A 142081-nucleotide genomic window follows, 5' to 3' on the forward strand; every position below is an offset into this window, starting at 1 on the left:
CATCAATTGTAACAAAAGTGCCACACTAAGATTAGATGGAGACTATATAGGAAATTGTGTTGCAAGAGACTAGATGGGAACTCTCCACTTTCCCATCAATTTTTCTGTAAGCTGAAAACTGCTGTCAAAAATACTTAAAATAGGGGCTGGGAATGTGGGCTTAGTGGTAGAGTGCTTGCCTAGCATGCATGAAGCCTTGGGTTCAAATCTTCAGTATCACATAAACAGAAAGAGCTGCCAAAAAACCCCACAAAAACCCACACAAAGAAAACAAAAACAAAAACCTGTCCCCTAGCACATGAACTCCGGGCCTGGGCACTATCTCTGAATTTCTTTTGCTCAAGGCTAGCACTCTACCACTTGAGCCACAGTGCCACTTCCAGCTTTTTTGAGTAGTGTGTTGAAGATAAGAGTCTCATGGAGTTTCCTGCTCTGGGTGGCTTTGAACCATGACCCTCAGATCTCAGCCTCCTGAGTAGCTAGGATTACAGGGGTGAGACACTGGTGCCCGGCTTAAAATACATTTTTTGAGAAATGTATTTTAAGTCACTAGATAGATGTCTCCAGGTCTAATTTTTTTGTTTTGTTTTGTTAGTCATGGGGTTGGAACTCAGGGCCTGGGATCTGTCCTGAGCTTTTGTGCTCAAGGTGAGCACTCAACCATGTTGAGCCACAGAGACACTTCCAGTTTTCTGTTGGTTAACTGGAGATAAAAGGCTCATGGACTTGCCTGCTTGGGCTGGCTTTGAACTAGGATGCCTAGATCTCAGCCTCCTGAGTAGCTAGGATTACAGGCGTGAGCCACCAGCACCTGGCTTCTTCTGTCTTTTCAATGCTACTAATATAAACTTCTGTCTCTCACAGAGAAGAGTTGTGTGAAGAAAGTGACTTTTCTATCAAAGTATGAGAATCTTACTGACTTTCCTGCCTTGGCTAGCTTTGAATGCTGATCCTCAGAGCTCAGCCTCCTGAGTAGCTAGGATTACAGATATGAGGCACTTATTCCACAAACATTGACCTCTGTCTGAAGTCCTGTGCTGAGGATGTCAGCTGTCACAAGCCATGATTCCTCCCTCGAGGTATTCACAGTCTAACGGAACAAATGACAAAAGAGGATGATAGTTCAGGATGAGGTGTCAAGAAAAAGGGCCTGGATTATACAAGAAGATTCTAAATTTTAAAAAGTTAATGGAGCCAGGTGCTGTGGCTCTTGCCTGTAATCCTAGCTACTCAGGAGTCTGAGATCTGAAAATTGTGGTAAAAAGCTGGACTGGTCAGACAAATTGGAGAGATTCTTGCCTCCAGTGATCCAGTGAAAAAAGCTAGAAGTGAAGATGTAACTTAAATGGTAGATTGCCAGCTTTGAGTGGCATGAGGCCCTGAGTTCAAGCCCTAGGACCAGCAAACACACACACACACACACACACACACACACACACACACACACACACACACACACACACACACACACACACACACACACACACACACACACACACAGAGTAAACCAAAAATGCCTTCTGGACTTGGTCAGAGACTTAAAGGAAGACACAACACAGGCCATTGGGAATTTGCCAACAGGTTGGTGGAGAACATGAGTGCGTAAGCATGTGTGCAGTATAGGTGGGCAGGACAGAAATGAACAGTATGCAGGTGCTGGGTGTGGTGACACACCCCTGTAATTCCAGCAATAAGTTTAAAAAAAAAAGAGGACACTCCATCAGGAGGCCCTAACTTTGTGCCCCAGTGATGTATATAGTGGGGTGGGGGGAATTGGAGGACAGGTGGTCAGACCTGAGCCTTTGATCCTCTCAAGAAATAGCCCAGCCAGACCTGGCCAGGGAGTCTATGCCTGAGGCAGCCAATGCTCCGGTTCCCAAGTCTCTTTTGAACACTCTAGGTGGAAGGAGCCAACCTGTAATTATCGTGGTGATAATTAGAGGCACTTCCATGGCTTCTTTTCAACAAACATTACACAAGCTGTGGCTCTCTCAGTTGGGGTGGGGGAGGAGGAGAGCCAAGCACCCCTTGTGGGGGGAAGGGGAGCCAGTGTTCCTGTCTCCTGCCAAGTACACCTGATTCCCAGGCTGAGGCCTAGGTACCATAGATACGCCTGGGGCTGTGCCAGCTTGGAGTTGAGCGTTGCTGGCACAGGGACTGAATGTCACTCCCTGAGTGCCACAGGCTAGGCAGCCTCCAGATAAACCCATGGCTTCAGATTTACTCCATCCTTGTCTTCCCAGGGGGCTGGAAGCCTGTACAGCTTTCCCTCCTTCCCTTCCTTCCCTCCTTCCCTTCCTTCCCTCCCTCCCTCCCTCCCTCTCTCCCTCCCTCCCTTCCTTCCTTCCTGTCCTTTAGCTTTCTCACCCAAAGCTGGTGCTCTACCACTTGAGCCACAACTCTACTTCCAGCTGTTTGGTGAGTAACTAGAAATAAGAGTTTCTACAGATTTCCCTGCCTAGGCTGGCTTGGAACTGTGATTGTCAGATCTCAGCCTCCTCCCTAGCTAGGAATGAACCACCAGTGTTGTCTTTCTTCTTCTCTTCCAGCAGTGTTTTCTCTCTGGATAGATTGGCCTTCCCATCTGACAAAAAGCCTTGATTTTTGTTTCTCCGCCACTCCAGGTCCATTCACCCAACCCTAAATGTCAACTTGGCTTAGTCTTTGATGACTCACTGGGAACCCAAGCCCAAGTGATTTGCCCAAAGGCACTGTATGTCATTTTTGTTTCATTAGAGACACCTCTGATCTGTTTTGTTCTTAGTTCCCCAGAGAAGGAGCTTCTGCACTTTCTCTAAGCCACTCCTGCTCACGCCTTTCCCATGGGACCTGAAGTCTCAGTCCCACTCCTTTGAGGTGCAGTGTGGCTGCACGTCTTGTTTAAGGACACAGATGACTTTCTGTAACTGCAGCTGGCAAAACTGTAAGAATTCAAAGACAAAAAAAAGTCAAGAATTTAGGATGACCTTGGTGGTCACACCTGTAATTCCAGCTACTCAGGAAGGAGGATACTAGATTCAAGGCCAGCCCTGGAAATGTTATTAAGCCCCTTATCTTTAAAACTAAATATAAAGAAAGGGTGAGGCTTTGAGTTCAATCCCTAGTCCCCCATGATCACACACATGTGCAAGTGCACATGCATTATTTAGGCCTTCTCAACTCTCGTAATGTCTGGTGGGATTTATAGCTGGACAGGTACTTGAATACTGGTATCTCTGTGAATGGGCTGTTTTTTTGTGAGTGGCTGCTTGATCGTATCAGCCGGTCCTTTCCCCACGTTCTCTGGTGGAGTTTCAGAGGAAGTACATGGACCCTGACTAGTCTTGGCACCTGGTAATAAGGAAAAGAGGAAGACAGAGAGCTTGCTTCTAGAGGAAAAATGTACTTGGCTTTCTCATGAAAGCTTTCCCCAAGGGAAACAGGCAAGCGGTAGTTGTATGGGCAATGGCCAACTGATCCATTTGAAGATAGATTCAGGGTGTGGTGCTCTCTGTAAGGCTGGGAAGGCCCTGGGAAACTGGATCAGAGCTAGGACTTGGCTTCATGTTGGGAAAAGTGCAAAGGAGCCTGGATATGTCAGTTTCAGGTGTGAAAGCTTTGCTCTTTGTGAAGAAGGGGGCAGGGAAACTAAGGAGACTATAGTGTCTATTGCCTGAGAATGTTCCTCCAAATGTGGTCATTTTAATTTATAAACATAATACTTTGCAGTGAAGCCTAGCTAGGTCCTTCAAAGTTTGGCCTCAATGCACGTGTGTGTGTTTGTGTGCGTGTGTGTTAGCCCTGGGGCTTGTTGCCCCTAAACTTCTTTTGCTCAAGGCTAGTGCTCCACCACTAGAGCCACAGCTCCACATTTGGCTTTTTTTTTTTTTATAGTCTAGTGGAGATAAGAGTCTCACAGACTTTGCTACTCAGACTGGCTTTTTTGTTGTTGTAGGCCGTGGGGCCTAAACTCTGGGCCTGGGCACTGTCCCTCAGCTCTTCAGCTCAAGGCTAGCGCTTTACCACTTGAACCACAGCACCACTTCAGGCTTCTTCTCTTTATGGGGTGCTGAGGAATTGAACCCAGGGCCTCATGCATTCAAGGCAAGCATGCTACCGCTGAACTACCTTCCCAGCACCTCAGACTGGCTTTTAACCATGATCCTCAGATCTCAAGTAGCTAGGATTACAGGCGTGGGCCACCAGCGCCCGGCCTGGGCTTATTATTTTTGATCTTGCCCTCCTCTGTGTCTTAGTAGGGCCAGCCTGTGCCCTCCTTGGCATTGCACTCTGATTATCTTGTGTTATCTTCATAAAACTAAGCAGCCTCTGAAATGGTCTCCTTTTATTGGGCTATCGGCCTGGGGCATCCATGTCTCTCCCTCTACCTGGAGGGCAACACTCAGCTGAATGAATTTTTTTTGGGGGGGGCTGGTCGTGGGGCCTGAACTCTGGGTCTGGGCGCTGTCCCTCAGCTCTTCAGCTCAAGGCTAGTGCTCTACCACTTGAGCCACAGCGCCACTTCCGGCTTTTTCTTTTTGCTTATGTGGTGCTGAGGAATCGAACCCAGGGCCTTGAGCATGCAAGGCAAGCGCTCTACCACTGAGCCACCTTCCCAGCCTCTCAGCTGAATGAATTGACATAGTTGTCACCCACTAAGTATCTGTTGATTGGCTATATGAAGGCAAACCTAGGATATTTGATTTGGCACCGAGCCTAGGCGCAATAAAGTTTGGCTGCACAGAATATTTGCTCAAAAAAAAAAGCCACGAAGGAATCAACGTGGGAATGAAAGAATGCTGCGCTGGGCCCGCTGATGGACAGCTTTGACTGACAGTTGAGGACCCGCGGCCAGCTGCTGATGGTTGATTGAAAGCTGACAGCTGAATGGCAGCCAGAGAGAACGTGCACCGAGGCTTCTGATTGGCTGTGGGAGCAGCCCCCGCCCCCCTCGGGAGGGGGCGGGGGGAGCGGCTCGCGGCGGCGGGAGGCCGCTCAACAGCCAGCGGCTGCGCCAGCCACGGTTGCCTCGAACCCCACAGCCGACGTCTCCGCGCAGGGGCCGCGCGCGAGGGGCGGGCCGCGCGTCACGTGACAGTGTTTTGGGCACGTGACTCGCGCGGGCCCAGGCTCGTCCCGCCCCCTCCCTCCTGCCTCCTCCCTCGGCGGGTGTGATCCGAGCGGCCTCGCCTCACCGCCTAGCGCCCCCCTCAGCTCCCGCCGCCGCCGCCGCCGCCGCCGCCGCCGCCTCCGCCCGCCGGCCATGTCCCCGGGCCGCCGCCGCCGCCGCCCGAGTACGGCGTTCCCGCGGCCCGGCGCGCCCTGAGCGCGGGCCCTTCTTGCCGTTCGCCCGCCCCAGGGCCCCCTTGTTCTCCGCGCCGCCGCCGCCGCCGCCATGTTGGGTTCAGAGCCGCAGCGGAGCCGCCGCCGCCGCCGCGGGTGAGGGAGGCCCGAGAGCGGAGCCCGCCCCGCCCCGGGGCCCAGGGAGCGGGGCCGCCTCGGAGCCCGGCCTCTCCTCGTTCCGTCCGCCCGCCTGCCCGCCCGCCTGCCCGCCTGCCGGTCTGCGGTGCCAGCCAGCGAGCGCCGGGCCTCGGCCGCGCCTTCCGCTGCTCGGCCTGAGGGAGCCCGCCGCCGCGGGGCCCGGCCCCAGCCTGCCGCGGGGCCCCCGGGAGGCAGCGCCATGGCGGAGCAGACCTACTCCTGGTGAGTGCGGGGCCCCGGGAGGCCGCGGGGCGGGGGCCGGGGGCCCGCGGGTGCGGGGGGGGGTGCGGAGGAACAGGTGCGTGCTGGGGGTTTGTGGGACCGGGGGGGTGCACGCCCCCTTGGCACCCAGCGGAGGGGACAGCAGTGAACGGCCGAGGGGACCCGCGTCCAAAGAGGGAAGGGGGATGGAGGTGGCGGTGACGGATGTCATCCAGCCATGGGCGGAGCAGGTGATGGAGAAGGAAGGGGCTCTTGACTCCCACCCCCACCCCCGAGAGAGTGAGAATCCCTGTCGTTGGGAAGTTGACTCCGACGAGCACCCCGGAACTGACTTGTAGGGGTGACGCCTGGGGCAGGAGGAATCGGAAGGGAGGAGAGAGGCGGACCAGGGCAAAGGTGGGTCACTACTGGGCTGGAAGGTCTGGTGAGAACAGGTGATCAGAGGCAGAACTTCCAAGTGGAGAGTGGAGCCACGGTTTCCACTCCACCACCATGGGGGGTGCTGCTTAGCTCCAGCATGGGGAGCTAAAGCAGAGCTGGCAAGGTGGGCTGAGGCCCCAGGAGCCAGGCAGAGGAGCCTCCTTGGATCTCCTCATTTTGGAAAAGGAAGGCATGGCATAGGTCTGTACTCTGCTCCTAGGAATTAAAGAGGTCGGGTGCCCTGGGCCATTACGGAGGTGGAGGATCTGCAAGTTTGGGCGTCTTCTGTGGGACTTGTGAAGTTATTGAGTAGGACTGTGGAGCATGTTTGCAGTTTGTGGGGTGACAACAGATCTCTGGAAGGAAGAGTTCGATGGCGAGGAAAGAGGGGTGTAAAGGTGCTCTCTTGCAGAGGGGCTAGAAGGAAGGACAAAGGTACGTAAGGGAAGAGCGTAGAGGGAAGAAGCAGTAGAAGATTGTAGAGTGGGAATGGGAAATCTAGTTGCAATCTAGAGTGGTGATTTAAAGATGCTTCATTCTTTGAAGCATGTGTGGTTTGGGACACAATTGTAGACTTTCCCTTCTTCGAAAACAGCATAACTGAATGGAAGAGTCATGGCGTTTGAATTTGGAAGAGCTGGTTTGGAGATCCAGCCCCTTCACTGGACACTGACTGGACTGACTGTTTGCTTTATAACTGGACAGGATAGTGAGTTCTTCATTCCTTTTCCCTTATTTGTAAAATAGGTGGATTTCCTTTATCACAGGTTGTAAAGATTAAATGAATACTTTTCTTTACCAGAGTACTTGACAAACTAGTGTTGTATTTTACTGTGAAGTGCCAAAATTAAATTCTTATTATGCTTAATTATGCTTATCATAGGCAAGCATAAAGGAAACAGATATTTGAAGATAAAGAATGGTTATAAGACAAGAATTCATGTGTCTTCACATAGGAAAAGAGAGTTGATGTTGAAAGATGATTAAGTCAGAAGGGAAACTTCAGTGATATCTGCACAGTCTCAAACAAAAGATAACAGTTATGACTGCACATGTGTTTTAAAAGGATAAACTAATTTGATAGTTTTAAACAGCATCTCAGTGGCAGATGGTTTGGAACATAGATTACATTTCAAGCCTTTTTTTTTTTTTTGGTCAGTTGTGGGGCCTGAACTCTGGGCCAAGACACTGTTCCTCCGCTCTTCAACTCAAGGCTAGCACGCTACCACTTGAGCCACAGTGCCACTTCTGGCTTTTTCTGCTTATGTGGTGCTGAGGAATCAAACCCAGGGCCTTGTGCATGCAAGGCAAGTACTCTACCACTGAGCCACCTTCCCAGCCTTCAAACCTTGTGGGCAGTAAGAAATGAAGATAAAGGTGAACCTGTCATATCTCTCAGTAACTCCCTGGAGTCCTCCATGAGGACTCCCAGCTGAATCCTCACTTTGCTGTTGTTACTGTACTGAGGACCTTGAAAAAAGCAGGAAACACAGTGGTCAAGAACTAGGAAAGCATCTGGGCGTGACAGTGCATCCCTGTAACTCCAGATTTACTGGAGGTGGCGTTAGAAGGATCTTGGTTCTAGGCCAGCCTGGGAAGAAAGTTAGCAACCCCCCCATCACAACAAAGTTGGCAAGCTACCCAAGAGGCAAGGCCTGGGTCTTGTCAGGAAAAAATTTAAAAGATAGCTAAAAAAATCAAAAAGGGTTGGGGGCATGAGTCTAGTTGTAGAGTCCTGCCTAGCAAATCTGGCTGCCTTCTCTCCTTTAAAAAAAAAGTGTAAATACAAGTCTCACTAAACTCCTTGATATAACAACTTTGTGTAATACCTTTGTCCTCTTCAGCACAGCACTTTGTCTTGCATATAGACTTTGAGCGAATGCTAGTAAATTTTCAAATGGTTCGTCTTTTGTTGAGATGTTAAGTACAAGGACAAGTTACAGAAACCAAGCGAGTTTCTGTCTAGTCCATGTACTTGTGAAAGAGTGCTTTTGATAATTTCATTTTCTGTGATTAACTATAAGAATGGGGAATGCTATTCCTAAGTACAGTTTCAAATAAAAACTTGATAAAATAGTTTGTAGTAACACTAGAATCTTTTTGTGTGTGTGTGATACTGGGGCTTCTACTCATGGCCTGGCCTCTCTGTCTCTGATCTTTAATGCCTATGGCACTCACTCTACCAGTTGAGCCCCACTTCTACTTCCGGATTTTTTGGTAATTAATTGGAGATAAAAGTCTCATGGAAGCTGGATGCTGGTGGCTCATGACTGTAATTCCAGATACTCAGAAGGCTGAGATCTGAGGGTTATAGTTCAAAGCCAGCCTGAACAGCAAAGTCTGTGAGACTTTTTTTTTTTTTTTGGTTCAGTCATGGGGCTTGGGTCTGGGTGTGCTGTTGCAGGGGTTATTTTTGCTGAAGGATAGTGCTCTAACACTTTGAGGCACAGCTCCACTTCTGGTGGTTAGAGATAGAGTTTCATGTGCTTTCCTGCTCAGACTGTCTTTGAACCTCAATCCTCAGATCTCAGCCTCCTGAATAACTAGGATTACAGGTATGAGCCAAGACTGGCCCAATCCTGCTGAGCCGTGTCTCCAGCTGTGTTTTACATAGGTTATTATTATTTTTTTTTTTTATCGGTCAGGGGGCTTGAACTCTAGGCTTGGCCTCTGTCCCTCAGCTCTTCAGCTCAAGGCAAGCACTCTACCATTTGAGCCACAGCGCTGCTTCCAGCTTTCTGGTGTTGAGTGGAGGAGATAGGAGTCTCACGGCCTTTCCTGCCCGGGCTGCTTTGAACCATGATCCTCAGCTCTCAGCCTCCTGAGTAGCTAGGATTACAGGTGTGAGCCCCTGGCGCCCGGCACATAGGTTATTTTTAGGATAGATTCTTGCTTCTAGTCAGGGCTTGTATGTGAGCTGAGATTTGCCTCCTTTGGGACTTACAGTTGTTGCTAGCATTACAGGCATTTACTACTGCATTCAGCTCAGCTCCCTTTATTAGAGACAAAGTCTTGTAGACATTTCTTCCCTGACCTGCATCTGCGCTCCTCCTAGACTCAGCCTCCACATAGCTTGGGATGACAGGCTTGCACCGTGTGTCCAGCTATCAGTTAAAATAGATCTTAGGAACTTCTCTGCCTGGGCTGGCATTGAATTGTGATCCTTCTGTTCTCTCTCACCTTCTATTTTATTTATTTTATTTTACTTATTCTTTTGTCAGTCGTGGGGCTTGGACTCTGGGCCCAGGCACTCCTTCAGCTTTTCAGCTCAAGCTAGAACTCTACCACTTGAGCTGCAGCGCCACTTCCGACTTTTTCTGCTTATGTGGTGCTGAGGAATCCAACCCAGGGCCTCATGCATGCGAGGCAAGCGCTCTACAACTGAGCCACCTTCCTAGCCCTTACACCTTCTGTTTTAGAGATTTAAGTCTTTAATTTGAAGCTGTGTGTTCCTTTTTAAACACAAAGTTGGTGATAATATTTGTATTCCCTCCTCCTTTTTTTGGTGGTAGTGGAGTTTGAACTCAGGCTTTATGCTTGCTAAGTAGCCACTGTACCACATAAACCATGTAGGTTCCCAGGCCCTTTTGCTTTCATCAGTTTTCAAAGAGTCTCTCTGTTTGCCTGGGCTATCTTGGGTCTGGATCCTCCTGTTTGTGCTTCCTGATGACAGGTGTGTACCACCTGCTTGAGATAAGATGATTGTGAAATTTTTGCCTGTGTTGGCCTCAAACCATGATACTCCCTTTCTCAGCCTCCCAAGTAACTAGGATTAATCACATGATTTTTTTACTCTCATACACTGAGGAAGCAAAATGATGCATGTAGTGTAAACTACATTTATTAATTTGAGAAAACACTGTTCATTGTGTATGAGTAATTATAATGCAAGTTCTATGAGAAACAGGAACTTGCCTCTTTTTTTTTTTTTTTTTTTTTTTGCTGGTCGTGGGGCCTGAACTCTGGTCCTGGGCACTGTCCCTCAGCTCTTCAGCTCAAGGCTAGTGCTTTACCACTTGAGCCATAGCACCACTTCCAGCTTTTTCTGCTTATGTGGTGCTGAGGAATTGAACCCAGGGCCTCATGCATGCAAGGCACTCTACCACTGAGCCACCTTCCCAGCCCAGGAACTTGCCTCTTGATGAACTCAATGCAATACTTACATATGATTCTACTTGGACTGTGTTGAAAGTTACATTTCAGTACTATTTGTATAGGGGGAAAGGAAAGGAAGACAGACTGAACTTATTGAGTATGTTTCATTACCAAAGTACTGTCATAATAATTTTTTGTGTATTTTCAGTGCCTTAAGGTTTTACAAGACTTGCAAAGGCTCAAAGAGTAACTTGCCCAAGGATAGAAATGGTAAGAAGGGAACAAGTTTAATACAGATTCTAATCGTGAATCTGCCCACTCTTGTTTCCCATCATCACACCTTTTTAGCATTCTCTTCAGAAGTCCTCTATTCTCTACACAGTGCTTATTTTCTAAGGCAAATTCTGGTAGTCTGATGGTAGTGGCTTTTTGCTAAAGTTGGAGTAAAGTCCAAATTCCTTAGTGTCATTTTTTGGGGTCCTTTCTTATGTTTATCTCTGACAGATGACAGATAATAAAATGAGGGGGGGAGGAGCCAGTGGCTCACGCCTGTAATCCTAGCTACTTGGGAGACTGAGATCTGAGGATCGCGGTTCAAAGCCAGCCCGGGCAGGAGAGACCGTGAGACTCCTATCCCCAATAAACCACTAGAAAACCTGAAGTGGCGCTGTGGCTCAAGCGGTAGAGTGCTCACCTTGCGCTGAAGAGCGCAGGGACAGCGCCCAGGTCCAGAGTTCAAGCCCCACGACTGACACACACACACACACACAAAAGAGTTACACAGGAACAAGACCCTTTCTGTTTTGGTACTTTTCTTCAGTGTCTGGCATTATAATAATATGAATGATTATGTCTTTGTTACCTATCTTAAGATCTGATTTCAGGGCTGTATTATATTGTGCTAATGGACTTTATTATGTCAGGTATTTGCAAGTAGTGCTAAATTTGAGAATACAGATCAGCTAAACTAATGGAAGTCAGTCCTAATTTAAGATTATTGTTTTGTATCATTGTATCTGACATGATCATCTGCAATTGCAGCTGCTGGAAGTTTTTCAGAGAGAAACTAGTTGAAAACATATGTCTAGGATTATAGACTTTAGAAGATTTGCTCATTATTTTAAAAACATGTTTTGCCTATAGTTACAGTGCTATGATAATGTTGTTTGGGTGATGCGTGATTTAAACTAAAATTAGCAAAGCTAACACCATGAATTTGTATTTAAATCATTTCCCTCAGTGTTTATTATGAAGACTTTAAGGGGGAAGAGATGGAGTTTGTAACCTTATCATTCTGTAATTATCAAGTTGTACTATGAATTTAAATTCATGGTGTTGATATTTCTCAAAATTTCTGTATGATCATTTGTTTTAGAGATAACAAATGCTAGTGAGTTAGGAGAAAGTATATAGTTCTATGTAATTGTATTTTTTAAATTTTTTTATTATGTTTTGTCTGTCATGGCTATGGGGCCTAAACTCTGGGTCTGTCTCTCACTCAGCTCTTCGGCTCAAGACTAGCACTCTACCATTTGAGCTACAGTGCCACTTCCAGCTTTTTCTGGTTACGTGGTGCTGAGGAATTGAACCCAGGGCCCCATGCATGTAGGGCAAGCACTCTACGACTGAGCCACCTTCCCAGCTCCATATGTAATTGTATTTTAACATTAGTAACATTAATAAATTAGTTCTCAGCATTTGTTTTTTTCTGTGTGTGCTATTTCTAGGGCTTGAACTCATGGCCTGGGCACTGAACTTTTGTGCTCAAGGCTAGCAAGTGATCTACCACTTGAGCCACAACTTCTGACTTTTTGATGTTTCTGGAGTTTCACAGTACCTCCTTAGAAGTTAACACACTATATATTGGGTGTATAAATAAGAAACAATTCATAAAGTTTGAGTTTCAGTGACACATTTCAAACTCTGAGGCATGTGTTCTAAAATTTTAATTTCTTGGATGTCTAGAGGGACTCCAGGTGACGAAACTCAGTTTGGGGTTTTTTTGTTTGTTTGTTTTTGGTGCCAGTCCTGGGGCTTGAACTCGGAGTCTGGGCACTCTCCTTGATTTTCTTTTGCTCAAGGCTAGTACTCTACCACTTGAGCCACAGCGCCAGTTCTGGCTTTTTCTGTTTATATGGTACTGGGGAATTGAACTCAGGGCCTATGCATGCAGGCAAGCACTCTACCACTGAGCCACCTTCCCATATATTCATTCTGTCTTTCTCTCTGTTTATATTTTGCCAATCTTGGAGACTGATCTCAGGGCCCTGGGCACTGCCCCTGAGCTTCTTTTGCTCAAGGCTAGCACTCTACCCCTTGAGCCACAGCTCCACTTCTGACTTTTTCTATTTATGTGGTACTGGGGAATCGAACCCAGGGCTTCATGTATGCTAGGCAAACACTCTACCACGAAGCCACATTCCCAGCCCTTTTTATATTTTAAATGTTTTTAATAAATGTGTCCTAGTTGTTTTTAGATGGTTGTAGATTAAAATAAGTAGACATAATCACTCAAAAAGTATTTAATTCTTAAATTTCCATTTGGAATCACTGTGTTCTGGTTCTGTGTAGGATCAGGAAATCACTAGTTCAAGAGCAGTTTCATCTCTGGTTAACTGGCCTAGCCTTTTCGTAGTCCCAGTGTTTTGTTTTATGCAGATGCTGTTCTGGTCTTCCACAGCCTGTTGGAGGGCTCAATGAGGTAATGTTTGTAGAAGTGCTTTGTAAATTTTGGTAAGTGCTGAATAAAGGCAAGCTGTTTACTCTACATTATTTGTTAGATTCCGTTAGGTTATAGATGATGTTTAATTATAGGAAAGTTCAACCAGCATTTAAACTTTGGAGATGTCTGTTTTGTTAAAAATGCCAAGTAATACCATATTCAAAGAAAAAGAATAGTTTGGAAATCATCATTGATTTATTATCTTTGAATAGTCATAAGGTCAACATCTTTTAGTTACAAGTTTCAGAATCCATCACATTGAAGAAAAGCAAGGGAAATCATGAATAAAGATTTTTTTTTTCAGTCCTGGGGCTTGAACTGAGGGCCTGGACACTGTCTCTGAGCTTCTTTCACTCAAAGCTAGCATTCTACCACAGCACCACTTCTAGCTTTTTCTGTGTATGTGGTGCTGAGGAATGGAACCCAGGGTTTCATGCATGCTAGGCAAGCAATCTACCAGTAAGCCATATTCCCAGCCCCAAGATATTTTTTATGTGATAGTTTTGTTTTGGTCTTTTGAAGATAGTTTTCAGTTTCTTCAAAGAATAGTAAGTAGTGTGGATAAATCTTACCCTGAATTTCTTTGTAGTTGCACAGGAAAGTTTTCCACTTTTCTAACATCCCTGAGGAGGGGTGTGTGTAGCAGTTTCTAATCTGCTTCCTTATTCCATCTAGTCTGTGGGGCACACCCACTTCCCTTCTTCCAGTCTGGGCTTCATTTTTGACCTAAATAGGCTATGTCCAGTGAAGTTTTTCTTTGTTTCTACAACCTGGTTATATCATGGTCTTACCTAAGTACAGTGCCTGACCTTGTTTTGTTTTGTCTTTGTCTTAATTTTTTTCCCAGCATTGTCTAGATTGACTTTCAAAACTTGACTAAGTCTTTAGACTTTGACAACCTATACTTGAATGTGTGTGTGTGTGCGTGCACACACACACGCATGCTTGTTCCCCAGTACTGGGTTTTTTTTTTTAATTTTTTGTTGTTGGTCATGGGGCCTGAACTTTGGCCTGGGTGCTGTCATTCGGCTCTTCAGCTCCAGGTTAGCGTTCTACCACTTGAGCCACAGTGCCACTTACAGCTTTTTCTGCTTATGTGGTGCTGAAGAATCGAACCAGAGCCTCATGCCTGCAAGACAAGCACTCTACCACTGAGCCACCTTCCCAGCCCCCCAGTACTGGAATTTAAACTAAAGGCCTCTGTTCTATCACTTGAGCCACAGCTCCCCATGTGGTTTTTGCTGGTTAATTGGAAATAAGTGTCGTATGGACTTTGCTTCTTAGCCTGGCTTCAAACTGCGATCCTCAGATATCAGCCTCCTGAATAGCTAGGATTATAGGCATGAGCCACTCTCACTAAAATTTCAGTCTGTACTTTTATTATTTTTTATGCCGGTCCTTGGTCGGTGCTCTCCCTGAGTTTTTGTGCTCAAGGCTAGTGTTCTGCCACTTGAGCCACAGCTTTACTTTTGGCTTTCTGGTGGTTAACTGGAGATAGTCTCAGAGGCTTTCCTGCTTGGAGTGGCTTTGAACCATGATCCTCAGATCTCAGCTAAGTAGCTACCTAAGTAGCTAGGATTACAGGTGTGAGTCATTAGCACCTGCTTTCAGCATATACTTTAAAAAAGAAATACTCTGCTTATATCTATAGCCCTTCTCTGATGTTATAAACTTTTAGGTATTTATGGAAGTGGCACTGTAGCTCAAGTGGTAGAGGGCTCACCTTGAACTGAAGAGCGCAGGGACAGCGCCCAAGCCCAGAGTTCAAGCCCCACGACCAACCAAAAAAACCCAAAAAACTTTTAGATATTTATTTATACTCACTTCTCAGAAATGCTTACAGAAATACTGTTAGTAAGCATTAGTTGTAAAGAACAGATTCTCTTTATCTTTGCCTTTAAATTAGTGCAGACATTTTTAGAAATGCTACCTGGCTAGCAAAAGGTAGTTGAAGATTATAGATAGTCAGTTACTGGGAGGACAAAGAGTGAAGCACCACTATGGAAGCTTGGGAAAGTCAAACTGAGAATGGAGTGAGAAGACTTAAAAGTTGAATCAGAGGTAAGGTAATTAGGAAATTGTAGCAGCTCAAGAAAATAAAAAGCACAAAAAATGTTCTAGGGGCAGAAGTGTTAAAAGCTGTGAGTTTGCAAGGGAATGAAGAAAAAACAGGCTATTGACTTTGTAAAGGAAGTCATTATTGAAAGTGCACTAATAAAGATCAGAGTAGTGAAGGTGAAAGCCAAATTAGGGATGGGTAATGAAGACATAAGGTTTCTTTTGGGAAAATAGATCACAGGGAAACAGGATGCTTTTATAAGTGGCAGGATCTATAAAGATTTTTTGTTTTTTGCTTTTAAATAAGAAAGGAAATTGTATATTTGAAGGCATGGAGAAGATGATCTTGGAGGTTTTTTTAACTATAGCTTAAATTTAGAGATGTTTACCCTTTATTATGGCTATTTAAAAGTTGTGAGTTTAGTGTTGGGGATGCTTAGTATGTGTCAGTCTTTTTTTTTTTTTTTTTTTGGTCAGTCGTGGGACCTGAACCCTGCTGCTGGGCACTGTCCCTGAGCTCTTCAGCTCAAAGTAGTGCTCTACCACTTGAGCCATGGCACCACTTCCGGCTTTTTCTGCTTATATGGTGCTGAGGAATTGAACCTAGGGCCTCATGCATGCATGGCAAGCATTCTACCACTGAGCCACCTTCCCAGCCCCTGTATCCTTTTGTTTTGTTTTGTTTTGTTTTTGGGTCCGGTCATGGGGCCTGAACTCTGGGCCTGGGCGCTGTCCCTCAGCTCTTTAGCTCAAGGCTAGCACTCTACCACTTGAGCCACGGCGCCACTTCTGGCTTTTTTTTTCTTTTTGCTTATGTGGTGCTGAAGAATCGAACCCAGGGCCTCTGGCATGCAAGGCATGCGTTCTACCACTGAGCCACCTTCCCAGCCCCCCTGTATCTTTTTTTCTTTTTATTTGCTACCAGTCTTGGGGTGAACTCAGTGTCTGGATGCTGTCCCTGAGCTATTTTGCTCATGGCTAGCACTCTTCCACTTGAGCCACAGCTCTACTTCTGGTTTTTTTTGGTAGTTAATTGGAGATGAGAGTCTCACAGATTTTCTTGCCCCAGCTGGCTTTGAACTGATTTCCTCAGATCTCAGCCTCTTGAGTAGCTAGAATTACAATGTCTGTAATTCTACTGGCACCTGACACTAGTCTTTATTTCTTTTGGTTGTATGTGTATGTTTATGTGTGTCTGTGCACACATGCTCGTGTGCATGTGTACTGTGTATACATGCTAGTCTGTCCTTGAGCTTTTTGCTCAAAGCTGGTGTTGTAGCACTTGAGCCACAGCTCTACTTTGGCTTTTGGTGGTTAATAGGAGATGAATCTCAAGACATTCTTGTTTGGGCTGGCTTCAATCCACAATCTTTAGATCTCTGCCTCCTGAGTAGCTAGGATTATAGGCATGATCCATCACCACCCTGGCTTCTTTTGGTCTTTTTTTTTTTTGTCACTAATTCTGGTTGTATTATATTTAGATGTTCTGGTTTCTTTTATAATGCCTGAGTATGAAGTTCAACCTCTCTTAAGACTGACTTCCAATGCAATACGGCCTTGTGGTCCTGCTCTCTTTTCTTTTTTCTTTTTTTTCTTCTGATCCTGGGATTTGAACTCAGGGCATGGGAACTATCCTGGAACCCCTGAACCTCTTTGTGCTTAAGGCTAGCATTCTACCACTTGAGCAACAGTGCCACTCCTGGCTTTTTCTGAGTAGTTTGCTTTGAACCATGATCGTCAGATCTCCTGAGTAGCTGATTACAGGCGTGAGCTACTGGCACCCAGCTTTTTTTTCTCATTATTCAGAGAATACTTTATTAGTTTCTGTAATCAAACCCACGTAGATAAGACCTTACATATTTAATACAATGTGTTTATCCCTGTACAAATGGAAAAAAATTAAATTTAACATTTCTAGACCAATATGGCTATTATTTTCTGTACAATGCCAACTCAACACGGTAAACTGGGATACTTTTTCCAAAGTTGACAGCACAGCTAAAGTTTCCAAAAATTCGAATTATATATATGCATATATATATATTTATATAAAAAGACCAATAATAGCAGTATTTTATGCATCAATAGCAGCAACAGCTATTCCAGGTTTTGCAGTCATCTGAACAAAATTAAACATCCAGCACATCCATTAATAAAAAGAAAAAAAAGATAAAAAACAAAACCCCAGAAAAATGCAAAGTTCTGTTACTGTTGTGGTACCTGGTACCATTTTTTTTTTAACTTCTCAATCATCATCTGGAAAGAAAACATTCTTGAGTAACATCATTAAAAACAGCTCTGATAAAGCACAGTCACTACTATGTATCATAAAGCAGGCACAAGGTATTTATATTCACAGAGGGATGATACAGTACTGTGCTACGTCTATAATACTAGAGGATAAAATTAAAAAGGCATTATTGAGACTTGATTCTACTTTTCCAGCAGAGGGCCAAGGGATGGTATGACACAGCTCTGTGAAGAAATGCACTTTCTTAGATAGGAGTTCCTTCCATCAGTGGGACAGTTCCAAGTTCTCAGTCTCTTAGTGAATATCAGCTACAAACTGTTTGAAAATGGAGGTGCGGGAGCAGGAAGGGGAAAAAAAAACCCCAAACAACAAAACAAAAACCATATCCCACAACCACTGGACTCACAAAGATGACTGAGTGAAGGCAAGCAAGACTCAACCTAACAACATTTTACCGAATCTGTTGTATGTTTGAATGGCGAGAACCTCACAGAGCCAGATGCCAGAGTAGCCAGGCCCTGTACATTTGGATGCTGTCATTATAGCACCCAGCTTTGTAGTCCAATTTTCTTTAAAGTATTTGTTATTTGAGGGCTAGGAGTGGCTTAATGGTAGAGTTCTTGCCTAGCATTCATGAAGCCCTGGATTCAATTCCTTAGTACTACATAAACAGAAAAGGCGAGAAGTAGCACTGTGGAATAAGTTGTAGAGTGCTAGCTTTGAGTGAAAGAAGCTCAAGCACAATGCCCAGACCCTGAGTTCAAGCCCCAGGACTGGCAAAAAAAAAAAAAAAAAAGTTAACTTACCGTAGTAACAGCTGTCTCCCCAATAATTTAAAATGGTTAGCCTTTCTTCCAAATCTCTACATAAGTCTTGTCTTTTAGCTTTAATTGTCCTCTTGTTGACCTTCAAAATGGCAAGGGAAAAATTACTATGCTGAAGCTACAGCTCTTTTATTTGTTCCCATCATTTGGGCTGACTTAGGATTTTCTGACCTTGCATTAAATTAATGTGTCTGTCGTTCTCCTTGACAGTAAACTCAGTTAAGGATAGGATCAAGCCTATTACTTTTATGGTATAAGGACCTACATGTTCTAGACGCTCAGATTTTATTCAAATTTATTTATAAACTCAAAATTTGTTTATAAACTCAAGGCTTTACTTGAACTCAAGGCCTTGTGTTCTCACTGGACATTTTTACTCAAAGTTGGCACGACCACTTAAGCCACATCTCTACTTCAGATTTATTTAAATGGAAGAATGTTTTAGAGGTGAAATTTATTAGATCTTGGATTATAGAATAGAATATCTCCCTAAAAATACAGTGTCAGGGCACACAGAAAAAATGGGTAATACTTAACCTAACATTTTACTGCTCTTTAAAACAAATACAAAAGTAAAATTGTGAACTGTCAAGTCAGTTCAAATGATGTGGCCAGATTTGCCTTTCTAATAATCCTGACAGCACCTAGAGAAAGCAAATGGCTCAGGAACAGAACATCTAAGGGAAACAGACATTTGTTTGTAAAGGATCATTGGTTCTTCAGTGGTCTTTATTTAGTTCTGGTAGTTTTGAACTGGACCATAGACTGTTACCTATTTATTTGTTCTTTATCTCCCACACAAGCATACATTAAATAATATGGCACATACTACTGCTTTTTTTTTTTTTTTCCCCAGGCCTGGGGCTTGAACTCAGGGCCTTGGCACTGTCCTTGAGCTTCTTTTGCTCAAGGCTACCATTCTACCACTTGAGTCACAGCACCACTTCTGGCTTTTTCTGTTTATGTGGTACTGAGGAATTGAACTCAGGGTTTAATGCATGCTAGGCAAGAACTCTACCACTAAGCCACATTCTTAGGCCCATTACTACTTTTTTTTTTTTTTTTTTTGTAGGTCGTGAGGCCTGAACTCTGGGCCTGGACGCTGTCCCTCAGCTCTTCAGCTCAAGGCTAGATAGAGCTCTACCACTTGAGTCACAGCGCCACTTCCGGCATTTTCTGTTTATGTGGTGCTGAGGAATTGAACCCAGGGCCTCATGCATGCAAGGCAAGCACTCTACCACTGAGCCACCTACCTTCCCAGCCCACTACCTTTTTTTTTTTTTCAGTCGGTTGTGGGTCTTGAACTGTCCCTCAGCTTTTCAGCTCAAGGCAAGTGCTCTACTCTTGAACCAAAGTGCCACTTCCGGTTTTCTGGTGGTTAAATGGAGATAAGAGTCTCATGGCATCCAGCTTAACCCACTTTTTAAGTGTTCTTTTCAAATAGTTGTGCAAAGGGATTTCACTTCAACATGTTCATTTATGTGTGTCATGCTTTTTTTTTTTTTTTTTGTGACAATCATAGGGTTTGAACTCAGAACCTGGGTGCTGTCCCTATACTTTTGTGATCAAGGCTAGCACTCTACTACTTTGTCTTTTTTTTTTGTCAGTCATGGGGCTTGAACTCTGGGCCTAGGTGCTGTCCCTGCACTCTTCAGCTCAAGGTGAGCCACAGCGCCACTTCCAGTTTTCAAGTGGTTTATTGGAGATAAGAGTCTCACGGACTTTCCTGCCTGGGCTGGCTTTGAACCTCAATCCTCAGATCTCAGCCTCCTGAGTAGCTAGGATTACAGGTGTGAGCCACCAGCGCCCAGCTGTCCTCTACTACTTTGAACCACAGTTTCACTTCCAGTTTTGGGGGGTGGTTAATTGGAGATAAGGGTCTCATGGAGGGCTGGGATGTAGTTCAGTGGCAAAACGCTTGCCTTAGCAAGTTCAACGCCCTGGGTTCGATCCCCAGTACCAAAAAAGAAAAGACAGACACACACACACACACACACACACACACACACACACACACACACACACACACACACACACACACACACACACACACACACACACACACACACACACACACACACACACACACACACACACACACACACACACACACACACACACACACACACACACACACACACACACACACACACACACACACACACACACTACCAAAAAAGAAAAGACACACACACACGCGGTCTCATATCTGCCCAGGCTGGCTTCAAACTGTGATCCTCAGATCTCAGCCTTCTGAGTAGCTAGGATTATAGGCATGAGCCACCAGCGCCTGGCAGTACAATGGACCTTAATGAATGTCAGGCTTTCCACCATTCTTCACTCTCACTGATCCCATCCTCATCTTTCTCCTTGTTTCCTATTCCACTGTACATATGTACATTGAGCATTTATGATTGTAATCACTCCTCTTTCTGTTGTTAGGCCATCCCTTGTGGGAGTTTTAGGGTTACAGGCGTTAGCTGCTAGCACCTGGCCCATCTTATCCTCTCCACACCCCCCTTTTTTTTTGTCTAGGGCTTTGAACTCAGGGCTTGGACACCGTCCCTGAGCTGCTTCTGCTCAAGGCTAGCACATGAGCCACAACACCACTTCTGGCTTTTTCTGTTTGTGTGGTATGAGGAATGAACTCAGGGCTTCATGCTTGCTCGGCAAGCATTCTACCACTAAGCCACATTCCCAGCCCCATTTTGTCCCTTTTTATTTATTTTATTTTATTTTTTTATTTTTATTTTTATTTTTTTTGTCGGTCGTGGGGCTTGAACTCTGGGCCTGGGCGCTGTCCTTCAGCTCTTCAGCTCAAGGCGAGCGCTCTACCACTTGAGCTACAGTGCCACTTCCGGTTTTCTGGTGGTTTATTGGAGATAGGAGTCTCACGGTCTCTCCTGCCCGGGCTGGCTTTGAACCGCGATCCTCAGATCTCAGCCTCCTGAGTAGCTAGGATTACAGGCGTGAGCCACCAGCGCCCGGCTATTTTGTCCCTTTTTAAAAAAACACATTTTCTGGAGCTGGGAAGGTGGTACAGTGGTAGAGTGCTTGCCTTGCATGCATGAGGCCCTGGGTTTGATTCCTCAGCACCATATAAGCAGAAAAAGCTGCAAGTGGTGCTGTGGCTCAAGTGGTAGAGCACTAGCCTTGAGCTGAAGAGCTGAGGGACAGTGTCCAGGCCCAGAGTTCAGGTCCCACAACTGACAAAAACAAACCAAAAAAAAACCCAAACACATTTTCTGCTGGGCGCTGGTGGTTCACGCCTATAATTCTTGCAACTCATGAGGCTGAGATCTGAGGATTGTGTTGGAAGCCATCCTGCCTGGGCAGAAGAGGCCCCATGAGACACTTACCTTCAATTAGCTGTTCAAAAACCAAAAGTTGTGCTGTAGCTCCAAGTGGTAGAGCAAGCACTAGCCTTGAGCAAAAGAGTTCAGGGACAGCACCCAGGCGTTGAGTTTAAGGCCCATGAGTGACCAAAAAAAAAAAAAAAAAAGATTTTGTATTCAAGTAATACACTACCTCTTCAAGTTATGACCATTATACAAATGTCTTGTTTTGTTTTTTCTTTGAATTAATAAATTGATGGCCTCTAAATATTTAAAATACCTATATAGATATAAATGCATTTATAGATTTTACTTACAGTTTCACCCTTCCTAAATACACAAGTTTAGGTGCATATTTTCACCATTGCACATTTAGATTGGATTAAAAAAATTTTTTTTTTTTTTTTTTTGGTCGGTTGTGGGGCTTGAACTCTGGGCTTGGGCGTTGTCCCTCAGCTCTTCAGCTCAAGGCAAGCGCTCTACCACTTGAGCTACAGAGTCACTTCCAGTTTTTTGGTAGTTTATTGGAGATAAGAGTTTCATGGACTTCCTGCCCGGGCTGCTTTGAACTGTTATCCTCAGATCTCAGCCTCCTGAGTAGCAGGATTACAGGTGTGAGCTACCAGTGCCCAGCTTAAAAAAAAATACTTTTATTGTTATATTTTCCATTGTTAATTGTCTTGATTGCTTTTTCTGACTTCTTGATTTGATTTGTGAAAGTATTCTCTTCATACTTATTAAATTTTTCTTGTAGTATTTTCAAATTTATAAATTCTTCTTGAATTCCTTTAAACTTTAGAACATATTATCTCCCTTTATTTTTTGCAAGCTTCTATGTTCTTGTCATAGTTTTTAATTTTTCCTATTTTTTCTGTATAAACGGCATATATAAATAATGCTTTTTGTCATATTCTTCAAGAATTTTCAGTTGTGTTCTTTGGTAATAGTTATACATGTTTTTCTTGATACTTTTAAGGCAGCAACATATTAGAAATGGAAGCCTCTTGTCCTCTTTATTTTCAGCTTAAAAATTTTAATATACTTAGACATTATTTGAAAAATGGTATTTTAGCTATGTTAAAATTAACTGTGTAACTTGTGGTAGGGATGGGAGATGTGTGTGGGGGCATGTGAAGGAAGGGATGAAATTGCCCAGCAAGCATTGTTCTCATAACCTGACTTATGAAATTGTAGCCCCCTTTGAACAATTCCTTAAAAGTAATGATAAACTAAATGCTGGGTGCCAGTGGCCTCATGCCTGTAGTCCTAGCTACTCAGGGAGCTCAGATCTGCAATTTGAAGCCAGCCTAGGCAGAAAAGTCCCCATGAGACTCTTATTTCCAATTAACCACTCAAAAACCATAATGAGCACAAAGAGGCACAGGGACAGTGCCCAGGTCCTGAGTTCAAGCCCCACAACTGACAAAAAAAAAAAAGAGAAAAAAAGACCCAGAAATAGTTCTTTAGAATGTTTGATAATTTTGACAAAATCCTGGCTCTCACCCCTTAATTTTTTTTTTCTTTTCACAAGAAACTTCCTGTGAGGTATATGGAACTATACATTAGCTGGAAACTAGCCTCAGAGCAATATAATATTTCTCCTTTGTTGGCCACTGGCTCAGAAAATCATGTTCCTTGCATTTAAAGCTATATTTTATTTTTTTAGCTGGGTGCTGGTTGGAGATGTAAAGGTTCAAAGCTAGCCTGGGCAGAAAAAACAAGACTTTTCAGTTAACCAGCAAGATGCCTGGCTGAAGGCATGATTCAAATGGTAGAGTATAAGCATTTGTCTCTGAATTCAAGCCCTGGTTTTCATCTCCAACACGCAAAATAAGACTTTTTTTTTGGCCAGTCCTGGGGCTTGAACTCAGGGCCAGGTCACTGTCTCTGAGCTTCTTTTGCTCAAGGCTAACATTACTTGAGCCACAGCACTACTTCCAACCTCTGTTTATGTGGTACTGAGGAATCGAACCCAGGGCTTCATGCATGCTAGGCAAGAACTCTACCACTAAGCCACCTGCCCAGCCCCTTGACTTTTTCTTTTAAAAATAATAGAAACTTGTTTTGCTATTATCTTTCTTTCCTGGTCCTGGTGTTTTCATGCCCTTTAAATCATTTCTTGTCTCTTGTTGAATTAGTATTCAGAAAGGGGAATTTAAAATATCTTGGCTTGATATGTGCATATTTTAAATTTAATAGACGTAGCAGTGCCTCAATCTTAGGTCAGAAGTAAGTAACAACATCATCTGATATAGGCATCAAAAAACTGGACAATTAAGAGACTATTCTTGCCAGTACTTTTTTTGGGGAGTACTGGGGTTTGAATTAATAGCCTTATACTTGTTAGGCAAGTGCTCTACTGCTTGAGCCAAGCCCTTTTTTTGCTTTAGTTATTTTTATTGATAGGATCTCATGCTTTTAGCCTGGGGTTGCTTCTCACAGGAGATGCAGTCCTCTCCCTATACCTTCTGCATGCTGAATTTGTTCCTTGAGTTGTGCTTTTGCTAACTTTTTTTTTGGCCTAGATTAGCCTCAGTCTTCCAACTAGCTGGGATTACAGGGTTGTGCCACCATGTCACTCTTTATTTTTGTCTTTGAACCTTTGCATGTTCCTTGGTGATTTAAAAACAAAAAACAAAAAGAAAACTAGAGGCCAAGGCTGGGACGGTGGCTCAGTGGTACAGTGTTTGTCTTGCATGCATGAGGCCCTGAATTCATTTCCTCAGCACCATATAAACAGAAAAAGCTGGAAGTGGTGCTGTGGCTCAAGTGGTAGAGCACTAGCTTTGAGCTGAAGAGCTGAGGGACAGTGCCCAGGCCCAGAGTTTAAGCCCCATGACCGACAAAAAGAAACAAACAAACAAAAACTATAGGCCTCTGGATGATGTATTAAGCTGGTAAGTTATGATTTATGGGGTTTTTTGTTTTGTTTTGTTTTGTTGGTTGGGCTTGGGCGCTGTCCCTGCGCTCTTCAGCTCAAGGCGAGTGCTCTACTGCTTGAGCCATAGCTCCACTTCTTAAGCTGGTAATTTATGGATAGCAAAGTTTTAAAGGCTAAATGCTATCAATGAACTTGAGAAAAAGCAATAACAAGTAGAAGGAAAAACAATGATTAGCAGATGTAATTAGACCATAGAGGCAGAGACAAAGATTAGAGTCCCACTGGAGCACGAAGTAGTGACATCAAATGGAAAATAAACCCAGTTTCTAGAGAATAGGTAACTAGACCAGTGTCATCTTACAGAAAAGGTACAAATGACCTTGGACATACCTGAACATCCAGTTTTGTGTTCAGTTTAGATTTACCACGTTGATAATGAATTAGCATTTAGTGATGGGTAGTCTTTGTTTCAATATTTATTTAGACCATCTTATTTGGGCTTTAGAGACCTTGTTTCTCATCAATTAAGTTACGATGCCTCTCTCGCTCGCTCGCTCTTTCTTTCCCTGATTATGTACACACATACAAAATTTATAAGAATTTCTCTCTTGGGGGCTGGGAAGGTGGCTCAGTGGTAGAGCGCTTGCCTTGCATGCATGAGGCTCTGGGTTCGATTTCTCAGCACCACATAAGCAAAAAGAAAAAAGCTGGAAGTGGCGCTGTGGCTCAAGTGGTAGAACGCTGGCCTTGAGCTGAGGGACAGCGCCCAGGCCCAGAGTTCAGGCCCCATGACCGGACCCAAAAACAAAAAAAGAAAAAAAAAAAAAAGAATTTCTCTCTTGGATTATGGTAGTATGGCTCAGTAGTAGAGCACCTGCTAGAAATCTGGAGGCCTTTCCTCCCCACTCCTTTACAAAGAGTGTAAAATATCAAGTGAGGTATAGATCAAGTCCTGTGCTTAGTAAATGAAAGTAGTATTGTTCATATCTGGCTGGACTTCTTTGGTAATCACCATTTAATTTATGAAACCTCTTCCAAATACAGGATGAGAATGCTGTCACCACTGAAGTACTGCATATAACAAGTTACCCCCAAACCCAGTGGCTGAAAGTAGCGACTTTTATGGAACTACAGATTGGCTGGTGCAGTACTGCTGCTAGCTTCAGAGCTATTAAGTTGTTTGGAAGGCCTTTTGAGCCCAGGTAGAAAGGCACCAGTCATCCCAGACAGTGGCAAGGGATACCAGAGGCAAGTGGAAACCAACCTACAAGATTCAGGGCTCAGGCTTGGGACTGGCACATCGCTGTTCATGCTTCATTCTTTTGGCCAGAGTAAGTCCTATGGCTGAAACCAAAGGTGGGTCCCTTGTAGTGAGAGGAACTGCAGGATCACATCTCTGAGGAATGAGGAAGTTGAGGTTCTCTCTTTTTCATAGGCACCTTAGTCTGCTCTAGAGCAAAGCATTTCACATGGGCAGATTTCATGAATCCCCTTTCAGGTAAGCATTGAGTTAAAATTCATATACTGTAATAACTCAGTCACTTAAATTGTACTGTTGAGTTTTTTTTGTATATTAACGGAATTGTACAGCCACCACCACAATCAATCTCAGAATGTTTTCTTCTTTCCCAAAGAATACCTGTACATGTTAGGAGTTCATCCCTAGTCTACCTTCTCTCTAGCCCCTGGCAGCACTTTTGGTTTTAGCTTTGCTTTTCTTCTTTCTTATTTCTTCTTCTCGGTTGTGGGGCTTGAACTCTGGGCTTGGGTGCTGTCCATGAACTCTTCAGCTCCAGGCTAGCACTCTACCACTTGAGCCACAGTGTCACTTACAGTTTTCTGGTGGCTTATTGGAGATAAGAGTCTCACGGACTTTCCTGCCTGAGCTGGCTTTGAATCTTGATCCTCAACTTCCTGAGTAGCAAGGATTACAGGTTGGAGCCACCAGCACCTGGCTTTTGCCTACTTCTTATGGATAATCGTACATTATATGGTCTTTTGTGTCTGTCTTCTTTCATTTAGCAAAATGTGTTTATCCAGTCTCCTGGTATATATTAGTGCTTCATTCCTTTTTGTTTGTTTTGATGGTACTGGGGATTGAATTCAGGGCTTCATGCTTGCTGTGCAGGTGCTCTATCACTTGCACCATACTTCCAGACCCTATTTTTTGAGATAGGGTCTGACTTTCTGCCTACACCATCTTCAACCACAGTCTTTCTATTTTATACTTCCCGTGGTAGCTGGGAATGACAGGTGTGCTTTACAGTGTCCTGTGTTTTCTGTTGAGATTAGGTTTCCTTAACCTTTTTTTTGATCCTCTAGATCTAAGCCTCTCAAGTAGCTGGGATGACAGGTGCACACCATGGCATCCAGCTATTGATTGAGATGGGGTAACTTTTTGCCTGGGATGGCCTCAAGACTGCAACCCTTCAATCTTTAATTCCATGTAACTAGGATCGTAAGTGGGACCCACATATTTTTGTTTCGGTTTTGCTGTGTAAACCAGGCTGCCATGGAACTCACAATTAATCCTCCTGTCATAGCTTTCTGAGCACTTGGATTACACACATGGCCTGTTTGCATTTTTTTCTTTTTGGGTGGGGGATAATTTACCATTGTAAGTATATACCAAATTATATTTATCCACTTATTTATTTGATATACATTTGGATAGTTTCTACCATTTGGCTATTTTGTGTTAATGCTGTTATAAGCATTTATTTATTTTTTGGTGGGTCGTGGGGCTTGAACTCTGGGCCTGTGCAATGTCCCTAAGCTCTTTAACTCAAGGCTTAGTGCTCTACCACTTGAGCCACAGCACTACTTCCGGCTTTTTCTGCTTATATGGTGCTGAGGTATCAAACCCAGGGCTTCATACATGTAAGGCAAGCACTCTACCGCTGAGCCACTTTCTCTTTTTTCTAATTCCAGTATTTCTTCCATGTACAGTCTGAATTTTTCTTCCAGATATGGCTCTTTTTGATTCTTTGCATGCTTGAACATTGTGAATTTTGTATTTTACATTACTGGACACTAGATTTTTACATTTTTTTACATTCCTTAAAAGATGTCCAGATTTTGTTCAGCCACTCAAGTAATTTTTGGATCTGTCTGGGTCTTGTTAAAAGTTTTTATGACTGTAGATAGTAGCTATGTCCCCAGAGTAAAGGGAAACCCTCTCTGCAGATGTATAGAGGCTGTCTGTGCATGCAGCTGCTTCTCCCAACATCTGTCCCATATTGCTGTTCTAGATGCCTCAGTTCTCCTCACTTACCAGGATCCTCAGGTTCTCTTTCAGTGTTCTTGTTTTCAATTCTTCCCAGTTCTCATTTTTTTCACTTCTCTTTGCTTCTGTCCTTTTAGAACATTGTTTTTTAATTCTGAATCTGCAGGTTTTTTTTGGGGGGGGGGCCAGTCATGGGGCCTGAACTCTGGGCCTGGGCGCTGTCCCTCAGCTCTTCAGCTCAAGGCTAGTGCTCTACCACTTGAGCCACAGCACCACTTCCAGCTTTTTTCTTTTTGCTTATGTGGTGCTGAGAAATCAAACCCAGGGCCTCATGCATGCAAGGCAAGCGCTCTACCACTGAGCCACCTTCCCAGCCCGTATCTGCAGGTTTTTAAAAAATGGTCACCAATAGGATAAAGCAGAATGTTTCTTCTACAGTATATCTGGAAAAATACCAGCATATAACTTTTTAATTGATAATTTTACTACTTTTTTTGTTTGTGAGCTTTAGTACTGGGGCTTGAACTCAATTCCTTGCTTGTTTTTTTCACTCACAGCACTTAGCTACACCTCTAGTTCCCTCATTTTTTTGCTGGTTAGTTAGTCTCAATGACTGTTCTGTCCAGACTGGCTTTGAACATCAGTCCTGTGGTTCTCAGCCTCCTATTAGCTACTTAGCTAGAATTAGAAAGTGAGCCATCAGTGCCTGGTTTTATTACCCTTTAAAAGAATTCTTAACCACTTTTTAGAGTAATCCAAGTGATTTTGATTATAATTATTAAACCCTTTGAAAGTTTCAATAGTGTTTGACAGATTTTTCATTTTAAATACTATGCTGTGGTGAGTAGCTTTCAGGTATAATAAAATCTAGTTTTCAGAGATTCTCATTTTTAGATGCATATTTGAAGTCACATTTGAAATTCGTTTGTTCTAGTACACATATATTCGTAATCTTGTTTGTACCTGAGTTGTATTTAATTACATATATTTATAATATGCTTCTATATTTGCATCTATGTTTATAACTACTACTGTGCTGATCCATTATAGTGAATTACAAAGTAATACTATACTATGAAATGCTAACTAAGTACAGTGATTTTTTAAAACAGCCTAGTCATGTATATGAGATCCACTGAACTCAGTGGTTCTCATCTAGTGTAGTAACCATCCTCTAGGGGACATTTTTAGAATTTGTAAGTGCATATTTAGTGATCAAAGAGGGTTTTTTATTTTTGGTGGGTAGGCTAGGTTTACTTCTTGCAGTCTGCAGAACAGTATGTATAAGGAGTAAGTTTATTCTGTCTCTTTTGGTGTTTAAATCTTTACCGGTCTGAAATATTTTTACATATTTACATATAAACTCAAAGTGTGTGTGTGTTTTTTGTTGTTGTTTTTTGTTTTTGTCGGTCATGGGGCCTGATCTCTGGGCCTGCCCACTGTCTCTCAGCTCTTCAGCTCAAGGCTAGTGCTCTACCACTTGAGCCACAGCACTACTTCCGGCTTTTACTGCTTATGTGGTACTAAGGAATCGAACCCGGAGCCTCATGCATGCAAGGCAACCACTGAGCCACCTTCCCAGCTCCTCAAAGTGTATTTTTACACAATGCATTCTATATCAAGAGCTGTATAAATTGGAGTCAATCTCCTCTCATTTACAGATTTACTAAGAGCTTGATGTTTTGAAAAACATATCACATACAGCAATACTCTTCATGGTATTTTAGTCGTCAGTCACCTGATTTAATCTGTGTAGCTTGTGCATTCATGGAGATTCTTCATATCACTGCAAATACTTTCTCTTACTAACTTTTTTTTTGGGAGGGGGGTCCAGTCATGGGGCCTGAACTCTGGGCCTAGGCACTGTCCCTCAGCTCTTCAGCTCAAGGCTAGCGCTCTACCACTTGAGCCACAGTGCCACTTCCGGCTTTTTCTGCTTATGTGGTGCTGAGGAATTGAACCCAGGGCCTCATGCATGCAAGGCAAGCACTCTACCACTGAGCCACCTTCCCAGCTGTCCTGTGTGGTTTTTTTGTTTTTTTTTTTGCCAGACCTGAGGCTTGACCTCAGGGCTTGGGTATTGTCCTTCAGCTTCTTTTGCTCAAGGCCACTGGAACCACTGGAACCACTCCACCACTGGAACCATAGCACCACTTTCAGCTTTTTGTATTTATTTGGTATTGAGGAATCAAACCTAGGACTTCATGCATGCTAGGCAAGCACTCTACTACTAAGCCACATTCCCAGCCCTCATATAATGTTTTTAAAATTATATGTGTGAAATCAAGTTTGTGTACATTGAAAGACATCAAAAAGATAGTGTGTCTATCCCAGAACTCCCCTCCTCCCTGCACAAGGTAGACAGTCTAGCTTTGTATCACCATCATCATTCTTTGTCCCTAAAAATATATGCTACTGATAAGAAATCATTCTTCTTACACATTGTTAGGTTTTTAAAAAGAGGTAGCCAAGTAAGAACAGCACCACACACGTGGTATTCAGGTAAGGGGTAGGTTTATTTAGTAGACCTGCTGGGACCAGGCAAGGTTGGCACTCCATATGGCTGGCAAAAGGGAGCGTCTGGCCTTGGGTTAGACCTTATATAGGGTAGGGGGGGAGGGGTGTGTCCAGGTAAAGAGAAATGGGACAGGTAAGAGGTGGGACCAGGTGGGAGAAAGGTGTGGCCACATCAGATTCAGACGTGACCTCTTCCAGGTGTCCCAGTTGCCTAGGTAACGCAGGTACTGGGCGAGGTCTGCTCACCATCCAGGAATGGACCTTACACACATGAGTACTTAACAGTACCAAACTCAACAAAATATGTCTATAGTGTGTTGGGAAAATGGAGAATGGAAAAGGATTGTCAACATGCGAGTACTGTTCATTGAGGAACAGCAAGGGGCACCGATCTTCCTGCGGGTTTGGAGGTTGTGCTAGGGACTGGATTTTGGGGTGGGATTATTTAGGGCTTAACAAGGAAGCCGAGAATAAAATGGGCTGTGGTCTCCTTGGGATCAAGGGCAATGTCCTTAGTCCGGCCCACAGTGGAAGCTGGGTGTGGGTGGCTACTGTCTCCTGGGGGCCAAGGTCAGAATGACCTGCCTGAGGACAGGCACGTGAGCATGCACCTGGGGCTTTGCTTGACTCTGGGGAATAAGGGCTGGACTCAATGCTTTTTAGTGAATCAGTGATTTGTTAAAAGAATCTAAGGGCAGCATGGTGACAGGATCAGCAGAACACAGGGATCAGCTCTCACACAGTAGCAACAAGCATAGTAGCTTTCAGACTCTACCTCTGGTGTTGCATTTTGATTAAATGTTTCTGTATACTGCTTTTTGTGTGTGTGTTTAAGTGAAAACAAATATCAGAAGCAGTTGAGGACCATGAAGTGAGTCCTGTAGGAATAAGGAGACATTTGGCTTTAGAAGTATCTCTTTGGTTTAATAAGTTGGCATTATTTCTTGTTCTGTTATGAATGCACACTGCTCTAGTCAGTCCTTCAACAGGCCCACTACACATTCTCACAATGTCATTTATAGGCTCTGTTTTGCAGGGCCAAAAAATGTCATCTTCTTTGTCACCAGAGTTCCTCCCCATAGTGTTATCTAAGGCACTTTTTTGCAGTGTTTAAAAAAAAACAAACAAGCATTATTTTCACAGTCACAACTTCTTGCCCATATTGCAGTGCCAGGCAGGATTAAATTTATTGTCAAACTCCTGAGAGAACAAAAAGAAAGAAAACATTAGGATTTTAGTGCTAACCTAGAAGTGAAGAGTTTGCCTATTGAAAAAGCCACAGCCTACAAGGGCAGAAAGAAGAGGTTAGAATTTGCAAATTCTTAGAATGAAAGAATGTTGCCCAGCTCCAAGTCGCCTACATAGTGCATTAATGCAAACATGTTTGCAGTCTGGCTAAGAGGAATGGGGGCTGGGGAGGTCAAAAGCAGAAAGGTCAGCCTCAAAGACTGGACATTTTGTTATATATCATGGTCATTACACAATTCTTGCCTTGTCTCATCTTCATTGACAGCAGGTGATGTGAACAGTTGTGGTTTATCATGTTCTGTGGGAACAGAACTAAACTATCCTTCTACTATATTTGCAGTGCACCAAGTTCAAGAAAAAGTTAGAAGTTTGGCTCAGTACTTAATCTGAACACATTCTTCATCCCAAAAACCTTAACTATTTCTGCACTACTATAAACAAGCAATATTTATTCAGGACAAAGCTTCAACCCAAACAGCCAGGTAACAATTTAAATTTAAGAGTACAAGATATTTAAGTACTCCATTGTTTCTGTTTATGAAAAAGAAAAAAATGGCAGCAGAGTCTTAACAGCCATCAGGCCAAATTTTATCCCTGATTAGCATTTAAATTGCTCTCTTTCCTTAAGTCCTAGCCTTGTTGAGCTACTTACAGTCTGGTCCACAAGGTTAACCAGTTGTTGGAACAACTCTTAGCCATTCCCATCCCCAAAAGATTCTAGGTACTAGATTGATTACCTACCTGTGTTAATTCCCCCCACCCCCTTCTTTTCTTCTCTTCTCTTCTCTTTTCAGTTCAAGGGCTTAAATTCTGGGCCTGGGTGCCATCCCTGAGCATTTTTTGCTCAAGGCTAGGGCTCTACCCCTTTGAGCTGCAGCTCTACTTTCCATTTTCTGGTGATTAATTGGTGATAAGAATCCCTTGGATGTTTCTGCTGTGGCTGGCTTTGACCTGCAATCTTCAGATCTCTGCCTCCTGAGTAGCTAGGATTACAGGCTTGAGCCAGGTGTTAATTTCTTTACTAGGTTATGATGCAGGCAGAGGTAAATGGTAATCTTAGAAGACAAAAGTGGGTCGAATTAGGCAAAATTTGCCTACACTTACATGTAGTGCAAAAACATTTTAAATATATTAAGCAGCCCACCATCCTTACTGACTGTGGATACACACTGCTGAGTGAAAACAAGGTATTCATTTCTGTTCCATTTGAAGTCTTATCTTCCCATTCCTACTGGATCCCTCCTACAGCTGAGGTTCCCAGCTTCCTTCCCTTGCTGCAAACACAGCTTGAGAATTTAGCAGTCTGGCCTACAAGCTTTCTATAAACTGTCATTTAACAGCACCCCAAGTACCAGTATCATCCACTTTGCCCTTAAAGACCACCCATGGAAGACTGGAAAGTCTCCTGGTCAGGAAGAAATGTCTCACTACTAACTCTTCCAAAACAGTCGATGGAGCTTCTGTGCAGGAGCCAACACAAAGGGGGGCTGATAGCTACTCACTGCTTTCCTGGTGGGGATCTTTGATGAAAACAAAAAAATTTAGGGAGCTGAGGCCTGGACTCAAAAAAATCCTTTTTTTTGGGGGGGGGAGGGGGAGTCCGGTCGTGGGGCCTGAACTCTGGGCCTGGGCGCTGTCCCTCAGCTCAAGGCTAGCGCTCTACCACTTGAGCCACAGTGCCACTTCCGGCTTTTTCCTTTTTGCTTATGTGGTGCTGAGGAATCGAACCCAGGGCCTCAGGCATGCAAGGCAAGCGCTCTACCACTGAGCCATCTTCCTAGCCTCGAGAAGAAAATTCTTTTGCAACTGTTCTGTAAACCTAATGCCAGAGCCACCTTGTTCTCCAACAGGCATCTGTTAGAAATAGCTTGGGATGTTGGATGTTGCATAGCAGTGAGGACACACTAACTAGAACCAGGCAAGGGGAAGGTTACTAATGCAGAAGGGTGCCACAGTCAGCCCCCAATCTGGCAAGCAAGCATACAAAGCAGACAAGCTGCTCCCCTTTTATCCCCTAACCCAGCAGGCCCCGCCCTTCTGCTCACATTGGCTGAGCTCAGGTTCATAGTCTGCAAAAGGATGTGGCTTCATTAACAGGATATAATTAAAATTCAAGGAAATTCTAATGGGATGTCTTAAAAGTGCCCAGGAAGAGGATGTGTGTAACTAAAATGTAAACAAGGGCCAAGCCACCTGTCCAAAGCAGGGACCATTCAGAAAAACCTCTCAAGATTAACAGAAAGGTAGCAAATTACTTTGATAGAAAAGACGATTTTTTTTTCCCCTCACATCCAAGGAAGGAAGCATCTGGAAGAAGGAACTGCCTGTGTGGAGCCCCGTGGTCCCACCTTGGTCAGAGCAGCCATGTAATTCTCCAATGCATGGGTGGCACCGAGTCTTGCTGATGCCTCGTCTGAAATGTCCACATTTTTTAATTGCCTTTGGGTCACTGTGTGCTTGAACCCAGGATGAGGATTTGCATTGTACTCCACCTTACGCCCTCAGAGCTGCTTAGAAAGTACAACCTGGTGGTGAAGACCCTGGGTCATGGACCCTGGTGCAAGCGCTGGCTTGGCTCCTATGGAGAGGATGCCGGCCCATGCCAGACCCCGCCTCCGGGCTCTCCCATTGGCCTCCGCCTCCGTGTGTTTCCAGCTGCTAGCTGGCAGCTGTGCCCACACACCCAGAGGTGTTGGTTGGAGGTTGGGTGGCTAGGTCAGCTGAGCTTTGTGGAAAGCTTTCTGAATCCAAAAAGGGGCATGCGCGCGTGCGTGCGTGCGTGCGTGCGTGCGTGCGTGCGTGCGTGCGTGCGTGTGTGCGTGTGTGTGTGTGTGTGTGTGTGTGTGTGTGTGTCCAGGTCAGAACAAAGTATCAATTTTGGCAGAGGGAGACATTTCCTCCTGGAATGGAGTATTTTTTTGTTTTGTTTGCTTGACAGTCCTGGGGCTTGAACTCAGAGCCTGAGCCCTGTCCCTGAGCTGCTTTTTGCTCAAGGCTAGCACTCTACTACTTGAGCCACTTCTGGCTTTTTCTGTATGTGGTACTGAGGAATCGAACCTAGGGCTTCAGCATGCTAGGCAAGCACTCTGCCACTGAGCCACCTTCCCAGCCGAATGGTATCTCTGAAGCGGGCTGTCCATATGGGCAAACATGTAGCACTGTAGTGCTCAAAGGGGAGTGATCCTCAGGCTGGTTCATTGTATTTGATTTTTTTTTTTAAGGGTGGCTCAGTGGTAGAGTGCTTGCCTTGCATGCATGAGGCCCTGGGTTCGGTTCCTCAGCACCATATAAGCAGAAAAAGCCCAAAGTGGCACTGTGCCTTAAGTGGTAGAGTGCTAGCCTTGAGCTCTTAATGAAGAGCTGAGGGACAACACCCAGGGCCAGAGTTCGAGCCCCACAACCAACAAAAAAAGAAAAAAGAAACTCAGTTTCTGTTCCTGCCCTATATCATTGGGGGAGGGGCATGGGGAAAGCATCCTTTCCTTCTGAATTAAGGGATTCTCTCCAAGTGAAGATCTGTCAGGCCCTGAGGATCTGATTTAGGAAAGAAGCTAGGGTGGATTTGGTAGTGCTGAACTAGGGATTGTGCAGGTTAAGTAGTCTTTCCTAAATAGATTTCTCTTTCCAGGGTGGGGCTGTCATGCTGGTGCTAATAAAGTCATCTCTGGCCTGGCACCAGTGATTGGCTCACACCTATAATCCTAGCTGCTTGGAAGGCTGAGTTCTGAGGATTGAAGTTTGAAGCCAGCCTAGGCTGGGGGCGGGGGTGGGGTCCAGTCTTGGGGCCTGAACTCTGGGCCTGGGCGCTGTCTCTCAACTCTTCAGCTCAAGGCTAGCGCTCTACCACTTGAGCCACAGCGCCACTTCTGGCTTTTATCTTTTTTCTTATATGGTGCTGAGGAATCGAACCCAGGGCCTCAGGCATGCAAGGCAAGCACTCTACCACCGAGCCACCTTCCCAGCCCCGACTGAGTACCTTTTTACTATTAGGTGTTCTCTCCTGTGTTTAGAGTTAGTATAGCTCCTTTATTACACACACACACACTTGCATGCACACATATGCATGCATATATACATATGTATGTGCATAGGTATATATACATGGTCTATCCAAATCTGCTGAACTAGAAGCTCTGGAATGAGGTCAGCAATTGTGTTTGAAAAGGTCTTCTGGGTGACTGTGATGCAACATGAGCTCTGAGAACCATTGATCTAGAAAATTCATGTCTAGAAAATTCATGAATTTGAATCATTTTGGACAGACTGAAACTTTCTTTGCATGTGTTTTGGTTTGATTCATGTCTTTTCTTCTAGCATTAACCTTAAACTTTATCCAGAAAATTAAGAGAGATGATAAATTTGTATTACCAGTGTGTATGGTTTTTCTCTGCTGCTTCTTAATTAGCATACATTATCTATACAGGGGGTGGGGGCTTCCTTGTGACATTTTCACACATGTATACAATGTATCCAATCAGTCTTGCCATTACTTTCCCTTATCTCCTGGCCCTCTTTCTAATACAACTTCATGTTTCATTGTTCCATTTTCATAAATGCCAGCAATATATTTCAATCACCTTCATCCTCTTTTACCCTCCTATTAGAGTACCCCCCACACAGCCCATTTTCCTCTTCTCAGTCCCCTATTGATAAACAGATTTCATTGAGGTTCTTTATGCTGTTCTCATACACAGTTCCAGTGTATTTTAAAATTATTCACTCTCTTTTTCCATTTTTCCTTCCCTAAGTAGTCCCTTAGACTTACGTTCTATGTTTATGCATTTTTTTGATGTTTGGTGTTAGGGTTTGTCTTTGTGACATTTTAATGTCAGTGGTTTTCAGCCCGCATATAAATATGTCAGTGTGTTTTATTTGTCCAACACAAGAATTCTCTGCGTGCAGTTGTAGTATAGTCCGGTAGACTTACAGATCAGAACTGTTACCATATGCAGTTTTCTTCGTCAGCCTGCTGTCTCAGGAGAAAAGTGGGTGAGGCAGATGAATGGCAGTAAAAAAATGTCTTTAGTGGAAAATGTCAGTTGCATGTAATGGCAAACTTAAGAGTTCTCTATACTTGTCAGGACATATAATCTTGAAGCCAGGTATGCACTCTGTAAATCTAGGAACATACTTGTGCCAGAATTGGACTGGTGAATGCATGTGGTAAAGGAATAGGCCCACAGATTCGAATGACTGGGAGAAACAGCACACTCATGGACATACAAGAAATATAAAATTCCAAATCCTTTTTGACAGTGCTATATTTCAACAAGGCTGGGATTTTGACCTTTACTGTAAACTAAAAGCAAGTAGTGCATAAAAATGAGTGTGTGCAGGAAATGAAGATAGTAATGTCCCCAAATGATTCTAAGATTGAGAAGTTGTAAAGTGTCCAAAGTTGCTAAGGTGTTAGGACATAAGTACTTTGTTTGGACAGAACAGAGCCACAGGCGCTAGGCATTCCTGCTAGCCTAGGTTCTTCCACACACAAGAAAAGACTTGAGATTCTAAGGGAGCCATGACCTGAGAATATTCTAGAGATCTCTGGTATAGACACTCTTTTGGTAGATGATAGTTTGGACAACATAGTATTAAAAAAACTATGGTTTTTTAGAGTCTGAAGGCTCCTAAAAATTTCCTCCATAGGGAATAGGAAGTGTTTCATTTTTTATTTCTCCCTACGTTAACCCTCTTACACTAAAATAAGTTCTTGCTAAAACTTTGAAAAAAAATTAAACACTATACAAGAAAATAGAAAACTGTAGGGACCCTGAACTGCGTGGTAGTGGAGGCTGTGGGGGACAGAAAGTTGTCTGCCGGTCTGTGTGCTCTGGTGTGAATCTTCACAGGCTGGGACATTAACATTTCTAAACTACTTTCTCATTTATAAAATACGATTGGTAACACTTTATAAGGATTAAATAGCATACTGTAGGTGGTAAGTATGTTAAAGACTTTAAAATCTCTTTATAGGTATGTGATTAGGCTGAATCATAGCCCTTCAAAGAGATCTATACATGAATCTCTGGAACCTATGAATATAATAAAAGAGACTTAGCAGATGTAATTAAGATTTTTTTTTTTTTTTTTTTGGGTCCAGTCGTGGGGCCTGAACTCTGGGCCTGGGCTCTGTCTCTCAACTCTTCAGCTCAAGGCTAGCGCTCTACCACTTGAGCCACAGCGCCACTTCCGGCTTTTTTCTTTTTTGCTTATGTGGTGCTGAGGAATCGAACCCAGGGCCTCAGGCATGCAAGGCAAGCGCTCTACCACTGAGCCACCTTCCCAACCCCAAGGATCTTCTTTTCCTTCCTTCTTCCTTCCTTCCTTCCTTCCTTCCTTCCTTCCTTCCTTCCTTCCTTCCTTCCTTCCCTCCTTCCTTCCTTCCCTTCCGTTTGGCTAGTACTCTAGCACCTGAGCCATGCCTTCAACCCCTTAAAGGGATAGTTCTATTTCCCTCCCCCCACTCCCTTTTCTCTCTCCTCTCTCTCCTCTCTGTTGTCAGTCGTAAGGCCTGAACTCTGGGCCTTGGCCCTGTTCCTGACCTCTTCAGCTCATGGCTAGTGCTCTACCACTTGAACCACAGCGCCACTTCTGGCTTTTTTTGCTTATGTAGTGCTGAGGAATCAAACCCAGGGCCTCATGCATGCAAGGCAAAGCACTCTACCACTGAGCCACTTTCCTAGCCCCTTTTCTTTTCTTTTTTCTTTTTGTAAGTTAAGGATCTTGAGACATGGAAATTATCCCAGATTGTTTAGGTGTGCCAGATACATAGTCATAGAAGAGTGAGGCAGGAGATAGTAAGTTTGACAGTGGAAGCAAGAGGTTGAAACTATGTGAGTGTAGGTGGGCCTCTGAAAGCTGAAAAGGGCAAGGAACCAACTCTGTAAGGCTCATTCAGATTTATGATCTCCAGTACTGTAAGAGAATAAACTTGTACTGCCTCTTTAACCCTCTTCTCCCCTCCCTTTCTCTTTCTCTTATACACGCATATATATACACACTTTACAATCTTACAGTAATAGTAGGAAACTAACACAGTGTTACTCAGATTTAAAAAGGAAAGGTTTCTTTGAGATCCAGTCCATTGTCAAAAGACCTATGGAATAGCAGCAGATTTGTGATGTTCCTTTAACCGGTTAGTAGCTTCTTGATAGTTGAGGAAACTGTCCTACTAGGCATCAAAATTGCTGGTAGAAATTGCTACCATTTGTAGGAAACGACTTTAGACCTTTAGAAGGCTTAGATTACTTTTAGAGCACTAAGAAAGCTTTTTAATAGCATGGGTGATTCCATCTCTGGTAACTTTTTCAGAGGGAATAGAAAGTATCAAGGTATTGTACATTTAGTTGGTTTTAATATGAAAATATTTACATGGTAACTAAATTCATATTATGCCCTGGGTTCTGAAAGATGGTAGATAAAATTAAGAAGTTGATGGTCACTCTTTTATGTAAAGACTTTCTGTTGCTATTTGCTTAATTTTCTTACACTCCAGATGTAATAAGATCTGCCAGAAGAGAGGTAACTTAAAGCATCTGTGAGAAACCCAGCCTTTTCCTTTGTAACCTTCTAAGTGTGACTCTTGGAGATGGAACAATCAGAGTAGTGGTTATGAAATTATAAACTTGGCTTCCCTTATTAAGTATGTAGGTTAGTTACACAAGTCTAAAATATGCCCAGTTAAAATAGTACAATTCTTTTTTTGGGGGGGGAGGGGGTCTGGTCGTGGGGCCTGAACTCTGGGCCTGAGCGCTGTCCCTCAGCTCTTCAGCTCAAGGCTAGCGCTCTACCACTTGAGCCATAGCGTCACTTCCGGCTTTTTTCTTTTTGCTTATGTGGTGCTGAGGAATCGAACCCAGGGCCTCAGGCATGCAAGGCAAGCACTCTACCACTGAGCCACCTTCCCAGCCCCAAAATAGTACAATTCTTAAAGCATACTTTTAAAGCTAGTTTGCTTAGGCAAGGGACAGCAAATAAATTAATTAAAATAAAGCTTGTTATTCTGTTAATGGTACCACTATTCTCAGAACCAGCAGTGAGCCAGGTGCTGGTAGCTCAATGCCTGTAATCTTAGCTACTTAAGAAGCTGAGATCTAAGGACCATAGTTCAAAGCCAGCCCCAGCAGGAAAATCCATGAGACTTTCATTTCCAATTAACCACCAAAAAGCCACAACTGGAGCTGTGGCTAGAGTGCTAGTCTTAAGCAAAAAAGCTTAGAGAGTGCCAAGCCATGAGTTCAAACCTCAGGACTGGCACAAAAAATGACAAAACTGTAGTGCTCACTTACATTGCCACCTCCCATGATGAAGCACTTCAATTTGAGGCACTCAAACCTGTCCCTCCTGGAGATAGGATCTAAGGACTGAGGTTTGCCTGTTTGTCATAGACCCCTTGACCTTTTTTTTTTTTTTTTTTTGCTAGTCCTGGGGCTTGAACTGGCAGTGTCCCTGAGCTTCTTTTGTTCAAGGCTTAAGCCACAGCACTGCTTCTGGCTTTTTCTATTTATGTGGTACTGAGGAATCAACAGGAATTCATGCATGCTAGGCAAGCACTCTACCTACAAGCCACATTCCAGTCCTTCTTGACCTTTTTATCCTGATCCTAGAACCTAAGCAAGTAGCTACTGGAGAAAATTAGATGGGGCCTTGTACAAGTGCAGTACAAGTCAGAGCAGTCTGGAGATAATCTCTGTCAAGGCAGTGCTGCTCATAGGTCAGGTGGAAAATAGCCTACATTAATTAGATCTGCTGTCATTTGTACCTTGTAGTACCTTCTTAGTGCCAGTGGTGGTGAACAAAAAAATAGATTAAAACTTAATGCCATGTCTTTTTCTGTTGCTATTTAACTGCTTACTAAAATTGCTCTTGGCTGGGCTTGGTAGCTCCAGCCTGTAATCCTCCTACCTACTTGGGAAACAGAGATGGGAGTTTGGGGTTTGAGGCCAGCCTGGGAGGAAGAACAAAGAATTTCACCAGACTTCATTTCAACCAGTGGCTGGGTGTGGTGGTACATGCCTGTTATCCTAACTATAGCAGGCAGTGTAAATAGGAGGATTATGGTTCAGGTCAGCGTTGGCAGAAAATAAACATCTCAAAAAGGCTGACTGGAATTGTGGCCCTGTGTTCAGATCCCAATACTGCCTCTCCATATTTCCAGCCTCCCTAAAAGCAATAACTACTCTTTCTGCCTGCCTGCCTGCCTGCCTGCCTGCCTGCCTGCCTGCCTGCCTGCCTGCCTGCCTGCCTGCCTGCCTGCCTGCCTGCCTGCCTTCCTTCCTTCCTTCCTTCCTTCCTTCCTTCCTTCCTTCCTTCTCTCCCTCTGTCCAGCAATATTTGGCTTTAAAATCTTAGGTTCTCACATTTGCTAGTCAGGCATCCCACCACTTGAGCCATACCCCCAACCCTTTTTTACTGCAATTATTTTTTTGTAGGTGATGTGTTTTTTTGTTTGGCTGTGTACAGACTGTGGATCTTGTAACTGGGAACAGAGGTGGCTCTGCCCAGCTTATTAGGTGAGATATAGGGCTCTTGTTAACTTTTTGCCTGGACTGGCCTCAGAGATATACTTGATCTCCACCTCCCAAGTAGGTAGCTATAATTAATTACAGGCATGAGCTGCTACACCTAGATTCCCACTACACTTAATCCCCCACTTATCCCTCCCCCGCCCCCCCCCCTGTGGTGGTGGTGGTATGTGTGTGAATAAAATCAGTGTTTACACCTATCTTTTGGTTTATTTTGTTGAAGTCGCCTTACTGTCAATCTCCTTAATGTCTGGTTCTGTGTATAGTGAAGCTTGAAGCTATTGGTGGTGTTTAGTAACATGAAACTTCATTTATTTGTGTTGAATAAGTCAGAATGCTATTTTGCTTCTTGAGCCTGGGGGAAATGTTAACAATCCATTGAGATTTAAGTTATAGTAAGCACACCCCTTAATTACTGCACAGGCTTAACCACAGAGCTTGCTGTCACAACCTAATACCCCAGCAGAGGGCCTGAAGAAGCCTTCAACTTCCTCCCTACCAACTCTCTAGGGTTTTCTATTCCTGCCCTCTGCCTGGCAAACCAAAACATGGATCCCTTCCAAGAGCTTCTGTGAAGCCAGTTTAGAAACTTTGTCAATGACTTAGCTAAATCTCCAAGCTCTACTGTTTGCAATCTACTTCCCAGCTTTCTCCAAGTCTGTTTGAAAAAAGAATTTCATTAAAGAAAATTTTATTATTTTTCTTGAGAGCTTTGTCACTGTTTTAAGGAATTTGTCTTAATTTGTTGCAAATTTTAAAATTTCCAATTGCTGGCACCAGTGGCTCATGCCTGTACTCCTAACAAAGTACCTCTTCTTAATTTGTTATATCATTTTTAGACTACTCAATACTCTTGACCTCACATATGGTATATACATGTGTACATCTGAGGAGTACAGGCATGAGACCTGGGTGTTGTTATCCCTGAGCTTTTTTTGCCCAAGACATGTGCTTTACTACTTTGAGCCACAGCTCCTCTTCTGTTTTTCTGGCTGTTAATTGGAAATTAGAGTCTCACAGACTCCTGCTCAAGCTGGTTTTGAACCAGGATCCTCAGATCTCAGCTTGCTAAGTACCTGAGACTATGGACATGAGCCACCAGTACCCAGCTTGATAATGAATTCTAAGCAGATAATTAAAACAGGTGATTCCAGGGTTGGAACAGCTCTGAAATTGGCTAGATAGGAAAGATCTGTCAACCATGAGGTGACATTTAAGTTGATTAATAAGAAAGCTGCCCATACGAATATCAGAGGAAACACTATTCTAAGCTAAAGGAATGGTTCCAAAGTAGAATTGAAATCAGAACTGAGGAGGCCAGTGAGACTGAAAGACAATGTTTGTTAGGATGGCACAAGATGGTGGTGAAAGTTGGTGATCCCAGGAATAAGGACAAGATTAAGGTCAGATATCCATCTAGACAAGAGCTTAGATTTTATCATATAATGTGTGATCATTGGGGACCTTAAACAGCTCCAACAGGGCATTGGAGGCAGGAGGGGTGTGTGTGTTGGGGAGCGAATAGAAGTATAGCCATTTACAGGGCTGTTCTAGGAGCTGCAGATATAGTTGGTAGTGACTTGAATTAGGGTGCTGATGATGGAGATACAAGTGGGAAGATTTGGGATGTTTTGGAGATGCTTGTGCTATGGATTTTAAGTTCCAGGGTGTTATGGCCATTTACCAATATGGCAGCAACTGGTGGAAAGGTAGATTTGTGAGGAAAATGAAGATGTGTTCATTTTGAGTTTTGAAGCACTCATCCTTAGAGAGGTGGTTAGAGATTTCACAGGAGAATTGAACATAGAACTCAACTTTCAGAGAGAGGCCATGGTTAGCAGTCTATTAGGATTAAGCATTTAAAACTGTTGGACTGAAGGTGGAAAGGTAGTTCTGTGGCAGTGTACTTGCCTAGCATGCACCAGCCATAGGTGCAGTTAGTAGCTCTGGTAGAAAATATCCACCATGTTGGACTTGCTCAATAGGGAAGTTACATAGGTTGAGAAGAGGAGACCAAGTACTCTGGGGATTCCAGGAACTGTCAGAGGTAACTGAGGAGGAACAGCCACTGAAGTAGAAGGAAACTGATGGTTTGTAAGTCAGAAATCAAAAATTGAGATTTCAAGTAGTGGAAGCTGTCATATACCACCAAAAGGACAGGAATAGGGACATTGGTTTTGAGAGTTACTTATTCATGCTGTTGACAGGAACATTCTCAACAGATAGGAATAGGTCAGGGGAGAACAGAAGTGAGGAAGGAGACAGCAGGCAACTTCTGAATCACAAAGGATTATATAGTAGGTAATGAGAAATAGTTATATTATCTAAGAGAGAACAAAGTTAACAAACATGAATGTTGTTAACTTTATGTTGTGGCTATAGAAAGATAACTAAAAGTACATGTGTATGTCCCCTACCTGTGGACCTGACATTATTAGAACTATGATCCATTCACTTGTGAGTGCTGTTAAATGGAACGTGAACAAATAGGTCTTGCCTTTTTGATCAGTGTGGGGGCTTGAACTCTGGGCCTGCGTGCTGTTCCTGAGCTTCTTTTGCTCAAAGCTAGCACTCTACCATTTGAGCCACAGCGCCACTTCCACCCTTTTGTGTTTATGTGGTACAGAGGAATCAAACCCAGGGCTTCATGCATGCTGGATAAGCACTCTACTACTAAGCCACCTTCCCAGCTCATCACTCACATTTCTATGCTTTAATTTTCTCAACTGTGAATGACCAGCCCTTGCCTTCTTTCCTCTTTTTCTCCCTTCCTCCCTCCTTTCCTCTCTTCCATTGTGCTGGGAATTTAACTCAGAGCTTTACATTCGTCAGGTAGGCACTCTACCACTTAAGCCTCCCCATCCTTTTTTGCTTTGGCCCTTAGGATGGCACATTTATGTCTGGGCCAGCTTGGACCATAATCGTATTTACACTTACCTGTCATTACAGACACATTCAACTGCACTCAAACATTTTTTGGTTGACATGAACTTTATACCTGGTTTCACCTCAACAGTCCTCCCATTTTCAGCTTCCCGAGTTGTTAGGATTATAGGAGTGAACCACAATGCTCAGCTCACCAGAGATCAGTCTGGTAGTTTTTGTTCCTGGGAAAGTACTAAGGAAGGCTCATGCTACTAACTCTAGGCTATAAGTTAGTATATTTCAAATCTTTGTGTGTGTATGCATGCATGTATGGTATGCATGCAAATATGCATGTTTTATCTAGGAGTAGAATTGCTGGGTCATGATAATTCTGTCCAACATTTTGAGGAACTGCCAGACTGTTTACCAAAATGACTGCATTTTTTTACAGTCTACCTTTTTTTTCCCTCCCCTCCCCTCCCCTCCCCTTCCTTCTCTTTTCGTTGGTTGTGGGGCTTGAATTCTGGGCTTGGACGCTGTCCTTCAGCTCAAGGCAAGCGCTCTACCGCTTGAGCTACAGCACCATTTCCAGTTTTCTAGTGGTTTATTGGAGATAAGAGTTTCACAGACTTTCCTGCCCGGGCTGACTTTGAACCTCGATCCTTAGATCTCAGCCTCCTGAGGAGCTAGGATTACAGGCGTGAGCCACCAGCGCCCAGCAGACTTACTGTTTCTTAAGTAACATAACTGTAGCCTAGTCCAGTGACTAGTATGTTTTGGGAGTACACACTGAAATGAAAATACCATTTAGCCACAGTACTAAGGGTTTTAGTGTGCTTTTTCCCATCTCTGGTTATTTAAAGAGAAAGGCTTTTAAAGTTTAAGACAATGGCTGAGAGCTACTTGGATGGCAGAAATTGCTGTAATCTTGGTTCAAAGCCAGTCAGAACAGAAAAAAAGTTGAATGAAATCCCTTCTCAGTGAAGAGAAGGAGTATACTCATCCCAGCTACTGAAAGCCAGACATAGGTTGATCTCTCCTGGGTACTCACTGGGACAGGAAGCAAGACCCTATCTTAAAAATAAGGACTGGTGGTATGGTTCAGCAATAAGAGTGCCAACTTAACAAGCACAAGGTCTGGAGTTCAAAATCCCAGTACGGTCCCTCTAAAACATTTAAGATCAGTTACTAGAAAACTTAACTACTTGAGTGTGCCAAGCTCCTTGGCTGTATGCATTGATAGTAGCACTAATTCTCACTTCACATTTGCTCTTTGATTGCTCTGATAATTTTTGTAAGTTGAATATTTACATGCAGATAACAGAACAAGAGCCTCAAGGTTTAAGCGTTAATGAAATTTATCTAGTATAGTAACTGAAAAGACCCAGTAATTTGATTTTAGGCAAGAACTGATATCTCCGCTCCATCAAAGTACAGTTACCTGATGTCTTAAACAGAAGTCTCAGAATCACATTGTACTGGCCCTGAGTGATGTACTGTAGGCTGTGTGCTAATCTTTGATCAGTGTTAGGATAAGCTAGAGCTGAGACAATGACAATTCTACTGTAAACTGGCCAGGAAAACTAGATGTTTTCATTGCATTGAGTCCATCTGGTCACCTAGTGATTTCCTTCAGGAAATCCTTTTTTTCTGACCTTTCTTGAGGATCCTTTATCCTATACCTTATTATTCCTAAGTACTTACTTTGGCAAACTTGGTGTTTTTTTTTTAATAGCTTTGTTAAAGATATTTTCTTTACTAATTAAAATGTTGTATTCCATATACTTTTGTTCAGCTAGGCAAAAGAAAATAAAAGTATTTGCTTGCCTCTAAGCTCATGTTTCCAATAGTATAAAAATAAGAGTAAAACCAGAATTTTGGCATTAAGAGGATTTTTTTGTTTTGTTTCCAGCAATAAGAATATGCTATATTTATAATCTCTCTGTCTCTGTCATTGTGACATGTCTGTCACAATTAAGAATGTTTTATTTCTTTAAGAATGTTTCAGTTTTGTTCACTGGTAGTCCTTTGCTTGATTTAGTAAAGGGTTGGGGTTTTAGTGCAATCTAGATTTTGTCTGAAGCAGCATTTTTGTTTGCCTTTTCCAGCTAATTCTAACAAGTAAGGGGATAGAGGAGTAATTAAGGCGACCTGAAACATTGTCCTTGGGATATCAGGAAGAAAAATGCAGATAAATATTAAGTGGGTTTCCACTTACCATATGTACAGTATAAAATGTCCAGTTTGGTAATTTTCCTTTTCTAGCTATTATTTTTTTCATACTGTATAATAGACAACCTCAGAATCTCGGTGAATTATAACCAGTAATTACCTTCATTTTAGAATCAGCAGGTTGGTGCAGTTTCTCTGATCTCAGCTAGGCCACATTGGGCTTTAAACTGCTGCCAGACTTGAAGTCTGTTTTCTAAGTTCTTATTCTGGAGCTTAGGTTAAGAAGCAGTGGTGTCCTGGGCATATGGCCACACATTCTTCTCATACTGAATCACAGGAGAACCACAGGGTTGAGGAGAAACATGCAGTGTCTCTGGAGGTTTTCACTTGGAGCTGCTGGTACACTGACTTTTCTGTCACATTTTACTAGCCCAAGTCAGCTATGCAGCCAAGCCCAGTACTGCTCTGTGACAGAGGGCATTGCAAGTTCACCCAGCAGTGAACAGTGCTTCATACTTGTTATAAAGAAGAGAATGAAGAATTGAGAATGATATTACTTAGCCATATGCATTATTGTTGGGATAAATTGTGCTATTTATTGTTCATAAAACTTTGTGAGAAGTTGGGCACCTGTGGCTCATGCTTGCCATCTACTTCAGGCTGATTGTTGAACTCTTGGTTTGAGGCCAGCATGAGCAGAAAAAAATTATCAAGACCCTTTCTCAAAGAAGACCTGGAGAAGCAGGACGCTGGTGGCTCACACCTGTAATCCTAGCTACTGAGGGGGCTGAGATCTGAGGTTCAAGGGTTCAAAGATAGCCAGGGCAGGAAAGTTTGTGAGACTCTTATCTCCAATTAAGCACCAAAAAAGCCAAAAGTGGAGCAGTGCCTCAAATGGTAAAGCACTATCCCTGAGCAAAGGGAGGGGTTGGGAATGTAGCTTAGTGGTAGAGTGCTTGCCTAGCCTGCATGAAGCCCTGGGTTCTTTTCCTCAGTACCACATAAACAGAAAAAGCCAAAAGTGGAGGAATGGCTCAAGAGGTACAGTGCTAGCTTTAAGCAAAAGAGGCTCAGGGACAGTGCCCAGGCCCTGAGTTCAAGCCCCATGACTGGCAAAAAAAAAAAAAGAAAAAAAGAAAAAGCTCAGGAATAGCACTGGAGCCTTGAGTTCAAGCCCCAGCAGTGGACACAAAACATTTAACAACAACAAAAGCTGAAGACTAAAGTGTGTGCTTGTTGTCCAAGCCATCAGGAAACCTAACATAGATAGAATGCACTCTACTGAGGCAGGAAGTGAGAACCAGTTTCTTCTTAAAGAAAATAAATTGCCTGGTGACAATGGCTCACGTCTGTAGTAATCTTAGCTACTCAGAAGGCTGAGATCTGAGGATTGTGGTTCGAAACTAGTCCAGACAAGAAAGGCTTCAGACACTTGTCTCCATTAAGAACTACTCAGAAAAAAACAGAAGTGGTGCTGTGGCTCAAGTAGTATAGCACTAGCCTTGAGCAAAAGAAGCTCTGGGACCCTCACCCAGGCCCCGAGTTCAAGCCCCGGTACCGCCCCTCCCCCCAAATAATAATAAAATAAGTTAAGATTATGGAGGCATGTAATTGTACACATTTCAATCTGACTTAAACCAGTAATAATGTTCAAACTAAACTAATAAATGCTGTTTAACTTTTTTGAGAGCAGCACTGTATTCAACTCCGCTAATCTCAGTGCCTGAAGGTATTTGTTAAATTGCTTAGTGTGTTTTAATTTTATTTATTTATTTATTTATTTATTTATTTATTTATTTATTTATTTATTTATTTATTTATTATTTATTGGTGGTTGTGGGGCTTGAACTCTGGGCCTGAGTGCTGTCCCTCAGCTCTTCAGCTCACGATGAGTGCTCTACCACTTAAGCTACAGCACCACTTCTAGTTTTCTGGTGGTTTATTGGAGATAAGAGTCTCACAGACTTACCTGCCCGGGCTGGCTTTGAACTGTGATCCTCAGCTCTCAGCCTCCTGAGTAGCTAGGATTGCCACCAGCATCCAGCTCCTTTTCTTTTTTTTACAAGATTTTTTTTTTGGCCAGTATTGTAGCTTGAACTCAGGGCTTGGGCACTGTTCTTGAGCTGCTTTTGCTCAAGGCTAGCACTCTTAATACATGAACCACAGTGTCATTCTAGCTTTTTCTGTTTATGTGGTACTGAGGAATCAAAGCCAGGGCTTCATGCTGCATGCTAGGCAAGTACTCTACCAGTAAGCCATATTCCCACCCCACCCCACCCCTTTTTTTTGACTGGTTGTGGGGCTTGAATTCAGGAATTGGACTGGGTGGTGTTGCTGAGCCTTTTTTGCTCAAGGCTAGCATTCTACCATTTGAGTTGGCAGCTCCATTTCTGGCTTTTTTGGTAGTTAATTGGAGGTAAGAGTCTCATGCCCCAGCTAGCTTTGATCCATGATCCTCAGATCTCAGTCTCTTTAGTAACTAGAATTAGAGGCATGAGCCTCCAGTGCTTGGCTTATCCACCATTCATAATGTATTCCCTTTTGAGGCACATGTTAATTGTCTTTGCTGTGACTATATCAACTTAAGAGAATTAGGAATTACTTTGGCCCGCAGTTGTTGTTTTTTTTTGGGGGGGGGTCCTGTTGTGGGGCCTGAACTCTGGGCCTGGGGCTGTCCCTCAGCTCTTCAGCTCAAGGCTAGTGCCCTACCACTTGAGCCACAGCGCCACTTCCGGCTTTTTTCTTTTTGCTTATGTGATGCTGAGGAATTGAACCCAGGGCCTCAGGCATGCAAGGCAAGCGCTCTACCACTGAGCCAACTTCCCAGCCCCGGTCCTAAACTTCTTTGACTGAATTCTTGATCATCTCTTGCAAGCTAACAGAGATTGACTATAGTACCATAATTATTTTATTATTATTATTGTTGATACCTTATTTACAAATTAAGCTTAATTTATAAATTAACCTTGATCATTTGTGTGTATGCATAAGGACCGACATAGTAATATACATTTTTTTTTTTGGTCGGTCGTGGGGCTTGAACTCTGGGCCTGGGCGCTGTCCCTCAGCTCTTCAGCTCAAGGCAAGCGCTCTACCACTTGAGCTACAGCGCCACTTCCGGTTTTCTGGTGGTTTATTGGAGATAGGAGTCTCGCGGTCTTTCCTGCCCGGGTTGGCTTTGAACCGCGATCCTCAGATCTCAGCCTCCTGAGTAGCTAGGATTACAGGCGTGAGCCACCAGCGCCCGGCTAGTATATACATTTTTTATGGCTCACAACTACCTACATTTTCCTTTTCCCAGAATGTCACATAAATAGGATTATGTTTGAGTCTTTCCAGATAGCCTTCTTTTATTTAGTATAACACTTTTGAGATTCATTTAGATAGTATGCTTCAGTGATTTGTATCTTTTATTGCTAAGCATATTATTTCATAAAAGTATCACCAGGCTCCAGTGACTCACACCTGTAAATACTAGTTACTCAGGAACCTGAGGTCTGATGATTGTGGTTGGAAGCCAGCCTGGGCAGGAAAAGTCCGTGGATCTGTGGCTCAAGTGGTAGAGTGCCAGCCTTGAGCAAAAAAGCTAAAAGGCAGTACCAGGCCCTGAGTTCAAGCCCTAGGACCAGCCCTCACACACACAAAAAAAGAAAAATCAAAAGCATTCCTAAAGGTAGCCATTTCTTCTTTAGAATTTTGCTCACACAGTTTTACTTCTTCCTTTTCGGTTATCATTAATCTTCCCTTCTCTAAATACTTACATTTCTCTTGATTCCAGAGCAACACACTATTCTCCTGCTCTTTTTTTTTTTTTTTTTTTTGCTGGTCCTGGGGCCTGAACTCTAGGCCTGGGTGCTGTCCCTCAGCTCTTCAGCTCAAGGCTAGCACTCTACCTCTTGAGCCACAGCACCACTTCTGGCTTCTGCTTATATGGTGCTGAGGAATTGTTTTTTTTTGTTTTTTTGGGTTTTTTTTGTCGGTCCTGGGGCTTGAACTCTGGGCCTGGGCGTTGTCCCTCAGCTCTTCAACTCAAGGCGAGCGCTCTACCACTTGAGCTACAGCGCCACTTCCGGTGCTGAGGAATTGAATTCATGCATGCTAGGCCCTATTCTCCTACTCTTAAATATGTTCTTCTAATGGCTTTTCACTCTGCTGTTACATTTTATTTCTGTCAGCTAGTGCTAGGCTTCCTCAGGAAACTAAACTATGTCCTTTTTCTCTCCATCCATAATTTTGTTGACACTGTTTTAGAAAGTCACCTGTAATCTATCTTTTTTTTGTCGGTCGTGGGGCTTGAACTCTGGGCCTGGGCGCTGTCCCTCAGCTCTTCAGCTCAAGGCAAGCGCTCTACCACTTGAGCTACAGCGCCACTTCCGGTTTTCTGGTGGTTTATTGGAGATAGGAGTCTCACGGTCTCTCCTGCCCGGGCTGGCTTTGAACCGCGATCCTCAGATCTCAGCCTCCTGAGTAGCTAGGATTACAGGCGTGAGCCACCAGCGCCCGGCACCTGTAATCTATCTTAACCAGACCAGATGACCTACTTACTCTCAGACACCATACTTCTACTTCTATTGAGAGATAGTGTAGCATAATGGAAGTATAGGCCTTTTTACATTGCTTCTTTCTAGCAGAGTCTAGGGTTTTGGATCTTGCTACACATGTGCTGAATTTAATTCTCTTTGCTATTTCCCAAAATGGTCACTTAGCTCTCAGCCCTCCAAGTAGTATTTCCTAATTTTCATTGTGCCAGCTTCTCAGAAACAGTGAAACCAAGCCAGTACAGTGGCTAAACCTATAGACCCTAGCTATTTGGGAGAGAGATCTGAGGATGGGGGTTTGAAACCAGCACAGGCAAAAAAACAGTTAAAGATACTCAACCAATAGCTGTGCACAGTGAAACTCATCTATTATCCTAGCTATTGGGGAAACACAATGGCTGGAGTAGTGGCATGTACCTGTCATGTCCAGCAACCCAAGAAAGCACAGACTTGGCCAGCCTGGACATTAATTGAGATCTTTAAAAACAAAACAGGGCTGGGAAGGTGGCTCAGTGGTAGAGTGCTTGCCTTGCATGCATGAGGCCCTGGGTTCGATTCCTCAGCACTACATAAACAAAAAAGAAAAAATCCAGTAGTGGCACTGTGGCTCAAGCGGTAGAGCGCTAGCCTTGAGCTGAAGAGCTGAGGGACAGCACCCAGGCCCAGAGTTCAGACCCCATGACCGGACCCAAAAAAACCACAAAAAACTAGTGAAAAAAAAGGGCTAGAGGCATGACTTTAGCATGCAGCCTTGAGTTCTATCCAAAGTACTGAAAGGAAGGAGGGAGGAATAGAAGAAGGGAAATGTTGAGCCCTAAGTAGAAACACTTTTCTGTCCAAGGAGTCCAGTCCTGACTCTGTAGAGTCAAGGCTCTGGATACGAAGTATGAAGAGGGAAAAATGGAAGGTCTTTTAAAGTGAAGTCAACAGAATGATACAGTTCCATATTACAGAGGAACAGTGCCTGGAGGTTACTGGTGCAGGTACTTTTTGGTCTTGTTGATTACAAAATAATGGGCCATGGGCTAGGTACAGTAGAGAGGATGGGTGTCCAGGAGGTTCAGTTGTAGCTTCCTGCTGTCTTTTGGTACATAGGAAATTCTAAATCAGGATTTACTCAGCTGTTCTTTGCTGTCAGTAGGCCTGGTCTGGTGGTTGGTTTGGGAAAGTTGTATCCCTCCTTCATTCAGGTCCTATTATTTCAAAATGGCTTGTAGATAGATACATCATCTCTTACTAGTCTAATCTAGGCTTTACCACCTAATGCCTAGATTGATCTCCTGATTCCAGTCTCTTCTGTTCCTTCTGCCTATACTATTTCTACCTGATTAATTTTCTTTTTTTTTTTTTTTTTTAATTTTTTTATTGTAAAGATTCTATACAGAGGGTTACAGTTACATGAGTGGGGTAATGAGTACACTTCCTCTTGAACATTGTTGCCCCCTCCATTGTTTTCTCCCTACCATCCCCTCCCTCCCTCCCTTCCCCAAGGTTCTTTTTTTTTTTTTTTTTTATTGTGATTAAGTGATTACTTAATTTCCGGAAATTCACAGTATTGTGGAATAATGATGCTCATTTAAAGTCACAAGTTCATTCTAACTTTCCTGGAGCAAATTGTCTATCACAGTCTGTAATATATAACGGTGTTCATATGTTATATACCATACACGTGATCAGCAGCATGGGGATATTTAGTAGTGGTTCAACCAGATGAGTGGGAGTTCTTTGTTTCTTAAGTCCTGTTAGTTTTGTCATATCACCTAACATTTTGGATTTATCATCCGCTTATCAGGGAGACCATGTACTGTTTGTCTCTTCGTTCTTGGCTTACCTCGCTCAACATGATTCCTTCTAGCTCCATCCATTTCCCTGCAAATGCCATTATTTTGTCATTTCTAATGGCTGCATAATATTCCATTGTGTATAGATACCACAATTTTTGGATCCATTCATCTGTGGTGGGGCATCTAGGTTGTTTCCATATCCTAGCTATTGTGAACAGTGCTGCAATAAACATGGAGGTGCACGTGTCCTTGTATATTGGTTCCTGTTGTTCAGGGTAGATGCCTAGAAGTGGTATGACTGGGTCGTAAGGGAGGTCAATCTTTAGCTTTCTAAGGACCCTCCAGACTGCTTTCCAAAGTGGTTGTATGAGTGTACATTCCCACCAGCAGTGTAATAGCGTTCCTCGTTCTCCACATCCCCTCCAGCATTTGTCGTTGGCTGATTTGTGGATGTGGGCCATTCTGACTGGGGTAAGGTGGTATCTCAGGGTTGTCTTTATTTGCATTTCCTTCACCACCAGGGATGATGAACATTTCCTCATGTGTTTCTTTGCCATTTTTATTTCTTCATTTGAGAAGTCCCTCTTTAGTTCCCTTGCCCATTTAGTAATTGGTTTGTTAGGTTTGGGAGGGATTAGTTTCTTGAGTTCCCTGTATATACCGGATGTTAACCCCTTGTCTGATATATTGCTGGTAAATATTTTTTCCCAATTAGTTGGTTGTCTTTCTAGCTTGGTTGCGATAGCTTTATCTGTGCAGAAGCTTTTTATTTTAAGGTAGTCCCATTTGTCGAGTCTCTCTCCAATTTGTTGTGACCCTGGGACTCTGTTCAGGAAGTTCCTTCCTGTGCCTATTAGTTCAAGTGTCGCTCCTACTCTGTCCTGCAGTAGTTTCAGAGATTCAGGTTTAATGTTAAGGTCTTTAATCCATTTTGAGTTGATGTTGGTGCATGGTGATAGGCTGGGGTCCACTTTTAGTTTTCTGCATGTGGCTGCCCAGTTTTCCCAGCACCAGCGGTTGAAGAGGCTGTGTTTCTTCCATTGTATGTCTTTGGCTCCTTTGTCGAATATCAGCTGGCTGTAGGCCTGTGGATTTATTTCTGGATCTTCTATTCTGTTCCATTGGTCTTCGGGTCTGTTTTTGTGCCAGTACCATGCTGTCTTTGTTATTATAGCTCTGTAGTAGAGTTTGAAGTTCGGCATGGATAGCCCTCCCATATTGTCTTTATCCCCTAGAATTGTTTTGGCTATTCTAGGTCTTTTGTTGTTCCATATGAATTTTTGGACTGTTTTCTGTATTTCAGAGATGTACGTCATTGGGATTTTAATAGGAATTACGTTGAATTTGTATATTAGTTTTGGAAGTATTACCATCTTTACTATATTAAGTCGGCCTATCCAGGAGCATGGGAGGTCTTTCCATTTCCTAGTGTCTTCTGCAATTTCTTTCTTTAACTTTTTATAGTTCTCATTAAATAGTTCTTTTACATCTTTGGTTAGGTTAATTCCTAAATATTTTATTTTTCGGGAGGTTATTGTGAATGGGGTTGCTCCCTTTATTTCCCTCTCTTCCTGTACATTATCAGTGTATAGGAAGGCAACTGATTTTTGTGGGTTTATTTTGTATCCTGCTATTTTGCCAAAGTGATTTATGATTTCTAAGAGTTTGGGGATGGAGTTTTTGGGATCTTGGAGGTATAGTATCATGTCGTCTGCAAAAAGGGATAGTTTAACTTCTTCTTTTCCTATGCGGATCCCTTTAATGTCTTTTTCTTGCCTTATTGCCCTGGCTAAGGGTTCTAGGACTATATTGAAGAGGAGTGGAGACAGTGGGCATCCTTGCCTTGTTCCTGATTTTAGGAGAATTGGTTGTAGCTTTTCCCCATTAAGTATAATATTGGCTATTGGTCTGTCATAAATGGCTTTTATTGTTTTTAGAAATGTTCCTTCTATTCCTATTTTCTCCAGAGCTTTTAGCATGAATGAATGTTGAATTTTGTCAAAGGCCTTTTCTGCATCTGTAGCGATAATCATGTGATTCTTGACCTTGGCTCTGTTGATATGTTGGATTACATTTATTGACTTACGTATGTTAAACCATCCCTGTGTCTCTGGGATGAAGCCTACCTGGTCATAGTGAATTATTTTTTTTATGTGTTTCTGGATTCTGTTAGCTAGAATCTTGTTAAGGATCTTTGCATCTGTGTTCATCAAGGAGATTGGCCTGTAATTCTCTTTTTTGGTTGGGTCTTTGCCTGGTTTGGGGATGAGTGTGATATTGGCTTCGTAGAATGAGTTTGGGATAGCTCCTTCCTTCTCTGTTTCTCTGAAGAGCTTGAGGAGTATGGGTATTAGTTCTTGTTTGAAGGTCTTATAGAATTCTGCTGTGAATCCATCTGGTCCTGGGCTTTTTTTTGTTGGAAGACTTTTGATAGCTTCCTGTATCTCATTATAGGATATTGGCTTATTTAATTGGTTAACTTCTTCTTTGCTCAGTTTGGGCAACTTGTATTTCTCTAAAAATGCATCCATTTCTGCCCGATTTTCTTCCTTTAGAGAGTATAGCTTTTGAAAGTAGTCTGTTAGAATTGTTTGGATATCTTGGGTACGTGTGGTGATGTTTCCCGTGGCATCCCTAATCCTATTAATATGGGTTTCCTCTCTTCTTTTTTTAATTAATCTAGCCAATGGGCCATCAATTTTGTTTATTTTTTCAAAGAACCAGCTTTTTGTTTGGTTTATTTTGGTTATGGTTTTCTGATTTTCTAATTGGTTAATCTCTGCTTTTAATTTGGTTATCTGGCTTCTTCTAGTAGCTTTAGGTCCCATTTTTTCCTGTTTTTCTAGCTGTTTTAATTGCAACATGAGATTATTTACTTGGTCTGTCTCCATTCTCTTGATGTGGGCACTGAGGGTACCTGATTAATTTTCAAAAAATATTATCACTTAGAATTTTATACCAATACTTGAAGAAAAGTAGTATTTTCAGATGAGGCTAAAACTTAAGAAGAGCCAGACACTGGTGGATCGTGCCTATAGAAGCTACTTTGAGTTTACTTCTGGGGTTCTGCTTTTCCCTCTTCCCAGAGGATTAGGATCATGACTTTTGAACCTTTCAGATTTTCTTTTTCTTCCTCCATTCTCTCTTCCTTCTTCCAGAACAAACTCTCTTATGTTGCTCTTACATGCTGTGTAATAGTTTATAACACACACCAAATACCTTGTCTAAAGACATCAGGCCAGTTCTATTGCAAATTCAGTTTGCTGAGTGGAGACTGATTTTTGTCTCCACTGTGGTGCAGTCATTTTTTCTTATTTTATTTTTCTGAGACCAGACTCAAGCTAAGTATTTGACACTTGCTTTTGCTCATTGGCTGGTGGTGTGCCACCTGAGCTATGCTTCCAGTCCTGATTATATACTTTCTAATTTAACAAAACTTCATTATTTTGGTTTTAACAAATTAAAAGTTTGTAGCCCGGCACTGGTGGCTCACGCATATAATCCTAGCTGCTTGGGAGGCTGAGATCTGATGACTGTGGTTCAAAGTCAGCCTGGGCAGGAAAGTCTGTGAGACTTACTTCCAGTTAACCACCAGAAAACTGAAAGTGGCACTGTGGCTCAAAGTGGTAGATAGAGCAAAAGACCTCAAGGACAGTGTTGAGAACCCTGAGTTCAAGCCCCATGATCAACAGACATTTTGGAGGTTTTTTTTTGGGGGGGAGAGGAGGTTTGGCCGGTCATGGGGCCTGAACTCTGGGCCTGGGCACTGTCCCTCAGCTCTTCAACGCAAAGCTAGTGCTCTACCACTCGAGCCATAGCGCCACTTCTGGCTTTTTCTGCTTTTGTGGTGCTGAGGAATGGAATCCAAGGCCTCATGCATGCAAGGCAAGCACTCTACCACTGAGCCACCTTCCTATCCCACAGAAGGTTTTTTTTTTTTTTTTTTAATAAGTTTTTGAAAACAGCTCTGGATCACTTGGCCTTTAAGCTTGAGTCTAAGTAAGATTTCATCTGTCACTAAATAGAATTAACTGTCCCATAGAATTTAGGTATGTATTATGTAGTAAAGAACATGCCATGGAAGAGGACTCAGGGGTGTTTTTACTCTTCAGTGCTTTTCAGTTCATCTGCAATAGAGCTTTCAGAGTATTTCTAGAAATGTGTTATGGTGGTCGATACCATAAATGTTAAGTTGCCTTGCCAAGAGTGAAATAAGAGTTTGTCATTGTTTCTTGTGTGAAAGGCAGTGCTCACCACCATAAGAGTAATTTGTAAGTAGCATGTATTGCTCAGTCAGGCTCTGGGCAGATCTGATTAAGTGGCTAAAAAGTAAAATCTAAATATGTAAAAGCAATGTCAGGACTCCCAGCTCAGTTTTTGAAATAGGGTCTTGCCTCAGCTGATCTCCTTGCCTCAGCCTCTAGAGTGCTGCCATTCCAGGCCTGCACCAACAAACTGGGTTTAATGTTGGTACTTTGGAATGTTTAAGAAAACCATTACCTTTACATTCAGCAAGTAGTATTGTATGGCATACAGATTTTCATATGGCTTTTTTCTTTAATAGTTTTTCATGCCATCCTTTTACATTTCTTTGTAGTAGTGAGTTATACAAAACACACAGTGACTAGTAAAATGAATAAGACAGGTTGGTCCCTCTCACCATTTCATTTTCTTCAGTTTAAAAATGGGGATAATGTAAAGCATATTACAGTACTTGACACACTCCTCAATAAAGAGTGTTATTATTTAAAAGAGCAGATATCAGCCTATATAGATGGTTACTGAAGACACAGAGTGGACAGGACTATCCAGAGACAAGAGACCATCTAGACCATCTAGGAGATGTGACAAGATGAACGGCCAGAGAGAGGTGAAGAGATCTAGAATTGTGAGCACTGAGATAGTCTCAGGAAAAGGACCTGGTTACTTTTACGAGACACCGCATGTGGGGCATCTAATAAGATATTGACAAGGATTTCTTAGGCCAAGCAACAAGATTGTTAGTAATCTTGGGAAAAGCAATTTCTATACTGTTTTGGGAGCAGAAGCCAGATTGAGACACCAGCAAAGATACCAGATTTAACCTAAATTCCCTTTATAAGCTGGCGCTCTTTTCATTCACTGACTCCACTTCCCTCACCCACCTACGTGGGTGCATGGTTTTGTTTACTCACCTTCTCTGCCATCACTAATCTTCCTTCTGTCTCTTGAGCTCTATTGGACTGCCTGATACCCCAGTAAGCCAGTCACATAGGCCTCCAGTCTGAACCCCCATACCCTTCAGTGACAAGGCTTACTTTGCTAGCTTATTTACACCTCTTATCTCCCCATTAAACTCTGTGTGTGGGGGGAGGGGGTAGTCCTGTGGTTAGAACTCAGGGCCTGGGCACTGTCCCTCAACTTTTTTGCTCAAGGCTAGTGTTGTACCTCTTGACTTTGGGCTGTTTGTTGGTTAGTTGAAGATAAGAATCTTAGAGATTTTCCTGCCCTAGATGGATTTCAGCTGAGATCCTCAGATCTCAGCCTCCTAAGTAGCTAGTATTACCTGCCTGAGCCACTGGTACTTGGCTATACAGTTCTTGGAGGATGACTGAATCTTTATCATGGAGTCCTAGCACCTAGCAGAGTACTCATCAAGTAAGATGCCATGGAACAGTCACCTAAGTCAGTTATGCTAGTTGGAGTACCAGACATTAGATACAAGATGCTGAGGAAGATCTGTTTGGTTTTCAGTGTAAATTTGAGGTGACAACAGTATTTGCAGGCAGGGATCCAAGAACATTAAGCTTTGCTAAAATTCGGTCTGTCATAGAATTTCTCCTTATTCTAGGATTCAGGAGATACTTCTTTTCAACTTTGTTTGTTTATTATGGAAGCACTGGGACTTAAATACTTTGGCTCCTTTCCACTTGTCCACAGAATTAAGATTGATGGTTAAGAGAGTTGAGTCCCCAAAAAGTATCTGAAGGTCAACTGTGGGATTGGCTTGTGTAAACCACTGGGATTGTATAGATGCTTCCAGACTCTGTCTAGGATCATTTCTAAACCTACTCCCAGCATTGAGTTGCAGGGAATACTTAACTCTTTCAGTGAGATTCATATGGCAAAAATAAGTTAAACCACAGCTTTTCATTGCAGTGTTTTGTTTTGTTTTTGGGGGGTCCGGTCGTGGGGCCTGAACTCTGGGCCTGGGCTCTGTCCCTCAGCTCTACAGCTCAAGGCTAGCACTCTACCACTTGAGCCATGGCATCATTTCCGGCTTTTTTTTTCTTTTTGCTTATGTGGTGCTGAGGAATCGAATCCAGGCCTCATGCATGCAAGGCAAGCACTCTACCACTGAGCCACCTTCCCAGCCCCTCATTGCAGTGCTTTTTTAATCCCTTTAAGGGTTTTTGTTTTTGTTTTTGTGGGTCCTGGGGCTTGAACTCTGGGCCTAGGTGTTGTCCCTAAGCAAGCTTCATTTGTCCAAGGCTAGCATTCTATCACTTGAGCTACAGTGCCACTTCTGGCTTTTTCTGAGTAGTTTATTGGAGATGAGTCTCATAGACTTCCCTGCCTGGGCTGGCTTCAAACTGTGATCCTCAGATCTCAGCCTCTCTTGAATAGCTACAATTATAGGTGAGAACCACCAGTGCCAGGCTCCCTTTAAGTTTTATAATTTTTATTATATGTCCATTTTTGAAATTATTAATCTTTTTGGGGGGAGGGTCAGTCATGGGGCTTGAACTCTGGGCCTGGGCTCTGTCCCTCAGCTCTTCAGCTCAAGGCTAGCACTCTCCCACTTGAGCCACATCCAGTTTTCTGAGTGGTTTATTGGAAAAAGAGTCTCACAGAGTTTCCTGTCCAGGCTGGCTTTGAACCATGATCCTCAGATCTTAGCCTCCTGAGTAGCTAGGATTACAGGCATGAGCCACCAACGCCTGGCTTATTAATCATTTTAAGTGGCATTAAATACATTAATTAGTGCTTGATATACCTATCATTGCTATCCATTTCCAGATCCTTTTCATCATCCCAAACAGAAGCTATACACTTCAGACTATAACTCCCCATTCCCTTCTTCCTGTTCTTTCTATTCTTATGAATTTGTCAATTCTCAGTCCTTTGTTTAAGTGAAATACACAATAACTGTCCTTTTGCATCTGGTTTATTTCACTTAGCATAGTTTTCAAAATTCACTCATTGTAGCATATGTATAGGAATTTCTTTCTTTTTTGGGGAGGGGGGGGGTCCAGTCGTGGGGCCTGAACTCTGGGCCTGAGCACTGTCCCTCCGCTCTTCAGCTCAAGGCTAGCACTCTACCACTTGAGCCACAGTGCCACTTCCGGCTTTTATTCTTTTTGCTTATGTGGTGCTGAGGAATTGAACCCAGGGCCTCAGGCATGCAAGGCAAGCAAACGCTCTACCACTGAGCCAACTTCCCAGCCCAATTTCTTTTTTAAGTCTGAATGATAGCCACTTGTATTTATGCCACCTGTGCTTATCCATTCATCCATAAGTGGGCATGAGGGCTGCTTTTACCCTCTTGTGAATACTACTATGAAAATTAGTGTACAGTGTGTATTTGAGTCCTTATTCTCAGCTCTTTGGGAGCATATGCCCAGACTTTAGATTACGTTTTATGATCGGCATGTCATGTTAACACATGCCGATCTCTCTCTCTCTCTCTCTCTCTCTCTCTCTCTCTCTCTCTCTCTCTCTCTCTCTCTCTCTCTCTCTCTCTCTCTCTCTCTCTCTCTCCTCTCTCCCTCTCTCCCTCCCTCCCCCCCCACTTTCCCAACTCCCCCTTCCTCCTCTTCTCCTCTCCCTCTTCCCCCCTTTCCTTCAACTAGGGTTGGACCTAAAGGCTTTGTGCTTGCTAGGCAGGCATTCTACCACTGAGCCATGCCTCCAGCCTTTTAAAACTTGTTTTTGAGATAAGGTCTCACTTCTTCTCCAAGTACTTGTCTGGACTGTGATTCTAATTTTCACTTGCCACTGTAACTGAGATGTCTTATGAAAATTTCTGTCTGGGCTGGTCCAAAACTGTAGTCTTTCTGATTTCTGCCTTCCATATACCTAGAAAAACAGTTGCACACCTGGCTATTGGCTGAGAAAGGGATCTCTTCATCTTTTCTGCCAAAGCTAGCCTAGAACCTTCCCACCCTCAGCCTTCCAAATAGCTAGGATTGCAGTCATAAACCACCAGCACCTAACAAGTTTTCACAAGTTTTATGTTGTGATTGTTTTTGTTGTGTGGGTTTTTTGGGTTGTTGGTTTTTTTGTATGTGTGCCAGTATTGGTGCTTGAACTCAGAGCCTCTAATGCTTGCCCATCCTTTTCACTCCCAGCCGAGTCTCTACTGCTGGAACCATACTTTTACTTCTGCCTTTTTGCTGGTTATTTGGAGATATGAGTGTCAAAGAAATGAGTCTCGCAAGCTGGACGCTGGTGGCTCATGCCTACTGAGGAGGCTGAGATCTGAGGATCATGGTTCAAAACCATCTGGGGCAGTAAAGTCCGTGAAACTCTTATCTCCAGTAAAACACTAGAAAACTGGAAGTGATGCTGTGGCTCAAGCGGTAGAATGCTTGCCTTGAGCTGAAGAGCGCAGGGCTAGCGCCCAGGCCCAAAGTTCAAGCCCCACGACCGACAAAAAAAAAAAAAAAAAAAAAGGAATCTCACAGACTTGGTGCCCTTGCTAGTTTTAAACTACAGTTCTCAAATCTCAGCCTCCTGAGTAGCTGGGAGGGCCTGGCTGGGAGGGAGGGACGGAGGGAGGGAGGGAGAGGGTGTGTGTGTGTGTGTGTGTGTGTGTGTGTGTGTGTGTGTGTGTGTGTGTGTGTGTGTGTGTGTGTGTGTGTGTGTGTGTGTGTGTGTGTGTGTGTGTGTGTGTGTGTGTGTGTGTGTTGCTAGTACTGAAACTTGAACTCAGGTACTAAGACTTGAACGATCCTCAGATCTCAGGGAGGGAGAGGGTTGTGTGTGTGTGTGTGTGTGTGTGTGTGTGTGTGTGTGTGTGTTGCTAGTACTGAAACTTGAACTCAGGTACTAAGACTTGAACGATCCTCAGATCTCAGGGAGGGAGAGGGGTGTGTGTGTGTGTGTGTGTGTGTGTGTGTGTGTGTGTGTGTGTGTGTGTGTGTGTGTGTGTGTGTGTGTGTGTGTGTGTGTGTGTGTGTGTGTTGCTAGTACTGAAACTTGAACTCAGGTACTAAGACTTGAACGATCCTCAGATCTCATCCTCCTGAATAGCTAGGGTTATTGGTATGATCCACAGGTGCCTGCAGATTTTTCTAAGTTTTTAAGAAAATTTATTTGACCAAGTTCTAAAGCAGTCTTGGATATTGATTCAAAAACTGCATTATAGGGGCTGGGAAGGTGGCTCAGTGGTAGAGTGTTTGCCTTGCATGCTTGAGGCCCTGGGTTCCATTCCTCAGCACCACATAAGCAGAAGAAAAAAAAAAAGCTGGAAGTGGCGTTGTGGCTCAAGTGGTAGAGTGCTAGCCTTGAGCTGAAGAGCTGAGGGACAGCACCCAGGCCCAGAGTTCAGGCCCCACGATCAGACCCAAAAATAAAAAATGAAAAAAAAACAACTGCATTATAGGTTGAATACATGGCTTAAATGGTAAAATGCTTTGCTGGCGAGCCCAAGGACCCAGGTTCAGTCCCTGGTAAAAGACAGACAGACAGACACATACACACACAGCTGCATTCTTTTTTTTCTGTAAATAATAAACCACTTTATTCCTGCTTATACTTACCTACTTTGTTTGAAAGAACCAATCGCTTACTTTCCCCCTATGCCTTATAAATAGGTCTGTTTCCATCAATATCTTGCTTCTAGTGTCTGAACACAAGAGTCAGTTATGTTGCTGGATGGATTCTCAAATCATGAAAAAAAAAAAAAAGTACATGCTTTTGAAACTGTGATCTGAGGACTAAGAAAGTCTTTCATAGGAAAGAGTTCAGGCCCCACGACTGGCAAAAAAGAAAGGAAGGAAGGAAGGAAGGAAAATATATTTGAAAACAGAATAATTCTATTTCATCTTTACTGATGTGGAGACTAATACCTTTCTTTCATATGAACTTGCCCAATCAGCAGCATCCTTGATGGAAGGTTTTTTTCATTAAACATAGCTATTCACATATGGTGCTTTTTTTTGGAGGGGGGGGGGGGTCCGGTCGTGGGCCCTGAACTCTGGGCCTGGACGCTGTCCCTCAGCTCTTCAGCTCAAGGCTAGCACTCTACCACTTGAGCCACAGCACCACTTCCGGCTTTTTTCTTTTTTGCTTATGTGGTGCTGAGGAATTGAACCCAGGGCCTCATGCATGCAAGGCAAGCGCTCTACCACTGAGCCGCCTTCCCAGCCCATATGGTGCTTTTTTTTAAAAAAAGTTATTTTCATAAAATATTTGGTACTAGTGGATAAATTAGAAAGGTTTTTTTTTTGTTTGTTTGTTTTTGTTTTTGTTTTTTAAGAAAATGTTAGATCGGGCACTGTTGGCTAGTTGTAATCCTAGCCACTCAGGAGGCTGAGATCTGAGGATCGCGGTTCAAAGCCAGCCCTGGCAAGAAAGTCTGTGAGACTCCTATCTCCAATAAATCACTCAGAAAACTGGAAGTGGTGCTGTGGCTTAAGTGGTAGAGCGCTCACCTTGAGCTGAAGAGCTGAGGGATAGCGCCCAGGCCCAGAGTTCAAGCCCCACGACCAATAAAAAAAAAAAAGAAAGAAAATGTTTGATACTAATGAAGGGATACTTGAAAAGTCTACCCCATCTTCATAGTCTTACTCTGAGATGTTGAGGGCTATTGATGTTTTCTACATATTCACCTCAGCATAAAGTAGATGGGGCCTTTCTGGCCCTACGGGGCTAAAGACTCTTGACAAGAGCCACCTTTGTAAATGAAAGAGTTGTCCCTCCCTCAGGTGATATCCCCTAGCCACTAGGACATGATCCTGCTCAGTAGACTGCGTGGCCCACTTTATAAAGCTGCGTCCCTGGGAGGAAGGGGTGGCCTTTGTACCTTAGCATTCTCTGACTCTATTGACCAGGGACTCTTTTTTTTTTTTTTTTTGTCAGTCATGGGTTTTGATCTCCGGGCCTCGGCGCTGTCCCTCAGCTCAAGGAGAGTGCTTTACCACTTGAGCCACAGCACCACTTCCAGACCAGGGACTCTTATGCAGGAAATAATAGAGCAGTTCCAAATAATGTGTTTGTGGCTTGGTGAGCCATATAGTCTGTCACAAATACTCAATTCAGCTGTTGAAACATTACTGTAACCATAGATGGTACATAAAGGAGTGAAAGTGGCCATGTCTGTTGGAATAGCAGTAGGCCATACTTTGCCCATTCTGGGTCTGTGGCAGCCCATAGAATTTCCTATAGCACATTACCTATTTTCTTTTCCTTTCTTTCTTTCTTTCTTTCTTTCTTTCTTTCTTCCTTTCTTTCTTTCTTTCTTTCTTTCTTTCTTTCTTTCTTTCTTCCTTTCTTCCTTTCTTCCTTTCTTTCCTTTCTTTCCTTTCTTTCCTTTCTTCTCTCTCCCTCCCTCCCTCCCCCTATCTTTTTTAAAAAAATTTTATTTATTTTTTTATTGTGAGAACTGTACAGAGGGGTTACAATTACATGAGCAAGATAATGAGTACATTTCTTATCAAGCATGTAGCCTCCTCCTTTGTTTCCCCTTCCATCCCATCCTCCCCCCACCCAACCCTCCCCCCCCACCAAAGTTATAAAGTTGTACATCTGATTGTTGCAATGGGTCCATCTTTATCCCTATTTAAACGATTTGTTTTTTTTCCCTTCCCCTCCACAAATTATACCATCATCAAATACAGTGAAAGCAGGGGTTATACTGTGGGGGAGAGACATATAAACCAACAAAGAAATAATCTTATAAATGTGTTAGAAACAATCGCATGAAAGAAAAAAACATTTGAATACATATCTTAGGGTTCATTTCCCTAACATCAACTTATCTGACCTTTTCTGCTTGACTCAAGACATATACTAGTTATTGCAAATAAGGGAAACCATGAGACCTAGTTTCTTTGGACCTGACCCCTCTCTCTCTCTCTCTCTCTCTCTCTTCCCCCTCCCCTCCCTCCCCCTCCCTCCTCCCCCTCTTCCCTCCCTCCCTCCCTCCCTCCCTCCCTTCCTTCCTTCCTTCCTTCCTTTTGTCGGTAGTAAGGCTTGAACTCTGGGCCTGAGCACTGTCCCCGAGCTCCTCAGCTCAAGGTGAGCACTTTACCACTTGGGCCACAGCACCACTTCTGGTTTTCTGGTGGTTAATTGGAGATAAGAGTCTCACAGACTTTCTTGCCCAGGCTGGCTTTGAACTGCAATCCTTAGCTCTCAGCCTCCTGAGTAGCTAGATTACAGGCATGAGCCACTGGTGCCTGGCATATTATCTCTCTATTAATAATAGCACCTTGTTCTACCACCCTGTGTGAGGTGTTCTTACCAGACTATAACTTAAGTATTTGCCTTATTTACTTTTTGTAATGTAAATGGTTATTCTATTTTACTTGATAAGACACCTGTTAAGCCTAGAATACAGCCTTGTATTGCTTAACAGCAGATAGGTGTTGTGAGAAATGTGTTGTTGGGCATTTGTGTCATTGTGCAGACATCAAACATCAGAGGCTTTACTTCAGATCCTGCAGTGTTATGAGCCACCACCATATGTGCTGTTGTCTTTGATGAAAATGTCACCATACAGCATATCATGGTTCGTATTTGTCCATCCAGAGTCCATGGGAACAGATAGCTGCTCAGTAGGAGGCATGAGGATTGACACGCTTCTGTTGATTTGGTAAAATCTGAAATATAAAGAGAGGCCGTGAAATATGATTTTGGGGCATGCCAGGCTCTCCTTTGTAAAATCATAGCTACTCAGAAGTTTGAGATCTTTAGTTCATGGTTCGAAGCCAACCTGGGCAGGGAAGTCCATGAGATTCTTCTCTCCAATTAGCCACCAGCCAAATAGAAGTGGAACTGTGGCTCAAAGTGGTAGAGCTCTAGCCTTGAGCAAAAGAGTTTAGGGAGGGCTGGGAAGGTGGCTCAGTGGTAGAGCGCTTGCCTTGCATGCATGAGTTCGATTCCTCAGCACCACATAAGCAAAAAGAAAAAAGCCAGAAGTGGTGCTGTGGCTCAAGTGGTAGAGCGCTAGCCTTGAGCTGAAGAGCTGAGGGACAGCGCCCAGGCCCAGAGTTCAGGCCCACTACCGGACCCAAAAAAAAAAAAAGTTTAGGGAAGCTGGGTGCCCAGTAGCTCAGGCCTGTAGTTCAGGAGGCTGAGATCTGAGGATTATAGTTCAAAGTCAGCCTGGACAGGAAAGTCCATGAGACTCTTCTCTCTAATTAATGACCAGAAAGCCAGAAGTGGCATTGTGGCTCAAGTGGTAGAGTGCTCACCTTAAGCTGAAGAGCTGAAGGACAGTGCCTAAGCCCAGAGTTGAAGTCCACAACCAACCAAAAAAAAAAAAAGCTTAGGGACAGTGCCCAGGCCCTGAGTTTAAGGCTGATGACTGATCCCCTCTCACACACACACACACACACACACACACACCCGCAAAAAAAAAAAAAAAATGATTTGGCATGATAAACTTCTAATACACACCATTGGCTCTGAGCTACTTGTTTTATACCTAAATGCCCAACTGTCCGTACATTCAAAACCTAATGTGTCTTTTCCTCCTGTGTTGCCTTTTGTTTCTTTTGCTAAATGGAACAGGTTTAGATTCAGAAAACCCAGGGGTTATCCTTACTTTTTCCATCTCCTGGTTCTTAGAAATGACCACCAAATTTAGTTTACTGTTTTATATATCTGTAGTTCATCTATTTCCCTAGGAAATTTTCCCCACCTCATTCTCAGCTGGAAATTCATCCACCCTATACATTCTCATAGGATCCTGAATTGTCTTTCTCTCCTGGGCAACACTTTCCATAATTACATTATTTGCTAAAGTTATACCTTGAGAAAGCACTTTTGAGGGCTGGGAGTATGGCTTAGTGGTAGAGTGCTTGCCTAGCATGCATGAAGCCCTGGACAGGACCACATAAGCAGAAAAAGCCAGAAGTGACACTGTGGCTCAAGTGTTGTAGTGCTAGCCTTGAAACAAAAGCAGCTCAGCGACAGTGCCCAGGCCTAAGTTCAAGCCCCAGAACTGGCCAAAAAAAAAAAGCACATTGAGGGTGACATTGTCCAAAAAGAAATGCACTCACTACCTGACTTAAATAATAACAATAAAAATAAATTTAAAAATACATTCAGGCACTGACCAAGGGGTCTTTACGTGTTTTTAGATCCTCATTATCTACCAGATGATAGCCGGGCACACAAACTTTATTAAATACTTGCTTAATGAAAAAGATTTTGTTTTACTCAAGAATGGAACTTGGGGGCCAGGAATGTGGCTAAGTGATAGCTTGCTTGCCTACCATGCATGAAGCCCTGGGTTCGATTCCTCAGTACCACATAAACAGAAAAAGTTGGAAGTGGTGCTGTGGCTCAAGTGGTAGAGTGCTAGCCTTGAGCAAAAGAAGCTCATATACTGATGAAGGAAAAAAAAAAAAGAATGGAACTTGGAGCTAGGCGCTGATGACTCACGCCTGTAATCCTAGAATCCTAGTTAGGAAGCTGAGAGCTGGGCAGGGAAGTTTGTGACACACTTATCTCCAATTAACCACTAGAAAACTGGACATGGCCCTATGGCTCAAGTGGTAGTGTGCTATCCTTGAGCAAAAATAATCTAAGGGACAATGCCCCAGGCCCCAAATTCAATCCCCAAGATGGGGGGGGGGGTGGGGAGGAAATTGTGAAGGGTGACCTTGAAAACAAGATTTCTAAGAATAAAGCCGAAGCAGGAATCCAAAGAAGTAGATAGGAGAAGTGAAGGAGTTGAGGATATGGAAATTATGGGATTGGCTGAGGGATGTGTGGAAAATAAGAGAAATGGGTGTCAAGAATGGGCAAAGTCTATTTATTAGACATTATGTGGAAAATGAACTATGTAACTTATGGGCAAGGACCGGAGGGAGAAACTGGGGGAAGGAAGGAAAGGGTAACATTGTCCAAAAAAGAAACGTACTTATTACCTGACTTATGAAATGGTAACCCCTCTGTACAACACTTTTATAAATAACAATAATATTATACTTTTTTAAAAAGCCAGGTGCCAGTAGGCTTACACCTATAATCCTAGCTGTTCACGAGCCTGAGATCTGAAGACCATGGTTCGAAGCCAGCCCGGGTAGGAAAGTCAATGAGACTCTTAGGGCATCTCCAGCTTAACCACAAAAAGCTGGAAGTGAAGCTGTAGCTCAAGTGGTAAAGCACTAGCCTTGAACAAAAGATGCTCAAGAACTGGCACCAAGAAACAAAAAACAAGACTATAACTAATGGGGAGTATAAGAATTCATCTCCCTCCCCCCCAAAAAAGAACAGAATATTTAGGGAGGAAGAGTGATGATGATTCACTTTACACCTGTGGCTATGAAGAGCCATAAGTAGGAGGTCATTGGTGGCAGGAAAACAAGTAGAATTCAGGAGAGAGATATTAATTCTGAGTAAAACCAGCAAAAATTATTATTGGTAATTCCCATGTAAATGGATACAGATTCAATCACAAAGAATTGTGTGTGTTTGTCTGTGTGTCTGTGTGTCGTGGGCTTTGAACTGGTCTGGGCACTATACCTGAGCTCAAGCACTCTACCACTTGAGCCACGCACCACTTCTGGTTTTCTGACGGTTAATTGGAGATAAGTGTGTCACAACTTTCCTGCCCAGGGTTGGCTTTGAACTGCAATCCTCAGATCTCAGCCTCCTGAGTAGCTAAGATTACAGGTGTAAGCCCACCAGTTCCTGATTACAAAGACATTTTGTCAGTGGAATAAATTTGGTAAAAATTTTGGAACTTTGGGGTTTGCTTTTTTTTTTTTTTTTTTAATAGGTGCCATAAATGTATACTATGAACCTTTTCATTTAGCCTTATGCTAAGCCAACAAACCTCATTTTATTTATTTTTCCTTTCTTTTTTTTTGGGGGGGCGGGGGGAAGGGGTCCGGTCGTGGGGCCTGAACTCGGCCTGGGCACTGTCCCTCAGCTCTTCAGCTCAAGGCTAGCACTCTACCTTTTGAGCCACAGCGCCACTTCTGGCTTTTTTTCTTTTTGCTTATGTGATGCTGAGGAATTGAACCTCATGCATGCAAGGCAAGCGCTCTACCACTGAGCCAACTTCCCAGCTACAAACCTCATTTTAGTTATGTAACTTTCCTGAGAAGTAAATTCTGAGCTCCATGAGGATTTGCTGCATATGCTTAACTCATTTCCTCTTATTTCTCTAGGGCCTATTCCCTGGTGGATTCCAGTCAAGTGTCTACATTCCTGATATCCATCCTCCTTATTGTTTATGGTAGTTTCAGGTAAGGGTTCTCCAAAAGGATTGAATTCTGTTGTATCTGGAGGAAGTGTTGCTCTGAAAATATTGGCACCAGAACTTCATATTCTGTAAAGAGAAATGGGACTTTGGCAGGATTTCCTTTAAGGCAGAATTGTTCTAGTATTGTTCTTGAGTTGGCTGCTGGTAATCTCATTTTGGTTTTTGCTTGTTAGTACAAACATGCAAATGCTAATTGCTTAAAATTCTGGTCTGAAAACAATGACTCCCTAAAAACACTCATCATTGGGAAGGTTATAGAGAGATCCTGATGATGATTGTAGCAGGGAACAAATAAATATGGAGCCAGGTGCTGGTGGCTTACACCTGTAATCCTTGCTGCTCAGGAGGCTGAGATCTAAGGATCATGGTTCAAAGCCAGTCTGGGCCTGGAAAGTCTGTGAGACTCTTACCTGCAATTAACCACAAGAAAACCAGAAGTAGAGTTGTGACTCAAAGTGTGGTAGGGCAGGGGCTAGGAAGTTGGCTCAGTGGTAGAGTGCTTGCCTCCTATGCATGAGGCCCTGGGTTTGATTCCTCAGCACCACATAAGCAGAAAAAAAGGAAGTGGTGCTGTGGCTCAAGTTCTTTAGCCTTGAGCTAAAGAACTGATGGACAGCACCCAGGCAGGCCCAGAGTATAGGCCCTGTGACCGTCAAGAAAAAAAGTGGTAGGGCACTAGCCTTGCAGAAAAGCTCAGGACAGTGTTCAGCCCCTGTGTCCAAACCCTGCGACTGATAGAAATAAAAGTAAATGGAAAGTCAATTCAAAATACAAGAACAACAACAATAAAAAGCTTTTTCCCCCTCTGACCCAAATTTGAAAGCTAAAATTCAAAAACTAAATTCAATGTTGTCTTTACCCTGACCTTAGAGAAATCACTCCTCATTGTGCCCACTCCAGTATTAAAATTAACAAAAATATGGTATCCTTAAGATATTAAGATTAGGGTAGAGAATGTGGCTTACTTGGTAGAGTGCTTGCCTACCATGCATGAAACCCTGGGTTTGATTACTCAGTACCACATACTCGGAAAAAGCCAGAAGTGGTACTGTGGCTCAAGTGGGGGACAGTGCCCAAGCCCTGAGTTCAAGCCCCAGGGCCAGCCAAAAAAAAAAAAATACTAAGATTAAAAATTATTTATTTTGCCTTTCTCATTTTTAAAAAATTTTTTTTATCAGTCGTGGGGTTTGAACTCGGCCTGAGCACTGTCCCTCAGCAATTCAGCTCAAGGCTAGCACTCTACCACTTGAGCCACAGCGCCACTTCCGGATTTTTTCTTTTTGCTTATGTGGTGCTGAGGACTCGAACTCAGGGCCTCATGCATGCAAGGCAAGCACTCTACCACTGAGCCACCTTCCCAGCCACCCTCATATTTCTTTAGTAGAATGCTAGGCTCGAGCAAAAGCTCAGAGACTGCATTCCGGCCCTTTGTTCAAGCCCAGGCGGCAGCACGCCCACCCCACCCTCAATTTTTTCAGCTACAAGCCAACTTTTTAAAATTTAAAACTTTAAACTTTCAGTGTTGTTAAATTTTAAATAATATTTGGGGACTGGAGGCATGGCTTAAGTGCTAGAGTGCCAGCCAGTGAGCAAAAGCGCCAGACATAAGTTTGAGTCCAAAAAAAAAGTTGCTCAGGTGAATTAGAAACTAACTGCTTGTGTTAAGAACATAGACTCTCAGCCTGGGAAGTTGGCTCAGTGGTAGAGTGCTTGCCTCGCATGCATGAGGCCCTGGGTTTGATTCCTCAGCACCACAAAAGCAAAAAGAAAAAAGCCAGAAGTGGCGCTGTGGCTCAAGTGGTAGAGCGCTAGCCTTGAGCTGAAGAGCTGAGGGACAGCGCCCAGGCCCAGAGTTCAGGCCCCATGACCAGATCCAAAAAATAAAAAAAAATTTAAAATTAAAAAAAAAGAAAAAGAACATAGACTCTCATAGACGAACATAAAAAGATACATTATTTTATAGCTTTTCATATTGGGCATTCAGTGTTTTTTGGATGACTGTGTCACTTTTCAATGGAAGCTGGTGGTGTTGCATGAAAATGTGTTTCAGCAAAAACAATTAGGCTAAAATTATAGGTACACAGCAGGTGACCATCTTGCCTTAGAAGTATGGCCTGAGGTCATAATAAAAATATAGTGAATGGACTGTTAGTTCTTCCACTGGTTATTCCTGACTAGATAAATATGGAAGCAGTCCAGACATGTATGCTGTTGCCAGCTGAATACAATCCCATAGTCTTAATACTCACGGCATGTTCCAGATTTTGTTTGTTTTGGCAGTACTGGGGTTTGAACTAAGGATCTAACACTTAACAAGGCTAGTGTTCTACTACTGAAGTCACACCTCCAGCCCTTTTTTGACTGCTTTTTGTTGTTATTGTTGTTGGTTGTGGTGCTTGAACTCTGGGCCTGAGTGCTGTCTCTCACTCTTCAGCTCAGGGCTAACACTCTGCCACTTAAGCCACAGTGCCACTGGTGGTTTACTGGTGGTTTTTGGAGATTAGAGTTACATAGACTTTCCTGCCTGGACTGGCTTTTGAACCATGATCCTCAGAACTCAGCCTCCTGAGTAGCTAAGATTACAGGCCTAAACCACCAGTGCCCTGCTTACGTTTTCTTATATCTAAAAGTCCACTGTCAAATTCAAGATCACAGGGAATTACCCTGTATCTAAGTTTTGGCCCTTAGATTATTTAAATTGTTGAAATTAGTAATACATTAGCAGGAAATGAGCCAAGTAGGCAGGCCAAGGTGGTTTCTGTCTGTAATCCAGCATTTGAGAGACTGAGGCAGGAGGATCCTGAATTTGAAACCACCTTAGACTACATAGCAAGATCATCTTTAATAAAAGAAGAAAATGAAGCCAGGCGCTGGTGGCTCATGCCTATAATCCTAGCTGCTCAGGAAGCTGAGATCTGAGAATCAAGGGTTCAAAGCCCTCCCAGGCAGGAAAATTCATGAGACTCTTATCTCCAATAAACCACTGGAAAACGAAGTGGCACAGTGGCTCAAGTGGTAGACCGCTTGCCTTGCACTGAAGAGCTGAGGGGTAATGCCCAGGCCCAGAGTTCAAGCCCCATGACCTACCCAAAAAAAAGAAATGAATCAAGAGCTAGCATAAGTAATTGAGAAAGGGGGAAAAAAAGAAATAGTAAGCTTATATGTATGGAATATTGTTTAATGAATAGTAGTAGATAATTCTATATCAAAGATTCAGTCACTACAGTCTACTATGCTTCTTATGTCTCCCTTCTCCATTGAATGTAAAATGCACATGTGTGAAATCCAATGGTGCTTTACGCGTGTTTGTTACCCCTGTAGTCCATAGATCTGTTCAGAATATAGAAGAGATTGTGTTGCTGATTAAATCAAAGCTGACCTGGTGTAAAGAAAGCAGTACTTACCAGCAGTGCTGGAGATGAAGTTGGCACACCCTTTCTGACCCTTTCCAGAAGCAGCTGTGTGCTATGAAGGCTCTGTGTGGGTGTCCTTTGACCCAACCTACATTCCTCCTTCCAGGTTTTTTGATTGTTTGGGTTTGGTTTTTGTTTTTTGGGGGTATCTTTTGTTTTGTTTTGTTTTTGCCAATCCTAGGACTTGAACACAAGAATCTAGGCACAATTCCTGAGCTGCTTTTGCTCCAGTCTAGCACTCTACGATTTGAGCCACAGTGCCACTTCCGGCTTTTTCTGTTTATGTGGTAATGAGGAATCAAACCAAGGGTTTCATGCATGCTAAGCAAGCATACCACTCAGCTACATTCCCAGCCCCCAGGTTTTTATCATAAAGAAGTAATTATCGATGTGCACAGATATATAGCTGGAAAATGCACCTGGGCTGGAATGCTTTCATCTGCAGACAGGAAAGCTCTTGAACTGATAGACCTGAAGGAATGTAGTATATTTTTTTAATGTGGCAATAAGAACTCCTTCATAATTCAAAAGGCATTTTCTTTCTTTCCCAATGTTAGCAGCTTAAAATAATCTCTAAATACTTCTCTGACATACTTTTTTTTTTTTTTGTCGGTCTTGGGGCTTGAACTCTGGACCTGAGCTCTTCAGCTCAAGGCTAGTGCTCTACCACTTGAGCCACAGTGCCACTTCTCGTTTTCTGGTGGTTCATTGAAGATAAGAGTTTTACAGACTTTTCTGCCCAGGCTGACTTTGAACCATGATCCTCAGATTTCAGCCTACTGAGTAGCTAGGGTTACAGGCATGAGCCACCAGCGCCTGGCTCTGACCTACTTAAGCAATAAATTAACTATAAATTACCTATAAATTTTCCCCCCACAGGTCTCTTAATATGGACTTTGAAAATCAAGATAAGGAGAAGGACAGTAACAATTCTTCTGGGTCTTTCAATGGCAACAGCACCAATAACAGTAAGAAATTATGTTAGTTAACTTTGCTCCGATAGCTCTTGATTCTTACTCCAGTTAATAAGTTACTGGGTTCAAGGTTCTGTGTTTAATATAACAATAAAATCAAATCTGAATTCTATAAATCTATTACCTTTTTATGTTCTAGATCCGAACCACTGATTTCTTTATTTGCCAGTCCTGGGGCTTGAACTCAGGGCCTGGGCACTGTCCCTGAGCTTCTTTTGCTCAAGAATGGTGCTCTACCACTTGAGCCACAGCACCACTTCAGGCATTTTCTGTTTATGTGGTTTTAAGGAATCGAACCCAGGGCTTCATGCATGCTAGGCAAGCACTCTACCACTAAGCCACCTTCCCAGCCCTGAACCACTGATTGCTTTTTTTTTTTTTGCCAGTCATGGGGCCTGAACTCTAGGCTTGGGTGCTGTCCCTCAGCTCTTCAGCTCAAGGCTAGCACTCTACCACCTGAGCCACTTCGAGCTTTTTCTGCTTATGTGGTGCCTAGGAATCAAACCCAGGGCCTCATGCGTGCAAGGCAAGCACTCTACCACTGAGCTACCTTCCCAGCCCCACCACTAATTTCTTACATACAAGAAAGTCATGTCTAAAAGCTTGCTGCTGAGATTTTTGTTTCTCAAAGATCAGACTTTATTTAAAGACACTGATGAAGCCAGGTACTGGATGCTCATGCCTATAATCCTAGCTGCTCAGGAGGCTGACATCTGAGGATTGTGGTTAGAAGGGCAGGTGAGTCTGTGTGAGACTCTTATCTCCAATAGACTACAAAAAGAGCTGAAGTTAGAACTGTGGCTAGAACCCTAGCCTTAAGCCAAAAACAGTGCCTAGGCCCTAAGTTCAAACCCCAGAGACCAGCACTAAATACACACACACACACACACACACACACACACACACACACACACACACACACACACAGTTCAAACCCCAGAGACCAGCACTAAATACACACACACACACACACACACACACACACACACACACACACACACACACACACACACACACACACACACACACACACACACGATGATTTTGTGTTGATCCCAAATTCATTAAGTGACAGGGTGGGGGTGGGGGTTAGGCAGTACGTGGGTCTGAAGCCAAGGCTTGCTAAGCTCAGCCATGCCTTTAGTTTTGTAATTCACTCGTTGTTGGTGGTTGTGGTTTTTTTTTTTTTTTGTTTTGTTTTTTTTTTTTTTTTTTGTCAGTCATAGTGCTTGAACTCTGGACTTGGGCGCTATCCCTCAGCTCTTCAACTGAAGGCAAGCACTCTACCACTTGAGCCACAGCGCCACTTCCAGTTTTCTGGTGGATTATTGGAGATAAGAGTCTCATGGGCTTTCCTGCCTGGGCTGGCTTTGAACCATGATCCTCAGATCTCAGCCTTCTGAGTAGCTAGGATTACAGGCATGAGCCACTGGTGCCCGGCAATCACTCATTTTTAAGATAGTCTCTCTTCTTGCCCAAGCACATGCTTAAACTGATTCACCTGTTTCAGGCTTCCTATAGTTGCTGGGGTCACTAGCATGTACTACCATATCTAGATTCTATCCGTTGAGAAGGAGTCTTATGGACTTGCCTGCCTGGACTGGAATCACAGTCCTCTCAGTCTCAGCCTCCCACGTAGTCAGGATTACAGGTTTGAACCACTGGCACAGAGCCATTCAGTGACTCTTAAAGAGAGCTAATTGAAGTACTTGTAAAAAACTAAGCACTGTGAGTATCTCCCCTGACAGTTAATGCCTGAAAATGACTGCTTTTGGCTAGTCAAGCACTCTACCATTTGAGTCATGATCCCAGACTCTTTTACTTTCATTATTTTTCAAATAGGGTCTCACTTTTTGCCCTAGCTGACTTAGACCATGATCCTCCCAGTTTCAGCCTTCTGAGTAGCTATGATGCCCAGCTGAATACCTGGTTTTTGTTTTAAATAGAACTGTATATTAAATAGCAAATGTGCGGCAGATTTATTCAGAATATCTAAAATAGAAACAACCCATTGATGCATAAAATAAATTCATATGGTTTATCCATACAATGAGATAGAATTGAGCATTAAAAAGAATGAAATACTGATACATCTGTACTGATACACTGCAGATGTGCCTCAAAGTATTATGTCAAGTGAAAGAAGTCGACACACTGCATATTGTGAGTCCGTTTATATGAACCTCCCAAAACAACAGCTGTATCTAGACAAAATAACAGATATATGGCTTCCTGGAACAAAAGAAGGAAACTAGCTATAAATGAGAGCTCTTGTGCAGCATTCAGATTGTTTAAAAATTAGATTATAGTGATAATTTTACAGTTTGTAAGTTTACAAAAATATCATTGAGTTATGTACTTAAGAAATCATAAAAAGGGCTGGGAAGGTGGCTCAGTGGTAGAGCGCTTGCCTTGCATGCCTGAGGCCCTGGGTTCGATTCCTCAGCACCACATAAGCAAAAAGAAAAAAGCCAGAAGTGGCGCTGTGGCTCAAGTGATAGAGCGCTAGCCTTGAGCTGAAGAGCTGAGGGACAGCACCCAGGCCCAGAGTTCAGGCCCCCACAACCGGACCCCCCCCCCAAAAAAAAAGAAATCATAAAAAAAAGAAATCATTGAGTTAATATACTTAAAGTTGAGTTATATACTTAAGTTTTTATGTTATGTGAATTATACCTCTGGAATTATAGAAAAAGTTGATGCTTATTATGGAAGAGTCAAGTTAGAAATGAGTCTTGTCAAGTGCTGGTGCCTGTTGTCTGTAATCTTAGCTACTAAAGAGGCTGAGATCAAGAGGTTCATAAAAGCCTGGTTAAAAAGCCAGGCTAATAGCATGGTTCAAGTAATAGAAAACCAACTGAGCAAACATAGGCCCTGAGTTCAAACACCCTCCCATATTACAATTTAAATCATAATGAAATAGTACTACACACCTGCTAGAATAGGTAAAATTAAAAACCCCAACCACACCAAGTATTAATAAGGTTATTAACAAGAAAGAAGCCTTTTACATACTACTGAGTGTACATTGGCACAGTCACTCTGGAAAGCAGTTGAACACGCTTCGGCCCAGCAGCCTTGCCCCTACTTATATACCCCAGTACAAGCATGTGCATGAAGCACACACAAGCACAAGCAAATCAGCATTATGTGTAATTGCCAGGTACTTGGAAACAGCCCAGATGTCAGGCTGGATAAATTTTATATTCATACAATGAAACTTAGTTCCTAACAGCATAGATGATTTTCATAATAAAAGAAGCCAGACACCAAGAATACATGCGCCACAGTTCAGTATACATGAAGTTCAAAAACAAGAAAAATAAGATGGGCGCCAGTGGCTCACGCCTGTAATCCTAGCTACTCAGGAGGCTGAGATCTGGGGATCAGTTTGAAGCCAGTCTGGGCAGAAAATCCACCAGACTATTTCCAATTAAACACCAAAAAAGCTAGGGAACAGTGCCCAGGCCCTGAGTTCAAATGAAACAAAGCCACATACACTCCATTGCCTGACATCTTGAATTCCTTACTGAACTATAAAGATTGTTGGACATGTGTGGGTGGGATTTTCTTTGTTAGCAGAGAAAATACACACACTAATACTGTGAAGTCCATTATATCTGGAAATTGCTTTTTGTGCCTTTTTTTTTTTAAGAGTTTGTACTGGGGTTTGAACTCAAGGCCTTGAGCTTGCTAGGCAGTCACTCTACCACTTAAGCCACTCCTCTGTCCTGAAAATTTCTTTGTTGTTGGTGGTGGTGGTCCTGGAGCTAGAATTCAGGGTGTAGGTGCTGTCCCTGAGCTCTTTCGCTCAAGACTAGTATTCTACCACTCATCCACTTCCAGTTTTCTGGTAGTTAATTGGAAATAAAGTCTCACAGACTTCATTGCCCAGGCTAGCTTTGAACCTCAATCCTCAGATCTCAGCCACTGATTAGCTAGGTTTATAAGTATGAGCCATAGTGCCAAACTGGAAATTACTTTCAATCCCTCCTATTGTGTAATTTATAAGGATTTGGTAAGCATTTAGGCAAAGAGTAAAAGTCAGTTTAAAAAAAAAATGGTCTACTTGGGGCTGGGAAGTTGGCTCAGTGGTTGAGTGCTTGTCTTGCATGCATGAGGCCCTGGGTTCGATTCCTCAGCACCACATAAACAGAAAAAGCCGGAAGTGACTCTGTGGCTCAAGTGGTAGAGCACTAGCCTTAAGCTGAAGAGCTGAGGGGCAGCGCCCAGGCCAAGTTGAGGCCCCACGACCAACCAAAAACAAAAACAAATGTCTAGTTGCCCATGCAATTGTAACCCTTCTGTACAGTATTTTCACAATTTAAAAAAAAAAAGTAAAAAAAAAAGTCTATTTCATAATCAGATGCTTATTTAGCTGTGTTTATAGAATACGGAAAAATAATGTTACTGTACATAATTTCTCATTCCATATGTTTTTCTTAGGCTGCCTTTTGGCTTTAAAGATAATGCAGTTGGATTTTCTTACTTCTTCGTAGCTTCAGCTGCTCTGTTTAGCTTTGCTCTTTGTTTTGCCAGTCACTGGAGTTTGGCTAAAATTTCTAATTAGTTTGTGGCTTTTCCTATAGGGTGGTTTCTTGTGGCCCTGTAGGAACTGCAGCACTGAATTGGTGTGTGTTGGTTGTCATATTGTCCACACCTAATGGAGCTTTACTTCTCTAGAGCATTGCCTCCAGTTCAAATCTGTGTGTTCTTGCTAATATTCTAGGAAAGATTTTTGTATTCAGTTTTGCATTTTGGTTACACACTTGAAGATTGTTGTAAATATGTCTTACATAAGCTAGTCATTATATAGTCTTTGTTTTACCAGATATTTTTGTTCATAATTTGTAATAGATTATAAAGATGTTTTGTTTGACAGAAGAGGGAAGGGTGGGGTGTATTTTCAGCTTTATATATTTCTTTTAAGAGGTTCTTATCCCTACCAATGATCATTTATTTGAGAAACCATTATTTTTTCTAGGCCCTGGCACCTGCAATATCTTGTACTTCTTTGAACTATTGTAAAGCACTTAAGTTTCAAAAAAAAAAAAAAAGCCTTAGATAGGGCTTTAGTGGCAGAGTGCTTATCTGGAATTTGAGTGGCCCTGGCTTCTAGTCTCAGTACTACGGGGAGGAGGAGATTTAATAAGATGGCCCCATCCCCAGCACTTTTTTTTTTTTTTTTTTTTTTTGTCGGTCGTGGGGCTTGAACTCTGGGCCTGGGCGCTGTCCCTCAGCTCTTCAGCTCAAGGCGAGTGCTCTACCACTTGAGCTACAGCGCCACTTCCGGTTTTCTGGTGGTTTATTGGAGATAGGAGTCTCACGGTCTCTCCTGCCCGGGCTGGCTTTGAACCGCGATCCTCAGATCTCAGCCTCCTGAGTAGCTAGGATTACAGGCGTGAGCCACCAGCGCCCGGCTCCCCAGCACTTTTTTAAAATACTCTGCAGGTAGTTTCAGTGAGCAGCCAAAATTTGAGAACCACAGTGCCTAAACCTCTCTATCTCAATGTTACCCTCTACTTATTTCCTATTTAGATCCCTTAAAATGTTCTCAAAATGTTTCCACTTCGCTGTTTGTGGCTATGACTTACTTGTTCTTCCCCCTTCCCACCAAAGTGAACTTGAGTATATTGAATCCAGAGGATAATTATGGCAGTCAGTGAATTTAAACTACCACCTCCTTAAATCATACACAAACCACAAGTACACTCAAATAGACTAGAGTGAGTTTTTATCACCTCTCTGTGTTTCTGGTTTGGATGTGTTGTTGTTTGTGTGTTGTTTTTTGTACCTGGCCATCCATGTCAGTGGCATAAGGTACTAGCTCCATTCAACAAGTAATTCTTGGCATTTACTATAGTGAAAGCAGTGAGGAGAGCTAGGAGCTCACACTCTCACAGGGCCTTGATACTCCATACATCACATTTTGTTTTGTTTTTGTGCTATATTGAGGCTTGAACTCAGATACTCTCACCTAGCTTTTTCTCAGTCATGACTGCTGCTCTACCATCTGAGCCACACCTCCAGTTCCAGCTTTGTATCTGTGCATGTTTGCATGCACGCACATATGTGCATGGTACTGGGGCTTGTTCAAGGCTCGTGTTTACCACTTGAGCCATATCTCTACTCCTGGCTTTTTTGCTGGTAGGTTGGAGATAAGAATCTCTCAAACTTTTCTAACTGGGCTGACTTCAAACTGTGATTCTCAGATCTCAGCCTCCTAAATAGCTAGGAGTTCAGATATGAGCCATCAGCATCTGGCATCAGTTCCAGCCTTTTGCTGTCTCACAGCTTTGTCTGCTCAGGCTTTGCCCAACCTGTCCTCATTTTGATGAATTTATATAAGTGCATGGGCACTGTGTTTGTTATGTAATTGATGGTTAACATGTCTTATTTCCCTTCTTTCAGGTATCCAAACCATTGACTCCACCCAGGCTCTTTTCCTTCCCATTGGGGCATCTGTCTCTCTTCTAGTAATGTTCTTCTTCTTTGATTCAGTTCAAGTAGTTTTTACAATATGTACAGCAGGTGAGTCTCTCTAATTTTATTTAGCCTACTAATAAATGTTACTTTTTTTATCAAGAAGATGGTATTCATCATATGCCAGTAGCTCACACATGTAATCCAAGCTACCCCAGAGGCCAAGACCTGAGGATCACAGTTCAGAGCCAGCCCAGGCAAACAAATCCAAAAGAAACTCCAATTAGCCATCAAAAAAGCTAGAAGTGGAGAAGTGTCCAAGTGTTAGAGGGCCAGGCTTGAGCAGAAGAGCCAAGGGAGAGCATGAGGCCCTGCGTTCAAGTTCGGTACTGGTATTTTTTTAATACCAGTAAAATTAATATGTATATTTCATGCCATACAAGTTTTTATTTGTAAATTTGGCTCCCTTCCTACCCATCTCTTCCTTGAACAGATCAGTATACATGTGTTCAAACCTGTTAGAAGAAAGCAAGGTAGAATGCTCATGCGCTGTATGATACCATAGCTCCTTAAGTTACCAGATAGTCCAGTTTGGCATAGTGGTCTTTGGCTGCTTCTACCAATGTCTTTGAAGATAGAAATATTGATAGCTTATCAAAGTAATTCAACTATCAACTTTCTGATTTGTTTTCAAGCTGAGCAATAATAGAAATGTAAAAATCACCAGCAAAATGCCATGTTAGGAAATTTTCCCTAGGTCCTCTACTCATCTTTTCTTGTTGAGTTAGGAAAAATGAGAAAATCTACCCATGTGTCTGCCTACTTCAACCTTAGAGCTTGTCTGTGCCATAGTAGAGTGTCTTCTGGTGATGTGTTAAATAGGTGAGGCCCCAAGTTCCCCAAAACCAACACATACACAAACACACACAAGTGCATGCACGTTCTCTAGTTGTTTCCACTTGTCAAGTAAGGTATTTAAAAAAATTTATTGTGTAATAATGCCATATAATTGATTTTAAAAATTAAAAACATTAACCATACATTTTTCTTTCTCTAGTTCTTGCCACAATAGCTTTTGCTTTTCTTCTTCTCCCGATGTGCCAGTATTTAACAAGACCCTGTTCGCCTCAGAACAAGTAAGGACTTGTGCCTTTGCTCGGAGTTTATAAACATGTGTGGCTTTCTCTTATTGGTGGTGGTGTCACTACTGAGCGTCGATACTAAGAACACAATGCGAAGAACTTTGGGAAGGGAGCTATGCGATCTTTATCACTGGCAGACAGTGTTTCCTTTCTCACCTTTCATAGCAGAGGAATACACAGCGTTAGGAAGTAGGGGCCATTGCAGTGTGCTTCCTGCTTAGATTATGAAAAGCAAAATAGTTTTCACTGAAGCAAAGCTTTCTGTCCTGGTGAAGTAATGGAATATAGGAATAGTGGTTCTGTTCACTCTGTTTTCTATGGTGACCCAGTTATGTCAGCTATTTTGGTTCACTGCCAAAATGTTCACCTCAGTTCCTGAAGCTACTGCTCCATGGAATCAAGGGCTCTGCTGATGGGGAAGGTGTGCACTTAGAAACCAGTCACCAGGGGGACCTGGTTTTCCCTGGAATGGAGAAACTTGCAAATACTTCATTTCTGCTTAATGAATTGAATCATTGCCTTTCTTTCTGCATTTAGTTTTCCTTTTAAGATTGTTCTCCATGCTTAGTTTCTCCAAAAAGTGATTTTTGTCGCTTTGAATTGTTAAATACACATGTTGGTAATTTGATCAAAAAAGTACATTATCAAATGGGACCAGAAGTAGCATAATTCCTCTGGGTTTTTCTAGCTTACGCTGAGAGTGTCTTGGATCTTTTGCATTTCCACTGTTCAGGTATTGCTTACTGTTCTCATCCAGCCATCATGAATTCTGATCTTGAAGAACCGAAGGGAAGTTTGGATTTTGAATGCCATGTCCCTGTGACTCTGTTTTTCAGGATTTCCTTCGGTTGCTGCGGCCGCTTCACTGCTGCTGAGCTGCTCTCGTTCTCCCTGTCTGTCATGCTTGTCCTCATCTGGGTTCTCACTGGCCATTGGCTTCTCATGGACGGTGAGTCTGAGATTGGACATTTTTTTTTCTCACAGTGCTTGCTAGCATCGATGAGAGTTGTACAGAGGGCTTCATTTTGACATGTCCATACAGTGTACCTGACCAAACATACCCCATACCCTTTCATCACTCTCCCTTCCCAACACAGCCTCCTCGTGCGCCACTGTTGCATTTTCACACATGGACATAAAGTCTTTAACACCCTCTCTGCTTCATCCTCCCCCACAGGACCTGCTTTTTGTAAGTGTATGCCAATTGTTTAGGGGGTTCCCTGTGGTATTTCACAGCTGTGTGTACAGTATTTTAATCTTACTGACTGCTTCCTTTCCCCATCCCACTGCCCCTCCTTCAGCAGCTCTCGTCATCCATACATGCAGCGCATTCCATACTGTGCACCTGCGAACGTTCTCTGCCTCTCTGCCACCAGTCCTCAATTATAAACATGTTCTAGGCCATGTGCCGGTGACTTATGCCTGTAATCCTAGCTACTCAGGAGGCTGAGATCTGAGGATTGCAGTTCAAAGCCAGCCCGGGCAGGAAAGTCCATGAAACTCTTATCTCCAATAAACCACCAGAAAATTGGAAGTGGTGCTGTAGCTCAAGTGGTAGAGCACCTGCCTTAAGCTGAAGCGCTGAGGGACAGCACGAAGACCCAGAGTTACGACTGACCAAAAAAAAAAAATGTTCTAGATACATACAGATTCTGTAGTTTTCCTCAACAGTTTTACAGATAGCTTATTCAGAGTTGTACAATATTTTTTATCCCTTACACACCTAAAATATACTCCTTTTTCCCCCTTCTGCCTCAGGCATCTACCAGTCAGCTTTCTGTCTCTATAGATTTCTCTGTTTGGACATTCATGTCTGACTTCCTTCATTTAGCAAGATGTTTTCAAAACTCATCAATGTCATCCTTTTTTTTGGTCAGTGTGGGGCTTAAACTCTGGGCCAGGGCTCTGTCCCGCAGCTCTTCGAATGAAGGCTAGGGCTCTACCACTTGAGCCACAGTGCCACTTCTGGTTTTCTGTGGTTCATTGGAGAGAAGAGTCTCACAGACTTTCCTGCCCGGACTGGCTTTGAACAGTGATCCTCAGATCTCAGCCTCCTGAGTAGCTAGGATTACGGGCGTGAGCCACCAGCACCTGGCAATGTCATCCTTTTTATAACTGAATATTACACACTATTATATACCATTGCATATATAGAATACAGTATACATTTTAATGTGATGTGTATAATATACTCCTTTTTATATAGAGATATAAACATCTGTATATGCTGGTTTAAGGTATAACAAACTCTTCTCTAATGACTCCACAGCATTTCATTGTGTATTGTTAACTATCTCAGTGTTCTTGATGGTTTTAACCCTGATGTAAACTAAGGAGTAACTAAGTTACTACTCAGTTTTTACAAGGCAGACACTAGAGTGGGTATGTTCGTCTCTCATGATTGGAAGTGTGCTAGGTAGAATTCAGTGCATACATAGTTTGGGAGTTTTATAAGGAAGATATATATATATAAAATACTTGTAGCACCAGTGGCTCATGCCTATAATCTTTAGCTACTCAGAAGGCTGAGAGCTGAGGATCAGGGCTCAAAGCCAGCCCCAGGCAGGAAAGTCTGAGAGATTCATTTTCCAGTTAAGCACAAAAAAACATAGGCCCAGAGTTCAAGTCCCATTACCAGCACACAAAAAAAGAAAAAGAGAAAATGTAAACCTTATATAGAGAACTAGGATTACCGACGTATACCACTATTACCACTATGCTAAACTTATCCAGAACTCTAGAGGACCTGTGCTATAGAAGTAGTCAGAGACACGGAGGTAGCTAGCAGGGAAGTGTTAATACGGAAGCATAGCATATTTGTGTGTGGATATATTAAGTCTAGTGGAGAAGGAAGAGTGAATTGCTGAAGCATTTCTGCGTGAAGGAATGGGGTGTGTGCTTTGGAGCGAGTTGACTAACCAGGGCAGTGCATTCCCAGCACAGGAGGGGCCCCAGTGGCTGCTCCTCAGTCCCCGTAGGTCCAGCTGGACGGACAGGGCTACTCCCAGCTGGTCTAAGTGCCTGAAAGAGAGCTCAGGGCCACCTTTTTGTCAGAGCATTGCAAACACACAATGTTCCCAAGCCTGGTGTCCACACACCTGATGCCTGGCCGTCTCCTCCCCAGCTCTGGCCATGGGTCTCTGTGTCGCCATGATCGCCTTCGTTCGCCTGCCGAGCCTCAAGGTCTCCTGCTTGCTTCTCTCAGGGCTTCTCATCTATGATGTATTTTGGGTGAGTGTCCACTGTTCCCCTCTGTGTTTGTATCCACAACCTGGCTGTCCGGTCGCTCCCTCTGGTCCTGTGAGATGCATGCGTGGCAGCTGTGCTGCAGTAGCAGAGTGGGGGTGGAGACATCGAACCCTGCAGGTCCACCTGGGAGCGGGGTTCTCTTCCGGGAACAGCAAAGGAACACTGACCCTGCAGAATTCTGGGCTCAGCTCTGCAGGATGACCGCCAGTGCTTAAAGCAAGCTGCCTGCAGCTCCCGGTTAAACTGCCTTTCTCCACCTCGGCAGGTGTTTTTCTCAGCCTACATCTTCAATAGCAATGTCATGGTGAAGGTGGCCACGCAGCCGGCTGACAATCCCCTCGATGTTCTGTCCCGGAAGCTCCACCTGGGACCCAATGTTGGGCGAGATGTTCCCCGCCTGTCTCTGCCTGGAAAATTGGTCTTCCCAAGGTAAGAGCTAGCTGTTGGGCCTCGTCCCATAATTGGGAGCCACTGCCTTCCTGTTTCTGCATTGGGTGGGTGTCTGTCTGTCCTGCCATCGGCTTTCTGATCCAGAATGGGAGAGGAACAAGTTACTGCTTCCTGCCTGAGAAAGTGAGGGCGGGAAAAATTACACTCCACTAGTGTCACACAACACTGGATGGCTCCTCTTTGCACCATTTTTAATTGGCTAAAAATAGCTAGGTGCCAGTAGCCCATGCCTGTAATCCTAGCTACTCAAGAGGCTGAGGTCTGAGGCTCACAGTTCAAAGCTAGCCTGGGCAGGAGACCCCATCTGAGACTCCTGCCTCCAATAAACTACAAGCAAAGTCAGAAGTAGACGTGTGGCTCAAGTCGTAGAGCACTAGCCTTGAGCACATGAACTTTGGGCCTGGGTACTGTCCCTGAGCTTAAGACTGGCAAAAAAAAAAAAATTGGCTGGAATTAATCAAATCTAGATCTTCACTTACATTTGTTTTTTTTTTTTTTAAAGTTCTTGCCGGGCGCCGGTGGCTCATGCCTGTAATCCTAGCTACTCAGGAGGCTGAGATCTGAGGATCGCAGTTCAAAGCCAGCCTGGTCAGGAAAGTCCATGAGACTCTTAGATCCAATAAACCACTAGAAAACCAGAAGTGGTGCTGTGGCTCAAGCAGTAGAGCGCTCGCCTTGAGCTGAGAGACAGCGCCCAAGCCCAGAGTTCAAGCCCCATGACTGACCAAAATAACAACTTACGGTGACAGTGGTTCATTTCTATAATCCTAGTAGCTATTCAGGGAGCTAAGTCTGAAAATGAAAGTTTGTAGCCAGACAGGGCAGGCAAGCCACAGGACTCTTTATCTCCAGTTAACCAGCATAAAGCCCAAAGTGGAGACATAACTCAAGTGGTAGAGCACCAGCTGTGAGCAAAAACAAAAACCAAAGAGAGCATAAGGCTGTTTTAAGTCCCAGTACTTACTCTCACATTTACACACACGTTCTCTTTGTTATTTTTTGTTGGTCGTGGGCCTGAACTCTGGGCCTCAACTCTTTAGCTCAAGGCTCTACCTCTTCATACGTCCTCTTTGTAAACTTACAATGTTCTGGTAAAAATTATACTGTTCGTAGTAATACAACCTTGTGAAAATTAATGCACTGTTTTAATGCCCTCTCTGATAGCTAAGTACTTATTTGCAGAATGAATGTGACTTGGGCCTAGTGGTCCACACCTGTAATCCCAGTCACTTGAGAGGGGAAGGCAGGAAGCCTGAGTCAGAGGCCAGTATGGGCAAAGTTAATGAAACCTTATCTGAAGTGTGGGTAGAAATCTCTGAACACTGGCAAGAACAAATAGAAACAAAGGGCTGGGGGCACAGCTCAAATAGTAGAGCACTTGCGCAGAGGCCCAGGTTTAGTTGTAAAACTGGGGAAAGAATGAGTGACGGGCCTGGTGTTTGCAGAGGCGGTGGCTGTGCTGCTCACCCCAGCCTGCGTGTAGGCGGCGTTCTCGGAAGCGGCTCCCTCCTCAGTAGACTGCGCCTTTTAAGCTGCTCCCTTCAGAGTTAGTGTTCAGCCAGGCACAGTAGTGTTGTGCACACCCTTAACCCAGCCCTGTGGTGGCTGACAGGATTGAGACTGAGGCCAGCCTGGACTACATAGTGAGAGCTTGTGTTGAAACAGTAGATTTCCGTGTGCCATTCACGGAAGTTCTTTGACCTCTTAAAAAAGGTGGGCAGACTCCACACAGGGTGGAAGCTGCTTGTCCAGCGTGGCCGCCTAACATGCCGCTCTGCCTTGCAGCTCCACAGGCAGTCACTTCTCCATGCTGGGCATTGGGGACATTGTGATGCCTGGCCTCCTGCTGTGCTTCGTCCTCCGCTATGACAACTACAAAAAGCAAGCCAGTGGCGACTCCTGCGGCCCCTCCGGCCCTGCCAACATCTCTGGGCGCATGCAGAAGGTCTCCTACTTCCACTGCACCCTCATTGGGTACTTCGTAGGTAAGAGGCCAGTGTGCCCAGCCCAAAAGATGCCATCTGCTTGGTGCCCAGAGGCACACTGCACGCACATGCAGTTGCTGAATGGATGGCAGAAATCCTCTGAGACTTCAGTGAATGCCTATTAGGTTCCTGCTCCCATAGACCTTCATGCGTTCCAGCCCGTCTGTCGCCTCTCCCTCCCCAAAGGCAGACCTACAGGCAAACAGGAAGAGACTGTTATTATGCTAGGAATGGCTGTAACCACGCTCACACACACACCTGCTGTGGCAGGGGATAGGGAAGAACACACCTCCCCTGAACTAGCACAGCGCTGCACACACTGCATCATTTCAGCCCAGGACCCTAAGGGGCCAGGCAGTGGCTTTACCCCCGTTGGGCACACTGAGAAACTCAGAGGCAGTGCAGAGCTGGAATCTAAGCCAGGTCTCCTGCTTGTGCAGCAGCGCACACACCGCAGAAAAGGGCCAGGCATGTGCTGGGGGGAAGGGCGGACATGAACACTGGGTGTGCTGGCCAGGACTGGGGGCGGGGAAACGGTGGCTGGACCACAGGCAGCCGCAGGTGACAGCGCCTCTCACTCACAGTGTCTCTGCTCCTAGGTCTGCTCACTGCTACCGTGGCGTCTCGAATCCACCGAGCTGCCCAGCCTGCCCTCCTCTACCTGGTGCCATTTACCTTATTGCCGCTCCTCACCATGGCCTATTTAAAGGTACTTGAGAAAGCAGTGGCTCTTGTCCAGCTGGGGCGGAGTGTTGCTCACCTCGCTGCAGGCCGTTCTGCTTCAGCTCTGAGCTCTTGATCACAACTGTGCTTCGCGTGCTGGACTCAAAACTCTCAGGACTCAGAGCCACTGGTCAGACCACTGTACCCTGGCTTGTGCATTAGTGTCCTGATTTTTCCTAAAGCAGTGTTGTAGGGCAGGCAGGGTGGCATCTGTGTGTAACCCCCTCTGTATGGGAGATTGAGGTCTCAAGTTTGAGGATACCCTGGACACCTTAGACCCCTGCTTCAACCAAAAAGGGCTGCGGAGGTAGGTCAGTGAAAGTGCTTTCTGGGCATTTACAAGGCCCTGGGTGGAGCTCAGTGAGGCTCTGTTTCCTCCCCTGTACCAAAGAGAAAAAAGCAGTGCCCTGTTGCCGCCTACCGCTTTCTAAAGCCCATGCTAAGTTCATGTGTGGAGCAAATTAAGAAAGAGTACTGGTCCTGAGGCAGTACGTGATTTTTTTTTGAGATTTACAGATAAGCAAATCCCATTTTACAACTAGGAAGCTGGACAGGTTTGTTGACTTGTCTAGATTAACTCACTGTGCAGAACTTGCATCAGGACCGAGCACGGACAGAACTCCTAAAAGGAGCTTCTCTCCTGGAGCTCCGGTTTCCCGAAGCGTTCGGTGCCCATGTCAATCTGTAACTCAGCCCAGTCCCTTGTTTCCCAGGGCGACTTGCGGCGGATGTGGTCTGAGCCGTTCCACTCCAAGTCCAGCAGCTCCCGGTTCCTGGAGGTATGATGGATCCTCAGACGTGACCACAGTGGCCGTCGTCATCCTTTCCTCACCTCGTGGTTTTGTTTCCTTTTGAAGCCGGCCTGGTACGGAGCGTACCTGCCCCGGGACTGCGTGTGCCTGGCGCGCATCTGAAGGAGCCCGGCTGCAGGAGAGGGTGCCGAGGCAGCCCCCGCCCCCGCGGCGCGCCGCCTCCATTTTTGTGGATCTGCACTGACTGTAACCCTGCGGGGAGATGGAGCTGAGACTCTAAAAGCTACGGACGGCAAGGAGTCGTTCTGGAACTTTGGAACACTAAAAGGATCAAAAATGTTAGCAAACGAAGTTTCTTCAGTGACCCTCCAAAACTCTGGGACCAGTTTCCCATGGGGGATTCAGTTTCCGAGAACCAAGACAGAAGCGCTTCTGTCTGATACTCTCCTTTCCTTTTTTTGGATTTATTAAATATTTTCTGTGGTGTGAAGTGACTTATTAAATCCACAGACATTGTGACTTCTTACAACACACACATAAGGATTTGTTGTAATACGTTCATGTCCACCCAGCGTCGTGTTGGCAGTGAACAAGGGCACGGTTTTTATACAAACGTACAGATATATATATATATATATATATACACACGTCTATATAGACACACACATGCGCGCGCATAGATATATACGAGTAAACAGAAGACAGCCTGCCAGGACGGTGCGGAGCGAGCCAGGCTGCTGGAACTCTGAGCATGTAGAGCAGTCCGAGTGGCCTCCCCGTATGAGCTGCGTCTCCCCCACGAGCGAGCGATCCTGTGGGCACCGCACCGCACCCGGACTGGTGGACTCGTGGGCTGCAGGGGACTTGTACTCTGAGCAGTGTAGCAAACTAGGGATGAAAAGTTGAAGACTTTTTGGCCCTTTCTTTTTACAGCTTCTCCCTCGCAGGATTTTTCGTAGTTTCTTCTCGAGCCAATGCATGTATGATAGCGGCCAGGCGTCCTTGTGCTTTCTGATCATAGTCATGTACTCCCTGTAAATACATTTTTCTATTTTATATTTTTTTGTATTTTTTTGGCATTTTGTTTCATTGGTGTGCTGTATTTTCCATGCCCTCAGTCCTTTAAGAAAAAAAAAAAAAAGGAGAAAAAAAAAGCAACACAATCCTGTCCTTGCCGTTGTGATTATAGTCTTGCTTTCCCTGTGGTGGCGGCTGAGTGCTGGGGACAAATGTCACTGCTCCTTGCCAGGCACCTGCGGCTCACGCCTGTAATCCTCACTACACAGGAGGCGGAGATCTGAGGATCACAGTTCAAAGCTGACCCAGCCAGGCAAGTTTGTGAAACTCATGTCCAGTTAACCACCAAAAAGTTGGAAGTGGTGCTGTGGTTCAAGTGGTAGAACACCAGACTTAAGCAAATAAACTTAGAGACAGCACTCAAGCCCCAGGACCAGCATACACACAGGCATGCATACAGACATAGCCACTGCTTCTTTGAGACTGGCACCAAATGCTAGGACTTGGGGAAAGCACAGGTGGGCCTGGCCCGCAGATTCTGAGCCTGTGCAGCGGTCTCTGCTGGCAGGCATTCATTATGACCAGCCTTTGTCACTTCAGCCTCAGGTGGCGGAGCACCTAGGCATTTCCTGCCACAGCTCTGGTTCAGTTGTGAAGATGTCAAGGCATTGAAACTGGCTCACCACACTGAAGGCAGAGCTGAAGACAGACTTAAGTGTGGCTTTGTCAGCCTTCAAAGGACACAAGTAGCTAAACAGGATGGAGCTGAGGGGACTTGAGGAAAAACTCAGGTGAAGGACAGAGAGCTATAATTAAATGGTGCCAGTTGCAGTGGCCCCAGCCTATAATCCCAGCTACTCAGGAAATAGAAATCGAAGGATCATGGTTCAAGGGCAGCTGAGAAAGAAATGACCAAGATCCCATCTGAAAAAAGGCCTAGTGCTCTAAAGGTTGGGGGGGGGGGAGCGGGAGAATAGGGTGTTCCTTCTTTTTGTCCACCTGTTAAAAATAGAACGTGCTTTGTCTGTCCTCATGCTACAGCTAACACCCAGCCTGCTGCTGATGGCAGAGCCTGAGAAGAAAGTAGCTGGCTGCTGTGAAGTAAACTCATCAGTAAGAGCCAGAGGTGGGAGACAGGAGGAGAGGGGCAGGGGGAAGAGAGACGGTGGAGGGGGGCGTTGTTAAACCTCTTTGTATAACTAAGTAATGAAAGAACAAGAACTGGTGAGAGGGAAGTGGCGCTGTGGCTCAAGTGGTAGAGCGCTCGCCTTGAGCTGAAGAGCTGAGGGACAGCGCCCAGGCCCAGAGTTCAGGCCCCATGACGGAAAAAAAAAAACAAAACTGGTGAAAGGTATTGGAGAGTGATTCAAATAGTAGAGTGCCCGTTTAGCAAGTACAAGGTACTGAGTTTAAATCCCAGTACCACCAAAGGAAGAAAATAAAATCTTGCTGGTGGCTCAACCCTATAATCCTTAGCTACTTAGGTGGCTGAGATCTGAGGCTCATGGTTCAAAACCATCATGAACAGGAAAGTTTGAGACTTTCTCTAACCAGCAGAAAGCCAGAAGTAGAGATATGTGGCTCAAGAGGTAGAGTACCAGTTGTCAGTGAAGAGCTGAGACAGCGCTCGAGTCCTGAGATCAAGGCCCAGCACCAGCACCAGCACACACAAGTTTGTTTTTGTTTTTGTTTTTTTTTTGGGGGGGTGGACGGCTAGGAATGTTATTTAGTGGTAGAGTGTTTGCCTAGCATCCATGAAGCACCCAGGCCCAGAGTTCAAGCCCATGACCGACCAAAAGAAAAAAAGCTCAGGGACAGTGCCTGGGCCCTGAGTTCAATTCCCAGGACTGGCAAAAAAAAAAAAAAAAGTTTCTCTACTTCCAGCAGTGAAATTGCATCTGGACCAATGGCTTTCAACAAGTGCCAACCTCACCACAGACCTGGCGCTCAAGTCTAGCCAATCCCAGTCACAGGACTTGAGCCTCTTCCTTCTGGAGGGGACAGACCAAGTGAGACTTTCACCCAGAAAAAAAAAAAATCTCCATGTCTGTGCAATTTTCACAGTTAACTGGAGATTCCAGTAGGTTCTGACCCATGTTTGCATGTAGGCAGACCCTTCCAGAGCAGCACCTTGCTCCCTGTCCTTACCACCCAAGCCACACTGTCCCCCCAATCTTCCCTTGGGGTTTAAGGCCCTCCCCAGGCCTCAGAGGGTTTGTTAAGTCCGTGTGCATTAGACGGGGACGCATGCGCTTAGCAAAGCTCCACACTGCTCCCGCCGCCCTGTGGGGCTGCGCTGGCCGCTGCTTTGGTTCGCTTGCTAGTGGACGTGGCCGCCTGTGGTCAGACACCACACTGACATACGAGGATCGTGGTTTGAAGCCAGGAGGGGCAGGAAAGCCCAAGAGACTCCTCTCCAGCTAACCGGCAGAAAGTCAGAAGCGGAGCTGTGGCTCAAGCGTAGGGTGCTAGTCTTGAGCAAAAATGCAAAAAGTGCCCACACCTGCCCTGAGTTCAAACCTCAGGACTAGCAAAAACAAAAACATCAAGTAGCAAGCTCAGGCTGGCATGGCTCCTTTGGCTCCTAGTCCATTTCTCTGGCAAGTTACAAGACTTCCCTCTGCAGTCCAGCCTGTGAGCCTGGCACTGGGCTGAGGGTAACCAAGGTCGCAGGATAGGTTCGCTTGCTCATGAGCGCCCCACCTAAGCCCCACAGAGTCCGAGAGGAGCCTCTGCTACAGGGGCACAAGGCTTGCGAGATGGCCCAGGAAGTGTGCCAAGCAGTGGGCAGCAGTGAGGCATGCCTGCGAGGCATGAAGGGCAGGGAGGGAGCAGGTGTCCACAGGACGAAGCAAGCTGCTGGCAGCCCAGCCCGGGGCTCCCAGTGCCACTCCCTCAGCCTAGCTTAGAGATTCCGGCCTTCCAATGCGCCATTTGCCCCGCCCACCCACCTCACATGGGTGTGGCCAGCCCTGAACTGCATTCTGCTTGTAAACGGCTTCTACCATTGGAGACAGGAGGTCCCCTCACCAAGACAGTTGGTGGTCTTGTTCCAGATTTAGCCCACGTGGAGAGAGCAGAATGCAGTCTCAGAAAGCATGGGATGGAGGTGACGGCATTCTGTAGATGAGTAGAGCCTGCCCTACCCCCTCCACAGCCACCAGGAACTCCCTCCGAGCTCTGCCCTGGGGCCTGTGTCCTTGCACCCCGAGCCCTGGCCTCCTCACCTTCCCCAGCCTGTTTCCCAGAGCAGACTCCCGCCTGGGGCAGCCCTGCCGAGAGATGTGACAGCTCTGTGCTTGCTAGGCAGATGTTCTACCACTTAGGTCATGGCCCCAGCCCTCTTTACTTTGACGTTGTACGTGTCTGTACTGGGGCTTAAACAAGGCCTGGGTGCTGCCTCTTAGTTTTTTCTCTCAAGGCTGGCATTCTACCATTTGAGCCACAGCACCACTTCCAGCTCTTTGCTGGTTAATCAAGGATAATAGTCTCACAGAATTTCTTGCCCTGACTCCAAGCTGGGATCCTCCGATCTCAGCCTCCTGAGGAGCTAGGATTACAGGCGTGAGCCACTGACTCCCGGCTTGACCATCTTTTTTTGAGACAAGGTCTTGCTATGTAGCCCGGCTGGCCTCAAACTCATGACCCTACTGCCTCAGCCTCTCCAGTGCTGGGATTAGAGGTGAGCACAACCACACTCACTGTAACCATCTTCTAACATGCCTGGGTCTACCATCTGAGTTTCTTGGGGCACCAGCATCTCCTGTCTGTGGTTGGATGCTGGGACGAAGGCCCGTGGGCACCTGTGGCTGATCTGCTCTGGGCCCCCCGGGCTGCGCGTCTCCTGCTGGTCCTACACAGTACTGCTCAGTGACCTGGCATTGGATCACATGCACCCTTCGGCCAAAGTGGGGGATGCTCATAGGATCCCCACTGCTCCCTCTCGCTGTCTCTATTTACAACCACTTTCCTTCTCTAGGATTTTCTTACACCGTGTTTACATCAGTCTGTTTTTAAACATCACAATGTTTTCCCCTAATCTCTTGTCTTCACATTTGTTGGGCTTTTTTAGTTATGAGACCAGTCCCGCTGTGTAACCCAAGCTGGCTTAGAAGTTAGGATCCTCCTCCTGCAGCCTCCTGAGTGCTGAGATTACAGACATGCTCTACCACGCCCAGCTTCCTTTAATTTCTGTAGCACTTAAGATTTGACTGAGGAAGGGACCCAGCAAACGTTGCCAGCTCAGGATCTTTGGGGAAACTAGAAGTCATCTAAATACACACACACACACACACACACACACACACACACACACACACACACACACACACACACACACACACACACACACACACACACACACACACACACACACACACACACACACACACACACACAGTTTCTTGCTGATACAGGTTGTGTTTCCTGAGTGTTTTATCAGGTTATGTTCTTTCAATAGTATGGTCTACACCAAAAAGGCTAAGCCAATTAAAGCAAATAATGGTCTCTGCAATGACTGCCCGGCCTTCAGGACACAGAGAAACAGCAAGCCCCATCTGTGTGAAGAGCAGATAAGAACAGGAGTAGCAGGAGTCTGGGGCTGGGGCTCAGGGGTAGAGTACTTGCCTGGCATGTGCGAGGCTCTGGGTTCTACCCACCACCACAAGTAAGTGAATCTGTGGCTGGGTGCAGCAGGTTATGCTGGCACGCACTGTTCTCAGGCAGATGAAGGGAGAGGATCCCAGTTTAAGGCCGCTCTGAATAGCACAGTGGGAGCGCTGGTGGCTTACACCTGTAATCCTACTACTCAGGAGGACTGTGGTTCAAAGCCGCCTGGGCAGGAAAAGTCCATGAGACTCTTATCTCCAATAAACCCCTCAGAAAACTGGAAGTAGCGCTGTGGCTCAAGTGGTAGAACGTTCGCCTTGAGCTAAAGAGCTCGGGGACAGGGCCCAGGCCCAGAGTTCAAGCCTCATAAGACAAAGGAAGTCAAAGGCCGTACAGTGCACAGGTGCTGGGAAACTGGATGTCCACATGTGCTAGGATGAGATCAACCCTAATCTCACACAGTCCCAGGCAGAGGAAGTGAAGCTGTAATCTCTGGAAGGAAACACTGGGGAAGCTGGCACCAGTGGCTCTCACCTGTCATCCTAATTATTCAGAGATCTGAGCATCACAGTTCAAAGCCAGCCCAGACAGGAAAGTTCATGAGATTTTTATCTCCAATTAACCACTGGAAGTACTACTGTGGCTTAAAGTGATAGAGTGCTAGCCTTGAGCACAAAGGCTGCTCAGGGACAGCGCCTAGGCCCTGAGTTTAGGCTCCATGACCAACAAAAAATTAAATTAAAACCCGACTACAAACTACATAGAATTTTTTGTGTATGCACCGGTACTGGGGCTTGAGCTCAGTCCTGAGCACTGGCCCTTAGCTTTTTTTTTTTTTTTTTTTTTTGGGTCCGGTCGTGGGGCCTGAACTCGGCCTGGGCGCTGTCCCTCAGCTCTTCAGCTCAAGGCTAGCGCTCTACCACTTGAGCCACAGCACCACTTCCGGCTTTTTTCTTTTTGCTTATGTGGTGCTGAGGAATCGAACCCAGGGCCTCGAGCATGCAAGGCAAGCGCTCTACCACTGAGCCACCTTCCCAGCCCGGCCCTTAGCTTTTTCACTCAAGGCTTCTTGGCACCTGCTACCATATTGATCAACCTTCACAAGATTAAGGTAGGGACTAAGGGGAGCAGTACTAGCACCATTGCTTAGTCGGCCCAGGATCCGGGTCTCCTTCCCAACACTGCCCCTACCCCACAAAAAATAGGCCCATCACAGAAGCCAGACTTCAATATGAATTGAAGTATCAGAGCCATCAGATTCATAGGAGAGAGGGCTGAATAGTAGTTGCCAAGGGCAGGAGGGTGAGGATGGGCAGTAAGGGTGTCACGGGGGCACTTCCAACTTGGGGTGATGCATATCTAGAGACGGATGGTGGAGATGGTCGCACAACAGTGAGTGGACCTAACGCCACCCGGCTGTGTACCTGATGCAATACAGACAGGAAGTGTGATGTTATACAATTGTTACAACTTAAAAAACAAAAGGAAAGCCCGGTGTCAGTGGCTCACACCTGGAATCCTAGCTGCTCAGGAGGCTGAGATCTGAAGACCATGGTTCAAAGCCAGCCTGGGCATGAAAGTCCATGAGACTCATCTCCAATAAACCACCAGAAAACTGGAAGTGGCACTGTGGCTCAAGTGGTAGAGCGCTAGCTGTAAGCTGAATTGTTCAGGGATAGTGCCCAGGCCCAGAGTTCAAGCTCCATGACCCACAAAAAAGAAAAAGACATCAGGAGCAGTGACCCAAGCCCTTCAGCTGCTTGGAGGATCACTATTTGAGGCTAGTGGCTGGGTGTGGTGGTACACACGTACTATTCCAGCACAATAGCTCCGCCTAGTGGCCAATTCCTGTCATCCCCAGTGACAGGAGAAAGCATGAGAGTCACAGCCCAGCCCGGGGGACATCAAGTGAGACCTTACATCAAAAACAACAGAACACAGGCTGAAAGCATGGCTCAAGAGGTGCAGTGCTCAAGTTCAATCCCCAGTACCACGGGAAAAGAATTAAAACAAGGAGCAAGGCATGGTGGTCCACAACTATAATCCCAGCTACTCAGGAGGTGGAGATCAGGAGGACTGAAGTTTAAAGCTAACAGTCAAAAAGACCCCATCTCCAACCAACAAACAAGGTGTGGTGTTCCATTGTGGTCTCAGCTACTCGGGAAGCCTATGGGTGGGCGTGTCATGGCCCAAGGTTAACGGGGCAAAACTTGGAAACCCTAAAGGTAAAGCAGAAAGGCCTGGGGCTGTGGCTTAAGTGGTAGAGGGCGTAGCTAGCAAGTGGAGGGCAAAACCTATTCCTGCAAAAAGTAAAAATTATAGACTAGCTGGATGCTAACAAGGATCTCCTCTCCTACTGCCCGAACACCCTCTGGCTGGCTGGGTGGCTGGCTGGGTGGGCGTGGGGGAGGGGTGAGCTTTTAGTGGAACAGGTGTCAGGTAGGGGTAGTGGGTGAGAGGTGGGGTAGTGGGTGAGAGGCACAATTGCGCTCAGCTGGGCTCTCAGGCAAGCCTGTTGTGGCTGAGCTTAGCCTGTGAGCTCCCTGCCCCCCTTGAGGACAGCGCCTCCCCCTCTTTAGACCTGATCACTGGCACCCTCCGGGAAAGATGAGTTCCCAAGGAAAACTTGGCAGCCATGGGTGCCAAGTGTGAGGCTGTGTGAGATGAACCAGGACTGACGCACACCGACAGCTCACCAGACTCTGGTCTACTAAGATAAGGAAGAAGCAAAGGTCACACAAAGCATGATCTTGAAGGGCTGAATGAAAACACTAAATTTGGAAAAACAAACAAGCTGAACACACAGGTGAGAGAAAGAACATAATAGGATAGACAACTAAAGGAGAAAACAACAAACCATCGGGTTGAGACAGTCCCAGGAGGCTCTGCGGAAGACAGGAAATAGAAAAGACAAAGATAAACCATCAGCATAAAAAAAATACAGTAAGCCAGGCCACTGTGGCTCATGCCCATAATCCTAGGTACTCAGGAGGCTGACATCTGATGATCATGTTCAAAACCAGCCAGGAAGACAAATCTGAGAGACCATTATCTCCTGTTATGTCCATTTAACCAGCAAAAAGCCACAAGTGGAGGTGTGGCTCAAATAATAGAGTGCCAGCCTTGAGCTGAAGAGCTGAGGGACAGCGCCCAGGCCCAGAAATCAGGCCCCATGAACAACAACAAAAAGTGTAAGACCCTTGCCAGGTGCCAGTGGCTCACACCTGTAATCTTAGCTATGCAGGATGCTGAGATCTGAGAACCATGATTCAAAGCCAGCTGAGTCAGAAAAGTCCATGAGACTCTTATTTCCAATCAACCACCAGAAAACTGGAAGTGGTGCTGTGGCTCAAGTGGTAGAGCACTCTCCTTGAGCTGAAGAGCTGAGGGACAGCATCCAGGCCCAGAGTTCAAGCCCCACAACAGAAAAAAAAAGTGTAAGACCCTGTTTAAGCCCCAGTAATGCACACACCTGCACAAATACAGTTGTATAATAGTGTCTAGAAAGGAAAAAAGTAGACCAAAAGGAGAAAATATTTAAAGAATACTATAAAATTAAAGAACAGTAAGGGGCTGGGAAGATGGCTCAGTGGTAGAGCACTTGCCTTGCATGTCAGAGGCCCTGGGTTCGATTCCTCAGCACCACATAAGCAAAAAGAAAAAAGCCGGAAGTGGCGCTGTGGCTCAAGTGATAGAGCGCTAGCCTTGAGCTGAAGAGCTGAGGGACAGCGCCCAGGCCCAGAGTTCAGGCCCCATGACCGGATCCAAAAAAACAAACAATAAAGAACAGTAAAAAGACAGCACCTCTAGGCTGTGAAACTCCAGAAGATTCGAGGCCATCTAGAGATAAAGGGCAAATGTAAAAGCAAGGTCAATATCCAACTTTTCAGCCATAGTATCATAGCAAGAGGACAGCGAGCCATCATGTCCTAGGTTGAGGCCTGGCTGACTTCCCAACAAAACATATGTAGCCACATGAATACGTATAGAACACAAAAATCACGTCCCAAGATCTGAGGATCCTAGTTCTGGGCCATCCCAGGCAGAAAAGCCTGAGAAATTCTTATCTCCAGTTAGCAGAGACAAAGCTGGAAATGAAGACTTGGTTCAGGTGATAAAGCACCAGCCTTGAGGGAGAAAAAAAAGCTAAGAGCAGGAAACCAAGAATTCAAGCTCCAGTACTACCACAACGACAAAACCCCAATCTATTCACACATGTGTGCTTCTCCATCTGACAGCCTGGGCATTTCACTTTCAAGGGAAAAAAGTCCACTAGACTCCATCTCCAATTACCAACAAAGCTAGACTGATAGCATGGCTGCGGTGGTAGAGTGCCAGCTGAGTAAGCCAGCCCAGGTTAGTATGAGGCCCCAGAGTTCCAGGCCTAGTACTACATCCACCAAAAAAGGAAAAAAACAAATCTTAACCTTCTTGAGATCCACACCACAGCACCTGATGTCTAGTGCTGGCCCTGGTGTGAGGAGCAAGCCCCTCCCAATGGCTGGGGGGAGTCGAAATTGGAGAGGAATTAGAATTTAGGCAAAACTATGCAAGTGAATGCCAAGAGCAGTTGAAGAGTCATTTTAATGCACTGATATGGAAAAATGTAAAGTAGAAGGAAAGAAAAAGAGCACACAGAATACTGGTCCCATGAAAGGTTAGAGATGAGCGCTTCGTGGATGCAAAGGAAAGATCTGGAAGTATGTCCCTGAGCCAACTCCAAGAAGGCAACCAGAGAACATATTTGAAACATTTTCAGAAAATAAAATTTCTAAAACTTGTGAGTGTGTGCAGGTGTTGGAGCTTGAACTCGGGGCGTAGGTGCTATTCCTGAGCTTCTGTGCTCTACCACAGCACCACGTCCACTACTTCTGAGTAGCTTATTGAAGAGTTTCACAGACTTTTCTACCCCAGTTGGCTTCAAACCACAATCCTTAGCTCTTAGCCTCCTGAGTAGCTAGGGTGACAGGTGTGAGCCACCAGCGCCCAGCTAAGAAACTAGATATTTAAAAAACAGAAGTGCCAGACACAGGTGGCTCACGCCTGTCGTCCTAGCTACTCAGGAGGCTGAGATCTGAGGATCACAGTTCAAAGCCAGCCTGGGCAGGAAAGTTCATGAGACTCTAATCTCCAATAAACCACTAGAAAACTGGAAGTGGTGCTGCGGCTCAAGTGGTAGAGTGATCGCCTTGAGCTGAAGAGCTGAGGGACAGCGCCCAGGCCCAGAGTTCAAGCCCCATGACCACCACAACAAAAAAACATAAAAGCACTTTGTTTGTAAGAGAGACAATAGGATGCCTTCCTTATCTCAAGGAGAAGCATGTGGTTTATGGTGGGATGCATTCTTAGCTGGACATCCAGGAACTCTGAAAGTATAATAGCAGGAGTAATTAAAGCAAAGGCAAAACACCTATTCTTGCATAAACGTGAAGTCAGACCCATTCCTTTACCATATAAATAGCTCTAACAGCCAAGCAGCGTGTCTCCAGTCTCTCTCCTTTGAGAGCGCCCACACCCTGAGTGCGCCTCTGCCTTTTTTGTTTGTTTGCCTGCTTACTTCATAAAGCTCCACCACGGTTTCCAACCATTATGACATCCAGAAATTCTTATTCTGCAATCAAAGTCAAGGACCCTAAATGAAAAGTCTCTCCTCTTAGAGGGAAATTTTGCAAAACTTCACCTGCATCTGGTGACATAACCAAAGCACCAGGAGCCTTGGAGACAGCGCAAGACTGCCAGCCTGGGCCTGGCCAGCAGCACCACAGCCAAATCTAGGAGTCTGAAGAGTTGTAGCAAGGGTCTGGAGTGTGCACACGTGACTTCACAACCAGAACACAACACCTGCTCTCAGCGCTTGCCAAAAATCACAAGTCATGGAGGTGTGCGTCAACACCTTGGGTGGTGACAAATTCCAGTTTACCGAGGCTAAATTTCCCGTGTGTCCCTCCTGTCCTGTAGCTCAATGTCCTGGCTGAAAGACACATGCACTGGCGAATTTAGGCACAATGGGACAAGATGTCCCCAAGAGTCAGGTGCAGATGAACACCGGGGTAGAGTTCAGGATGTATTCTAAGCGAGGAGGGAGACTGCAAACAGGCCAAAGCCAAGGACTGGGCCGGGGGGGGGGGGGGGGGGGGTAAATGCTGGCTCAGCACAGGTCTTCAAGCACCCCAGTGCCCAGGCTGCACCTTGGCTGTGGCCTCCATGGTCTGCCCTTTGCCCCAGGCCTGGCCAGTCCTGAGAGGCAGAAGCCCAGCTGGGCACGCGTGGCTCAAGCTGTCCTTCGACCCCCAGACGCCTCTCAGTGGGTGCCGGGATGGACCCCAGGGCCTCAGATGGGGCGCTGGCTTGGGTGAGGACAGCTGGGTCCTGAGCCTGGGCCCAAGCTCAGATGGGGCTCCCTTGTTCCTCTCTGAACCTCCCCCACGCTCCTCCCCTGCCACCTAGAGGACTGTGTCCCCCGCAGTGGCCCTGGGGAAAAGCGTCAGAGCCCCCACAGCGCCCTGGCTCACAAGGCCCTCAGGGATCCTCGCCTGCCCCCCAGGTTGGGCAAGTCCAACTTGGCAGCTTCTGAGAAACGGGCCCCCCAACTCCCGCCCTGCCCACTGCATCTCTGGCTGGCAGCTGAATACAGATCCAGGGGTACATCAAGACCCACAGAGGCTCGGAGCCAAGACACTCGGTGCTTACCTGGAGCCGGGAGAAGAGCAGACACCCGAACGCCTCCAAGCTACCCGGGTGGAGGAAAGTGGCACTGGGGGCAGGAACAGGTGCCACGCATTATGGAGGAAGTCACCACGTGGCCCCGCCCTGCCCCAGCCCCACCGCGGGAGCCCACCTGCGCAGGATCAGCACTCAACTCAAAGAAGCTCAGCCTTACTCGCTGAGGCCCTGCCCACCCCTCCCCGGCCCCTCCCCCTGCAGGGGCTCCCAGGGGGGGACCCTCTGGGGCCAGCACAGCCACCCTCACATGGTGATGGCTTCTCCAAGCGTCCTCCCCACGGTCACCCCACAGCCCACGCATCAGTGCTGACGGGCAGCTACCCTTCCCATCCCCACCTCTTCCCAACTCTTCTAGCTGCTTCCCTCAGGTGACTGGCTCGCAGCAGACCAAAGCTCAGGTATGCACCAGAGCCAGCCTCACTGGGCGGCGAGGCTCTGGCACACTGACCACCGTCCTGCGCTGCCCAGAGGCCTGGCAGGCCCAGGGCCTGTGCCTGCGGCTGGCCCGGCTCTTCCACACACACTCCAGGCCGCTCCCCTCCCTGACCCTCCAGAGTTGCCTCCAGCCCTTCCACCACAGCCTGAGCTTTTCCCGTATGAGTGGGGGCTGTTGGGCAGCACAGACAAAAGACTGGAGAGCCAGGACACAGGGCAGGGTCAAGACACAGGTGTGCTTTATTGGCTAGTCAGTTCACACGTGACCAGAAAGCATACACCTGTCCTCTGTTGACCACACGGAGACCGCAGGGTCTAGGCACAACTTCTGCCCCAGGGGCCTGGTCATTCCGCCAGCCTTCCTCCTGACTGGGGAGCCCCCGCCCCCCTGGGTGGTCACTCCATCAGCAGGAGCATGGGGGGAGGGTCATTGGCCCCCATAGCCCCGCCTGCAGGCCACAGGAAATGAGGCACGGCTGGTGACTCGTGAAGAGGTAGCAGAGCCCAGAATGGAGGCTGAAGACGGGTCTCCCCGCCTCTCCTGCACAGACTCCCACCGGCTGGACGGGAGTGGCGGGAGGTGAGGGGCAGGGCGGGCTGGCATGAGGAGGCAGGCCCCTGCCCTCCCATCTGACCAGGCAGAAGTGGAGGCTAAGCCCGGGTGGTTGTGCCCTTCCCCACAGTGCACAGGGCGCTGGGCTGTGCGGGCTCAGCTCCGGTAGCTCCGGAGCACGTGGTTGGCAATCACCAGCCTCTGGATTTCACTGGTGCCCTCGTAGATCTCGGTGATGCGGGCATCACGGTAGTGCCGCTCAGCTGGCATCTCGGTCACGTACCCCATGCCGCCCAGGATCTGGATAGCCTAAGTTGGACAGCAGGTTCTCAGAAGATTTACACACACACACACATACACACACACACACACTGTACACACACACGCCGCCCATCGGGCAGGGCCGGCTGCGGGACGGAGCCGCCCGAGGCTCACCTGGTGGCTGATGGCAGTCGCAGCCTCTGATGCAGCCAGTTTGGCCATGGCCGACTCCTAACCTCAGAGATGGCAGAGCGAGCGCCTCAGGGCAGAGCTCCTGGCCCAGGACCCATAGGAGCAGCAGACCCACAGGCCCAGCTGGGCAAGGACCCACCCGGCCTCTCCCTCAGGGAGTCCCTCGGCCCGACAGGCACCTTGATGAAAGGCTTCTTGTTATCCTTCAACATGGCAGCGCGCCAGGTCAGCAGCCGGGCACTCTCCAGGGCCAGCGCCATGTCCGCCAGCTTGAACTGCAACAAGCCGGCCCGCCAGTCAGCAGGGAGGAAGGGGGCCCAGAGGCACAGGAGCCCGGCCCCCCCTTACCTGGATGCCTTGGAGCTTCGTGATGGGTGCCCCGAAGGCCCTGCGGTTCTCAGCGTAGTTCACGGCGCAATCCAGGGCGGCCTGGGCGATGCCCAAGGCCTGGGAGGCAATGCCGATGCGGCCCATGTCCAGGGTTTGCTGTGGGGACCAGCGGGTGAGCGGCTGCAGGCTGGGGCCTGGGCCGGGGGCGGGGGGATCAGGGGGCCGCACCCCCCCCCCCCCCCGGGCTCACCATGGCTATCTTGAAGCCCATCCCAGGCTCCCCGAGCAGGTTCTCCTTGGGGATGCGGCAGTCCTCAAAGATGAGGTTGGCTGTGGAGGAGGCCCGGATGCCTAGCTTGTCTTCCTTCTTCCCCAGCGTGAGCCCGGGCGTTGGCATGGGAACCAGGAAGGCACTGATGCCCTGGAACGGCAGAGCAGCAGAGAGATTCGAGGCTACCGGCACGCTGGCCCAGGCTCGCCTGGAAGCCGCAGGGCTTCCCACCTCCCCGGGCCTGCCGTGTGTGTGCATGCGTGTGTGTGCATGTGTACACACGTGTGTGTGTGTGTGCAGACTCCCCAGCGGGCAGCTCTGGTGGAGCTGAGGTTCCATCTACAAATGGCCCCCACCTTGTTCTGCCGCTCCTTGTCTGTGCTGGCGAACACCACGGTGGCCGAGGCCTCCCAGGAGTTGGTGATCCAGGCTTTGGTGCCGTTCAGGACCCACGAGTCACCCTCCTCCCGGGCCGTGGTGGAAGCGGCTCCCGCGTCGCTGCCATTTCCTGCCCCACACACAGACTCAGGACCAGAGCCCCCCACAGCCCCGCCAGCAGGTGTGCTCGGGGACCCCGCAACCTGCTGCAGGCCCTGCTAGGTCCCAGAGCCTCAGGCACCAGCCTGCGGGGAGAGGCATTTTCAAGCTGAAAGGTCCCCAAAGCCACACGGTCCCGTGCCCCCCACGCAGGCTGTGGAGGTCTCCCCAGGACTGGGCAGCCCAGCCCAGTGCCCACATCAGGGGCCTCTCCCTCTGGGGACACGCAGCACCCCCCCCCGGGGGCTGTCACCCAGACTCCAGGTGGAGAAGGGGTGCCCCTACCCCTGAGGTACCTGGCTCACTGAGGGCAAAGCAGCCAATTTTGTCACCAGTAGTGAAAGGGGGGATCCACTTGCGCTTCTGTTCCGGGGAGCCGAACTTCAGGATGGGCCCCAAGTACAGAGACTGGAGGGGACAGAGGGGCGCATTTGGAGGCCTCCCCACGCCTGCTCTGCGCAGAGGATGCCGGGGCCGAGGCTGGGAGGCGGGGCCGTGCGCAGCCAGGGGACCCGGCCCCCACCCTGGGCTCCCACCCCGCGGGGTTTCCCCAAGCGGCTCACGTTGTTGACACTCATGATGACGCCGGTGGAGGCGCAGCCGCGGCTGATCTCCTCCATGGCGATGGAGTAGGCCAGGTAGTCAAGGCCGGCGCCACTGAGCTCTTCGGGGACGTCCATGGCCAGCAGCCCGAGCTCGCCCATCTTCTTCACCTGGCCCCAAGAGAGCAGGTCAAGTCCCGAATCATGCGCTCTGGTGACTCTGGTGCAGCTGTTACCATGTGCCTGACCCCCACTGGGGATTGGATACACAGCTGTTTGGTGGCTCATTGGCAGTAAGGGACTCTTGGATTTGTCTGCCTGGGCTGGCTTCAAACCATAATCCTCCGATCTCAGCCTCCAGAGTAGCTAGGATGACAGGCATGAGCCACCATCCCCTGGCAACATGTTCTTGATAGTCTTTCTCCTTGTCTGTGAGAACAGATTTTTGCCCTTTTCCTCGGCGCTGCACCCCCAATGTCAGTGACAGAATGAAGGAACCATAAGCCTGGAAGTTCTGATTTTCTGATTTGGAAAAATAACAGTAATAGCAATATAATGATTCATTTCAAGGGCCTACCATGTGCTGGGCTAAATGCTTTTTGTGCATTGTTTCATTTGAGTCTCTCCACAGCATGATGAAAAGCAACTTAAATTCAGCCCTGTGTGTTAATCTCATCGTAAGGTGAGAAGGTGGAGCTCCCAGCTGGGCCACAGAACATCAAAGTGGGATGGCTGGGATTGAAGAGATTCTTCAATGCTGCAGTGTCTACAGGGGGACGGCTGCCAGGTTTCCTGCAGGAGCTCAAGTCCCTTGCAGAAAACAACACAGGATTGCATGGAACCAAAGCACCTTTTCTCCAGTACCCTCGCAGAAAACTTATCACAGCCACTACAATACAAATACTATGAAAACACTTGTCATACCGCACTAAAAAATAATAAGAGGGCTGGGAAGGTGGCTTAGTGGTAGAGTGTTTGCCTTGCATGCATGAAGCCCTGGGTTCGATTCCTCAGCACCACATACATAGAAAAAAGCTGGAAGTGGTATTGTGGCTCAAGTGGTAGAGTGCTAGCCTTGAGCAAAAGAAGCGCAGGCACAAGCTGGAAGTGGTATTGTGGCTCAAGTGGTAGAGTGCTAGCCTTGAGCAAAAGAAGCGCAGGGACAGTGCCCAGGCCCTGAGTTCAAGCCCCAGGACTGGCAAAAGAAAAAGAAAAAAGAAAGAAGAAGGAAAAAAAAAGTGCACACGCTCAGTACAAAAGCAGTTTCTGTCCTGAACATATTCTTTGCTTCTTTTCTTTTTCTGGAGCTTCTGGGAATCAGGTCCTAGGCACGCATGTTACCTCATGAGCTGCTGCCCAGTTCTTGTGCTTTTTGTTTTGTTTTTCAGATAGGGTCCTGCGTGCTAACTTTGCCAGGACTGCCTTTTAACCCAGACACTCCTATCTCTACCTCCCAAGTGTCTGGGAGTAGAGGCATGGGCCACCGGGCCCAGCCTTTCTCAGTATTTGGTCTGTGGCTGGTTGCAACCACCAGGGCAGAGTCCACAGATCTAGAAGACAATTGACCTTTCATACTAAAACCACGCTCTCAAGCTGCTGACTGAAGAGAAATACACCACAAAGAATAGTTGCGGATGGTACTCTTGTGATTGTAAAAGTTTCACCTCCCCACTCCTCCCAAAATAAATGCCTCATAAAGCTTGTCAAAGGCTTGTTAAGATGATACACAGAAAACACAGCCTGGGCCTGGCTCAGACTGAGTATAGGTGAAAGGTGCCTGGCGTTACCAAGTGGCAGACAAGCTGCTCTTCTGCAACCATGCACAGCCCTTTGTGAAATGGCTTGTCTCCTCCTTGACACTGGCTTACAAGACCCTAAGCCTGACCTGGCCTTCCCCCTCTCCAGGTCTTCCCTGCATAATGCAAGCCACTGCATACACTTCTTTGCTGAGCAGCCACAAGCTGAGACCTGCAAATGAGATCCAAGCTCCACACCCCACCCCCTGGGTAGATGCTCTGCGGGAAGGAGGCCCCTTGACAGTGCCCTAAAGACAGCCATGTCCTAACCCACTCCCAGCCTTCTGTGACCACCTCACACGCGCCGAGGCAGGGCGGTCCTGCTCAGAGCGTGCATGCCTTCTGTGGCAGGCCTGGCCCAGGAAAGGCCGTGGCGTGTTTCTGTGCTCAGGTTCTAAGCTCAGCTTTGGCACAACGGTAGCTTGGGACAGAGGGGCTCCCAGCCACACTCAGATTTACCCCAGGAAGATATAGTGACTGCGGGATTACGTTCTACCAGGTGTTAAAAACACATAGGTTGGGCTGGGCACCAGTGGCTCACATCTGTAATCCTACCTTCTCAGGAGGCTGAGATCTGAGGATCACGGTTCAAAGCCAGCCTGGGTAGGACTCCAATTAACCACCAGAAAACTGAAAGTAGTGCTGTGGCTCAAGTGGTAGAGCACCTGCTTTGAGCTGAAGAGCTTAGTACAATGCCCAGGCCCAGAGTTCAAGTCCCATGACCAAAAACAAAACAAAACAAACAAAAAAACACCAGGTTGGACCTGGCGCCTGGTAACTCACACGTGTAATCCTAGCTACTCAGGAGACTGAGATCTGAGGATCAAGGTTCAAAGCCAGCTCAGGCAGGAAAGTCCGTAAGACTTACCTCCAATCAGCCACCAAAACACCAGAAGTAGAGCTGTGACTTGAGAGGTAGAGCACTAGCTTTGAGCACAAAACTCAGAGACAGCACCCAACACACACACACACACACGCACACGCACACGCACGCGCACATGCACACGCACACACACACCAATGAAAGTTACAAAGCCAGCCATTGAAGCAGAAATTGGCACTGGCTTTCCTCCTGATTTTTTATTTCCCTCCCTCCCAATTCTCCTCCCCTTGTATAACACTGCTTTTCGGGGAACAAGAAATTCTTCAGGAATTGAGCTGCTCAATTAGCAAGAAACCATCACTCCCCCTCATCCCCCATTTCTTCAGCTGCAAATGAGGTAATGACGTGCCCCCCTCATGGAGTTGTTCTGAAGATTAAATGAGTTAAATATATGTTCACAGACCTGGGAAGTAAACCTCCAGACATTACCTACTGATGGCATTACCATTAGGCTGTGGGGGTTGTTTTCCTTTTGGCAGCATTGGGGATGGATGCAGGCCTTGCACGTGCCAGGCAAGCATTCTACCATACAGTCACACTGTAGCCGCTATCATTTTTTTTTTTTTTTGGTACCAGTACTGAGGCTTGAACTCAGAGCCTTGTACTCTCTCTCTCTGAGTTTTTTCACTCAAGGCCAGTGATCTACCACTTGAGCCACAGTTCCACTTCTAGCTTTTTAGTGATTAATTGAAGATAAGAGTTTTTCAGAGCCGGTGGCACATGCCTGTAATCCTAGCTACTCAGGAGGCTGAGATCTGAGGATCTCAGTTCAAAGCCTGCCGGGGCAGAAAAGTCCATGAGACTCTTATCTCCAATAAAAAACCACTAGAAAACTGGAAGTGGCTCTGTGGCTCAAGCAGTAGAGTGCTCACCTTGAGCTGAAGAGCGCAGGGACAGCGCCCAAGCCCAGAGTTCAAGCCCCACGACAGACAACAACAACAACAAAAAAAAGTTTCTCAGCTTTGTCTACCCAGGCTGGCTTCAAACCATGATCCTCAGACTTCAGCTCCGAGAGTAGCTAGGATTACAGGCGTGAGCCTCCAAGCCCTGCATCCTGTGCCGTTCTGATCCCAGTGTCCTCATTGTAGGATTTGGATCTTTGCAAATGCGCTTTATTATCTATGTTTCAGTTCTCTGAAGTAGAAACTGTTTCAGTCCTGTTTTCCTCATGTAACTGGGAACTTAGCCCTGGAAAAACAAAAGGCAAGCAAGCCTAACCCTCAGCTTAGAGAAGCAAACACTGGAGAGTAACGTGTGCATCCCACAAACCAGCCCCGCTCAGGCAGTACAGTGTTAAGACTAGGAGACTGGGCACTCCTCCACCCAGGGCCGAAACCTGAGGCCATGACTATCAGGGGTGAACAAGAGCAGATGTGGAAACTCTTGGCAAAAAAATAAAACTGAGCCTTTGTCCGCCGCGCTCCCCTCCCTGTTCAGGAGTGTTAAGGAAATCTGTGTACAACAGCCCAAGGCTACTCCTAGCCACTCCCTATGGAGAGGTGGACCTGCAATGTCCCGCACTCCACAGAGCAAGCGCCAGTATGCACTGATGGCCAGCAGGCTTATCCCCCAGCACAGCTCCAACCAAACTGTGCCTGTGTCCACCAACACACATAGACAAGGACATTCCTTCCAGCCGCATTTGGAATGAGCACATGCTGGAAACAACCCAAACCTCTGTCTGCAGAAGGGAAAAGATTCATAGGCTCTGAACTTGGGTTGTAGGTGTGGTTCAGGTGATGGAGGCTTATCTGGCATTTGTGAGGCCTTGGGTTCAACTTCCAGGACCACAAAAAAAAACAAACAAACCAGTGAACTTAAATTGTAATCCTGGGCTGGGAAGGTGGCTCAGTGGTAGAGTGTTTGCCTTGCATGCCTGAGGCCCTGGGTTCGATTCCTCAGCACCACATAAGCAAAAAGAAAAAAGCTGGAAGTGGTGCTGTGGCTCAAGTGGTAGAGTGCTAGCCTTGAGCTGAAGAGCTGAGGGACAGCGCCCAGGCTCAGAATTCAGGCCCCGTGACTGGAAAAAAAAATTGTTTTTAATTAAAAAATAAAAAAACTGAGGGAAGCCGGGCGCTGGTGGCTCACGCCTGTAATCCTAGCTACTCAGGAGGCTGAGATCTGAGGATCGCGGTTCAAAGCCAGCCCGGGCAGGAGAGACCGTGAGACTCCTATCTCCAATAAACCACCAGAAAACCGGAAGTGGTGCTGTAGCTCAAGTGGTAGAGCGCTCGCCTTGAGCTGAAGAGCTGAGGGACAGCGCCCAGGCCCAGAGTTCAAGCCCCACGACCGACCAAAAAAAAAAAAAAAAAAAAAAAAAAAAAAAAAAAAAAAAAAACTGAGGGAACACAACAATATGGTGGTACAGGGGATCAAACTCAGGACCTTGCAGCTGCTTAATCAAGGGCTCTACAGCTTCAGCCATGCCCCTACCCTGTTACTCACTTTTTTTTTTTGCCAATCCTAAGCACTGTCCCTGAGCCTCTCTGAACTCAAGGCTAGCGCTCTACCACTGGAGTCACAGCACCACTTCCAGTTGTTTTTTTTTCATAATTTTTTTTTGTGTGAAAATACTGTACAGAGGAGTTACAATTACAAGGGCAACACTTCCAGCTTTTTCTGCTTATGTGGTGCTGAGGAATCAAACCCAGGGCCTCATGCATGCAAGGCAAGCGCTCTACCACTGAGCCACATTCCCAGCTTATCACTCACATTTCTATGCTTTAATTTTCTCAACTGTGAATGAGCATAGTACCAACCAGGTGCTGGTGGCTCACACCTGTAATCCTAGTTACTCAGGAAGCACACACACACACACACACACACACACACACACACACACACACACACTGGTAGCAACAGCTACCATTCAGGCACTGGGCATTTAGTACACATTATCTCACTTAATCCTATAAGCATTGCAGCAAGCAAAATGATTAGCGTAAGTAAGGATTAAAATAAGATGACTCATGTCTCGTGTCTACCAGTGGTCCATCTGGTTTTGGTAACTCTGAAGCCACTCGCCTACTCAGCTTGAGTTTGTGAAGTCTTCCCACAGTCCAGGGAGATGCTCAGGACACCAACCACACAAAGTCATTAAGCAGGAAGAGTGGTCTCAAGCTACTCTTGTGGTCCAGGGGACCACGACTCTTGGCTTTCTTGCATTGGAAAACAAGCAAGGAGGGCTGGGGATGTGGCTCAAGAAGTAAAGTGCCTGCCCAGCAAGTGTGAGGCCCAATCCCAGGATGGAAGGAAGGAAGGAAGGAAGGAAGGAAGGAAGGAAGGAAGGAAGGGAGGGAGGGAGGGAGGGAGGGAGGGAGGGAGGGAGGGAGGGAGGGAGGAGAGGGAGGGAGGGAGGGAAGGGAGGGAGGGAAGGAGGGAAGGAAGAAGGGAGGGAGGGGGAGGGAGGGAAGGATGGGAGGGAGGGAGGGAGGCCACACTGGAAAGGTTTGTCCTTTCACAAAGCTTTGATTTAAGGTGTTTCTAAGCTGGTACAATGCACCAGACATCTTGCTAGATCAGTGGATACAAAAGAAATATCTTGAACATGTCATTACAGATGGGCTGAAAATAAATTGAAGCAAAATGGAAGGACTATTGGTGGGAATCTCAGAGTATGGGAGAAAATAGACCTGGGTTCAAGTCCCTGGTCTGGAGCTGATGAGTTCCATGACTTTGTTGCATTATGTAATAGCTTATAAGTTTCATCAACCACTGAGTTTCATCAGAGGTCCAATATGGGCTTCATAGGACAGGTGTTCAGAATAAGATAACCCATCAGAGGCTTAGGATGGTGAGTGGCACAAGGCACACACTCTGCCAGCTGTAACTAGTCCTGTGAGCACACAGCCTGGCACATGGTGAGCATGTCACCCATCTGCTGTGTGCTGTTATTGTTTTAGAAATCAAATCTTTCCTCAAGGTCAGTGGTGGACAAGGGAAACCTGTGTAGAGTATTTTCAGGGTCCCAGGCTTTGCTGTGGGGTTGGGTTCCCTGACGGGGGTCTCGGTGCGTCACAGTCACTGCTCAATGCAAGAACAGACAGTGTCATGGGCTGCTGAGGCTGGTGCGCTCTCACCTGAGCCTTGGGGAAGAGATGCTCCTTGTCCAGCTGGGCTGCAATGGGAACCAGCTCTTTCTCAGCGAAGTCACGGCATGTCTGACGCAACATCTGGTGTGTCTCAGGCAGCTCCACTGACTGGTAAATGGTATGTAACCTCCTCCAGTCCCTAGGACGGAGCACTGCTGACAGGAAGAAAAAGGAGATTGGAGTCAATAGTACTGTTAATAACAATATGAATCATAGGCGCTGGGAAGGTGGCTCAGTGGTAGAATGCTTGCCTCACATACATGAGGCCCTGGCCTGGGTTCGATTCCTCAGCACCACTTAAACAGAAAAAGCCAGAAGTGGCACTGTAGCTTAAGTGGTAGAGCTCTAACCTTGAGCTGAAGAGCTGAGGGACAGTGCCCAGGCCCAGAGTTCAAGCCACACAACTGACAAAACAAAAAATGAATCATGATCTGGCTGGGAATGTGGCTTAGTGGTAGCGTGCTTGCCTAGCATGCAGAAAGCCCTGGGTTTGATTCCTCAGTACCACATAAACAGAAAAAGCTAGAAGTGGCGCTGTGGCTCAAGTGGTAGAATGCTAGCCTTGAGCAAAAGAAGTTCAGGGACAGTGCCCAGGTTCTGAGTTCAAGCCCCAGGACTGGGGGGAAAAAAAAAAAAGAATCATGATCCACTCACTTAAAAGTTCCTTTACCAAGGATGATATTCACCCACCCACACCACAAGCTAAGGACATCTGGCTAGATCAATGGAGATACTTTTTTTTTTTTTTTTTTTTTTTGCTAGTGCTAGGGCTTGAACTCAGGGCCTGAGCTCTGTCCTTGAGCTTCTTTTTGCTCAAGGCTAGCATCCTACCACTTAAGCCACAATGCCACTTCTGGCTTTTTCTGTTTATGTGGTGCTGAGGAATGGAACTCAGGGCTTTGTGTATGCTAGCCAAGCATTCTACCACTAAGCCACATTCCCAGTCCCTGGAGATACTTTGGGTTGTCACCACTAGAAAGCCATTGATATCCAATGGGGAGAGGCCAGGGATATTGCGATACATCCTATTGTTTGCAAGCAGTCCTATCACCAAGACTTGCTCACCCATGCCAGGTGCAGCGACCCATGCCTGGCAGTCCTAGCTATTCAGAAGGCTGAGGGCCAGGAACTCATTAAAGAATGAGACTGTATTAAAAAAAAAAAAAAAAAAAGGCCCCAATGTCAATAGTACTGCTGTTGGAAAGCCAGGCTGACTGAGTGCTTACTATGAGCTCCAAACGCTTTACTGCATCTCTTTGTATATGCATTGGATGGCAATAGCCCTTGGCTCTTGGGAGTGGGAGGATCAAAGGCATAATAAAAGTAGCAGTTAGTTCTGTTCTAGGCCAAGGGTTCCCGATTCTTCCTACTTAGGGTGAGTAGGTACAGTTGGCCAAAGACGCCTCAAAGGCATATGGCACTGTAGTTACAGCTGGAGTCAAAAGACAAATCGAAAACACTGCTGTATTAAATAATCCGTTATTAAATAATCTACAGGCTGGGTGTGGTGTGGGTCAAGCCTGAAGTGCCAGACACTACGGATGGGGAGTCAGGTCCAGTCTCACAACCTCAGGCAAAGTTAGCCAGACCTTATCTCCTCTGGACAAAATCAAAAAGCTAGGGAGCTTGGGTCAAGTTAGCTCCGGGCTCCGGGCTTATTCCTCACCACTGATTTTTAAAAAGCAAACTCCCTGGGAGCTAACGTTCCGAAGCACCCGTAACCTACCAGGCCATGGCAGTGCTGAACGTGCCCCGGGGTCACCCCACGGCCCTTCTGCACTTGGGACAACCGAGGCTGAGAGAGGCTGGGTCTGGTCCAAGGTCACAGATCTTAAAGTTCAAGGCTGGGCCTGGCTCGGGAAGTAGCCAGTGGTGGGGGGACAGGCGGGGCTGCAGGGAGGGGGGTCCGGTCGGGCCAGGCGCGGAGGAGCCGCGTCCCTGGGCCCAGGCCCGACAGGCACCCGGGGCAGGCCATCTGGGGCAAAGGCCGCGCGGGCGCTCCAAAGGGATGCCGCTGGCCCGGCTGCCCGGGCTGGGGCAGGCCCGACCCCCCGGCCCGCCCGGCTCCGCGGTGCGCAGCCCAAGCGCACTCACCTCCGCGGAGGGGGCCCCAGGCCCGGGCGAGCAAGGCAGCAGCCATGGACGACGGAGGACGCGGGCCTTACGCCGCCCGCAGCCCGCAAGCGGTTCCGGACTGAGGGGGCGGGGTCAGGGCGGCGGGGCGGGGCCTACGGGCAACGACAGCGGGCACGCCCCCGTGGGGGCGTGGCTTCGACGCTCTCAGGCCTCCAAAGCTGGCTGGGCTGGAGGGGATCTTTAGTCCCCGCTGCTGTGAAGTTTGGGCCGCGCGGCGGCGACACTCCAGCTCACAAAGAAGAAAGAGGAGAAATGAATATGTACACACACACGCCTATCTTTCCTATGTTTGCAGTGCTTCCTCCAAGGGCCTAGCTCTTAAAATCCAGTTCTATGGCCCGAGGAGCTCGAAGACCTGCCCCGTCCCCTCCCGTGCCCAGGCCCACAGGTGCCTGGCTATTTTCGCTCCAGCCACCCCGCTGGCAATTTTTCTCTAGGATCTCTAGCTTGTTTCCTGACTCGGGATCTTTGCAGCTACTTCCTTCTACCTGGAAGCTTCTCTTCATTCAGAGGTCCCCTGACAGTGTTTCTGCGTCTCCCCACCCAGGCCCAGAGCCTGGTCTTGCCCTGTGCGCAGCAGAGCACAGAGCCTGGGAAAGTGAGGTGCAGCTTCTCTTGAGGGGCATTTCTGCTTAATGCTGTGGGATTTGACCCCTCACATTCTCTGGATGCCTTCACCCAGCAACTTGCCCCAAGAGGGTCTGCCCTTGACACAGTTCTGAACCTTGCTTCCATACCCTCCCAACATTACCTGTCTCCTAGCTGCCTTTCCCCTTTTACCCCAGCTAGAACCCTGTGTCCACCACTGACCTCCAAAAGTCATGGTCCTCCAAGATCCACCTCTATTTCCTAGAGAGCAATCAAAAGATGTAAAGTCCTCAGCATATTACCTTCAAAAAAAACATTTAAAAGAAAACTCTTTCAATTGATGAATAAAGACACTGGAGTTTGTATGCAGAAAGTTTTATTCAGTCAAAAAGCCAAGAATAAAACCAGACGCCAGTGGTTCACGCCTGTAATCCTAGCTACTCAGGAGTCTGAGATCTGAGGGTCGCAGGTTGAAGCCAGCTTGGGCAAGAAAGTCTGTGAGACTCATCTCCAATGAACCACCAGAAAATGGGAAGTGGCGCTGTGGCTCAAGTTGTAGAGCATTAGCCTTGAGCTGAAGAGCTCAGGGACAGCGCCCAGTCCGAGTTCAAGCCCCACCACTGACACACACACACACACACACACACACACACACACAGAGACACACACATGGAGGTTCCATGCTTTTCTACCCAGGTTGACCTCTGGACCTGCATTCCTCCTGTTCTTGGCTTCCCAAGTAGCTAGGATTACAGATCAGAACCACCAGTGCCAAATTTCTTTCTTTCTTTTTTTTTTTTTTTGTCAGTCCTGGGGCCTGAGCTCTGGGCTTGGGCGCTGTCCCTCAGCTCTTCAGCTCAAGGCTCGTGCTCTACCACTTGAGCCACAGTGTCACTTCCAGTTTTCTGGTGGTTTATTGGAGATGAGTTTCCTGCCCGGGCTGGCTTTGAACTGTGAGCCTCAGCTCTCAGCCTCCTGAGTAGCTAGGATTACAGGCGTGAGCCACTGGTGTCCAGCTAAATTTCTTTTTTCTGAGACAGTCTCACTATAGTCCAGCTTTACCTAAATTTGATTCTCCTGACAGCCTCCTCAGTGCTGGGAGTATGCACAACTGGCTCCAAAATGTTCTGTGTGGGCGTGTGTACAACCAATCTGGGGCTTGAACTCAAGGCCGGGGCTCTGTCCCTAAGCTTTTTTTCCCCCTCCTTTCATTAAAAAATATTTTAATTATCTTTATTTAACTAATTGTACAAAGGAGTTGCCATTCATTGAAGCAGTTTATGAATACAGTGAATCTTGATCAAGGTTACCCCTTTCAACGTTCTCATCAGCCCCTCCCTACCCAGCCCTTCCCTTACTTATCTTAACTTTAGGGTATATAATACATTTTTTGACATTTAGCAAAGCAGTTTGTATGTACAGTGCATCTTAATCTCCGTCATCACATCAAAATCTTCACCCTGCGTGTAGGCACAGGGTGCCTCATATTTTTCAATGCTGTTGTATATACTGGAGATTCTTGCCCGAATTCCTTCCCCTTCCCCTCTTAATTCTTCTAGCCTCTCACCGGAATTACACGGTCTGCGCTCTCCTTGGAGTCTTTCAGACTTCAATTATTTCATTTCTAACTCCTTAGGTACCACACAAAGTGTTCACTTGCAAAGTCATTTGTAACCCCTTCCTTACCACCCAGTGTGTTTACTTGTAGAGTTATAAGCAACATTCTAGCTACCACAACCTATGTTGTTGCTACCTGCAACCTATGTTTCCTTGAGTCCGGCTTACTTCACTGAATATATTTTCCCCCAAGGCTTTCCATATTCTTACAAAAGATGCAATAACACTCTTTCTGATGGAAGCATAGAATTCCATTGTGAATATACCACATTTTCTTGACCCGTTCATCCACAGAGGGGCATTTGGGTTGACTCCATGTCTTGGCTATGGTAAATAATGCTGCAAGGCTGCACTAAAGCTACCTTCACAACCATGTTCATTAAAACTAACGAAACGTCAAGTAAACCCATGAACCCTCAGTGGAAATAACCACATCTATGAAAAATGTAAAATAACAAATACAAATGAATCTTTGGAAAGATTCATAAGCACAAGCCAATAGAAAAATAAATGCTAATATAGGAAGTATTCATGGGTTAAGAATACTGAAGAAGTTTTTTAATTTACTGACTATATAACTAGAAGACTACTCTAGAAGGAGTATTTTATTATCGAGCCACTTAAAATGAATGAAAACAGGAAGGGATGCTCTCTCTCTCTCTCCCTCCCCATCTCCCTCCCTGTTTTTCTCTTTGTATGTCTCTCTCTCTGTGTTTAGGTGTAGGTTGTGTTTGTGTATGAGTTTGTGGGTGTGTTGAATAAATGAATAAATAAAATGAAGGGGTCAAGTATGAGTGGATAAAGGGGAAAGTTGAGCAAAAAGGAGAATGAGAGAATGAGAGAGCAAGAGAGAGATCAAAGCATTATGTCTTATGCAAATGAAACACTGCAGAAAGCCTTCTTCATTAGCTGAGGAGAAGGAACAACCACTCACAGTGGTTCTCAAGCAGGATGAGTGGACACAGGGAGAGCTACCACCTAACTGCAAATTCACCACAGGAGCCCAGTGCCAGTGGCTCCAGCCTAAAATCTGACCAACTCAGGAGGCTGAGATCTGAGAATCTCAGTTCAAAGCCAGGCTGACAGGCATAAGACTCTTCTCTCCAATTACCTCCCCAAAAGCGGGGAGTAAATCTGTGGCTCACATACTGAGTGCTAATCAAGGACAAAGGCTCAAAGGCAGCTCCTAGACCCTGCGATCAAGCTCCAGATCTGGCACACACCTCAACACAACAAACTACATCTCCCAAACTCAACTCTCCTGTCTACTTAAGTAAGGGCCCTACTGAAGATAGATGAGCAATAGCCAGTCAGAACCACACAGGATTAAGACACTGCTTCTATTCCAAGCCCCTTTCCTAGAATCTATTCTATCTAAAGACCCTCCTCCACATAGGAGAGCTAAAGACTGAGCCACACCCTCTCACCAGAACCCTTCTTCTCCCTGTGCTCTCGTCCCTCTCAGTCCAGACACTGCATCATAATCACAGTGCAGATTATCTCAACATGAGAGCAGCTTTTCAGGTAGCCGCAGCTGGACTTCCTATGACTAGCAGGAGATGATTCTTTTCAGTTAACTGACATTCTGAGACCCCTTGGACAGACCGAGAAGAACCACAGAGGGCTGCAGTAATGTGTCTTTGCACTCAATGTGCTCATCTTTAAGGCAGTGCCAGCCTCTTGCCCTGCGTTTGTCACAGGGAATGTGGAATCCAGGAGATATATATATATAAAGCATGTTACAGTTAGGACTGTGCAGGGGCTGGTTCAAGGATTGTCTCACATGTTGAAGGTCCTGGGTTTCATCCTTTTGAATGAAGCCATAAGCTGCCAACTGCATGCAATGCAATGGGTGTCTCAAAGTACTACTATTTAGGGATTAGGGTTGCATGAAAATGAAGAGGCCTACTTTGCATAAACATCCATAAGTGTACCTTTCCCAGAGTTCTTCCTTCAGACTAAGAAATACTTGTAAGAAAGTAGAACCCAGTTGTTCAGGGCAGAACTGTGGGTAGAAATAAATTCCACAGTGTTTGTGTCACTTCTGGGGGACCCAGATGCTGGAACAACTACTGTGGACAAGATTTTGGGTTTGATCATTAGTCTGTTTGGGGCTGAATAGATTGACCTACATCTCTCTGGCTTCCCTTGTTTTTGATGAGAAAATTAATGGTAAGCTTCTAGGAAATCCTGAAGGGTATCTTTGCCTTAGCTAGATACAGCACAGTTCACAATGAATCTGCTTATATATTCTAAATATCATATCAGACACGTGTTTGACATCCATCCAAACAGAATGAAAAAATACTGTGTTCGGAGTAGCCCTCATGTGATCATTCGACTTAAAGATAATGTCAATATTAAAGCAAAAGCAACAAGTATATTGAGAAATAGGAGAGGTTTGAGTTTTGATGAAGCGTTTGAGCTTAAGCTGACCTTATAAACAGTGAGTCATGCCATATCTGTGCTGGTGGTCATCATTGGTTCTTTTTCTTTTAAATTTTCCTATAAAGGAGACACACAGAGAGGGTGCAGTTACATAAGTTAGATAATGAGTACATTTCTTACTGAACAGTGTTGTGCTGGTAGTTTTTGAGAAAGGGATTTGCTTCTGTAGCAGGCAGCAGCCGGAACCTTCATCTTATTTGTCACTTGCCACCTTGGCTGGGATGACAGGCATGCACCATGGTGCCAACCTGCTCCCTTGTCATGGGCTCTCATGGACTATTTGGCCTACGCTGGCTTCCAACTGCAATCTTCCCACTTCCAACCCCACACGTAACTGGGATTACGGATATGAGCACTCTAGGAGTCTTGATATCGGCACTCTCACTAGACTGCCATCGGTTGAAATATTAAATATCAATCTACATAACCACCTAAGAAAACTTAGAGTAGACTCTTATTGAACAGAACCTAAGTTCTGTTTAACATAAGTGTGTTGTAAGCATATGGCTACTGTAAGGCCTGTAATCCTAGCTAAGCAGGAGGCTGGCATATGAGGATGCTAATGCAAAGGCAACATGGGCTGGAAAATTCCCTGAGACTATTATCTCCCATGAAGCACCAAGAAGATAGAACTGGGGCTGTGGCTCAGCTGATAGAGCACCAGCTTTGAGTATCAAAGCTCAGGGACAGGGGCTGGGAATGTGCTTAGTGGTAGAGTGCTTGCCTGGGTTCAATTCCTAAGTAACAGAGAAAGAGAAAAAGCGGGAAGTAGGTCTGTGGCTCAAGTGGTAGAGTGCTAACCTTGAGCAAAAAGAAGTTCAAGGACAGTGCCCAGGCCCAGAGTTCAAGGCCCAGGGCTGGCACTAAAATGAAAACAATAATGAAATCAATCAAAGTCAAAATGCTAAAGGACAGTGCCCAGGCCCTGACTGCAAGGCCAGTCCGGGCATGCTCATCTAAGAAGCGTCCTGAAGGCCAGGAACTGAGATGGGCACAGGGGGCGACGCCCACATGGGCAGAGACCCTTGGCAGCTCTGACATCACAGACACCTTTGTGAGGTCACAATAACCCTGGCTCTATATATATCGCGTGCTGACTGGTGGACTCTTGTAGGTAGTCGGCAGGGTGGAGTTCAGGTGTTTGGTGGTTGGTGAGTGATTGATTTTCGGGATTTGGTTTATTGATTTGGCTTTGATTTTCGGTGTTTGGATTTGGACTGGGATTCGGCTTTGACTCTCTCGGACTTGGTTTCTCTTTTGCCTCTTTACTTTTTCTTATCTTACTTCTTTCTTCCTTTTTCTTGACTTTTTCCTCTACTTTTCTTTTTCTTACTTTTCTTCTTTTACTCTTCTCTTTCACTTTTCCTTTTTCTTTTATTGCTCTACTTTTTTCTTATACTTTGTTTTTCACTAGATAGCATTTTAGATAGCATTTTAGCATATTGTTCATTTATTATTCATTTATTCTTTCTATATTTACATTATATTGTTTTATTGTTAGATAGATTGTTAGGTAGTAGTTACATTTTATTATTCATTTATTATACTTATTCATATTTTACTTACATTATTATACATTTATATATTTTATTTCATGTTTGATTCTATTTTCTCCCTAGACAGCGTCGCTAGGGTGCTGTGTAGGATGAATAGTGAGAGTAGAGAGGCGAGGTCCCGGCGGGGCCTTGAGGCCAGTTCCTCACACGAGGAGCACCTCAGGGCTCACTACCGGGTGCTGAGAACCATCGGGGAGGGGGGCTTTGCCGCAGTCTATCTGGCAAAGCACCTGCCCACAGACAGCCTGGTCACCGTGAAAACGATCACCAAGAGGAAGTGCCCCTCTGTTGACACAGAACTGGACATCTTAAAGTCTGTGGAGCACCCTGACATCATCAGACTCTACGAGGAGGTAGAGGCAGAGCAGCGGGTGAACTTGGTGATGGAGTGCCTCGAGGGAGGAGACCTAGCAGACTATGTGTACGAGGTGGGCAGGCTGAGGGAGGGGGAGGCCAGGCTTCTGTTTAGGCAGATCGTGAGGGTGGTCAGTTATTGCCACGACCACGGCATCATTCACCGGGACCTTAAGGCCGAAAACATCCTGCTGGACAGCCAGGGCACAGCTAAGCTCTGCGACTTTGGTCTCAGTATGCGGTTCCAGCCCCAGCAGGAGCTGGACTGGTGGTGCGGGACCATGGCCTATTGGCCCCCCGAAATGATTAAGCAGAAGAAATACCAGGGTCCCAAGGTGGACGTCTGGAGTTTAGGGATCCTACTCTACTTCATGGTGATATCTTAGGGTATCTGATGACACCTGACCCTCAAAAGAGACCTGCTGTGAGGCATGTTGTGCCACCCTTGGTTAAAGGCAACACAGGCACGCTCACCACGCCCCAGCCAGATCCGGCCATTCTAAACGTCATGGCCTATTTCCTGGGTTCTGACCCAGACCAGGTTGGGGCAGTCCTGTCTGCCTCCATGGCAACCTATAAAATCCTAAAGCAGCAGCAAGACCAGGGCCAAGACCTGACCGGCCTGGGGAAGCGGCATGCACTGCCTGCGCCTCCGCCTAAAGGAGCTAAAGGGATAGACTTTCAGAAAGGGATTGTGACTTGTGAGGTGTTGTCCTGTACAATTCAGTCCTGAGTTCCTTTTCTTCCTTCAGCTCAAATGGGAAGGGTGAAAACACATCGCTGTGGTGCTCACCCGGAACACGTGCCATTCCGCCTGAACATGCCTGGAGACCACGGGTCCTTCCTCTGCTGCAACCTCCAACAAGCTCCACAGACTTCTTTAAGTTTTTCATATTGGAAATGATATTTAATTTTTTTCTATATTTTTTGCTTCTCACCAAGGTTATTAAATTGATTTTCTCAAAACTTGATCATGGGCTGGGAAGGTGGCTCAGTGGTAGAGAGCTTGCCTTGCAATGCATGAGGCCCTGGGTTCGATTCCTCAGCATCACATAAGCAGAAAAAGCTGGAAGTGGTGCTGTGGCTCAAGTGGTAGAGCGCTTGCCTTGAGCTGAAGAGCTGAGGGACAGTGCCCAGGCCCAGAGTTCAGGCCCCACAACCGGCGGAAAAAAAACAAAAAACAAAAAACAAAAAAAACTTGATCATATAGGTTCTGAGTACTCTTCATTTCTGCATTGGGTACTGATGTTTGGTGGGAGTTCAAGAATGTGACAGTGACACTAATTTGTGGATCTTGTCTGTACTCCAAGCTATTCAGAGGCCAGAGGCCTTGGAGGATTGATGCTCAAAAGAGAAACAGCACACACACAAGTCCTTTCTCCAATACTGCCCCCACACAGAAGGGATTGAGGGAGGAACTCCAGCAGTACATGTTTTAACCTATTAAGCACAGCTAACTGCAAGGTCCTGAGTTCTAAACACTAAGAAAAGGACAAGGTGACTCCATGAGTAGCAACCAATTAACAGTGTATCTCAAAAAAGACCTGAGATGCTTTCAGATCAGAAATGAAGCCTTGAACTCTTCTCCTAGTTTAGGGGTGATGTGTTCTCTTTGGGTTTTCTTTTGTACAAGTCCTAGAGCTGACATTCAGGGCCTGCATGCTCTCCTTGAGCTTTTTGTTTGCTTTGTACCAAATCCCTTTATTTGACAAAATGGTACACATTGAAAGAACTTAGGAGGTTCTTGTAAAATGTACAGAAAAGGTAATAATCGCCAACATGCATGCACTGCCTTTGTGACCGGAAGTCATGTGTGGCTCGGGGGTCAGCTCAAGGCTTCTCTCTCATCACTTTCTCCCAGAGGGAGCTTGTCAAACAGACATTCTGCCATGCCAGATCAGGGGCTTCCTCCTGTGCAACTTGTTGACATGGTCACCCAGTTCTTTGATGGACGTTACCTGCTCACTCAGGTAATGAGTCTCAGTGAAGTCCCACAAGTGGGGATCATTTTTGTCAGTGGCCAGTTCGTGCAGTTCCAGCAGTGACTGATTCACGCTCTTTCCCAGTGAGGTGCACACTCCATCAATTTCAGCCCGCTTTCCCCGACATCACACTCTGGTTTCTAGATATCCTACGGGAAGATGCGGCCACCTCTCTGGTTCTGCAGCTCCATCAGCTTCTCTGCATGTTCTCTCTCTCATGAGACTAGTAAAAAAGTACTTGGCAAAGTTCGTCAGAGCCACATCATCTCGGCCAAAGTCCCAAGACATGGGCAGGTAGACATAGGAGGGGTAGAGCTCCAGATGGATCTGGTGGTTGATGGTGGCCTCTGAGTCCTGGTAGCAGTTCAGGCACACCTGGCAGGAGACTGCAGTCCTCAGGGCAGCAGGTAAGAGAGATGGAGTCGCAATGGGTTAGCACTGGACTGACAACAGAGGCCTCGGGGCAGGTTGAGCACACGGTGAAGAGGTGGCACAAGGTTGGTGGCTTGGAGCAGGTGGCCAGAATTGTGGTCCAGCACCTGGTTCCCCTCAAGCACTGTTGAAGCAGAAAACCCCAGCAGCTCTCAGCAGGGATCCTCTGGCCTCCTTGAGGGTTTTTTGGCTTTTTTCTCAAGGCTACTTCTCTACCATGCAAGCCATGGCTCCACTTCTGGCTTTACTGCTGTTTACTTCAAGAAAACAGTCTCACACCCTGGCTGGCATAGAACTAATATCCTCAGATCTTAGCCTCCTGACTTGCTAAAATTACAAGTGTAAGATACCAGCACTCAGCAATCTTTCTCTTTTTTTTTTTTTTTTTTTTTTTTTTTTTTTAGAAGGATAAAGAAACTTCTAGGTAGAGAAAACAGCTGTCCTAACTCGGCCTGGAAGTGTGCAATAGCTGGTAAACTCCAGAACAGGAACAGAGACCTACGTATGCTCACAGCTCAGGCATGTTACTCACCTACATCCTTTCTGTTAACCATCTTTACAGAAGAGAGAACTCGAGAGTTCCAGAAATAAACAGTGCTAGGGTCAATCCACTACCTCATGACTGATAGGAGAACACATTACAGACAGAGTGCTGGTCACTCACACCTATAAATCCCACTACTTGGGATGCTAGAGTCTGAGGGTGGAGGTTCAAAGGCAGGCCAAGAAGAAAAGTTTGAGACACTCATATCCGCATTTATTCTGCAGAAAGACCAGAGGTGGGGTTATGGCTCAAATGACTAGTGCTAGTCATGAGCCACTAAATCCAAGAGAAAGCACAAGACCCTAAGTTCAAGCCCAACTCCTGGCACAAACCAAAGGAAAATACTATGCCACAAAGCTGCTGCCTCAGCCCCCTTCTAAGTGTTTCCACCAAGGGTCTCAGAAAGTTGGTCAACATGGAGGAGCTATTTCACCAAGAGACACACTCAGAGGATACAAGAGAAACTCTTCAGAAAGACAAAGAAGCTGATCGACTCCACTTCCAAAATACTTGAGCTGATTCAAAACTTTGGCAAAGTAGCAGGGTATAAAAGCAATGGCTTTGGGGGGGGGAGGGGGGAGGCTGGGAAGGGATGTGAAGGGTAAACACAGGAGGAGGCTGCAATGCTTGGTAAGAAATGTACGCATTATCCTGCCCATGTAATTGTAACTCCTCTGTACAGTATGTTCTCAAATAAAATAAAATTAAATTAAAAAAAATAAAAGCAATGGCTTTTCTGTATGCCAACAAGGAGAAAAGTTTGGATGAAATCAGGAAAGCTACTCCTTTTGTAATGGCCCCACAAAAAATAAAATTCCTAAAGGTAACTAAGAAGTGAATGACCTCTACAATGAAAACTTTACAAATCTGAAAAAGGAAATCAAAGCAGAAATCGATGTGGAACAACCTCCCATCCTCCTGGATTGGGAGGATTAACATGGAGAAAATGGCAATACTTCCACAGGCTAGGTCCATATTCGATGTGATACCCATCAATAACCCAACCTAATTTTTCATGGAAATAGAAGAACTAGTCCAAGAAATCATATGGAACAATAAAAGACCCTGAATAGCATAAACAATCCTTAGCAGCAAGAACAGCGCTGGAGGAATACCAGTACCAAATTTCTAACTCTACTACAAAGCCATAGTAATCTGGCACAAGAACAGACATGAGGACCAATGGAATAGCAACGAAGACCCAGAAATGAGCATGCAGACCCACAGCCACCTAATCTTTGATAAGGGAGCCAAAAAATAGAATGTAAGAAAGACAGCCTCTCCAGTAAATGGTGCTGGCAAAATTGGTTAATCACTCTGCAGAAAACTAAATCTAGAGACTTATATATCACCCTACACCAGAATCAACTCCAAATGGATCCAAGCCCTCAACGTCAAAGCAGACACCCTGAAAACATTAGAGGAAGCAATAGGAGAAACTCTAGGGCTCCTTGGCATGGGCCAAAATTTTCTTAATAGAGACCCAGAAGCACAACAAATCAAAGAAAGGTTGGAAAAATGGGATTGCATAAAACCGCAGAGCTTCTGCATGGCAAAGGACATAGCTAGCAAGATCAACAGAAAGCCCACTGACTGGGAGAAAATCTTCACTGCCATACAATGGACAAGGGTCTCACATCTAAAATATACTTAGAACTCAAAAACCTAAATCCCCCCACAACAATTCCTCAAAGGAACAACTGCTTGCTTAACAAATTGGATAAAGACTTAAAGAGAAACTTCTCTGAAGAGGACATAAGAATGGCCAATAGACACATGAAGAAATGCTCAACTTCTGTAGCCATAAAAGAAATGCAAATCAAAACAACATTGAGATTCTACCTCACTCCAGTTTGACTGACTATGCTCAAGAAATCTAGTAACAACAGATGCTGGACAGGTTGTGGCCAACAGGAAACCCTACTGCATTGTTGGTGGGAGTGTAAACTTGTTCAACCACTTGGGAAAGCAATATCGAGGTTCCTCAAAAGATTCCACATAGCACTTCCGTATGACCCAGCAACCCCTCTTTGGGGCATTTACCCAAACAAGGATCACATACGAGGCCATACTAAAGTTACCAGCACAACTATGTTACCACAGCATTATTCACCATAGTTAAGCTATGGAACCAACCCAGATGCCCAGGTGTTAGGGGGCAGGTTTATCATACTGAAAGGCTTTTCCCCTGAAGTCCTATCTGATGACACTGGATCCTCAAAGGACACCTGCTGTGAGGCAAGTGTTGTGCCACCCTTGGTTTAGGAAAACAGAGGCAGCCTCCTGTGGCTCCATTCAGAGGGTCCTAGCCCAGCCAGGTCCGGCTATCCCGCACCTCATGGACTCTTACCTGGGCTTTGACCCAGACCAGGTCCGATCAGCCCTGTCTGGCTCCAAGATAAGTTACCAAATTCTAAAGTAGCAGCAAGACCTGGGCCAAGACCTGCCGGGCCTGGTGAGGCATGCACTTCCTTGGCCTCCACCTTGCCACTCACCTGCATGCCAGACCTGCCAAACACTGCACTTAAAGAAAGCCAGTGCTGCTGTGTGTCACAGGACTGCAGTCTTGCCTGCTGAGCACCAGCAGGAGGGTGGTGGCAGGAAAGGCAGGAAGTCTCTGTGCCTACCCTACCTCTTCTGGAGACTCCGCATTACCAAAACAGGAGACTGAGAGAAGCAGCAGTAGCAGTGGAGGCAGCAATGGTGGCAGCAGCAGCAGCAGCAGCAGCAGCAGCAGCAGCAAATACAGTCCCTATGGCCAACACAGTGAAATGACTAGCCCGGTCCCTGAGCAGAGGAGGCAGGTGGGCAGCAGGCTCGACTCTCTCCAACCTATATGATGCAACACCTGGACGTCGAGATATTTGGAGGCCGGAGTCCTTGGAGGATTGATGCGGACACACACACACACACACACACACACACAAAGTGGCTGCAGATGGCCCGGCCCCGGGCCCGGCGCGGACCCCAGCTCTTTCTCCTCGTCGTCCCGCCGCCGAGCTGCGCCCCCCCCCCCCCCGCGCGCCGGGTCCGTCCGGGTCTGCGGGTCCCCGGCGCCCCCCCCTCCCCCGGGGCGGCCAGGCGGCTCGGAGCCCAGGTGGCGGCGGTGATGACGGCGCAGTCGAGATCCACCACCCCGGCGGCCCTCCACCTGCGGCGGGCGGAGAGCAGCTGCCGGCCGGGCCGGTCGCCCAGTCTCCCCGCCCCCCGGGCGCGCGCGGGCGGCTTTCCCCCGGCCTGCTCCCAGCCCTCCTTCCCTTTTCTCTTCCCCTCCGGGCCCCGCGATCCGGCGGGCGCGGGCCGGCCTCGCCTCCCCCTAAGCTTTTTTTTGGGGGGGTCCGGTCGTGGGGCCTGAACTCTGGGCCTGGGCGCTGTCCCTCAGCTCTTCAGCTCAAGGCTAGCGCTCTACCACTTGAGCCGCAGCGCCACTTCCGGCTTTTTTCTTTTTGCTTATGTGGTGCTGAGGAGTCGAACCGAGGGCCTCAGGCACGCAAGGCAAGCACTCTATCTACCACTTGAGCCCCAGCTCCACTTCTGGCTTTTTTGTATTTAGTTGGACATTCCACCTTGGGCTGGCTTTGAACTACAATCCTCAGATGTCAGCCTCCTGAGTAGCTAAGATTACAGGCATGAATCATTAGCACCTGGTTGGTCCCATTGTTGTGTATCTTAGATAAGTATACCTACCTTTGAAACAAATCATGTAAATATTCAACTCTTAAAGCCGTCTGGCAAACAAAAATATTAAACATGCAAGGCACTGGTGGCTAATGCCTGTAATCCCAGTTATTCATTCAGGAGGCTGAGATCTGATGACTGTAGTTCAAAGCCAGCCAAGGGAACAAAGTCCCTAAGACTCTTACCTCCAATTAATCACCAGAAAAAAAACAAAGTGAAGCTGTGTTTCAAAGTGGTAGCACAGGGGCTGGGGGTTTAGCCCAGCAGAAGGGGGCCCGCCTGGCCCAGGCAAGGCCCTGGGTTCAGTCCTCAGCCCTGGAAAAAAAAAAAAAAGCTACAAAGTGGTAGCACAGCCAGGCTCTGGTGGCTCATGCCTGTCATCCTGGCTACTCAGGAGAGGCTGAGATCTGAGGATCACGGTTCAAAACCCACTCAAGGAGAAAAGCTGTGAGACTCTTATCTCCAATAAACCACCAGAAAACCAGAAGTGGCACTGTGGCTCAAGTGGTAGAGCTCTAGCCTTGAGCTGAAGAGCTGAGGGACAGCGTCCAGGCTCAGAGTTTAAGCCCCATGACCAACAAAAACAAAGCATTTGGCTTGAATGAAAGAACTCAGGGACAACACCCAGGCACTAAGTTCATGTCCCATGACTGATCCTTACCCCACCCCCCAAAAAAAATTAAATGTAAAGCATAACACTGATCCCAAATCACCTTAGAAACCCAGCTTAGCTCAATCACCATAAAGGCTATGTAATGGACAAGAGACTCTGGGGTCCCACCCTGCCCTACCCCCTAAATTCCAACAATGTGATTGGCCCAATCAGAAGACAGGGTAGACATATTGTGAAAATCATTTATTACTGTCTCTTGTGACAAAATAACATTTTATTCAAATAAAGTCACATAGGTTACTTTGGACACAAAGACAACACAAACTGGAATGTGAATCTTGGGAAGATGGAAGATCAGGTCATTGGTGTTTCTTCTATTTATAAAAAATAGATTTACAGGGAAAAATAGACTTTCACAACCTCAATGACTTTACATGATCTTTGTAAAAGCAAGGGTGGATCCACCTGCACCCAATGGCCCGGGCTAGGGAATGTGTGTAACAGGATGCTCAGTGAGGTCCCACACCTGGTGCAGTGGCACCCTTTGTCATAGGCCCAGGCCCAAACCTCACTGATGTCATGGTGACAATGGCCACCAGATGGAAGTGACTTTATGGAGGAGAAAAGAAAAGTACTGAGGGAGCCTGCCAAAACAACAAGAGCCATTCAGGCAGGCCTCTTCCAGCTTACACATTAGACACGGCATTATTAGATCCAGTCCAGAAACAGGTTCCAGTCTATGGTCAGCCCAGGACATCTGCAAATCAGTTCCCAGGCACTGGAAATCAGATGCCCAAGTCTAAGGAATCTTAGGAAGCACATGCCCTGAAGAATGCTTTCTCTAGCAACAGCTCTGAGCTAACACAGGACAACTGACTTCAGCTCCAAACTCTGTGTAGTCGTTATTTCCTATGTTTACAGTTTAAAACACAGAATGAAACCAGGATCATCTTTGGAGAAGCTGGTAGGGCAGTGGAGCCCAAAGGCTATGCAGGAAAGGAGAGGACCTCTCCAGATTTCAAGGCAAAGGGGCAGTGGAGGGAGGTGGGCCTGCTGGCTGCTGGAACGAAGCTCCAGAAGCACAACTCTGCTATTGGTCCACTCCAGCAGCCAGTATGTGTTTTCCCTGTCATGTGACCCACAAGATAACTGCTATCAACAGTTATCTTGACAACATGGCCCCTCCTGATTTAACTTCTGATTGGTTTGGTTACTTTCAGAGAAAGTATCACTTAATTTAGGCACAAAAGCCTGAATTTCAAAATCATCCCAGCCAACACCCAGTGGTAAAAATGCTTCTCAAGATTTCCCAAGGGCTGGGAATGTGGCATAGTGGTAGAGTGCCTGCCTAGCATGCGTGAAGCCCTGGGTTTGATTCCTCCGTACCACATACACAGAAAAAAGCTGGAAGTGGTGCTGTGGCTCAAGTGGTAGAATGCTAGCCTTGAGCAAAAGAAGCTCAGGGACAGTGCCCAGGCCCTGAGTCCAAGCCCCAGGACTGGCAAAAAAGGAAAAAAAAAAAAAATTCCCAAGCAGCTAGACAAAGAACTCGGCCGTCGGCAGCAGGAATAGCAAATTCCCATGTTGCTGGGCATGATGGACTTGAAATGGTCTCGGTGAAGACTAAGGCAAGCTCACAGGGAAGGAGCAGAGCACCACTCACAGTGCCAGGGTGCAAACTCCTCCATCCTAGCAAAAGCCAACACTGTGAGTAGACAGTCCACTCGTGTATACCTCATGGATTTCAAGACACACTCTGCCAAGCAGAGCTCTGGGAAGATATGGAAAACACACTCTAGGTAGTATTTTATATATCAAATTACAGAAACTCCCAACTGAGCTTCTGCCGCAGACAAGAGAGCGTGCAAAGGGAGAACACAAATCCCATTAGAAGAGCCAGAAGTGATGTCTGTCTGCAGGCAAGGAGGAATGATGGAACTCTGGCCTTGCCCAGCAGCAAGCAGACAGATGGAATCACATTTAAGGCACCGGGGTTAGAGCTGACTCCAGTTCTGAGATTCACCAGACTGCTGATAAAGTGGCAAAAGGATGCTTCTCTTTTCTCTCCCTCATGCTGCCAGCATGTGGCATCTCTGATTCTCTGGCCAGACAGAGCACTAAGCCCTAGAAGAATGTAGAGGGGCGTTGGGACAAAGTGTCAGCTTAGCCTCCCTGGCCCCACAGGGTTTTTCCCCAAGTATGCTGGGGCACAGCCCTGGTACTAAGATGCCTCACTGTGACTAACCTCAGATCTGCTCCCTACCCGCAGACAATTTTCAGTCAGGACCTTGGTCACATGGAGGGTCATGACATCTGGGCTCAGCACCTAAAGCCATCCACATGGATAACCTAGGGGAGCAGAGAAAGGGAGAATCTGTCCAGTGAGGATCTGAGGACACATGTAGCCCACAGGAAATACCAGAAGCTGTTCCGAGAACATATGGTTCTAACAGGCCTCTCCTAACACCTCAAACAACTGCCCACAGCACGAAGGGTTACTTAGATCTGACCTACCAGATGGTTCTAGAGACTACTTCAGTTAGAAAGGGAAATCCCTATCCAAAGCCAAAGCTCCAGGCTCTGCTCTGTACCAAATATTACATCTCTTTACAACAGATGGTTTGCAACTGTATTTCAACCAATGTGAGCCAGATTAACCCAAGAAGGCAATTAATACTATTATAAATTCTAAATACACATCACAGGTGCTGGGACCGCCACTGACATCTTGTAAAGACTCCCCAAAAGCAGCCTGAAAACATAAAAAATCCAAAATATAAGAGGCCTGCTCTGGTCTCAAGCGACAGTAGGTTCCATGATCAAAACTGACACGTTCTACTTCAGGGGATGTTCTAAAATCAAGACCTGAGAAGCAGAGCAGAGCAAGCTCGTTATGTCCTCTGGAGTGAAAGTAAGAAGGCACTGCCAGGCTAAAACCTCAGCCTGGCTGAGGATCCTGTGAAGTCACACGCATCGGTCACCTCTGCACAAAACAGGCTTTTCAGTTTGCCAGCATCTCCTGGTGCCTCAGCTCTTGCACTACCTTCTCTCCAGCTGCATTCAAGTTTCTTCCGGGTGGTCTGAGACTATATGCAGGCTGAGGACAGGCCCCAGTGACGGCAACACTGGAAGCAAGTGGAGGAAGTACACAGAAGAGGGCCAGCCAGAGCCTTTACCAGCAGCAGCAGCTATGTCTAGAGACAGTTTGTCAGGATAACCAGCAGGCAACTAGAACTACAGGGAAACAAAACTTTTCTCTTCTTACCCGGATTCCAGGAGCCTTACTCTAATCCTTTACTATAATAGCTCTGTGATCTAAGGGGCAGGGGGAAAAGGGAAGAGAAATCCTGGGGAAGAAACAGTGCTGCTTGGCACTTTCTTGGAGCACAGAAAACTGTCACCCTGGCTATAGCTTCCTGGACAGACTCCAACGGGTGTTGACAAAACAGTAGCTGCAATTCCCTTCTTGTGCTAGGACCACATGGCCACAGTAAAGTGCGACCCCTGTCTACTCCCTCAACAGTTACTGGCCTCCATTATAGGCATAATCGGCCTTGTTGTGCATAATCAGCTTGTTGTCAACAAAGTAGAAGCTGTCAGAACGGGTCTCATAAGGATTTTCAATCATCAGACGAACTGTAAGTCAAGGGGGAAAAAATAAAAAGCAAGTTAGGTGTGTGTTCCAGCTACATAGGAAAAACAATATTCCTTCCAAATTTCACAGGTCAGGACTTCTGGAAATTGTGACTATCCTCTGCCAGAATAATGAGGTCAGGGGGTAGGAAGGTGGCTAGAGCGCTTGCCTTGCATGCATGAGGCCCTGGGTTTGATTCCTCAGCACCACATAAACAGAAAAAGCTAGAAGTGGTGCTGTGGCTCAAGTGGTAGAGTGCTAGACTTGAGCTGGAGAGCTGAGGTACAGTGCACAGGCCCAGAGTTCAGGCCTCACGACAAAAAAAAAAAAAAAAAAGAAGGCTGACTGCCTTGGGATCTAATTTTAAGTGTTCCATTTGTCCATATCTCCTTTACCATACTGGAGTAAGAGAACTAGCAGTCACTACTTTCATCAGTTAACTGCTTATGCCATCTTGACTCCTCAAGAAAATGCTCTGAGCTCACCACTGATCTTAAAAAGTGATGCTGATTTTTCAAGTTCCTTCAGTCCATCCTGGCCAAAGCTACTTGGTTTACATTCAGATAGACTATTAACCTCCAAACTTTTTTTTTTTGTCGGTCATGGGGCTTGAACTCGGGGCCTGGGCACTGTCCCTCAGCTCTTCAGCTCAAGGCAAGCGCTCTACCCCTTGAGCCACAGCGCCACTTCCAGTTTTCTTGTGGCTTATTGGAGGTAAGAATCTCACGGACTTTCCTGCCTGGGCTGGCTTTGAACCTTGATCCTCATATCTCAGCCTCCTGAGTAGCTAGGATTACAGGCGTGAGCCACTGGCACCCAGCATAACCTCCAAACTCTTTCAGCTTATTTAGCTTCATGGGTAAATTTTTCTTACAAGTATCTACATGGTCAGGCCAACTGGGAAGTGAGGCTTGAGCTGGAAGCAGATGCTATTATTAAGACCATCCCACACCAGGCAGTGCTCACTTCACCTGGAACATGCCATCTTTAAGGACTTGGGATTCATAGAAAACTGGCCAGTGGATGGGGACCCTTCCCCACAACACAAACAATGGCCACTGTTCACATTTGCATCAATGTTCTGAAGAGCTAGCTAGACTCAAGTCCCAGGAACTGATGATGCCACTCTTTCTCTCTGGCTCTCCTAGCTGCCAAGCAGTCTCTTCCTTATGGAGCTCTCCCAGTTCTGCCTGCATGAACTGTGCTACTCCTCTTAAGATGCTTCCACCATCTCCCTCCTCCTGCTCCCAGGCCTGCAAGAGCCCCTTGGTTCCTGCTTCATTTTTTCTAATGGGTTATCTCACCAACCCTGTATCCAGCTAGGAATGAGATCTGGTCCACAGGCCTTCAAGTCTATGCAGTCTAGTAGTCTATAAAGTCTTTCATCTGAGTCTATGGAAGAAAGTGAAGGTCAACAACCAGGCTACAAAGGAAGACCTAACAGTGGAGAGAGGGGTGATTTTGGGCTGAGGCCCAGGGATGGTCCCCAGCCTCCTGGACCTTTCTCAGGCACTCCCTTTCCTTCGCTGCTCCATAGAGGAGCTGTAGGTCTGATAACTGAGAATACAACATGTCACTACTACCCTCTTTAAAGCCAGGCACTGACCAGATGGGTTTTGAGGTTTATTCCTTCCAGCCTCAGAAACTACAACGTATAAGTTAGGAGATACGTACTGACATCCTCAGACAGCTGTGGAAATTCATAGATATGTTCACAAGTGTTCCTACTGCTGGGGATACAGAACCCGAAGTCAAAGTCAAAGTTTTTCAGCAAGCGTTCCCGGAAATAGTGCCGCTCAATCATCCGGAAATTTGACACAGGTTTGTCTCCCACTGTGAACTCCACCCTGCAAAATAAATCTCTGTGAGCTTGATTCTGCCTCCCTCCTCCTCTACAACCAACCCCTGTGACCAAGCAGAACTCTGTCCTCTCAGGAAATAATGGTACTCACGTGGCACCAACTGTCCGGAGGCGGAGAAATGCTGGTGTGAACTGATAGCGGACGAAACGTCCCGCGCTGATATCCACCTCTGCACCCTCCTCTTCATCTTCCTCTTGGTCTGAAAGACACAGAACTTCCAGCAAACCATTTGGGTACCACCAGTCCACAAAGCATGATGAGAGCACAGCCCTTATTTACTGTGCACCTGCATCATGCCAGGCTCTGTGCCAATGGTGCAGACTCCTCGTGGCAGTCCATTTCACAGAGGAAACTTCAGTTCAGAGAGGTTAAGTAACATGCTTCAAGTCCCAGGAAGCTAAATGATCCTGACCAAACTGCCCAATATAAGTATTCAAAAACCAGGCAGTGATGGCTCATACCTATAATCCCAGCTACTCAGGAGGCTAAGATATGAAAATGGAGGTTCAAAGCCAGCCTGGACAGGAAAGTCCATGGGACTCTCATCTCCCAATTAACCACCAAAAAGCCAAAAGTGGAGCCATGGCTCAAGTAGTAGAGCATTAGCCTTAAGCACAAAAGCCCTAAGTTCAAGCCCCAAAACTGGCATAAAAACATGCATAAAAAGATAAGCATCCTCACGCCTGTAATCCTAGCTACTCAGGAGGCTGAGATCTGAGGATCTCGGTTCAAAGCCAGCCTGGACAGGAAAGTCCATGAGACTCTTTTTTTTTTTTTTTTTTTTGGGTCTGGTTGTGGGGCCTGAACTCTGGGCCCAGGTGCTGTCCCTCAGCTCTTCAGCTCAAGGCTAGCGCTCTACCACTTGAGCCACAGTGCCACTTCCAGCTTTTTTCTTTTTGCTTATGTGGTGCTTAGGAATTGAACCCAGGGCCTCATGCATGCAAGGCAAGCGCTCTACCACTGAGCCACCTTCCCAGCCCCTCCATGAGACTCTTATCTCCAACAAACCACTAGAAAACTGGAAGTGGCGCTGTGGCTCAAGTGGTAGAGCGCTCGCCTTGAGCTGAAGAGCGCAGGGACAGTGCCCAAGCCCAGAGTTCAAGCCCCACAACCAACCCCCCCCCCCCCCCAAAAAAAAGATAACCATCCGTAAGTGTAAGCTTTTAGATGCTTTGGTCTGTACTGGACACGTTAGCACAAATACAGGGTGGAGGTTTGTCCTGGGATTAGCCTTGGCTGTAGAATTGACTTAAGCTGAGACTTGCTCAGGAAAGTTGTTTTTATTTTGCTCTTTTTCAGTCCTGGGGCCTGAACCTACAGCTTCACTCAAGTGGGGTATTCTACCACTGAGCCATATCCCCCAGTTCAGGAAAGTTGTTAGGATAATAATACCTACATTACCAAATATTCAGGCTAAATGAGTAGAACTCAAATTAGAAAAACTTTACCAAAAAAATATTTTTTTACAATTACAGACAACCATGGCTGATATGGAGAACATCTGTGCTGGTATTCTAGTAACTAACGCCAGAGGGCGCTAAAAATCTCCAGTAATGTGGCGCAAAAACTTATGTGGTCTGACAGAAATGAATGACACTGCAACTGCATCACAAGCACAGGAAGTGGCTACTCAGGGCTAATTTAAAGAACCCCAAGTAGATGAGTTCATGGTTCTGTTCTTCCAGATAATGTTGGATATTAAATCCAAAGTAGTGTTTTCAGTGGCAGAGTACAGTGGTGCAGGATATGGAAGACATGGAGGTAGAAGGTATGGTGGCAGAGTATGGCAGTTGGCAGGTGCTATGTGTGATGATAAAGGTGTCAAGGAGGAGGTCTGAAGCAGCCAAGAAACAGGCCAAGGAGACAAAAATGGAAGATGTGATCTTCAAACAGAAATGAGCAGCAGAGGAAAGTCAGGGCTGTACAGAAAAGTCCCCTGTTCACAATTGGTATGAAAAAAAATCTGGCAAGCCATGCAGGTGACTCACCCCTATCATCCTAGCTACTCAGGAGGCTGAGATACAAGGATCAAAGTTCGAAGCTAGCCTGGGTAGTTAAGTCCATAAAACTCATCTCGAATTAACTACCAAAACAGCCAGAAGTAGTTCAAGTGGTAGAACACTAACCTTCAGCACAAATGCTCAGAGACAGTGCCTAAGACCCTGAGTTCAAGCCCTAGGACTGGAACACACACACACAAAATCTGGCATATTCCTTATGCCTAAGAGGATGGTAATCTTTGATTCTTGCTTTAATTGAAACATTTGGATTCCCTGCCATATCTTTGATCACCTAAAGGGAGGAGAAAATGTCTGAAATCCTGAAAAAAAAAAAAAAAAAAAAAAGGAAGACTAAGATCTGAGGATCACAGTTCAAAGCCAGCCTAGGTAGAACAGTCTATAAGATGTTTGTGTTCAATTAATCACAAAAAAGCTGGAAGTGGAGCTGTGGCTCAAGTATCTGAGCACCTTGAGCCAAAAAGCTTAGGGAGAATGCAAGGGCCTGAGTTGAAGCCCCACCACCAGCACACAAAAGAATCCAAGCCAAACATAATAGGATATGTTTTACTCTCAGTGTTCAGGAGGCTGAGGCAGGAGAATGAGCTTGAGGCCAATCTGGGTTACATAGTAAGATTTTTTTTTTTTTTTGGTCGTGGGGCTTGAACTCCGTGTTTGAGCACTGTCCCCATGCTCTTCAGCTTAAGGTGAGCGTTCTACCACTTGAGCCACAGCGCCACTTCCGGTTTTCTAGTAGTTTATTGGAGATAAGAGTCTCACTGAAGCCGGGCGCTGGTGGCTCACGCCTGTAATCCTAGCTACTCAGGAGGCTGAGATCTGAGGATCTCGGTTCAAAGCCAGCCCGGGCAGGAGAGACCGTGAGACTCCTATCTCCAATAAGCCACCAGAAAACCGGAAGTGGCGCTGTGGCTCAAGTGGTAGAGTGCTCGCCTTGAGCTGAAGAGCTGAGGGACAGCACCCAAGCCCAGAGTTCAAGCCCCATGACCGACAAAAAAAAAAAAAAGAAGAGTCTCACTGAGTTTCCTGCCTGGGCTGGCTTTGAACCGCCATCCTCATATCTCAGCCTCCTGAGTAACTAGGTTTACAGGCGTGAGCCACCAGTGCCCAGCAGTAAGATTTTTGTCTAAAAATAAAATTTTGTGGTATACACATGCATGCACACACACACACACACACACACACACACACACACACACACACACACACACACACACACACACACACACACACACACACACACACACACACACACACACACACACACACACACACACACACACACACACACACACACACACACACACACACACCCTCCAAACCAGGACTTATGGGAAACACAACAAACTGTTGAGAGATGAGTAAGATGGATGAAAAAGCTCACTATCCCCTTCCCGAGGATTAAGGCTTAATGAATGTTCCTCACTATAACTTAATTTCAAGGATTTCTTTCCTGAGGCACTATGCTACAATAAAACAGTCTTAGGGAAAGTGTCACTTGGAAATTGTGAATCTCAGCTTCTACTTCATAAAATGGACATCATAACTCCTCAGAGGCTTGAGGATTACACAGGTGATGTGCAAGGAAGATGCACAGTGACCAGCACAAAGTAGACATCTTGTTTTTGTTGTTTTGTTTTGTCGTGGGGCCTGAACTCTGGACCTGGCACTGTCCCTTAGCTCTTCAGCTCAAGGCTAATGCTCTACCACTTGAGCCACAGCGCCACTTCCAGCTTTTTCTCTTATGTGGTGCTGAGGAATTGAACCCAGGGCCTCATGCATGCAAGGCAAGCACTCTACCACTGAGCCACCTTCCCAGCTCCAACATAAGCCTCTTGACATAGCTTCAAACTAGCTCAGTTGGCTGGCCAGGTCACAGTGGTCATGGACATGGTCACAGAAGTAGGACACAGTGAAATCCAAGAAACGGGATGAAATGGCAAACACTTGACTTTTCAATATTTCGCTCACACTGTCAAGTGAGCCCTTTAACATTGAGACCTACCTGAAATGCAAGGTTTGGCAATCTCAAAAAGCACTGTCCCTGTCTCCAAATCTCGAATTTTGAAGCGAGTAAAGTCAATACTGTACACGTTGTCTTCAGGTTTACATAAATAATCTGAAAATGAGAAAGAAAATCATTAACTTCTCAAAATTATCACATTTCTCAAGTGTTTTTTTTTTTTGGGGGGGGTCCGTTTGTGGGGTCTGAACTCTGGGCCTGGACGCTATCCTCAGCTCTTCAGCTCAAGGCTAGTGCTCTACCACTTGAGCCATAGTGCCACTTCTGGCTTTTTTCTTTTTGCTTATGTGGTGCTGAGGAATCGAACCCAGGGCCTCAGGCATGCAAGGCAAGCGCTCTACCACTGAGCCACCTTCCCAGCCCAAGTGGTTTTTGTTTTTTGTTTTTTTTTTGTTGTTTTTTGGTGCAAGTCCTAGGGCTTGAGCTCAGGACCTGGGCACTGTCCCTAAGCTTTCTTGCTCAAGGCTAGTGCTCTACTTCTAGCTTTTTTGATGTTTTTAAGTAGAGATAGTCTCATGGACTTATCTGGGCAGGCTGGCTTTGAGCCATGATCCTGAGATCTCAGCCTCCTGAATAGCTAGGATTACAGGCATGAGCCACCAGCACATGGCTAATTTTCAAGTTTTGAAGAAAAGTGGGTATTTTTCCTGTAATTTCAGACTTCCCCACCAAATACTATAGGCAAAAATTATAAGGACATTATAAAAGATCTAAGAAAAAGGCTGGTGACTCACACCTGTAATCCTAGCTGAGGCTCAGATCTGAGGATCAGGATTCAAAGCCAGTTTGGGCAAGAAAGTCCATGAGACGCTTATCTTGAATGAATCAGAAAACTGAAGTAGCGCTGTGGCTCAAGTGCTGGACTTGAGCTGAAGAGCTCAGGGACAGTGTCCAGGCCGAGTTCAAGCCCCATGACCAACCAAAAGCCAAACCAAACCAAACCAAAACCAAAAAGGACTACCTTTGAATGACAGATTAGAAGAAAACGTTCAGAAAAAGGAGATGTCTTAGAAAACACAACTTTGTCATTATCAGTGTGGATATAACAAGATTTTTTTTTTTTTTTTTTTTTTTTTGCCGGTCATGGGGCCTGAACTCTGGGCCAGGATGCTGACTCTCAGCTCTTCAGCTCAAGGCTAGCGCTTTACCACTGGAGCCATAGCACCACTTCCGGCTTTTTCTGTTTATGTGGTGCTGAGGAATCGAACCCAGGGCCTCATGCTTGCAAGGCAAGCACTCTACCACTGAGCTACCTTCCCAGCCCCCAAGATTTTTTTTTTAAGAAGTCCATTTTATTTATTTCTTGTTGGTCGTGGGGCTTGAACTCTGGGTCTGGATGTTATCCCTCAACTCTTCAGCTTAAGTCTAGTGCTCTACCACTTGAGCCACAGCACCACTTCTGGTTTTCTTGTGGTTTATTGAAGACGAGTCTGACAGACTTTCCTGCCCAGACTGGGTTTGAACTGTGATCCTCAGATCTCAGCCTCCTGAGTAGCTAGGATTACAGGTGTGAGCCGTGGTACCCAGCTAAGCAATCTATTTTTAAACAAATATACTACTCAAGCACTGGTGGCTCATGTCTGTAATACTTCCTACTCAGGAGGCTGAGATCTGAGGATTGAGGTTCAAAGCCAGCCCAGACAGGAAGATCTATGAGACTTATCTCCAATTAACCCTAGAAAACTAGAAATGGAGCTGTAGCTCAAAGTGGTAGCGTAGTAGCCTTGAGCACAAAAGCTCAGTGACAGCACAGAGGCCCCAAGTTCAAGCCCAGGACTGGCATGCACCCATGCATGCATACGCATACGCATACACACACACACTAATCTAATAGGAAATATAATGCTTGTTTGTTGATTAGATGAAAAACCAGATCAGTGAACTTTTCTGTAAAGGGTCAGGTTATAAATAATTTAGGCTTTGTGGCCACATGATCTCTATCAAACTACCCAACTCTCACTGTTGCCCAAAGCCTACATGAACAAATGAGCAAAAGAGTGGGACTGTTGCCAGTAAAATAACTATGGACATTGAACTATGAAGTTTACACAATAAGCACCTGTCAAAGAGACTCTAAAATGTTCAACCACTTAAAAATGTGAAAACCATTCTTAGTTTGAAAGCTACACAAAATCACACAATGTGTCATACATACAGGCAACAAGATCAAAAGAAGAGCCTAGGAGCTAATATAGTACCACCATAGGAAATGTTATATTGCTTTCTACAATGACAGTATCCTTTTAACTTTTGTCTTAGGTTGCTTGCTTGTATTAACTGTTCCATGTTTCACAAGCTATGTCTAGTAAAATGGCAAACTTGAATGCTCCTGATTGTTCTGTAATTGTAAAACAGGCTGACACTGGCTCTGCAACTGTGGAGAGTACTCAATAACTTGCAGAACAAAACAGAGAGGATGTTAAGAAGACTAACAAAATCCAGAGGTTATATATCTCAGACATGGGGCTTTGCAGGAACAGCACCACTCCCAAGCTCCCAAGTGAGACCTCAGGGCCCTCTGATAATGGCTGGGCATTAGGAGGTCTTAATTCACCCCTGGTATAAGGGGCAAGGAGAATAAGTATGAGGTTAGAGGTCAAGTGCTGGACATTCTTTGCTTTCAAAGCCTAAACGAAGCTCAAGTACCCATGGTTCATATCTGTAATCTTTGCTACTCAGAAGGCTGAGATCTGAGGATCATAGCTTGAAGCTAGCATGAGCAGGAAAATCCATGAGACTCTTATTTTCCAATCAACCACCAAAAAGCCAGAAATGGAGCTGTGGCTCAAGTGGTAGAGTGCTAACCTTGAGCAAAAAAGCTCAGGGACAGTGTCCAGGTCCTGAGTTCAATCCTCAGGACTAGCACCAATAAACAAACAAACCTAGAAGTGAAAATGTGGCTCAAGTGGTAGAGTAGCTAACCTTAAATAAAAAAGCTCTGGGATGGACAGATGGACGAACAGACGGGGACACAGATACAGATACACACACACACACACACACACACACACACACACACACACACACACACACACACACACACACACACACACACGCTTGAACGAATGAAAACAGAAGCTGCAGAGGCTGCTTTTGACTGAAATGGATGTACTTCAATGAAACTGAAGACTCCCTAAAGATGCAAAGGACTGTCTCCACCTAAACAGTGATCTCAGGGATGGAAAATAAGATTATCAGTAAATCCCAAACAAATTAAGACTGTTTTAGAAGTCTGGGATTCCCTTTGGCACAGGCTAAGCCAAGACCCACATTCCCCAAACTCCAGCCACCTGACATACACCTGAGCAGCCCTGAGCTGAGTAAAGCGATTCAGCAGACACCCTGGCATTCTTCTCGCAGCGTTAGAAGTCTACAGGGTAGGAGGGGTTGGCAGGACAAGCCAGACCTAAGCAAGGTGACTGCAAACTCCTGGGGGAAAACAGCAAGAGAGTGCGTGTCAAATCAGGGCTTGGCTTAGGAGGAAGCAGAAAGGGGTCAACACGGAGTGCACAATACATTTCTTCTCACCCTTCCTTGCATCAAGGAAAAGTTAGAATTCTTGCCTTTTATGCAAGAACTGCATTTCTGAGACCCTGACACAACTCTTCGTTCACTAGGAAAGAATGTCAAGAGCGAAATTCACGTGTTCTGTGAGGTTTTGTAACACACGCTGAAACTTTACCCACAATGTTCTCTTAGTTTTAAAATGGGTTCCAAGAGGTTTGAAGAAGGACGAGCCCACCTGGCACACAAAGGAGCCACACGGGACCCAAAGGCGGAAGGGGCCCGAGCGGGCGGGGAAAGGCGGCGACGGCAGGTAATGAGGCCGCGGCCCGGCGGCGGGAACCGCGGGCGGCTGGGCGGGGCGGGGGGTGGGGGGGCCCTGGCTGGCGGGAAGGCTCCGGCCCGCGCGGGGGACGGCGCGGCCGCCTGGCACTCACTCTCGGTGACCCGGCCGAGGCGGAGGACGTGCTCGGGCCGGATGGCGTCCAGCGCCAGCAGCTCCTGCTCCGTGACCGCGGTCCCGCTGCCGTCGTCCGCCGCGGGATGGGGCGCCGGCCGTCGCGCCTTCAGCCGGTTCAGGACGCCGCCGCCCGTCTTCTTTTTATCCTCCTTGCCAGTCACCAGCCCCCCGGGCCCCGCCGCCGATCCTGCGGCCGCAGTCTTCGGGTTCGACCCGTTCATCGCTCCGCCGCCAAGATGGCCGCCGCCTCCACAGCGCCGTAACTATGGAGAGCGGGGGCGTGGCGCGGCCCGGGGGCGTGGCCTGGCACAGGGGCGGGGCCTGGCCCGGGGGCGTGGCCTGGCACAGGGGCGGGGCCTGGCCCGGGGGCGGGGCCTGCGGCGAGCCGCGCGCCGGCATTCCCCACCCTCCGTGCTGCCAGGTGTGGGCCAGGGCAGCCGGGTGGGGGTGGAGGCCTGAAATTTCTTCCTGCCTCCTCCACCCAGCGAGCAAGGTCACACCCAGGTATTTAAACTGCGGATCAGGCATCTGGAGAAAATGTTCATTAATATCTTTGGCCTAGAACGCCAGTTGAAACAGTGTTTACAATACAAAGGCAGCTTCAAGATAAGCTTTGCCATGAGATGGCCACCCCCAAGACCAGGCCTTGGCCTAGACACTTGGCTTGGACTGTAGAAAATAAAACGCTGGGAGCAGGAATTAAGTAGGCCTTTGTTTGCTTCTATATTTCTGGCAATATAGTAAATACCCGAAATAGGGTAAGTGCCCAAAAATAACTGAAAAGCCTGAATTGTGTGTGTGTTCATTCCCTCAGTGGAGAAGCTCCTACTTTGTCAGGGAAGATTTCGAGGTCCATCCACCATGTATGTGACCATTTCTCTTGCCCAATGGGGAAAGGAGGATGGGGAAAGGAGGAACTGAGTGCTGTTTGGAGATAAGCGCGCTCAGACTGACCAGGTTGGGGTGTTCAGGGAGAGGTACTGCAGAACTGGCAGCTGCACTGGGTCGTGGAAGTTAAGTATGATTCCACCAAGGGAAGGCTTGTTAGTGGTAGGGAAAGGCTGCTGTCTACACCCAGAGCGGTTCCTCCCCTTGAGACTGCATCTACTCTCCTGTGTGGGAGGCCTAGGCCTGCCTATGCAAAGTGTCTGGTTCTGTTGTCATCTCTCAACCAGGGTGAAATTCCAGCCCTCAGCAGACAGCAAGTTTTTTTGTTAGTCATGAGGCCTGAACTCTGGGCCTGGGCGCTGTCCCTCAGCTCTTCAGCTCAAGGCTAGCGCTCTACCATTTGGGCCACAGCACCACTTCTGGCCTTTTCTGGCTATGTGGTGCTGAGCAATCGAACCCAGGGCCTCATGCATGCAAGGCAAGCACTCTACTACTGAGCCACCTTCCCAGCCAGAGACAGCCAGCTTTTGCCAGACTCTGCAAGGTCCACCTGATACAAGGAGCTTGGGGATGGGCTGCCAGAGCTCACTGGACTTCCGGACAAAGTTCAAACCTAACCCCTCCTCAGCCACCTTGCTGGAGGGAAGACTATATATAGCCAAATTCCTAGCGTTGAGGTTAGGATCCAGTGTAGTAGAACCATCCCAAGAGATTAACAAATGTGTAAAATGAAAGTCCTGGGATGAAGAAGGAAAAAGAACAAAGCCTTTCCTTTGCCAACAATGACTTTAACATTACTATGGAGAAATATGTCTTTGGCCATTTCAACGATAACTTTTAAATCACTCAACAGTGAGTAGTTACTAAAACATTTCTGCAACTTTTAATATGCTATTTGAGATTGCTGAAAGGATGGCTTAGCTTACAGTCATTTCCACAAATTCCCTCACTGAACCTTTGCTCTCAGAGCACGGGGGCAGGAATTGCCTGGATCCTAGCTATTTTCCTCCTAGGGATAATGACGAATGCATTCATTCCTGCTATTCCACATCCAGGGATTTAGCCTATATGTATTTATACACAAAGATGCTTATTACAGCACTTTTAAAGGATGAGAGTGGTCTATGCATAACAGTATGGAAAGATCTCAAAGCATGTGTGTATATACTTTTTTTTAAATGCCTGTACTGGGTTTAAACACAGATCTAGGTATTTATCGTTAGCTGATTCTCTAGGGGCTGGGAAGTTGGCTCAGTGGTAGACTGCTTGCTTTGCAGGCATGAGGCCCTGGATTTGATTCCTCGGCACCACATAAGCAGAAAATGCTGGAAGTGGCACTGTGGCTCAAGTGGTAGAGCGCTAGCCTTGAGCTGAGGAGCTGAGGGACAGCGCCCAGGTCCGCAATTCAGGCCCCATGACCGACAAAAAAAAAAAATGGTGCTCTACCTCTTGAGCCATAGATCCACTTCTGGTGGGTTTTTTTGTTTTGTGATTAACTAAAGAAGAGTCTCAGATTTTCCTACCTGGGCTGGCTTTGAACCATCATCCTCAGCCTCCTGAGTAGTTTAGGATTACAGGTGTGAGCTACAGGCACCTGGTTTCAAAGATACATTAAGTGGAAGGAAAAGGAAGGCACAGAATCCTAGCTGTTAAAAGTATATGAACATATATAGAAATGTGTTGTTTGTTTCTGCCGGTCCTGTGGCTTGAACTCAAGAGCCTGTGCACTGTCCCTGAGCCTCTTTGTCCTCAAGGCTAGAGCTTAATCACATGAGCCACAGCAGGGCCAGAGCTGTACCAATTGAGCCACAGCACCAATTCTGGATTTTTCT

At 45.9% G+C, this 142081-nt stretch overlaps 3 protein-coding genes, 1 long non-coding RNA gene and 1 pseudogene across 7 annotated transcripts; 2 read left to right on the top strand and 3 right to left on the bottom strand.

Annotated features, from left to right (window-relative positions):
• The first annotated feature begins 5208 nt into the window (after positions 1–5208).
• LOC138808455 (signal peptide peptidase-like 3) lies at positions 5209–88732 on the top strand. Of its 2 annotated transcripts, XM_069994708.1 has the most exons (12): positions 5210–5682; positions 6698–6811; positions 68474–68551; positions 72861–72949; positions 79364–79483; positions 80433–80511; positions 81354–81466; positions 83642–83748; positions 84032–84195; positions 86002–86201; positions 86801–86910; positions 87638–88732. In XM_069994708.1, the coding sequence occupies exons 4-12, from the start codon at positions 72871–72873 to the stop codon at positions 87707–87709; spliced, it is 1044 nt and encodes a 347-aa protein (XP_069850809.1). In that variant the 5' UTR covers positions 5210–5682; positions 6698–6811; positions 68474–68551; positions 72861–72870; the 3' UTR covers positions 87710–88732. The 2 variants fall into 2 exon arrangements, with proteins under 2 accessions (XP_069850808.1, XP_069850809.1); XM_069994707.1 differs by lacking the exon at positions 6698–6811 and having other exon boundaries at positions 5209–5682.
• Positions 88733–100676: 11944 nt separating this feature from the next.
• Positions 100677–112119, bottom strand: LOC138808456 (short-chain specific acyl-CoA dehydrogenase, mitochondrial). Of its 2 annotated transcripts, none has more exons than XM_069994710.1 (10): positions 112010–112119; positions 109904–110067; positions 103167–103316; positions 102900–103011; positions 102423–102574; positions 102046–102216; positions 101814–101951; positions 101645–101740; positions 101448–101504; positions 100677–101321 (listed from the first exon to the last, which is right to left on the bottom strand). In XM_069994710.1, the coding sequence occupies exons 1-10, from the start codon at positions 112053–112055 to the stop codon at positions 101169–101171; spliced, it is 1239 nt and encodes a 412-aa protein (XP_069850811.1). In that variant the 5' UTR covers positions 112056–112119; the 3' UTR covers positions 100677–101168. The 2 variants fall into 2 exon arrangements, with proteins under 2 accessions (XP_069850811.1, XP_069850810.1); XM_069994709.1 differs by having other exon boundaries at positions 109904–110070; positions 112010–112118.
• Positions 112120–117758: 5639 nt separating this feature from the next.
• On the top strand, positions 117759–119546 carry LOC138808522 (uncharacterized). Of its 2 annotated transcripts, none has more exons than XR_011366477.1 (3): positions 117759–117855; positions 118558–118688; positions 119367–119546. It is a non-coding gene; the product is annotated as an uncharacterized lncRNA (long non-coding RNA). The 2 variants fall into 2 exon arrangements; XR_011366478.1 differs by having other exon boundaries at positions 118558–118681.
• Positions 119547–120439: 893 nt separating this feature from the next.
• LOC138808257 (ferritin heavy chain pseudogene) lies at positions 120440–128171 on the bottom strand (annotated as a pseudogene).
• On the bottom strand, positions 126092–139607 carry LOC138808457 (protein unc-119 homolog B). Its single transcript, XM_069994711.1, has 5 exons — positions 139339–139607; positions 135380–135493; positions 131450–131558; positions 131172–131344; positions 126092–129499 (listed from the first exon to the last, which is right to left on the bottom strand). The coding sequence occupies exons 1-5, from the start codon at positions 139580–139582 to the stop codon at positions 129387–129389; spliced, it is 753 nt and encodes a 250-aa protein (XP_069850812.1). The 5' UTR covers positions 139583–139607; the 3' UTR covers positions 126092–129386.
• Positions 139608–142081: the final 2474 nt, after the last annotated feature.

The sequence above is a fragment of the Dipodomys merriami genome, unplaced genomic scaffold, assembly GCF_024711535.1.
Source record: "Dipodomys merriami isolate MVZ:Mamm:240054 unplaced genomic scaffold, mDipMer1.0.p SCAF_45, whole genome shotgun sequence".
Taxonomy (NCBI): domain Eukaryota; kingdom Metazoa; phylum Chordata; class Mammalia; order Rodentia; family Heteromyidae; genus Dipodomys; species Dipodomys merriami.

Coding starts and splice junctions, on each gene's coding strand:
- LOC138808456 (XM_069994709.1), bottom strand. CDS start 112,055: ATGGCTGCTGCCTTGCTCGCCCGGGCCTGGGGCCCCCTCCGCGGAG. Junction 110,071..112,009: donor CTGGGGCCCCCTCCGCGGAG/GTGAGTGCGCTT, acceptor TCTTCCTGTCAG/CAGTGCTCCGTCCTAGGGAC. Junction 101,952..102,045: donor TGGGCTTCAAGATAGCCATG/GTGAGCCCGGGG, acceptor TGGTCCCCACAG/CAAACCCTGGACATGGGCCG.
- LOC138808457 (XM_069994711.1), bottom strand. CDS start 139,582: ATGAACGGGTCGAACCCGAAGACTGCGGCCGCAGGATCGGCGGCGGGG. Junction 135,494..139,338: donor CCTCGGCCGGGTCACCGAGA/GTGAGTGCCAGG, acceptor TCTCATTTTCAG/ATTATTTATGTAAACCTGAA. Junction 131,345..131,449: donor CTCCGGACAGTTGGTGCCAC/GTGAGTACCATT, acceptor TTTATTTTGCAG/GGTGGAGTTCACAGTGGGAG.
- LOC138808455 (XM_069994707.1), top strand. CDS start 5,660: ATGGCGGAGCAGACCTACTCCTG. Junction 68,552..72,860: donor ATTGTTTATGGTAGTTTCAG/GTAAGGGTTCTC, acceptor TTCCCCCCACAG/GTCTCTTAATATGGACTTTG. Junction 81,467..83,641: donor CCATTGGCTTCTCATGGACG/GTGAGTCTGAGA, acceptor TCTCCTCCCCAG/CTCTGGCCATGGGTCTCTGT.